General features: G+C 34.9%; 4 protein-coding genes, 2 long non-coding RNA genes, 2 other non-coding genes and 2 pseudogenes across 9 annotated transcripts; 7 read left to right on the forward strand and 3 right to left on the reverse strand.

The window, feature by feature from the left end:
* Window positions 1–22389: 22389 nt before the first annotated feature.
* Window positions 22390–24203, reverse strand: LOC130215126 (uncharacterized). Its single transcript, XM_056447027.1, has 2 exons — window positions 23901–24203; window positions 22390–23378 (listed from the first exon to the last, which is right to left on the reverse strand). The coding sequence occupies exons 1-2, from the start codon at window positions 24186–24188 to the stop codon at window positions 22701–22703; spliced, it is 966 nt and encodes a 321-aa protein (XP_056303002.1). The 5' UTR covers window positions 24189–24203; the 3' UTR covers window positions 22390–22700.
* A 7827-nt stretch (window positions 24204–32030) lies between these two features.
* Window positions 32031–41108, forward strand: LOC130214749 (lysosomal membrane ascorbate-dependent ferrireductase CYB561A3). Its single transcript, XM_056446559.1, has 6 exons — window positions 32031–32151; window positions 32370–32547; window positions 36199–36401; window positions 36541–36695; window positions 38733–38898; window positions 40908–41108. Exons 1-6 carry the CDS (start codon window positions 32122–32124, stop codon window positions 40929–40931), a joined length of 756 nt encoding a protein of 251 aa, XP_056302534.1. The 5' UTR covers window positions 32031–32121; the 3' UTR covers window positions 40932–41108.
* A 104-nt stretch (window positions 41109–41212) lies between these two features.
* On the reverse strand, window positions 41213–41284 carry trnaa-ugc (transfer RNA alanine (anticodon UGC)). The gene has a single exon. It is a non-coding gene; the product is annotated as a tRNA-Ala (tRNA).
* A 319-nt stretch (window positions 41285–41603) lies between these two features.
* LOC130214596 (uncharacterized) lies at window positions 41604–52431 on the forward strand. Its single transcript, XM_056446370.1, has 8 exons — window positions 41604–41760; window positions 44674–44872; window positions 44955–45145; window positions 47155–47325; window positions 47409–47567; window positions 49403–49537; window positions 49668–49760; window positions 51562–52431. The coding sequence occupies exons 1-8, from the start codon at window positions 41746–41748 to the stop codon at window positions 52000–52002; spliced, it is 1404 nt and encodes a 467-aa protein (XP_056302345.1). The 5' UTR covers window positions 41604–41745; the 3' UTR covers window positions 52003–52431.
* Window positions 52432–53210: 779 nt separating this feature from the next.
* LOC130214690 (mitotic-spindle organizing protein 2-like) lies at window positions 53211–64024 on the forward strand (annotated as a pseudogene).
* Window positions 64025–74028: 10004 nt separating this feature from the next.
* On the forward strand, window positions 74029–76449 carry LOC130215224 (uncharacterized). The gene is made up of 3 exons (XR_008835678.1): window positions 74029–74052; window positions 74192–74346; window positions 76370–76449. It is a non-coding gene; the product is annotated as an uncharacterized LOC130215224 (long non-coding RNA).
* A 9-nt stretch (window positions 76450–76458) lies between these two features.
* LOC130215225 (uncharacterized) lies at window positions 76459–78743 on the forward strand. The gene is made up of 2 exons (XR_008835679.1): window positions 76459–76535; window positions 78543–78743. It is a non-coding gene; the product is annotated as an uncharacterized LOC130215225 (long non-coding RNA).
* Window positions 78744–78847: 104 nt separating this feature from the next.
* Window positions 78848–78919, reverse strand: trnaa-ugc (transfer RNA alanine (anticodon UGC)). The gene has a single exon. It is a non-coding gene; the product is annotated as a tRNA-Ala (tRNA).
* Window positions 78853–90059, forward strand: LOC130215050 (uncharacterized; annotated as a pseudogene).
* Window positions 90060–90838: 779 nt separating this feature from the next.
* LOC130215255 (mitotic-spindle organizing protein 2) lies at window positions 90839–102414 on the forward strand. 2 transcript variants are annotated; one of them, XM_056447172.1, is made up of 5 exons: window positions 90839–90892; window positions 91560–91761; window positions 93563–93714; window positions 98736–98864; window positions 101442–102414. In XM_056447172.1, exons 2-5 carry the CDS (start codon window positions 91577–91579, stop codon window positions 101591–101593), a joined length of 618 nt encoding a protein of 205 aa, XP_056303147.1. In that variant the 5' UTR covers window positions 90839–90892; window positions 91560–91576; the 3' UTR covers window positions 101594–102414. The 2 variants fall into 2 exon arrangements, with proteins under 2 accessions (XP_056303147.1, XP_056303148.1); XM_056447173.1 differs by lacking the exon at window positions 98736–98864.
* Window positions 102415–144179: the final 41765 nt, after the last annotated feature.

A 144179-nucleotide genomic window follows, 5' to 3' on the forward strand; every position in this document is an offset into this window, starting at 1 on the left:
GTTGTCATTATTCTGTCCTCTTCAGTTAAAGCATCTGCAACTTTTCCTGGTGGTGTTGGTGTAAATAGTTTATTGCTATCTTGAGTTGAAAGAATTTGCGAATGTGAATTTTTAATTTTTATCATCTTTTCCTGACATCTTTTCAGCCCAGAGTCAGTGCGATGAATCAGTCCAAAGCAACCGTCTTCATAGGAAAGCTCAGGCCCCTCTTTTTCTTTAGTTGTTAGTGATTTAGTTGGTCTCTTTATTGATGTTGTTTCTTCAGGTGTTTGTAACTCAATTTCTGTTGTACATTCAGTTTCAGCAGGTTCTGACTGTCTTTCCTCATATAATGTCGATTTTAACATTGATGTTGTTTCTTCAGGTGTTTGTTCAATTTCTGTTGTACACTCTGTTTCAGGAGTCTCTGTTGTCATTACTATCTCTTGTCTCATCACTGTTAAATTGTCTGTATGTTTTGTAGATATGGTTGCTGTCACTGGTTCATTTGAGACAGTTGACCCTGTATTTAATGAAACTTCAGTATTTTCTGACTGTTTTTGTTCAGACATAGTTGTTTTTCTTTGTATTGATGTTCTATCCTCTTGTATCAGTATCTCAATTTCTGTTGTACATTCAGATTCAGGAGTTTCTGTTGTCATTTGGGTCTCTTGGTTTGTCATTGTGAAATCTTCTGTATATTTTGTAGATGTGGTTGGTGTTACTGGTTCATGTGTAATGGCTGACTCAGTATGTACTGAAATAATTTCAGCTGGTTCTGACTGTCTTTCTTCATATGACATTGTAGATTTTATCAGTGTTGTTTCTTCAGGTGTTTGTTGGTTAATTTTTATTGTAGATTGAATTTCTGTTGCTAGTTCATGTGTGATGGTTGACTCAGTATTTACTGAAATAATTTCAGCAGGTTCTGACTGTCTTTTCTCATGAAACATTGTAGATTTTGTTAGTGATGTTACTTCGGGTGTTTCTTGTTCAATTTCTGTTGTACATTCAGTTTCAGGTGTTTCTGTTGCCATTGCTGTCAATTGTCTCGTCACTGTAAAATCTTCTTTATGTTTTGTTGATTCAGTTCGTGTTACTGGTTCATTTGTGATGGTTGACTTAGTATTTACTGAAATAATTTCAGCAGGTTCTGACGGTCTTTCTTCATATGAGACTGTAGATTTTATCAGTGTTGTTTCTTCATGTGTTTGTTGGTTAATTTTTGTTGGAGATTGAATTTCTGTTGCTAGTTCATGTGGGATGGTTGACTCAGTATTTACTGAAATAATTTCAGCAGGTTCTGACTGTCTTTTCTCATAAAACATTGTAGATTTTGTTAGTGCTGTTACTTCGGGTGTTTCTTGTTCAATTTCTGTTGTACATTGAGTTTTAGGAGTCTCTGTTGCCATTGCTGTTAATTGTCTCGTCACCGTAATTTTTTCTGTATTTTTTGTGGATGGGATTGTTGTAACTGGTTTATTTGTGATGGTTGACTCAGTATTTACTAAAATAATTTCAGCAGGTTCTGACGGTCTTTCTTCATATGACATTGTAGATTTTATCAGTGTTGTTTCTTCAGGTGTTTGTTGGTTAATTTTTGTTGTAGATTGAATTTTTGTTGCTAGTTCATGTCTGATGGTTGACTCAGTATTTACTGAAATAATTTCAGCAGGTTCTGACTGTCTTTCCTCATGAAACATTGTAGATTTTGTTAGTGATGTTACTTCGGTTGTTTCTTGTTTAATTTCTGTTGTACATTCAGTTTCAGGTGTTTCTGTTGCCATTGCTGTCAATTGTCTCGTCACTGTAAAATCTTCTTTATGTTTTGTTGATTCAGTTCGTGTTACTGGTTCATTTGTGATGGTTGACTCAGTATTTACTGAAATAATTTCAGCAGGTTCTGACGGTCTTTCTTCAAATGACATTGTAGATTTTATCAGCGTTGTTTCTTCAGGTGTTTGTTGGTTAATTTTGTTGTAGATTGAATTTCTGTTGCTAGTTCGTGTCTGATGGTTGACTCAGTATTTACTGAAATAATTTCAGCAGGTTCTGACTGTCTTTCTTCATATGAGACTGTAGATATTATCAGTGTTGTTTTTTCAGGTGTTTGTTGGTTAACTTCTGTTGTAGATTGAGTTTCTGTTACTGGTTTGTGTGTAATGATTGACTCAGTATTTACTGAAATCATTTCAGCAGGTTCTGACTGTCTTTCTTGATAAAACATGGTAGATTTTGTAAGTGTTGTTGTTTCTTCGGGTGTTTCTAGTTCAGTTTCTGTTGTACATTGAGTTTCAGGAGTCTCTGTTGGCATTGCTGTCAAATGTCTCGTCACTGTAAATTCTTCTGTATATTTTGTGGATGGGATTGGTGTTACTGGTTCATTTGTGATGGTTGACTCAGTATTTACTGAAATAATTTCAGCAGGTTCTGACGGTCTTTCTTCAAATGACATTGTAAATTTTATCAGTGTTGTTTCTTCAGGTGTATGTTGCTTAATTTTTGTTGTAGATTGAATTTCTGTTGCTAGTTCGTGTGTAATGGTTGACTCAGTATTTACTGAAATAATTTCAGCAGGTTCTGACTGTCTTTCTTCATATGACATTGTAGATTTTATCAGTGTTGTTTCTTCAGGTGTTTGTTGGTTAATTTTTGTTGTAGATTGAATTTCTGTTGCTAGTTCATGTCTGATGGTTGACTCAGTATTTACTGAAATAATTTCAGCAGGTTCTGACTGTCTTTCCTCATGAAACATTGTAGATTTTGTTAGTGATGTTACTTCGGGTGTTTCTTGTTTAATTTCTGTTGTACATTCAGTTTCAGGTGTTTCTGTTGCCATTGCTGTCAATTGTCTTGTCACTGTAAAATCTTCTTTATGTTTAGTTGATTCAGTTCGTGTTACTGGTTCATGTGTAATGGCTGACTCAGTATTTACTGAAATAATTTCAGCAGGTTCTGACTGTCTTTCTTCATATGAGACTGTAGATATTATCAGTGTTGTTTTTTCAGGTGTTTGTTGGTTAACTTCTGTTGTAGATTGAGTTTCTGTTACTGGTTTGTGTGTAATGATTGACTCAGTATTTACTGAAATCATTTCAGCAGGTTCTGACTGTCTTTCTTGATAAAACATGGTAGATTTTGTAAGTGTTGTTGTTTCTTCGGGTGTTTCTAGTTCAGTTTCTGTTGTACATTGAGTTTCAGGAGTCTCTGTTGGCATTGCTGTCAAATGTCTCGTCACTGTAAATTCTTCTGTATATTTTGTGGATGGGATTGGTGTTACTGGTTCATTTGTGATGGTTGACTCAGTATTTACTGAAATAATTTCAGCAGGTTCTGACGGTCTTTCTTCAAATGACATTGTAAATTTTATCAGTGTTGTTTCTTCAGGTGTTTGTTGCTTAATTTTTGTTGTAGATTGAATTTCTGTTGCTAGTTCATGTGTAATGGTTGACTCAGTATTTACTGAAATAATTTCAGCAGGTTCTGACTGTCTTTCTTCATATGACATTGTAGATTTTATCAGTGTTGTTTCTTCAGGTGTTTGTTGGTTAATTTTTGTTGTAGATTGAATTTCTGTTGCTAGTTCATGTCTGATGGTTGACTCAGTATTTACTGAAATAATTTCAGCAGGTTCTGACTGTCTTTCCTCATGAAACATTGTAGATTTTGTTAGTGCTGTTACTTCGGGTGTTTCTTGTTTAATTTCTGTTGTACATTCAGTTTCAGGTGTTTCTGTTGCCATTGCTGTCAATTGTCTTGTCACTGTAAAATCTTCTTTATGTTTTGTTGATTCAGTTCGTGTTACTGGTTCATGTGTAATGGCTGACTCAGTATTTACTGAAATAATTTCTGCAGGTTCTGACTGTCTTTCTTCATATGAGATTGTAGATATTATCAGTGTTGTTTCTTCGGGTGTTTGTTGGTTAACATCTGTTGTAGATTGAGTTTCTGTTACTGGTTCGTGTGTAATGGTTGACTCAGTATTTACTGAAATCATTTCAGCAGGTTCTGACTGTCTTTCTTGATAAAACATTGTAGATTTTGTAAGTGATGTTGTTTCTTTGGGTGCTTCTAGTTTAGTTTCTGTTGTACATTGAGTTTCAGGAGTCTCTGTTGGCATTGCTGTCAAATGTCTCGTCACTGTAAATTCTTCTGTATATTTTGTGGATGGGATTGGTGTTACTGGTTCATGTGTAATGGTTGACTCAGTATTTACTGAAATAATTTCTGCAGGTTCTGACTGTCTTTCTTCATTTGAGATTGTAGATTTTATCAGTGTTGTTACTTCGGGTGTTTGTTGGTTAACTTCTGTTGTAGATTGAGTTTCTGTTGCTGGTTTGTGAGTAATGGTTGACTCCGTATTTACTGAAATCATTTCTGCAGGTTCTGACTGTCCATCTTGATAAAACATGGTAGAATTTGTAAGCAATGTTGTTTCTTCTGGTGTTTCTTGTTCAATTTCTGTTGTACATTGAGTTTCAGGAGTCTCTGTTGCCATTGCTGTTAATTGTCTCGTCACCGTAAATTTTTCTGTATTTTTTGTGGATGGGATTGTTGTTACTGGTTCATTTGTGATGGTTGACTCAGTATTTACTGAAATAATTTCAGCAGGTTCTGACGGTCTTTCTTCAAATGACATTGTAGATTTTATCAGTGTTGTTTCTTCAGGTGTTTGTTGGTTAATTTTTGTTGTAGATTGAATTTCTGTTGCTAGTTCGTGTGTAATGGTTGACTCAGTATTTACTGAAATAATTTCAGCAGGTTCTGACTGTCTTTCCTCATGAAACATTGTAGATTTTGTTAGTGATGTTACTTCAGGTGTTTCTTGTTTAATTTCTGTTGTACATTCAGTTTCAGGTGTTTCTGTTGCCATTGCTGTCAATTGTCTTGTCACTGTAAAATCTTCTTTATGTTTTGTTGATTCAGTTCGTGTTACTGGTTCATGTGTAATGGCTGACTCAGTATTTACTGAAATAATTTCTGCAGGTTCTGACTGTCTTTCTTCATATGAGATTGTAGATATTATCAGTGTTGTTTCTGCGGGTGTTTGTTGGTTAATTTTTGTTGTAGATTGAATTTCTGTTGCTAGTTCATGTGTGATGGTTGACTTAGTATTTACTGAAATAATTTCAGCAGGTTCTGACTGTCTTTCCTCATGAAACATTGTAGATTTTGTTAGTGATGTTACTTTAGGTGTTTCTTGTTTAATTTCTGTTGTACATTCAGTTTCAGGTGTTTCTGTTGCCATTGCTGTCAATTGTCTCGTCACTGTAAAATCTTCTTTATGTTTTGTTGATTCAGTTCGTGTTACTGGTTCATTTGTGATGGTTGACTTAGTATTTACTGAAATAATTTTTGCAGGTTTTGACTGTCTTTCTTCACATGAGACTGTAGATATTATCAGTGTTGTTTCTTCAGGTGTTTGTTGGTTAACATCTGTTGTAGATTGAGTTTCTGTTACTGGTTCGTGTGTAATGGTTGACTCAGTATTTACTGAAATCATTTCAGCAGGTTCTGACTGTCTTTCTTCATTTGAGATTGTAGATTTTATCAGTGTTGTTTCTTCGGGTGTTTGTTGGTTAACTTCTGTTGTAGATTGAGTTTCTGTTACTGGTTTGTGAGTAATGGTTGACTCCGTATTTACTGAAATAATTTCTGCAGGTTCTGACTGTCCATCTTGATAAAACATGGTAGAATTTGTAAGCACTGTTGTTTCTTCTGGTGTTTCTTGTTCAATTTCTGTTGTACATTGAGTTTCAGGAGTCTCTGTTGCCATTGCTGTTAATTGTCTCGTCACCGTAAATTTTTCTGTATTTTTTGTGGATGGGATTGTTGTTACTGGTTCATTTGTGATGGCTGACTCAGTATTTACTGAAATAATTTCAGCAGGTTCGGACGGTCTTTCTTCAAATGACATTGTAGATTTTATCAGTGTTGTTTCTTCAGGTGTTTGTTGGTTAATTTTTGTTGTAGATTGAATTTCTGTTGCTAGTTCGTGTGTAATGGTTGACTCAGTATTTACTGAAATAATTTCTGCAGGTTCTGACTGTCTTTCCTCATGAAACATTGTAGATTTTGTTAGTGATGTTACTTCAGGTGTTTCTTGTTTAATTTCTGTTGTACATTCAGTTTCAGGTGTTTCTGTTGCCATTGCTGTCAATTGTCTTGTCACTGTAAAATCTTCTTTATGTTTTGTTGATTCAGTTCGTGTTACTGGTTCATGTGTAATGGCTGACTCAGTATTTACTGAAATAATTTCTGCAGGTTCTGACTGTCTTTCTTCATATGAGATTGTAGATATTATCAGTGTTGTTTCTTCGGGTGTTTGTTGGTTAATTTTTGTTGTAGATTGAATTTCTGTTGCTAGTTCATGTGTGATGGTTGACTCAGTATTTACTGAAATCATTTCAGCAGGTTCTGACTGTCTTCCTTGATAAAACATGGTAGATTTTGTAAGTGTTGTTGTTTCTTCGGGTGTTTCTAGTTCAGTTTCTGTTGTACATTGAGTTTCAGGAGTCTCTGTTGGCATTGCTGTCAAATGTCTCGTCACTGTAAATTCTTCTGTATATTTTGTGGATGGGATTGGTGTTACTGTTTCATTTGTGATGGTTGACTCAGTATTTACTGAAATAATTTCAGCAGGTTCTGACGGTCTTTCTTCAAATGACATTGTAGATTTTATCAGTGTTGTTTCTTCAGGTGTTTGTTGGTTAATTTTTGTTGTAGATTGAATTTCTGTTGCTAGTTCGTGTGTAATGGTTGACTCAGTATTTACTGAAATAATTTCTGCAGGTTCTGACTGTCTTTCTTCATTTGAGATTGTAGATTTTATCAGTGTTGTTTCTTCGGGTGTTTGTTGGTTAACTTCTGTTGTAGATTGAGTTTCTGTTACTGGTTTGTGAGTAATGGTTGACTCCGTATTTACTGAAATCATTTCTGCAGGTTCTGACTGTCCATCTTGATAAAACATGGTAGATTTTGTAAACAATGTTGTTTCTTCTGGTGTTTCTTGTTCAATTTCTGTTGTACATTGAGTTTCAGGAGTCTCTGTTGCCATTGCTGTTAATTGTCTCGTCACCGTAAATTTTTCTGTATTTTTTGCGGATGGGATTGTTGTAACTGGTTTATTTGTGATGGTTGACTCAGTATTTACTGAAATAATTTCAGCAGGTTCTGACGGTCTTTCTTCAAATGACATTGTAGATTTTATCAGTGTTGTTTCTTCAGGTGTTTGTTGGTAAATTTTTGTTGTAGATTGAATTTCTGTTGCTAGTTCGTGTGTAATGGTTGACTCAGTATTTACTGAAATCATTTCAGCAGGTTCTGACTGTCTTCCTTGATAAAACATGGTAGATTTTGTAAGTGTTGTTGTTTCTTCGGGTGTTTCTAGTTCAGTTTCTGTTGTACATTGAGTTTCAGGAGTCTCTGTTGGCATTTCTGTCAAATGTCTCGTCACTGTAAATTCTTCTGTATATTTTGTGGATGGGATTGGTGTTACTGTTTCATTTGTGATGGTTGACTCAGTATTTACTGAAATAATTTCAGCAGGTTCTGACGGTCTTTCTTCAAATGACATTGTAGATTTTATCAGTGTTGTTTCTTCAGGTGTTTGTTGGTTAATTTTTGTTGTAGATTGAATTTCTGTTGCTAGTTCGTGTGTAATGGTTGACTCAGTATTTACTGAAATAATTTCTGCAGGTTCTGACTGTCTTTCTTCATTTGAGATTGTAGATTTTATCAGTGTTGTTTCTTCGGGTGTTTGTTGGTTAACTTCTGTTGTAGATTGAGTTTCTGTTACTGGTTTGTGAGTAATGGTTGACTCAGTATTTACTGAAATAATTTCAGCAGGTTCTGACGGTCTTTCTTCAAATGACATTGTAGATTTTATCAGTGTTGTTTCTTCAGGTGTTTGTTGGTTAATTTTTGTTGTAGATTGAATTTCTGTTGCTAGTTCGTGTGTAATGGTTGACTCAGTATTTACTGAAATAATTTCTGCAGGTTCTGACTGTCTTTCTTCATTTGAGATTGTAGATTTTATCAGTGTTGTTTCTTCAGGTGTTTGTTGGTTAATTTTTGTTGTAGATTGAATTTCTGTTGCTAGTTCGTGTGTAATGGTTGACTCAGTATTTACTGAAATAATTTCTGCAGGTTCTGACTGTCTTTCTTCATATGAGATTGTAGATATTATCAGTGTTGTTTCTTCGGGTGTTTGTTGGTTAATTTTTGTTGTAGATTGAATTTCTGTTGCTAGTTCGTGTGTAATGGTTGACTCAGTATTTACTGAAATCATTTCAGCAGGTTCTGACTGTCTTTCTTGATAAAACATGGTAGATTTTGTAAGTGTTGTTGTTTCTTCGGGTGTTTCTAGTTCAGTTTCTGTTGTACATTGAGTTTCAGGAGTCTCTGTTGGCATTGCTGTCAAATGTCTCGTCACTGTAAATTCTTCTGTATATTTTGTGGATGGGATTGGTGTCACTGGTTCATTTGTGATGGTTGACTCAGTATTTACTGAAATAATTTCAGCAGGTTCTGACGGTCTTTCTTCGAATGACATTGTAGATTTTATCAGTGTTGTTTCTTTAGGTGTTTGTTGGTTAATTTTTGTTGTAGATTGAATTTCTGTTGCTAGTTCGTGTGTAATGGTTGACTCAGTATTTACTGAAATAATTTCAGCAGGTTCTGATGGTCTTTTCTCATAAAACATTGTAGATTTTGTTAGTGCTGTTACTTCGGGTGTTTCTTGTTTAATTTCTGTTGTACATTCAGTTTCAGGTGTTTCTGTTGCCATTGCTGTCAATTGTCTTGTCACTGTAAAATCTTCTTTATGTTTTGTTGATTCAGTTCGTGTTACTGGTTCATTTGTGATGGTTGACTCAGTATTTACTGAAATAATTTTTGCAGGTTTTGACTGTCTTTCTTCATATGAGACTGTAGATATTATCAGTGTTGTTTCTACAGGTGTTTGTTGGTTAACATCTGTTGTAGATTGAGTTTCTGTTACTGGTTTGTGTGTAATGGTTGACTCAGTATTTACTGAAATCATTTCAGCAGGTTCTGACTGTCTTTCTTGATAAAACATTGTAGATTTTGTAAGTGATGTTGTTTCTTTGGGTGCTTCTAGTTCAGTTTCTGTTGTACATTGAGTTTCAGGAGTCTCTGTTGGCATTGCTGTCAAATGTCTCGTCACTGTAAATTCTTCTGTATATTTTGTGGATGGGATTGGTGTTACTGGTTCATGTGTAATGGTTGACTCAGTATTTCCTGAAATAATTTCAGCAGGTTCTGATGGTCTTTCTTCATATGACATTGTAGATTTTATCAGTGTTGTTTCTTCATGTGTTTGTTGGTTAAATTTTGTTGTAGATTGAATTTCTGTTGCTAGTTCATGTGGGATGGTTGACTCAGTATTTACTGAAATCATTTCAGCAGGTTCTGACTGTCTTTTCTCATAAAACATTGTAGATTTTGTTAGTGCTGTTACTTCTGGTGTTTCTTGTTCAATTTCTGTTGTACATTCAGTTTCAGGAGTCTCTGTTGCCATTGCTGTTAATTGTCTCGTCACCATAATTTTTTCTGTATTTTTTGTGGATGGGATTATTGTTACTGGTTCATTTGTGATGGTTGACTCAGTATTTACTGAAATAATTTCTGCAGGTTCTGACTGTCTTTCTTCATTTGAGATTGTAGATTTTATCAGTGTTGTTTCTTCGGGTGTTTGTTGGTTAACTTCTGTTGTAGATTGAGTTTCTGTTACTGGTTTGTGAGTAATGGTTGACTCCGTATTTACTGAAATCATTTCTGCAGGTTCTGACTGTCCATCTTGATAAAACATGGTAGAATTTGTAAGCAATGTTGTTTCTTCTGGTGTTTCTTGTTCAATTTCTGTTGTACATTGAGTTTCAGGAGTCTCTTTTGCCATTGCTGTTAATTGTCTCGTCACCGTAAATTTTTCTGTATTTTTTGTGGATGGGATTGTTGTTACTGGTTCATTTGTGATGGTTGACTCAGTATTTACTGAAATAATTTCAGCAGGTTCTGACTGTCTTTCCTCATGAAACATTGTAGATTTTGTTAGTGATGTTACTTCAGGTGTTTGTTGGTTAATTTTTGTTGTAGATTGAATTTCTGTTGCTAGTTCATGTGTGATGGTTGACTCTGTATTCACTGAAATAATTTCAGCAGGTTCTGACTGTCTTTCCTCATGAAACATTGTAGATTTTGTTAGTGATGTTACTTCGGGTGTTTCTTGTTCAATTTCTGTTGTACATTCAGTTTCAGGTGTTTCTGTTGCCATTGCTGTCAATTGTCTCGTCACTGTAAAATCTTCTTTATGTTTTGTTGATGGGATTGGTGTTACTGTTTCATTTGTGATGGTTGACTCAGTATTTACTGAAATAATTTCAGCAGGTTCTGACGGTCTTTCTTCAAATGACATTGTAGATTTTATCAGTGTTGTTTCTTCAGGTGTTTGTTGGTTAATTTTTGTTGTAGATTGAATTTCTGTTGCTAGTTCGTGTGTAATGGTTGACTCAGTATTTACTGAAATAATTTCTGCAGGTTCTGACTGTCTTTCTTCATTTGAGATTGTAGATTTTATCAGTGTTGTTTCTTCGGGTGTTTGTTGGTTAACTTCTGTTGTAGATTGAGTTTCTGTTACTGGTTTGTGAGTAATGGTTGACTCCGTATTTACTGAAATCATTTCTGCAGGTTCTGACTGTCCATCTTGATAAAACATGGTAGATTTTGTAAACAATGTTGTTTCTTCTGGTGTTTCTTGTTCAATTTCTGTTGTACATTGAGTTTCAGGAGTCTCTGTTGCCATTGCTGTTAATTGTCTCGTCACCGTAAATTTTTCTGTATTTTTTGCGGATGGGATTGTTGTAACTGGTTTATTTGTGATGGTTGACTCAGTATTTACTGAAATAATTTCAGCAGGTTCTGACGGTCTTTCTTCAAATGACATTGTAGATTTTATCAGTGTTGTTTCTTCAGGTGTTTGTTGGTTAATTTTTGTTGTAGATTGAATTTCTGTTGCTAGTTCGTGTGTAATGGTTGACTCAGTATTTACTGAAATCATTTCAGCAGGTTCTGACTGTCTTCCTTGATAAAACATGGTAGATTTTGTAAGTGTTGTTGTTTCTTCGGGTGTTTCTAGTTCAGTTTCTGTTGTACATTGAGTTTCAGGAGTCTCTGTTGGCATTGCTGTCAAATGTCTCATCACTGTAAATTCTTCTGTATATTTTGTGGATGGGATTGGTGTTACTGTTTCATTTGTGATGGTTGACTCAGTATTTACTGAAATAATTTCAGCAGGTCCTGACGGTCTTTCTTCAAATGACATTGTAGATTTTATCAGTGTTGTTTCTTCAGGTGTTTGTTGGTTAATTTTTGTTGTAGATTGAATTTCTGTTGCTAGTTCGTGTGTAATGGTTGACTCAGAATTTACTGATATAATTTCTGCAGGTTCTGACTGTCTTTCTTCATATGAGATTGTAGATATTATCAGTGTTGTTTCTTCGGGTGTTTGTTGGTTAACTTCTGTTGTAGATTGAGTTTCTGTTACTGGTTCGTGTGTAATGGTTGACTCGGTATTTACTGAAATAATTTCAGCAGGTTCTGACGGTCTTTTCTCATAAAACATTGTAGATTTTGTTAGTGCTGTTACTTCAGGTGTTTCTTGTTTAAATTCTGTTGTACATTCAGTTTCAAGTGTTTCTGTTGCCATTGCTGTCAATTGTCTCGTCACTGTAAAATCTTCTTTATATTTTGTCGATTCAGTTCGTGTTACTGGTTCATTTCTGATGGTTGACTCAGTATTTACTGAAATAATTTCTGCAGGTTCTGACTGTCTTTCTTCATATGACATTGTAGATATTATCAGTGTTGTTTCTTCGGGTGTTTGTTGGTTAACTTCTGTTGTAGATTGAGTTTCTGTTACTGGTTCATGTGTGATGGTTGACTCAGCAGGTTTTGACTGTCTTTCCTTATGAAACATTGTAGATTTTGTTAGTGATGTTGTTTCTTCAGGTGTTTCTTGTTCAATATCTGTTGTGCATTCAGTTTGAGGAGTTTCTGTTGCCATTGCTGTCAATTGTCCCATCACTGTAAATTCTTCTGTATATTTTGTGGATGGGGTTAGTGTAACTGGTTCATGTGTGATGGTTGACTCAATAATTTCTGCAGGTTCTGACGGTCTTTCTTCATATGACATTGTAGATTTTACCAGTGTTGTTTCTTCAGGTGTTTGTTTGTTAATATCTGTTGTAGATTGAATTTCTGTTGCTAGTTCATGTGTGATGGTTGACTCAGTATTTACTGAAAAAATTTCAGCAGGTTCTGACTGTCTTTTCTCATGAAACATTGTAGATTTTGTTAGTGATGTTACTTCGGGTGTTTCTTGTTCGATTTCTGTTGTACATTCAGTTTCAGGTGTTTCTGTTGCCATTGTTGTTTCTTCAGGTGTTTGTTGGTTAATTTCTGTTGTAGATTGAGTTTCTGTTACTGGTTCGTGTGTAATGGTTGACTCTGTATTTACTGAAATCATTTCAGCAGGTTCTGACTGTCTTTCTTGATATAATATGGTAGATTTTGTAAGTGATGTTGTTTCTTCGGGTGTTTCTAGTTCAGTTTCTGTTGTACATTGAGTTTCAGGAGTCTCTCTTGGCATTGCTGTCAAATGTCTCGTCACTGTAAATTCTTCTGTATATTTTGTGGATGGGATTGGTGTTACTGGTTCGTTTGTAATGGTTGACTCAGTATTTACTGACATAATTTTAGCAGTTTCTGACTGTCTTTCTTCAAATAACATTGTAGATTTTATCAGTGTTGTTTCTTTAGTTTTTTGTTGGTTATTTTCTGTTGTATATTGAGTTTCTGTTACTGCTTTATGTATGATGGTTGACTCAGTATTTACTGAAATAATTTCAGCAGGTTCTGACTGTCTTTCTTCATATGACATTGTAAATTTTGTTAGTGATGTTACTTTGGGTGTTTCTTGTTCAATTTCTGTTGTACATTCAGTTTCAGGAGTTTCTGTTGCCATTGCTGTCAATTGTCCCATCTCTGTAAATTCTTCTGTATTTTTTGTGGATGGGGTTGGTGTTACTGGTTCGTGTGTGATGGTTGACTCGGTATTTACTGACATAATTTTAGCAGTTTCTGACTGTCTTTCTTCATATGACATTGTAGATTTTATCAGTGTTGTTTCTTCAGGTGTTTGTCGGTTAATTTCTTTTGCAGATTGAGTTTCTGTTAGTGGTTTGTGTGTGATGGTTGATTCAGTATTTTCTGAAATAATTTCAGCAGGTTCTGACTGTCTTTTCTTATGAAACATTGTAGATTTTGTTAGTGATGTTACTTCGGGTGTTTCTTGTTCAATTTTTGTTGTACATTCAGTTTCAGGAGTCTCTTTTGCCATTGCTGTCAATTGTCTCATCACTGTAAAATCTTTGTTGTATCTTATGGATGTGGTTGTTGTCACCAGTTGGTGGGTATTGGTTGCCTCAGTGTTTACTGAAATTATTTCAGCAGGTTCTGACTGTTTCTTAACATATGCAGTATCTGTGCTGTTCAGATGTGGTTTCTCTTCTGCCACTTGTATCTCAGTTACATATGTATACTCTGTTTCGTGATGTACTGTTCTCATTTCTTTTTCATGTTCATTTACTTTAGCAGGATGTTCAATTCCTCTGAGATGTGTTGGTGCCACTTCTTTATTTGTACCTTTTGTGCCAAGATGTGAATTTGAATCATAATGTTCTGACTGTTTTTCATCAGACCTTGTGGTTATTCCCTCCAATGATGTTGTTTCTTCTTGTACCGGAATCTCAATTTCTGTTGTACATTCTGTTTCAGGAATTTCTATTGTCATTTCAGGATCCTTTTGTGTTTCCATGGCATTATGTTTATTTTCTCTGGAGGTAGTTTGTGTAACTTCTTTATTTGTGCTGGATATTTCTGTCGTTAAAATATCAGGTTGACTTGTAACCAACACTGTCCAATCCCCAGCAGATTCCTTCTTCTGTTGTTTACTAGATGCTGTGTTTCCTTTATCTGGTGCTGTTCTATTTCCAGGGAAGCCCGTTTGTTTGTTTTCACCATCAATTGTGGTTTCATGAACTTCTCCCGCTGTTGGCCTAATTCTGTTGCTCCCTAAAGATGATTTCTTCTCACTTCCATCGTTTTCTGCTGATGGTCTCTCCAGTTCTGTTGAACAGTCTGTTTCAGTCAGCACTGTTGTAATTCCCATCTGTTGTTTTGTAAGTGTGATGGTGTTTACATGTTGTCTGGAGGCGGATGGATTTTCTGATTCACTTGTTTCCTTTTTGATAATTTCTGTATTGCTTTGTGTAACAAAACTCTCTGTGATGCTTGATTCTTGTGTTTCATCATTAGCATTATGTTGTTTTGTAGCAGTTTGACTGAATGGCAAGGTTGTCTGGTCTTTACTTTCCTTAGATGCAGCATCTGTTCTGATCATTGTTGAACTTTGTTTCCATGTGCTTCTTTTTTGCCTAAAGAATTTTGAGGGAACTTGTTTTCTGTGTGTTGAGTCAGTTGCAGTGATGTTGTTTTGAACTGAGGTGTTGGTTAGGATCTCATCTGTTGCTAGTATTTTGCCATCTGAGTTATTCTCTAACGAAGACATATTGTCCTTTGCTTTCATTCGGAAAATGTCTTCATTTCCGACAAATGCCATTCCTAACAACCTCAATATTTTTTCCATATGGATGACAGCGTCATTACTGGAATTGTATGCAACTTTCATTGCACTTTCCTCTAACTCGCTCATTTTGATTTCTGCTGCTTGGTGCGGTTGTGGATATCTTGTAGGCTGGCGGATGGGACAGATGGTTGAACCCTTTTGATTAAAAAATATTCTCAACCGTGTGGCAGATGGGAAAGCATTCCTTAGCATCTTAGCTAAATCTGACACCTGTTCCCATAAACTTCTTTTTTCAAAAGTGTCCCCTGGAAATCCATCTGTGGTTTGGCCTGAATGATAGTTAGTGGTCCAGTTGGTGGGTTTTTCCTTCAGATGCTTGTTCAGTTTTGTGATGGTTTTTCTTTTAATATGGAAGGCCCCAATTATAAGGCATGTTTTTGAAGTGATGCTTTGTTTAGATGAATGTATCTTCTCTTTTAGCAAGCTCCTAATAATCTGTGAGGGAATTGAAAATATAGTGAGCGCTGGGGTCTTTTATTGCATTGGCAATATAACAGTTATAAATAATGCGCTTGCACAGACCAATTCTTCAGCTTCAGAGCCCTCAAGATTTGTCAGGAGCTACTGATATGAATTATCATATCTGTACAACAACTGTATTTTGGTGTTGTTCTTTATTATTATCTCAAACTGCTGGTAACTGATGCTTTTTTATTAATCACCCAGCAGAGTTTCACCTAAATATACAGTTGAAGTCAGAATTATTAGCCACCCTGAATTATTCGCCCCCTGTTTATTTTTTTCCACAATTTCTGTTTAACGGAGAGAAGATTTTTTTCAACACATTTATAAACATAATAGTTTTAATAACTTATTTCTAATAACTGATTTATTTTATCTAGTCCATGATGACAGTAAATAATAATTTACTAGATCATTTTTAAGACACTTCTATACAGCTTAAAGTGACATTTAAAGGCTTAACTAGGTTAATTAGATTAACTAGGCAGGTTAGGGTAATCAGGCAAGTTATTGTATAATGATGGTTTGTTCTGTAGATTATCGAGAAAAAAAAATAACTTAAAGGGACTAAACATTTTTACCTTAAAATGGCTTTTCACTGCTTTTATTCTAGCTGAAATAAAACAAATAAGACTTTCTCCAGAAGAAAAAATATTAGCAGACATACTGTGAAAATGCAGAATGAACTCACAGCGGAATGAACCATCAAGTTATCCAGCATAAGTTTTACACAGCGGATGCCCTACCAGCCGCAACCCAACAGTGGGAAACACCCATATACTCTTGCATTCACACGCATGCACTACGGCCAATTAGCTTATTCAATTCACCTATAGAGCATGTCTTTGGACTGTGGGGGAAACTGTAGCACCTGAGGGAAACCCACGCTAACACGGGGGGAACATGCAAACTCCACACAGAATTGACAACTGGCCCAGCCAGGACTCGAACCAGTTACCTTCTTGCTGTGAGGCGATCGTGCTACCCACTGCACCACCTTGACACCCAATTTAATTTCCAGTACATTTATAATATTATGCTACAGAAATATACACACACTAAGATAAACAGAGGCTGTATGAAGCTGTATTGTCTTGTTTTTCATTAGATGTACTCATTTGTATGGCAATAATAATGTTAATACTAATGTTATTAGCATTATTATTATTAGCTAATATAATATGAATAACTTAATTTTAAAGTACATTTCTTGCTATTAACCAGTGATGCCCAAACTAGGGCCCACGGGCCAAAGTTGGCCCTTTGTATCCTTCGGTTTGGTCCACCGGGCGACGCAGTGGCGCAGTAGGTAGTGCTGTTGCCTAACAGCAAGAAGGTCACTGGTTCGAGTCAGTTGGCGTTTCTGTGTGGAGTTTGCATGTTCTCCCTGCATTCGTGTGGATTTCCTCTAGGTGCTCCAGTTTCCTTCACAATCTAAAGACTTGTGGTACATTGGGTAGGCTAAATTGTCCATAGTGTATGAGTGTGAATGAGTCTGTGTGGAAGTTTCCCAGAGATGGGTTACAGCTGGAAGGGCATCCACTGCGTAAAAACGTGCCGGATAAGTTGACAGTTCATTCCGCTGTGGCGACCCCGGATTAATAAAGGGACTAAGCCGAAAAGAAAATGAATGAATGAATGTAATCTTTTGTTTGTTTGTTTGTTTTATTGTTGAGTGACAAGATAGCGAACTGAAATTAAATGTTTTAATTATGGTGGCTTGAGACATACTGTATACTACATAAATGTCTTCTTCTTTATCATCTTCCTCTGAGACTAATTTCTATATGCATCTCCTCCTAGACCGTTCATACTACAACAACCACACCAACTCCAAACTGACTCTGGTTGCTATATCTTTTTCAACTAATCCAACTTTCGGTTTTCCAAAAACTGACCCGGAAAATTTGGAAAAGTCCCATAGACTTAACATTGGACCAAACTTTGTGACCTTATAACTTTGCGCCAGACTGTCATGAAGACTTAAGTTTGGGTTAGTCCTATAGATTTCCATTGTAAAAAACTGACATTGACTTTACATTGGACAGACTAACAACAAAACAATTCATACTAACAACATAATGCTAAATATGTAACATGCTAAATCATACTAAATTCATGCTAACAACATGCTATTTTATACTAGAAACATGCTAATTCATACTAGAATCATGCTAACAACATGCTAATTTATGTTAGCAACTGTCTAGCAACCACTCAGAAGACCTCAGCAACCACCTAGCAATACTTTAGCAACGCCTTAGCAACCGCATAGCAACCCCTCAGAACACCCTAGCAACTGCCTAGCAACACCCTAGCAACACCTTAGCAACCACCTAGCAATGCCTTAGCCACCACCTAGCAACACCTTAGCAACAGCCTAGCAACATCGAGGCAACCACCTAGCAACACCTTAGCAACCACCAAGCAACCACCTAGCAACACCTTAGCAAACACCTAGCAATGCCTTAGCAACCACCTAGCAACGCCTTAACAACCGCCGTGTAATGCCTTAGCAACCACCTAGCAATACCTTAGCAACCACCTTGCAACACCTTAGCAACCCCCTAACAACACCTCAGCAACCACCTAGCAATGCCTTAGCAACCACCTAGCAACACCTTAGCAACCATCTAGCAACCACTAAGAACACCCTAGCAATGCCTTAGCAACCACTCAGAACACCCTAGCAACCACCTAGCAACACCTTAGCAACCACTTAGTAACTACTCTGAACACTTTAGCAACAACCTAGCAGCACCTTAGTATCTACCTAGACCACCCTAGCAACACCTTAGCAACCACCTAGCAACCCTAGAAACCGCCTAGCGATGCCTTAATAACCCCTCAGAACACCCTAGCAAGAAACATGCTAATCCATACTAGAAACATGCTAACATATATGTAATTTTCTATTTCTTTCATCAAACGTTTCAAACTTTTTAAAAACTACTTCAATGATTCAAACATTTAAAGATACTTCAAACTTTCAGACTTTCTCAAGCCACCATAAAATTTGTCTACAAACTTTACATTTCTTGTTAAATGTTGTTAATAAATCATTTTTTTAAATGTACATACTGTCACTTAACGAATATGAGACAAAGTAGAAGACATCAGCATGCAAATCAAGGCAAAGGCTGGCTCAGCATGACTAGTGTATTCTGCATTGTTACAGTGTTTTATAAATGGAAGTTTTTGTATGGTTTTAGGTTCGTTAAAATAATACACATTTTGGAAAATGAAGAATGCATTAGTAAATATAATTAGAGTCATTATTTCTATTTATTTTCAAATTTTATTAAATAAATTACCTTCACTCTCGGCCCACAGCTCTAAATCAAGCTTGGATTTTGGCCTTTCATAAAAAAAGTTTGGCCACCCCTGCTATTAACAAACCATCAACTATTAACATTTGCTTCAATAAACCATCAAATGTGCTGCTTATTAATAGTCATTAAAGTATTAGTTAGGTTTAGGTGTAAGGTAGAATTAGGACTGAATTAGGACAGAATATGTGCTTTACAGGTGCACACAAATGGCCATTTTTAAGAATATGCAACAATAATAAGCCACTAGTGAGAATTGGTCTCTAAACTAAAGTTTTACTAATCTTTTACCTCATAGTTTGGTTGCACCAAAGAGGAAAAGCTATTAATAGACCTTTAATATTAAATGTTGAAATCCTAAAAGCTTACCTTTGGGGAAAAAACTGCAGTCTTTATATTTTCTTTATGATGCCTTCTGTTAATCCAAATGCATGGCATATTACTGATCCTGCGCACTTCTGCGATGTAGACGCACTTTACTATAAAGCATCTACACATGTGGCCATAGTTTTTAAGTGTAGACTGAAGTCGAGCCCAGTCCTGGCAGAGTGTGTTTTGAAATGGAGTCCTATTAGAGTCAGGAGGCATAGAAACTACAGTAAAGAGAGACAAAATAAACCAGCATAACTTCATCACTCCATTAGCTCCAGCAGCATTTCCTTTACTACTTTTAACGAAACGGTTACACCATGTCCTTATCTTTGATTCATTTGTGTTTCTGAGTTTTACTATATACATAAGATAAGACATATCTACGTTAGGCTGGACTATCATCTTACAGCTCCAGTTTATTTTAATGTGCCGTTTTATTGTAAGAGCAAAACCAATTAACAATACAAACACACACACACAAAACGATCCTAATTCACTTTATTAATGATAATGTTATTGAGAGAACTCAATATTAACTGTGGTATGTAATGCTGTGAAAGTTATTAGTAGGTGATTGTTTTTTGATTATTTATTAGCATTTAAGATATGTTTACACAGCAATGTTTCCATCCAAAGCTGCTAATTTCCTTTACGTGCAAGATTAAAATATTGGATAAAACATTTGTGACTAATGGGCAAGAAAATGTGCAAGAAAATAAAGTAGTTACTTCCTGGTAAACTAGTAAAATATAACTTTTATGCCAGCGGGGAAATCACATTCTTGCGTTTGGAGGCAGTTGCCTTATAACAATCATAAAAATAATTTTGTGAATGGCTTTTTATTAAGGAATTTATAGAATTAATATAACAACCATTTGAAATGTTTAAGGCACAATTACAGTACTTTTATAATGTACTTTTTATATGCAATATCATAAAATGTGCAAAAAATAAAGGCACATGGAAGTGATTGAAAGCAAATATTATTAAAAAATAATTGTGTGTGTTTTTTTTAAATATTTGATGCACTAAAAACATTGTCAACATTATTTGTTTACATGGATCTGTGAAAATGATCAAAAAAAGCTGTGTTATGCATGCCAGGCCTGTAGTTGGCGATGTCGCTTTTATCACCTACCGCTTCAGAAGGTTTTTAGGCTCCCAAACAGGGGTTCCCAAACTTTCAGCCTGCAACCTCCAAAATAACAATGTCAGGGATTTGCAACCCCCAATATCCTCTGAGGTGATTATAAATCTGTAAACCTTACACCCAACGGCACACACACAAGTCTATTCATCATTTAATTTCAGAGAACACCACTCAGAGAACATCCTCCATGTTCAGTTGTGACCTGTACTTATTTTTAATGTATGTGAATGCCGTAAAGGTGTCAGAAAGTTTAACCTGGTGCTATAAAATGTGTTGCATCTGGGTCTTTATTATAACATAATCACCCCAGGGGTCGCATAAAAATTGAAAGGCTGATGGTTATTCATTTGTATGTTCTTTTTTTAATGTAACTATTAACTACTAAATTTTCTTCTGTATGTTAGGGATAAGATATTGTATTTCTAATAGGTTAAAAAAATTAATTAGATTTTTTTGGCAATCTCCAAGTGTCGCGACCCTCCCTCATTGTCCCGCGACCCCCACTTTGGGAAACACTGCTGTAAATGACCAGCCAAAACAGAAAATATTTCTGTTCTGTGTCATGTACACGTCCCCTTAATACTGAATTGAACAGTAAAGCACGTCATGATTTTGCCAAGTACGATGCGATCCTGGATTAACATCTTTGTTGATCCTGGAACATCATTTTTGCTGGAAAAAGCAATCCACACCTATTCCCTATCTCTTAACCCAACCATAACTGTAAATTATTCCCAAAATAAGAGGTGAATAACAGTCGGAGAACAATCGTGTAGAAGTACATAAACCCAACCCATAAGATAAACCCAACCCATAAGATAGTAAATGTATCCCTAAATTCTGATTGGCTGATTTGATTGTTGTTTCAGGATCAATATATACTCACCAGCCACTTTATTAGCTACACCTGTCCAACTGCTTGTTAATGCAAATTTTTAATCAGCCAATTACCTCAAGCACCTCAATGCATTTAGGCATGAAGACATGGTCAGGATGATCTGCTGCGGTTCAAACTGAGCATCAGAATGGGGAAGAAAGATGATTTAAGTGACTTCGAATGTGGCATGTTTGTTGGTGCCAGACAGGCTGGTCTGAGTATTTCAAAAAACTGCTGATTTACTGGGATTTTCACACACAACCATCTCTAGGGGTTACAGAGAATGGTTCAAAAAAGAAAATATCCAGTGAGCGGCAGTTCAGTGGGCACAAATGCCTTGTTGATGCCAGAGGTCAAAGGAGAATGGCCAGACTGGTTCAAGCTGATAGAAAGGCAACAGTAACTCAAATATCCACTCGGTACAACCGAGGTATGCAGTCGAACATTGAGGTGGATGGGCTACAGCAGCAAAAGACCACATTGGGTGCTACTCCTGTCAGTTAAGAACTGGAAACTGAGACTACAATTCACACAGGCTCACCAAAATTGGACAATAGAAGATTGAAAAAACGTTGCCTGGTCTGACGAGTCTCAATTTCTGCTCCAAATGGTAGGGTCAGAATTTAGCGTCAACAACATGAAAGCTTGGATCCATACTGCCTTGTATCAATGGTTCAGGCTGGTGGTGGTGGTGATGTAATGGTCTGGGGGATATTTTCTTGGCAAACTTTGGTCCCATAATTACCAATTGAGCATCATGTCAATGCCGCAGCCTACCTGAGTATTGTTGCTGACCATGTCCATCTCTTTATGACCACAGTATACCCATCTTCTGATGGCTACTTCCAGCAGGATAAAGCACGAATCCTGTCAGACTGGTTTCTTGAACATGACCATGAGTTCACTGTACTCAAATGGCCTCCACAGTCACCAGACCTCAATCCAATAGAGCACCTTTGGGATGTGGTGGACCTGGAGTTTCACATCAAGGATGTGCAGCCGACAAATCTGCAGCAACTGCGTGATGCTATCATGTCAATATGGACCAAAGTCTCAGAGGAACATTTCCAGTACCTTGTTAAATCTATGCCACGAATTATTAAGGCAGTTCTGAAGGCAAAACGGGTTCCAACGCAGTACTATAAGGTGTACCTAATTGTGAGTGTAGATGTTAATCCTGGAAATTGTCCTATTTTGTGAAATTAGCTTATGGGATCAATTAATTACATTTCCTCACATTTTAAATGTGTTCCCTATTGCATTTCCAATCTTCATTTGTATTTCCCCATTTAATTATAATTATGAAACTTACAAAGGTTTGATTTGAAAGTGATTTATTTGTCATTTCTAGTCAGAGACACAAAAAATCATCTACATTCAGTAGTTTTCTTATTGTGTTTAAATTGACTTAATGATAATGTGATAAACATTGATTTATAACAATTACAATATGTAAATAAACAAGGAAAATATGAATCAAGAACATGATGTTTGATATTCCCAAATGGATTGGGGTAAAATGGTATAAACAATTGAACCCTAACTCAGAGAAATAATGAACTTCATATAAGACAGAATGAACAGCGCACGTTTCCTCTTGGTAAAATTGCCCTTGAAATGTTGGTATGATGTGTTTTTTTTATCCATGATTGTTCTGTGCTGTTTCATACATGTTATTTATCTCATCCTGCTGGTTCTATAGTAAGTGGTTCAAATCAATAGCCGAAATGAATGTTTTCTTCTTCAATGAATTTATCTGTGCTGTGTCTTTTGTGTGGCGTATTTGCTGTGATTAATGACTTTGTTTTATTGAAGAGGGCTTTGGGTCCAATTCTCTGACCTGGCATTATGTGGTTTTCCACTGACTGAGGAATACAAGAGCGATGAAGAGGTGGTGTATTCCTCTTTTTCTAATATCACCCTCTCAAGGCATCTCTTTAGACCGGAGCTGGTGCGGTGAATGAGCACAGAGCAAGTGCCTGCGATCCTGTCTGATGTTGAGGGGGGTTTGCTGGTAGTTGTCACTTGTGAAGTGTCACGTTCTGCTTCTTTGACTTGCATTTTTTTAACACACGGTATCACAGAATCTAAATACTCCCATATCTCGAAGCCATCAAGAATTTCATCTAAGCCTTTAAAGTCGAAATGCCCTACGTTTCTATGATCGAAGAGGTTTTGTATGGGTTTGGCCATGAAGACTCCAGAAAGGATTGCGATCAGTTGCTGTAACTTCATCCATTTCCACCTACATCTGTCCTGACTGTTTTGGACAAGCGCTCCTTCAAAAGTAAAGCCCCTTTCGTCTGTGTGGTGGTATGTGATCCAGCGAATGTTGCCTGCGCTCTGCCAGTTGCCCAATTCATCCATGTGTTTCTCATTGGGATGATACACACCACTTAATACATGTGTGGTTGATGAGGAGGGTTTTGATGTGACTCGAAGCGGGAGTGCGTGCATCTTTCCTCTCAGCAGATCTTCAATTACCTGCCAGAGGCCAAAAAATATTGACAGATAAAATAAGTGAGAAGAAAAAGTGAAGAAATCTTATTTTAAGCTCTGCGTTTTACAAGATCATGATTAATTCTAGACTGTAATAGTTATGAAATTAATAATTCATTCATTATTAAATATTCAGTGAGCAAGCACATCATTTCTTTTTGGTCACTTGAAATGGCTTTGAATTTCACTTTAAATATGCAAATTGGATTTTTTTCATCTTGACTTTATGCTTTTATCTGTCAAATGATATCTGACAGAAATGTAAATCTAAAAAGTGCTTAAAAGAATAGTTGAGCAAAATGTTCGCTACATGGAATATAAAAGGTGTTATTAAAAGTGTTCATTAATATATATATATATATATATATATATATATATATATATATATATATATATATATATATATATATATATATATATATATATATAACGGCAGATTGTAGTTAAAAATAACTTTATTTTATTGTATTGGAGATATGCTTACAGCATAAATAAGCAAGACCTTACCGTTGGTGATATAAACCAAGTCGCGATATTCTTCAAAAGATCCTGTTCTGATAAATCGAAGACCCCCATATGGCCAATTTGATATGCCCAGAAAACTGGCACGAACTTTAAGGTTGGAAAACTAGCAATGGAAACGCATTTTTCTTCATGGCACCTGCAGGAAAAGTCCACAGAAGCTTTTTTAAGAAGCAGCAGAACGTGGGCCCATCCTTTGTAAAAGTGCCCTTCACAATGGCTCCACTTTTCATTACGGTGGTCTGGCCGAAAAATTGCACCCCACACGTACATGCATGTTGAGGCGAAGCTGAGGAGCCGGTGTAGCCTCATCGTGGCTCTTTCCCAACAGCTGTGTGGAAGCAGCTGAGCGTATGTGATCAGCTCTTATCTTTGCTTTCTGGCACTCATACTGTATATGACTACACCTGACTGACTGCGTTCTGCCACTGAATATAGACTCCTTTAAACACATTAACAGTGGTGCAAATGAAGAGTTCAGAAGCAAAAACCTCTAAGTGCCATCTGAAATATTCTTCTAAACTGAGCATTTTTCTCAGCTTCCTATCTTTATGGTCAGTTATTTCACATTAAAGGCAATACATATATAACCTATGTCATAAAATAAAATTACTGAACCTACATATAGGAGAAAAATACTCATTTTAGAAGAAAATTTCAGATAGCACTTAGAGGTTTTTGCACTGAACTGTCTTTACTTTTGCACAATACTGTATTTATACATTCAGTTAATCTTAAGTCTCTTTATAAAGATAAAAAACGTGCTATAGAAATATGTGCACATGGTCAAATTTAGAACAAAATAGTTTCGCAAAGTAAAAGTCAGTATTTAGTGTAACCTCTATAGATTATTTAGATTTTTTCATTCTTTGTCCAGGTTATCTCATGATCCCTGATAATATTCAGGTTTCGACTCTGTGGAGTGCAGTTCATAGCTCTTGGTGTTTTATGAGCTGTTTTTGTCTTTGGCTTAGGATCATTTTTGTACTGAAAAATAAAAATATTCCCAAGCATGTGCTTTCCAAAAGGGATGGCTTAAGGATTTAAAACTTGTCTGTATTTTTCAGCATTCCCAGTTTCACCATCTATTGCTATATATTAATGTGCACATGTCTAACACTTCTGGCAGAAATGCAAAATAAATCTGTTTCTCTACTTTCATAGTTTCAACACTTTATCGTTTATAATGAAAGAATTTGTGAGCAAACTCAGCACTTTAACCAATGACAGCGGTACAATTTGGGGCATGGGTCCTCTTTTTTTTTTATTTATCCCAGTTAATTCCTGATATTGATTAATATTCAAGAGTGCACTGAATGTATTAAGTAATTGTAAATTGTAACAACACAAAGGGCAATGCGGTGGTGCAGTGGGTAGCACTGTCGCCTCACAGCAAGAAGGTCGCTGGTTCAAGCCTCGGCTGGGTCAGTTGGCATTTCTGTGTGGAGTTTGCATGTTCTCCCAGTGTTCGCATGGGGGAAACCGGAGCACCCGGTCCAAAGACATGTGGTATAGGTCAAATGAGTAGGTTAAATTGTCTGTAGTGTGAATGAGTGTGTGTGTGGATGTTTCCCAGTGATGGTTTGGAACTTGTGGAGCTGCGCATCAATAGATTTACTCTTTAGTGTTTGAACTTTCAGAAATTTAATTTTAAACCACACTGAACTGAACTTAACTGAACTTCAACTCTGAAACTGGACTGACAGTTTCAATTAGGGTTGTAACGGTATGAATTTTTTACGGTATGATAATCGTCTAAAACAATACCACGGTTTGACGGTTTCGCGGTATACGGTATTAAATAGTAATTCTCCTAGCAAAGACCCTGAAAAGAATAAGAACACGTTTTCTGACTGAACAGAGGTTTTATTTCAACAAACTTTTGAAAGAACCATTTTAATAGAACTATAGAAGTCTTTATAAAAATAAACAGAAAAATCTCCCATTTTAATAACTTAAATTAGAAGGAATAAACAAGAAAGGTCTTTTAAGATTAGAAAAAAATAAACTTAAACTGTCCTTCCTTATAAGCAGGATAAATGGGAGACCAAAAGTGCAATACCAAGTTTATGGCTGTAAACATGTATTTAAAGCATTGTTTTTTTTTAAGTCTAGGTTGTGATGAAGAAATGTAAGCATGTTGAGATTTTCAGGACTTAATCTTGACCGCTGAGGTGAGAGAATGTGTCCACTTGTACTGAACATCCTCTCTGAAGGCACACTTGTGGCAGGGATACAAAGACACTTTCTGGCCACATTTGCCAGAAGAGGCATTTCTTCACCATGCCTTTTCCACCAGGGTCAGCATCAGTGGAGATGGTGGGAAGAGCTTTGTACATTTTAATTTCATCCTGGACCTTATCCCTAAGACAAACATTACTATTTTCAGAGATTGCTTTGTTCTGCCTAGATGAAGTAATTTGCTGTAGCAACCCAGACAGATTTTTGTATGTCAGATAAAACAGGCCACACAGATGCGTGCAGAAAGCGCGTTGATAGTCGCTTTTCGCACGTTGATATTAACATATCTATTTTATCCAGTCATTTGCGCGTTTTACATGACATCCACGTTATACTGTACACGCACTGCGTCATGGAAAATATACACTTGACTTACCTTTATCTGCACGGAGGGATGGTGTTCGCGAATGTGAGCGAACATGTTTGATGTATTGCCTCCTTTTGCGGCTACTCTGCGCCCACATTTTTTACAAATCGGATAGCCGTCCTCTAAAACAATCCCTCGTTCATTTTTTTGTATCCGAAGTACTCCCATACTACAGATTTTAACTTTTTTTTCGGCGGGGGATGGAGGTCAGACGAAAAAGCCTCCGGCTCTGCCATTGTCTCTGCTGCATGTGCACGGGAGTGTAGGTGCGGAAGTTCAGAGCGTGACCCGCCAAGCGGAAAAAAAGTTGCGCAAGTGATTTTTTAAATCTTATGTTAAAACCGTTGATATGCAATTGTTCATGGTATGATAATCGTGCACGTTCAAATCGTGGTAGACCGTCATACCGGTATATTGTTACAACCCTAGTTTCAATTTACTAGGGCTGTGTCCGAAATCACCTACTACTCAGTAGGTACTGTATTTGAATTTAGATGTACTAAGAAAAGTACGTTCTATACAGTATAAAGGTCAGTAGTATGAACTGAACTCGGACACACTACATCCGCCATTTTGTCATGATCATGTGATCTACCCACATTAATTGCGTCGCTTCACTCCCATTCAGAAATTCTCTCATGGGTATAATGGGATAGCATAGCATGCATTGGATGCGCACTTCAGAATCTCACTGGAAGTAGTTGCTCATCTAGGTACTTTTGCATACTGTTTGTCCAGTTCTATGAATTTGGACATACAAATTGGCTTACAAACTGTTTTTTGTGTACTATATAATGTAGAAGTATGCGATTTCGGATGCAGCCTAGGACTTCTATGTTAAGCTGCTTTGACACAATCTGCATTGTAAAAGTACTATAGAAATAAAGGTGAATTAAGTTGAATTTAATTGAAAATAAAAGTTTCTTTAATTTTTTTCTGCTTTCCAATAATGATGTCTCGATGAAATAATTATTAATTATTTATTTTATTATTTAGCTATTAATAACGAGAAGGTCATGTTAGATTCCCATAGATGCATTGATTGATAAAATATTTGCAATTAATGAGCTGTAGGTCTTGTAGTATAAAGGTCCCAATGTCCTGTAATACACTCACAATGGAAGCCCAGAGTCTGACAGTGCTGTTATCTTTCTTTCTTCCAGCAATGAAAGGTCTTTGTGCACATGTGACAGAATGAAGTGTTGCTTGACATTTGCATGTTATTATAAATGTGTGCAGACGATCTGTATTCAAAGTACTCAAAACGTCTCCCAGGGATCTGACACAGTTGCTATCTGACCTGAACTGAGAACTGAAAACGCACCCGAAACTCTGCACTCGTGGAGGTAGGAATGATGTTATTATGCTAAATTTGAACAAACAATTGCAAGACCAAATAATGTTCTAGCCTTTTAGGTTTCTTCTCTATTTTGCTGATATAGTATCTAGAACAATATTTCCCAAGCCTGTTCCTGAAGGCACACCGACAGTACACATTTTCAAACTCTTCCTAATCAAACACTCCTGAATCAGCTCATCAGAACATTAAAAGAGACTCCAAATTCTTAAATGAATGGGTCAGATAAGGGAGACATCCAAAATATGTAATGTTGATGTGCCTCCAGGAACAGGGTTGGGAAACACTGCACTAGCACCATTTGAATTGTTTGTGACCTTGAACAGAATGAAAAAAAAGGTTCAAATGTGATTGAGAGCCATTGTTTTTTAAGAATGCCCATACAAGCACTTGATCAGAGAAATACTGTTGCCTTTCAGTTGTGTGACTGGAGGAGCACAAAAGAAATAACGACCTTTCATTTTCGAGGTACCCTTTGCTTCACGAACAAAGTCAAATATCACTTATTCAAGGAGGACAGAGAGGAAAGTGGGTAGTGTGAGGACAAGTAACAAAGAGAAACCAATGGAAATAATCAAAGCGTACACTTCAATTATAGCCAACAAGATGTCAAAGAATAGAAGCCAATCTGTCTCCCAGATGGAGGTCAGCGATGGTCACAGATGGGGTCCACTGACATATTTGTTTACAATCACAATTGTGTAATATCAAATATAAAGCCACTGTGGAGTCAGTGCTGATTTTAGGTCTTATATATAGTAGTTGCTATTATATAATTTCTGCAAATGTTTATGTATCTCAAATAATATTTTCCTTTCATTCTTTCATTTATATTTGAAATACAACGTTGAATTAACAATGTTTACAGATATCTATCTATCTATCTATCTATCTATCTATCTATCTATCTATCTATCTATCTATCTATCTATCTATCTATCTATCTATCTATCTATCTATCTATCTACTCATCTGTCTATTATGCCATTTAAAGCTACACTATGCTAGTCAAATATTGATAATTTGCACTTTCTTACATTAAAGGGGACCCTTTTTTAAAAAGATTTAAAATAAGTCACTGATGTGTACATGTGAAATTTCAGCTCAAAATACTCCACAAATAATGTTTTTATAACTCTTTAAAACGACCCCTTTAAGCCTTTGATCCTAATTGTACTATTTTGATTACTGTTGCTTTAAATTCAAATGAGATTTATCTACCAGACATTTTTTTTCAAAAGAGGGCGGAGTACAAATGCCTGTGTGTCAGCATAGTGGCAGATTCAAAAACAAGACTAATGTTATATGCTAATGAGGAAGAGATCATCACTAATGGGCAGATGATATGTACAAAGGGGAAATGGCAATCAAAGTGTTTCTGCGGGCTGTTTTTATGAAGTGTGATTATAAAAAAATATATAACTTTTTAACACTAGAAGCTAGTATATTCACAGATTGTTTCCAAATATACTGAAGTAGTTCACAGTGCTTACATGGGGATACTTTTCTGTCACAGCGGCTGCCATGTGGGTCTTGAGGGGAAAATGTGGAGGGTTTTTCGTACAGATGCCTGAATAATGTGCTATTTTTTTTCTATTTCTCAGATACTATGCAATTTTTTCATTGAGGTAATAACCAGTTTTACCAATAAAGAACCTTAATTTTAAGTGTACTTCTTTGTAATCTTGTTTAAAAATTATTTTGTTGTATGCTACAGACAAAAACTATAATAAATAAATTAAATTAACTTAAAGTTAAAATGAACTTAAAGAGTTAACACAAAAATATAAATAAATTCACAACTCATTTGATTTATGTTCTGCTTAATATTATCAGTTTACCATAAAGTTACCATAACTCTTTTTCATTAACTTTTTAAGGAATTATGAGTTTAACTTATTTCATTTAGTGATTTTCACTGTTTTACAATGCACACAACGGTGTTTAAACCCCTTATTAAAGTCATTTTTGCATTATATGTCCTTTTTAAAATGCGAATAGCAGTTCTGTATACATTTAGTCACCTGATTTTGAATCCAGGAAATTAGTTATGTTTTATAAGACATCCTAAGTTCAGCTTTTAAGCACCTGTTTTACTTGCACATTCATACTAATGCTGTTACTTTGCATTAAACATTTGTGTACTGTCACCAGGCATACTGAAAACAATGGGCAACAAAAATGCTACAACCAGCGTGCAGAACAGGAGCAGCAGGAATGTGCGAGCATTTATTAGCAAAGAGAAGTTGGATATTGAAGCCTTTATTACCAGACACGCTGGCCAAGATGTGACAGACACTATACTACCAGATTCTGTAATCAAGAAGTTCTGCTTTCGACCCGATGTTCCAAACTATCGTATCCTAATTTCTGAAAACGCTGAGCTTCCATGGCAGGAGACCCAATATATATCACTGTTCATTGAGGATGAGGATGATAAAGAAATCTGCATTAAACATGTTTTTCTCTGCATGCCCATACCTTTTGGATCATCTATTGTAATCTATGATATATAATCACACTATGTCTTGTTTGTTTGTAAATGCCTCCAATACACATAACCATCCTCAATTTTTGTAGTCCACTATTCAGTTTTACTTGTCTTTGGCTAATGCATTCATATCAGTTCCTTTTAAGAGTCTATAAATATCTAAACAAAGAAGACCTTTGTACATTTTGGGATTTAAAAACAGCCAAAACATCACACATGACTTCTGTGGTCTGAAAAGATATGGAAATTCCTCTAATTTTATAAGCGTTGACATCCAGTGGTATTTGATGTGATGCAATTGCCAGTAAGTGACTGTCGGATTAAGGACACGTATAAGATATTGTACTTTTAATATGGCCTATATATTACATTCATCTCCATCTAAATTCTCCTGGTCAGTTCTTAAATAATGTCAGTCTCCAGCAGGGAGAGAACATGTCATTTCGATAAAGTTCAAGTTATTCAGCTCTTGCTGGCATTTAAAAAGACGTATCATGTTGTATTTGCATTCTATCTGCTCTCGTGATAGCTTGTTATGGGAAAGAACATAGCATGACATTATAAATTTCACAAAACACGCTTCATCAGAGTGACACTAATGCTTTTGTGGTGCTTGCTCATTCATGACACAGCACTAAGAGAAATAACATTGTGTTCTGTGTATAGAACTTGAGTGATGTATTGATTCCTGCCATTTACATGGTCAAGTTTTTGGAGCGATACAGGTGCTTGAATGGCTTGAAGTTTAATTATTTAATTTATTATATAAGAAGACGACAACATATAACCTTTTACATTTTTAAGATCATTATTGTTTCATAAGTAAACTCTAAATGCCCTTAAACCAGTAGGCTGCTTAGGTTACTACACACACACAAATATTTTTGCTCCTTGTTTAAACTACTTATTTATAATAAGCTGAATTAACACAATTCTTGAGTTATTTTGGGATAACATAGTTGTTTTATGCTCAATCAACTTAAATTAGTACAAACCATTAGTTGATTTGTGTTGGGACAACTTGAAGGAAGTGGAACTCTGCATTTTTACAGTGTAGGTCACAGTATATATTAAATTTTGGAGCACTGTAAAACCCAAAAAGTTAAGGTAACTCAAACTATTTGAGGAAACCGATTGCAACAAACCAAGTTTGAAAACTAATCCTAATGAGTTCTGTGAACTTAATCCATTTGAGTAAATAAAGCTATTTGAGCACAGTAAAACCTGATAAATGAAGAGAACTCAAACCAACTGAGTACTGTAAAACTCAATAAGTTAAGGCAACTCAAACTGTTTTAGGAAACCGATTGCTACAAACCATTTGAGTTTAAAAAACGATTTAATATAAGTACTGTGAACTTACTCCATGTAAGCTGAGGTAATGAGGTATTTAAATAACTCATACCTTCAACACTGAGTTCAAAACTCTTTTTAAATGAGTAGAATTTACTTTCAGTTAATTTTGAGTTAACTACACTCATTTCATTTGATAAAATTGACTGTTGGTTTTTACAGTGACAGGAAAAATGACTGGTATGTTAACCTTAGTAAAAATCCAAATGATTATGGGTTTAATAGAAATCAGAAGACTTCAAAACACACAAATACCATTTCTTATTCAACCACTGAGGCGCCACTAATTTTTACACAGCCATTGAATAAGTTAACAGCATGACCATGACTTGCAGAACATCTCTCTTGGGTTGGACACATAAAAGAAAGCCAAAGACACAAACAGAGAAGAGAAAATATGTCCACTGAATGTCAGGAAAATAGGAAGGTAAGACTTTAATGAGACTAAAAGATAATACAGTTTATCTTTTTTAATTAAAGAATTAAAGCATGCACTTTTATCTTATGAAACTGTTTTAGTGTTCAGGGTTACTGAAAAATGACAAAGCTATTGAAGATGATCTAAATATAAAAGACATAAAACTACTGATGCTCTGTTTGTTCTGAAATCTTTACTTTATACCGTCGTCTGCTTTACACACACAGATGGTTTCACTTGTGTCCTTCTATTTGCTGAGTGTGTGGCTCGGTTTTTTGTGTGTGATTTTTGTGTGGCTGTGGAGTGGAACATGGAGGGGAGGATTTGCTTGGGACGGTTCTTTTCTGCAGTTTAACTGGCACCCGGTACTGATGGTGACGAGTCTCGTGGTGCTGTATGGAAATGGTAAAAAGAAATAATTCTCTTTAATCTTTTCTGTCACACTTTTTTTATATTCAATGGAATAATTCAGTAGTGACTTGTAACTATTACATTACTGCAATAACACGTTTTGTACCATATTACTACTTTATTAAACAAAATTATTAATATTAATTAAAATTACTATAATATTAATTTCATAAATAGTGTGCTGTTATTAGAAGTAGCCTACAGGTAACAAATAATTACAAAACAATATATATATATTGCTTTTCTTCATTGTAAATGAATATTAACTGCTTCAGTCCAACATCTACATTATCAGATGATGAAGATGAAACCAGAGGGGACATTTCAGCAAGACAATGATCCAAAACACAGCCAGCAAATCTCTAAAATGCTTTTAGAGAAAGACAATCAAGCTGTAGACTGGCCCACCCAATCACCTGACTTTAATCCAATATAAAAAAAAATTAAAGATGGACAGGACGAGACGAGGCCCACAGAATTACCAAGACTTTTACACTCTGTTGAAGTCTGTGGAAAAAGCAATTCATGTGACTTCATTCTCCATATGAGAGGCGTCTTTAAGCTGCCGTCACCAAAAAAGGCCTTTTATATAAAGTATTAAATACATTTCAGTAGTTCAGTACTTTTCCTTATATTTCATTGTTATTACACAAAACACATTTTTCTTTTTTTTTTTTTTTCTTTTTTTTTTTGCTTGTTTGTTTGTTTTTATGTTTGTATTGTTTGGGTTTTTACCAAAATCTGGTTCAATTCCATGTCAACAGCTCCTTTACAAATATTATTCCCAGGAAAAATGTTCAATACTTAATTTTCCCTGCTATATATATATATGTATATTCATTCATTTTCTTTTCGGCTTAGTCCCTTTATTAATCCAGGGTCACCACAGCGGAATGAACCGTCATCTTATCCAGCATATGTTTTATGCAGCAGATTCCCTTCCAGCCGCAACCCATCTCTAGGAAACATCCATACACACTCATTCACACTCATACTCTACGGACAATTTAGCCTCCCCAATTCGCCTGTACCGCATGTCTCTGGACTGTGGGGGAAACCATAGCACCCAGAGGAAACCCAAGCGAACACAGGGAGAACATGCAAACTCCACACAATAACGGCAACTGACCCAGCTGTGGCTCGAACGAGCGACCTTCTTGCTGAGAGGCGACAGCACTACCTACTGTGCTAATGCGTTGCCCATATACGTCAAAGATTATTCTTTATTGTATTTTTTTTATTTTAGAATATATATAGAGAGAGAGAGACAGCTTTATCCTTAATATGGAATTGTGTTGCGATGGAAGCTTTAAAGGTAAAATCCTGCAAATGTACTTCGATTTGATTGATTTGATTGGACGTCTCAGTATAAGTTTGATATTATAGGGCCATTGCAACCCAAACCATTGACGTTTTCAAGCTTTTGTAACCCAAACAACAAGAGAAGCAGTTGTTTCAAATATAGAATTACGACCCGAATGTACAAGTGGAACACGAAATATTATCTGTCACGCACGTCTGTCAACAGCAAGTGCCCTACAGCAAGCATATTTTCCACCAAATTGAATATAAACTGTTGGTTAAATTCAGATTGATGTAACACAGATTTAATTAAACACAAACAGCTGTGCTCTAATGGAGAGTCTTACCTTGTGTATGCAAGAGTTAATTTGCAGAGTAGTGAGTCATAAAGGCTATTTGTGGAGTAGGCATACATGTGGAGATGAGGTAGAAAAGCATATTCAGGAACGATTTCATTCATAGTTTTTGGAGCACACTCATAAACTCGAACTCATGAGAACTCATTTATAAATCGATGTTCACTCTTCATTTTTAGAATAATGGAAATATATGTGTTCATATAGTATTGTTGGCTATTCCAACATTGATACACTTGGGACCTTTTTTCTGGTCCTGGGTCACATGATATAACCCTCCATGGCATATAATATGTGTGTGTATTCTAAAAATAAACAGTGAACATCCGTTTACAAAACGTGAACTCATTATTTAAAGAAATGTCAACAGATTATCTGCAAATCGAAACAGTTTGTCACATAAGCAATGTGTTATGTTTGTTTAATATGATTTTATATTAAAGGTTGTTAAGTATAACAATTTTAAATTGTATTATGTTATAAAATGTTTCTTTTTTCTGTGATGTCAAAGTTTCAGAAGACATTACTCTAGTCCCCATGTCATGTTCCATGTACTGATTTAGTGCTTAAGAAACATTTATTATTGCAACCAATGTTGAAATTAATATATTTTAGAATGTATTAATTAAAGAATTAATTATTTGGGTATACCTGTAAATGTATGTACTAATTAGGTAACTTTATAATAACTACACACTATAACTTATTTATTAAGCATTAGCAAATAGTTCAATCATTATTTGTTAAGCATTAACTCTATATTAAAAGATGTTAATAAGCAGTTTATAAATGCAGTTTATAAATGCAGCTACAAATGCTGGATTCTTGACTTATAAGCACATTTATAATGTGCTTAATTATTGCGTTTTCATACTTTATTACTTAATAATTGTTCATTTCTAAATTAAGTATTGCATTATTTACAAACTAGTTAACTATTTTAAGATCATTCAGAATGCATAAGTAAATAATTAATAAACTATTTAAATTACCATTCATATATCTTATTAATCAGGCATTTACTAATAGTTAATTTGTATATTATCATGCTTTATTAACTCAATTTCATCCAGTTTGTGACCTAATCTAAGGTGAGGACTATTCATGCTTTATAAATCCCTTATAAATGACAATTAATAGCTCAGTTATATTCTAAATTCATTTGAAGACACACAAATGAAACTGTATCAAGTGAAAAATAATTATTTGCAATCTTGTGTAATATAAAATTACTGTATAGCTTAAACTTTGCTAAATTACTTCTTAAAATCTTAATATATTGTTAAATTAATATATTGTTGTTGTTTTATCCAATTTGATTAAATTGTATTTTGACACTCCTGTTTAAAGTTTACAGTTTTATTTTTTTAAATAAGATTGCAAACATTTATTGTTTAATTGATAGTGAGCCTTTAATTGTGATTTATTGGGGATTTATAAAGCATTAGCAGTCCTCACTTTAGATTAGGTCACAAAACTACATGAAGTTGAGTTAATAAAGCATTTATAACCATCCATAGTAAACATTACTACAGTATATGCCTGAATAATAAAATATATAGATGTTGATTTAAATAGTTTATTAATCATTTACTAACTCATTCTGAATGATAATTAAAGCCACCAACTAATGGTTTGTACACTGAATTTAGTTATGAACAATTATTAAGTAATAAAGTATGAAAGCGCAATCATTAAAATATTATAAATGTGCTTATAAGTTAAGAATACAGCATTTGTAGCTGCATTTATAAACTGCTTACTACCATCTATTAATGTACTCTACAGCTCTAAAGTTTAACAAATAATGAATTAAATATTTGCAAATGCTTAATAAATGATTCATAGTGTGTAGTTATTATTAAGTGTTTTGCAGTACACAGTATCAGATTTATGCCATGTCCGAAACACTTGCTGTAAATGTGTATTTTACCAGTTTTCTCCATTTGCCTTCCTCCATCTCTCTGTGTCTGTTTTTCATCTTCAGCCATCGTCCTGTACCGTGTTCCTCTAACCTGGAGCAGATGGAGGTGTAAGTTGTCCCACGCAGGGCTGTTGTCTGTGGCAGTGGTGTTATCTGTGCTGGGCGTGTGTGCAGCATTTGATTTTCACCGCGGCAACAACATCCCTCATTTGTATTCACTACACAGCTGGATTGGGATCTCCACAGTGGCCTTATTCACTCTGCAGGTATAGCACTAGCCTCATGACTGACATGTCAAATTATTTTCATGTTTGACAAAGCTCAGTGAGTATGTGGAACTCCAACAGTTTTCAAAGGAATGATGCTTGACATCGTCTCCTGTGCTTTTCTCCTCTGACCAAATAGTGGTTTGGGGGTCTTTGTGCCTTCTTGTTACCCTGGAGCCCTTTGGCTTTTAGAGTCTGTCTAAAACCTCTCCATGCCTGGATAGGAACTGCCATCTTCATCATGAGTCTTATCGCCAGCCTGTCCGGGATCAATGAGAAACTACTGCTGACACTGTGAGTCATTATCCAATTGACCTATCTATCGGTAAGGCCCGCCCTGCTTAGTTACTAATTCGGACAAACAATCGGTAACTGTCCTCAATGACAGCTGTCTGGGACAATACTTTGTCCCATATGTTTTTAAAACATTTTGGACACAGTAGGGCCATCTTTTTTGTAAGAACATTCAAGTGGGACTTAAATTTGCCATTAAGGGTTACAGTGGGGGAAATAAGTATTGAACACGTCACCATTTTTCTCAGAAAAAAATATTTCTGAAGGTGTTATTGACTTGAAAATGTTAGTACCAACCAAAGAAATCCATAGTCGTGCAATAAAATAAAATAAAATAAAAAACCTAGACAGCAGCTGAAATCTCTCAGTAGTTATTCAGCAACCCTCTGCCCTTCTTCATTATAAATAAATATCAGCTGCAGTCCAACATCTACATTATCAAGATGAAGATGAAACCAGGACATTTCAGCAAGACAATGTTCTAAACCACAACCAAGGAAACTCTCAAATGCTTTTTAGAGAAAGAAAATCAAGCTTAGAATGGCCAAACCAATCACCTGATTTCAATCCAATTGAAAATACAAAATAATGATTAGATTTGATAGATGAGATCCAAGGAACCATCAAGATTTTTACACTCTGTTGAAATCACACCGGAGCAATGCATGTAATTTCTCTGTGTGAGACACATTCTGACAAAAAATGTTGTGTATCATTGTTGGAATAGCCAACAATATACTGTATGAGTCAGAATGACAAATTTTATACTAAAAAAAGTTAATGTTAAATAAAGATCATATTCCATGAAGACGTTTTGTAAATGTACTACAGTAAATATACAAAATTTTTGATTAGTAAAATACATTGCTAAGAACTTATTTTGGACAAATTTAAAGGCAATTTCTTAATATTTAAATTTTTCTGAACTCTCGGATTCCAGATTTTCAAATTGTTGTATCTAAGCCAATTATTGTCCAATCCTAACCATCCAACAATAAAAGTAATGGCATTACATGTTTAAAAACAATATTTAGGTAACTGTTTTTGTTAGAATTACATTTTAAATGGTAATGGTAATCAAATTACAGTTACATCCGAAACGCGTTTTGAATTACCAAGGGTATAACTCTGTATTTCGTTGTAATAAATCTGAAAAAGGGAATTACACGTTGCATTCAGGAGAATAAAAATTTGTAAGGTCAAAGGACTTTGTGTGCCTACAGATGAACTGGAATTCTTTATTCATTAGAAATAGTAACATGATCCAATTTGTTGTGAACAGATGATTCTTTTGAGTCAATCCTAAATTAATCATTTCTTTTGTTTAATGAAACCAGTAAGAATGATTCACAAACTGGATAGATCTGGAGTGTGTTTCCCTAGAGGTTCATTACTGAACTGTGCTTGTTAAATTACATTGAACTGTAATGACATTTCCTCCAATCGTTGTTGCTTTGGCTGTCAATTTTGACTCAGTGATTCTTTTGTGCTGCTCCATAGAGGATTATCAATGAAGTAATCACTTAAAGTTTGGTCCATTCATTAAACAAATGGGTCATTCTACAGAAATGTCCACCTTTCTGTCCCTAGACTCAATGGAAATAATCTAATTTAAAGACTCCTTCGTTTTAAAATGTCCTTATATTTTAAAATGAAGCAATATGTTATTTGAATAATTAAACCTTTCTGAATCATCAGTATGACACTGGCAATAACTGTTGTTTATTACATGAATTATATTAATTAGTATATTATACTAATTACTGAGTTTTTGTCACTGTGCAGCCGATGCTTAACTGCCATTGGCTTATCTGCTTTTAAGGAAAGGGGCTTACTGATAGGTCAATTATCACATCCATGAAATCACTGCAGTTTATTTCATTCAGATTAATAACAGCTTTTCTCAACGAATTAGCTGTGTGGGAAGCTCATACTATGACGAAACTACCCTGTAATTGTTTATTTTTCTGTTTATTTTAACAATGTCTGAGTTGTTTGTATCTGTTTCACTGTTTCTGTCCAATTGTGTCTCAGCAGAAATGGGAGAAATGGAAGCTATACAGAACCATATACGGCGCTGCCTGGTGAAGCTCTGTTTGCAAACTCATTAGGCATTTTAGTTGTTATTTTTGGACTGGTTGTGCTGAGAATTCTGTCCAATCATAAATGGAAGAACCCAGAGTTTGAAAATGAAACTAACAGGGTGAGTATGACGTGAGAAATGCTTTAGTAATATACACTCACCGGCCACTTTATTAGGTGCACCTTAATAGTACTAGGTTGGACCCTCTTTTGCCTTCATAACTGCCTTAATCCTTCGTGGCATAAGTTCAGCAAGGTACTGATGATTCGCGCTTTATGAAATGGCACATTATCCTGCTGGAAGTGTATATAGGCTGTGGGGTTTACACAATGATCAGTTACTAATAGACCTAAAGTGTGCCAAGAAAATATCCCCCACACCATTACACGACCACCACCAGCCTGAACCATTCATACAAGGCAGGATAGATGCATGCTTTCATGTTGTTAATGCCAAATTCTGACCATTCGAATGTCGCAGCAGAAATCGAGACTCATCAGAGCAGGCAGTGTTTTTCCAATCTTCTATTGTCCAATTTTGGTGAGCATGTGCAAACTCTAGCCTCAGTTTCCTGTTCTCAGCTGACAAGAGTGGCACTGGTGTGGTCTTCTGCTGCTGTATAGCCCATCCGCCTCAAGGTTGGATGTGTTGAGCGTTTAGAAATGCTCCTCTGCATACCTCGATGGTAATGACAACAACGCATTTGTGCCCACAGAACTGCCACTCACTGGATATTTTCTCTTTTTCTGACCATTCTCTGTAAACCCTAGAGATGGTTGTGCATGAACACCAAATAGATCAGCAGTTCTGAAATACTCAGACCAGCCTGTCTGGCACCAACAACCATGCCATGTTCAAAGTCACTTAAATCACCTTTCCCCCCATTCTGATGCTCGGTTTGAACTGTACATTTGCTGCCATGTGATAGGCCGATAGATACGAAATTTGCATTAAAAACCAGTTGGACAGGTTTACCTAATAAAGTGACTGGTGAGCATATATTTTCAGTCATTTATATATCCTTGTCATAATAATAATAATAATAATAATAATAATAATAATAATAATAATAATAATAATAATAATAATAATAATAATAATAATAATAATAATATACAAAAAATAACAATAAAATAATAATAATTAAGAGACCACTTAAAAATGCTCAGTTTATCTGGATTTATGAATATAATTTTTTATTTTATTCTATAAACTGCTGATTAAATTTAATAGAGAGAGAATGTTTTTGGGGAAAGATATTCTCAAATGTTTATATTCATTTTTACAGTACACAAGAGTTTTAGAATTAGTTCAGAAATCAATATCACACTTTTCAAAAACATTTTAAATTCTGGGAAACATAACCCTGCAGTTTCTCAAATGAGGTTTAAGGCTAGTCCTAGATTTAATTTCATGTTTGAGCTGTCCTAACTGAAATAACCTGCAGTGAGACATCTTAAAATGTGTCACTACCATTGTTTTGTTTCGAGATGAATGCCAGTATTGTGTTTTTTATAATAAAATTTAATCATTTATTCAACATTCAGTTGTATCAAAACTGTTTAAGTGTCTTTTTTTCGCTGTTGAACACAAAATAGGTTTTTTGAAAATGCAGGAAACCTGTAACTATTGACTTATGTAGTTTTCCCTAGTCTTAAAATCAATTGCTAAAGGTTTTCATCTTTCTTTAAATCATCTTCTTTTTTGTTTTCAACATAAAGGTATGGAACCACTTGAGGTCATAGTGTACAGTATAAACAGTGATATTACAAAGATAATAGATTTAAAAGATAATACAATTAAATTCAAACTACAAAATTTTAACTAATTATTTTTATATATTTATTTATTTATTTTGCTTCTCTTGATTTTTCTCTTTTTAAATTTATATTTAATATTTTTCTATAACAAATAATTTTGGGTGTACTAGTTTGTATATGCACATATATAATATTGTATAGCTTCATGTTACAAATATAAATTTAAAAGATAGATTTGTGAGGGGTGTACTTATATATGCTGTGCACTCTATGTTGTCTACATTTTGTATCTTTTATTTTTAAATGTTTGGAATCTGTAACGTGCAGACAGTGGCTACATTTCTTGTTTTGTTTTTGTTTTATTTGTAGCCTTTGCTGCCAGATGCCAGATGAAGAGATCAAGAAGATACTGTGCATCGGAATTCAGCTCACTGGTTTTATGTTTAGACCTTTTACACCAACCCACCTGAGTGACAGACTTGTACCTTGTCAGTTAGAGACAGACCTCTTGTGGTTAGCCAGAAAATTGCAAGAAAATGTACCTTAATAAATTGTTGAGTCTACAAGGAATCTGTTTACCTTATGATCACATATATGATGTTCATTATTCATTGTTTCCTTTTTATTTCAATGTCGTGTTGTAGAGCTACCGAAATCAACAGATTTTCGAAAAGTGGAGATGCCGGGGATTGAACCCGGGGCCTCATACATGCAAAGCATGCGCTCTACCACTGAGCTACATCCCCCTGTAGAAAATTTATGTACTTATGGCCATCAAAACTTTAAATACCACATGTATGACATCAATATACTGACTTATTAGCAAAAATTCTCGTGACAAAATACTAAAAATGTATCCTTAGATATTTAAGGATCCCGAATATCAAGGATTTTAAAATCTTTTCTCTGTGTACGCGCAGCATTCATCGTGACAGCGTCGACACCCCCTTACTCATCGAATCGGGTCCTGATTGGTTTAAAATTACACAAAATATGATGGTGGCCAATGAAATTCATTTACGGTGAACTCTGATAATGACATTTCGTCACCGCATTCATCGGTGATATCTGGACGAAACCCGCAGGTGAATGTGTGTACACAAAGATGACGAACCACACACAAGCGCTCTGAAATGGTATGTTTCATAGGCTGAAGACTACAACAACCGGCGGATTTTGAAGCGGATTTCTGTGTAATATCAACAGCATGTCCGCTTTTGTGGTGAGTGGAAGTTTAGGCGTGAAATGTTACGAGTTTTTTGTTAGCCTGCTAAAGTTGTTAGCTAAACTGTTCAAACGCAGCGTGCAGATTTTAACTTTCTGGACCAAAGAAATTTAGTGCAGTGGTCAAGATTTTCATTATAATGTTACGTCATTTTATAAAGACTTTTAACTGAACTATTTGCAGGCCTTGTACAATATATGTAACGTTTCCATTGTTAGACATGCATTGGGCCCATTTAAGTACATGAAATTAATCTACAACACCTACATGTATATTGTCATTTTGCAAACAAGAGTTCTTTTAGACTGCTTGAGATAAAGGTGGTAATTATTTTGCATATATTGTCAGGGCCAAGTTTCATTGGTTGTTATTTAGCAGTTCTTATGTTTTCCACAAGGGGCTTTTAAAGAATTAATACTATAACAACGTTTCAAGCGGTTTCAAGGCTATATGAAAAGTTAAACAGCTGCTACTCCAGTTGAAGTAACATCATGTAAGTTGATTTAAAGTAAATCATCCATGCTGTTTATGAAGGTATTTTGTGTCTGAAATAAATGGAAAGGTGTCAGAGAAGAACTTCTAAAGTAGCATGAAAGTTTCTAGACAGCTGCCTGCAAAATATTGAGGTAAAGTAGTTTTTATATTCACAAATTCAGATATTCACCTAATAATATAATTTCAGAGAAGTATTCTTTGCATATTCTAAATAGTAAAATCATATTAGCAGCCAGTGACTATCACAGTACAACATTGTTCACAGTTAATTAAATTAGTGCTGCTGATGTTTTCAAATCATACTTGCATGTGATTTCAGACTGTATATTCAAAAGTACCATGGCAAACAATATAGGGAGCGTGTCACAAGTTGTCATTAAATGAATGTGCGAATATAAGACCAACTTTACCTCAATTCCGGAAATTACATAAATGTATTTTCACTTAAATTACCACTGTATGCTTTGATACAAGAGGATGGAGTCATTTAGAGTCAGCATAATTTAGTCTGGCTATTATGAGCTTTATGAGCAGGCATAGAGCAGCTTTAACTCTACCTTGTAAAAATAGCTTATAATACAGTGTGGTCAGGATTGGTGTTTATGTGCAGCTGTTCACATCAGACCCAACTGCTTTGCAGGGTATAAAATAATGTTTATATTAACAGGCCTAACTAACATTAAAACAATTATTTGTGAAATAGACTGATAAAAATTCTGGTAATTTTCAGCTTATATGTTCTTAAAAATGTCATTCAATTATATATTTCAAAAATCGAAAAAAAAAGTCTATGTGTGGTTCGTACAATGTTGAGATTTTAAACAAATTGACATTTTTGGTTATTAACAAATTAATAATACAGTGGTAATAGTATGGTAAAAACGTGATAACTTTCAAAACTGAAATGATTCACTAATTAGTGAGAAGTTCCTAATAAGATACCATATGGTTTTAGCTAAAAAATACATATTTAAAAAAAGCTCAAATAGACCCTGAATGCAAAAATAGTATTCAGATATTGAATAAATAATGAGAGGTAAACAAACGGACCAGTCACTATACACAGCTGTTTTTCCACAGGACTTCAACAGATGTGTTCTTGCGTGAACATTTAATGACCAGCAACTTCTAGTTACAGATTTTTCCCACTTAGAGAAAAAATTTTAATCCCATCTGTATGTCTTCAACTTTTTGTTTTTTTAAATATCCCAGCCAAGAGCATCTGTCAGAAAGTGATTCATGGTAAAAATTGGCTACTTATTTAGGTCACTTTTTTATGTGGGGACCAACTCACACTATTGACTAACTATTAACTAATAACTATTTACTAATAAACATCTAAATTTGCTGTTTATTAATAGGAAAGGGGTAGGATTAAAGGATTTGAAATAAGGCTGCACCGTCTGCAATAAACAGTTGAAGTCAGAATTATTAGCCCCCTTTTAATTTTCTTTTTCTATTTTTAAAAAATTCCCAATTGATGTTAACAGAGCAAGGAAATTTTCACAGTATGTCTAATATTTTTTTTCCTCTGGAGAAAGTCTTATTTGTTTTATTTTGGCTGGAATAAATGCAGTTTTTAATTTTTTAAAAACCTTTTTAAGGTCAAAAGTATTAGCCCCTTTAAGCAATTTTTTTTCCGATAGTCTACAGAACAAACCATTGTTATACAATAACTTGCCTAATTACCCTATCCTGCCTAGTTAACCTAATTAACCTAGTTAAGCCTTTAAATGTCACTAAGCTGTATGGAAGTGTCTTGAAAAAATATCTAGTAAAATATTATTTACTGTCATCATGGCAAAGATAAAATAAATAAGTTATTAGAAATGAGTTATTAAAACTATTATGTTTAGAAATGTGTTGAAAAAAAATCTCTCCATTAAACAGAAATTGGGGAAAAAATAAACAGGGGGGCGAATAATTCTGACTTCATCTGTATATTGCGATATGAATTCAATTTCACCAGATGACTTGAATAAATCTGTTGGAAAGAATTCATTAATTTAGATTGATTGAGAATGTATTGATTGAGAACAGTGTTGAGGTAGAGAAATTAAAAAATCTAATGTAAAATAACATGGTCTTCATTGTATAAATCATTCAGAAAATTACATTAATGTTACAAACAGCACTGTTGTTTTGTGTCGAAATGCTTATAACTACTGAAATTGAAATTGTGAAAAAATACAGATGAAAAACTTTTGCTCTGTGATGGTTAAACTCTGCAGTGACTTCACAAACCTCATGTATTCTGAATTGTGTGTGTGATCAACTATCTAATTGTGCATTGCAATATCGATGCTGAAACGATATATATTGTGCAGCTCTAATTTGAAATATGGTCATTATGATCCCCAAACTAAAGCGTGACTCATCATTTATAAACTATCATTTATAAATTTGTCTTTCTAGGCCCATCCGTCTGTTCGTGTCAGAGGAACTGAACACACATACACTCCTGTGCTGTGCCAGGATGAAAAGTGTTTGGGGCAGGAAAAAGGTGTGCACATGCACTGTCCGCTGTGTGCTGTGACCGAGGCTTATCAAGACCCGGTCATCCTGCGAGCTCACTTCCGCATCAAACACGTGGACAAAGGCATTGAGTTTGCTGGTAAGGCACAGTGTTGCTACAGAATTTAGCATGTATGATGATTTATGCAGTTTCTCTCATACACTTCTCTTTTTGTGGACAGGCTTGAAAGTGCTGCGCTGCTGTATCCATTGTGAAATTGTGGGCACTATAAAAGGAGAAAAGAGGTTTAAAGGTGCGCATTGGCACTGTTACCGTTGCAGAAATGGTTTCAACAGGAGGGACGAGGCCATCAAACACTATAAAACACACTTCCGAAATCCTCACACCACATTCCAGATCCAAGTCACGCAGGTAATTGCTGCATAACACAGGGTTAAAGGCCCGTTCACATCAAGAATGAAATGTATTTTTAAAAGCAAGTGCTATATTATGTCATATGCTACTTTAAATTATTTTATTGACTTCAATTTATAATAGAATCGACTTTGTTTCATTCATTCATCCATTTTCTTTTCGACTTGGTCCCTTTATTAATCTGGGGTCGCCACAGCAGAACGAACCGCCAACTTATCCAGCATATGTTTTATGCAGCGGATGCCCTTCCAGCTGCAACCCATCACATGGGAAACACTCATTCACACACATACACTACAGACAATTTAGCTTACCCAGTTCACCTGTACTACATGTCTTTGGACTGTGGGGGAAACCGGAGCACCCGCAGAAGACCCACGCGATCTCGGGGAGAACATGCGAACTCCACACAGAAATGCCAACTGACCCAGCCGAGGCTCGAGCCAGCAACCTTCTTGCGCCCCCGTGATCCCCCAACTTTGTTTCATATTTCATGAAATTTGTATAGTCAGTACCATTACCAAAAAAAGATTTACATGATTGTTAAAAAGGTTTTGATATCAATTCAAATAATCCCATCTTCTTAATGACCACAATTTGCATATGCTCAATTATTTTTTTAAAGGATCTGTATTTTTTGACCCAAAAAGAGCAGTCGTTATGTATGGATTAAAATCACTTTAGACCAAAGACTATAGAATACACAAGACGTGTTACTCGTATAGTTTTGAATAGGAAAAGAGCAATGGTCAATATGGTGAATGAAGCCCCGCCTTTTTGTACAGGAGCCAATCAGTGATTGCTATAGACTGACCATCCTCTAGGGGAGGGGGAGGAGCAGACTTGAGTTTCTGCAGATTTTGTGTGATTTGGACGTTTAGAAATGAAACTAAAGGAACAGTTGTTGTTTAATTTTATTGTTGATTCCTAATGTGAAATTTAATCGTAAGCTTGGCAAGCAGTTTTTGGAGAATTTGATGTTTCCCTATTCAAACAGAATGCCTGAGCATACTTGCCGAGAGGTGTTTCAAAGATGAACGCAGAGTGGAATGACTTGCCTTAAAGGGACTTTTAGACTTTATTACAAATATTCAAATGGTCACAGAAGTAACGGCATAACGACTTTATATTTTGAATAAAAAACATTGATGTTTACAATAGCAAATAAAATCAACTTTTGAAAGTTGTAGTATTTGTAAGTTTGTATTTACATAATATATACATGAGTATAATTGATGAAAGAAATATATTCACATGTGTGTATATATATATATAAATATATAAATATATAAATATGCTATACAATAAATTAATGCACAGTATGCACAAATAAAATACATTTTGTTAATATGAACTTTTCTTTTGGATGCGATTAATCTGTTAATTTGTTAGCACTAATATTATATATTCATTCATTTGTTCATTTTCCTTCGGCTTAGTCCCTTTATTCATCAGGGGTTGCCACAGTGGAACGAACCGCCAAATTATCCAACACATGTTTTACACAGCGGATGCCCTTCTAGCTTCAAGCCAATACTGGGAAAAATCCATACACATTCATTCACACAAATACACTATGACCAATTTCATTTATCTAATTTACCTATAGTGCATGTGTTTGGACTGAACCCAGAGAAAACCCACATGAACACGGGGAAAACATGTAAACTCCACAGAAATTCCAACTGACACAGCCGGGACTTGAACCAGTGACGTTCTTGCTGTGAGGCCACCACTGAGTCACCGTGTCACCCATTAATATTATATATTTGCAATTTAAATAAAACATGAAGCTGCTTATAAAATATTCTGTTTGACATAGAGCACTATATGCTGTAAATGAAGTCGAACTGACTTTAGCATGTGGCTGATTCTAAATGGCTGACAGTACACATCTTTTAAAACATTATGATTACAAATTTTCTATGATTATAGATGTAGCTGTGTTCTGTTTATCTGCTCTGAATATGATTTTTAGTTGGAATAATGTTCATATATTTCCTCAGAATGTAAACTGCCGACAGTATTACGGTGAAAGCTCAGAAGCTCACGTGAAAGCATATGAAGGCCTTGCAGTGGGTCTTGGACCAGGTGAAGATGGCACAAGCATTGGGTCCATCTTAACACAGCCCATTCTGACCACTGGCACTGAAACACTGCTGACTGTGGAGCCAAAGGTAGACAAACTCACACTGGAATATCATAGCTTTAGGTCATATTATTTACTAGTGATGATCCATAAGCCTCATTTGCCTTTTAGGAAGACGTTGAGAGAAATGGCATCCCATTGGGTGCTGAGGAGGAGGTGCAGTCTTCCCAAAGTTCATCTGATGGGACACAGACTCTTGTTCTTATGGATCCTGATGGACAAGGAAGCAGTGTGATCTATGATACAACTACTGGTATCCTTACTGAACAGGTTATTATTAATCACTGTTCAATATGCTTTTATTAATAGTATTTCAGAATTAAATTACAGAAAAAATTAACAATAAAAATTAATAAAATTAAGAATGCAATTCTTCTATTAATATTAATTACAAGATTGGAGGTGCTGTATGTACGTTTTTGACTCTTCTAAAGCATAAAAATACTATAATATGTTTGAAGATGTTTAAGAAACATGCCAAGTGAACATTTTTGTTTATCTGAAAAACTATGCTAAAGTCAGTTATTCTGCTTTAAAAATGTCTGTTACGTGCCGGGATGCTGTCTTTGTTTTGGTTCTTTTAACCCACCCCAATGCCAGTTTAGCCAATTATATTTCAGCACTCCGGTTTGCCTTGTTGGAGAACCGCGTATTTCATTCTGAAAGGCTCTCAAAGCATGCTCCCGTGACTGAAATGAGACCTCTGGTGGACAGTAGCAGACTCCGAAATGAGACGCAGATTCAGCGTTCCACATGAGGTTATTAATTAGCAAATAATATAAATATTACGAGCATAAACATTAGGTGAGCAGGTTACATTGTAACCCTGTGTCCTAACAACATGCTACGTGACAAGATTTTCAGTGATAAGCAATTTGGCTTTTTGCACCAGATGAAACAACAGAAGTTTAAATACAGCCATTCAGAAGCACAGAATATACACTCACTCATGAAATGGTAAGGTTTATAATCTAATTAGTACATATTAAACCTCTTTAACAATTTTAACAATTTCAATTTCAAACGGTTTATTTTATTTTCAAGATTTGAGGTGAACTATCTGCTGCTGCTGCTTTCAGTAGTATGGCAATAAATGCCATGTAAAATGGCATTCAAACTCACATTGTTAGCATTTACACTAAATAAAGCACATTGAGGTGTACCTGAGGTGATCATTGTCAGCTGCCAGAATTAGAAGCCGTATTTGAAATATAAATTTCATGTGTTGGTTAGAACAAAAACTCCTTTTAGTATGAAAAATATTCCTTCTATTGCATGCCATTTCTTTTATTTAGAACACGGTTTATCGTCAGACTCCCTACTTTTGGACCTCAATCTGGCAACCTGCTCCTGTGTTTGTTTTGATCCAGGAATACAATACCTAGTACAACTACTGGGTGTCAAACTTACATACTGCACCTTCATTGAATAAAAAATGAAAAAGATTATTCGCATCCAAATTAAAGTTTATTTTGACATAAGATATATGTGTGTGTGTGTGTGTGTGTGTGTGTGTTATATATAATTATTATATAAAGATAGCACACATACATACATGCATAAAAACAAAACTACACAAACCTTTTTTTTGCATAAATATTTAAATGTATAAACAATTTGCATCATATACATATTTATATTTAGATATAAAATATATAAACATTTGCTCAAACATATGCATGTATATGTGTATTTATCTATACATATTAAATGTAAACAACACACACACATATATTATGTCAAAACAAACTTTTATTTTGGATGTGATTAATCATCTTTGTCCAGCCAAGAAAAAGATTATATTTAGTGTAATTTTCTTCAGCAGCTAATTCAAGTAAAGTTATTATAGTCCATTATCAAGCCAGACACCACTGCTTTGAGCATTAATAACATCAACAAAAAAATAATAAATGTTTTCTTCAGCACCAAATCCGCTTGTTAAAGTGATTTCTGAAGGATCATGTGATGGTGAAGGCTGGAGTAATAATGCTGAAAAGTGAAAATTAACCTTTGCATCCCCAAAATAATCTAAAATACACTAAAATATGAAATATACGTAGTGGCAGTCTTAACTTAATCTAAACATATTGTTTCTGTAATTTTAGGAAGCAGAAAGTTTGGAGCAGACACTGCTGCAGAAACGTCTCCTGGAGCTTCACCAGCAGATCGACACACTTCATCAGGAGAAGGAGAGCATGGAGAAGACACTACGAGCTGAGATTAAACAGCTCAAAGAACAGGTATACTTGGCTGGTTTACATGTAGCCTTATTGTATTTATTTATTTAATTAAAAAGAGTATCAGTTACACAATTTCTCTTCTATACTTGTATTTAAATAATTCTTTTTATCCATTTCATTTCATTGTTAGGTCGCAAGCCTAGTGCAATCTAATGTGAGGATGTTTGAGGAACTGCAAGCCTATCAATGTCCTGATCACAGCCAACAAAAGGTGGCCAAACTTGTAAGTGCTCTAAATGAAAAGCAGACTGTATTGGTAAATGATTATAATTATACATCGAGATGATAGTAAATTGGTGACACGGTAGCTCTGTGGTTAGCACTGTCGCCTCACAGCAAGAAGGTCGCTGGTTTGAGCCCTGGCTGAGCCAGTTGGCATTTCTGTGTGGAGTTTGCATGTTCTCCCCCTGTTCGTGTTCAGTGCTCCCTACACTTAAGTGCTCTATGCTTTTCCCTACAGTCCAAAGACATGCGCAATAAGTGAATTGACACACCTTAATTGGCTGTAGTGTATGTGTTTTGAATGAGTGTGTATGGATGTTTCCCAGTACTGGGTTGCAGCTGGAAGGGCATCCGTTGTGTAAAACATATGCTGGTTAAGTTGGCGGTTCATTCCGCTGTGGTGACCCCTGATGAATAAAGGGAAAAAGCTGAAAGAAAATGAATAAATGAATGAAAGTAAATGCAATATCCATATCGCAGAAAGAAGTAGGATAAATTATATTTTAGGTGCCAAACATATGTGTGATGTGATCAGATGTCTCAGTAGGTACTGTTATGCTAATGGATAAACTTTCCAAAAGGTGAATCTAAAGTGCCTCATAGCAAAGAGCTAAAAATAAATAATAATGGCAGATTTTGAGATGAGAAATAGCCATAAGTTGATGACGTGACAATACATAAATAAACGAACAAACAGTAGAGACAAGAGGAAAATGACAACAACAAATAAGAATCAGATTATCTGCCGAGGCTTTCAGTCATTCATAGTGCTTCATCTAAATGAAAGTAAATGTAAATGTTTGCACAATGACCTTTTTTTTGCCAGAAATGAATTTAATTAATTACAATTTAATTCAATTAATTTAATTGATTTAAAATATCAGAAAAATATCTACTTTGCCTGTTTATATTAGTATGATCATTGTATAAAATTTTTAAAAAAAATAGATGACGATAATAATAAGAAGAAAAATAGTTTGCGTAAAACTCAACATCACACATTTCATATTTTCACAGTATCGTGCCAAGTATTCACAAAGACAGAAAGGGCAACACGCTCTGTGACTGAATAGTCACGTCTTCCAAATAAAACAGCCAATCGCTATTTGATAAAATCATCATGTCATTGGTGCTGTCGTTAAAAGCTTGCCTAGAGCTACATTGGCAGATCTAGCATGTCAAATATGTTTTTGATACTGTTTTAGTTATTTTGTAAGCTTAAAGAATTGGATGTTTCCCCATTCAAATGGGTAGGAGCTGTACATGCATGGCGTTTTTTAAAATGTGTATTAAAGGGGACCTATTGAGCAAAAATATGGAGTTTAAGTGGTTTTAAACACATTTGCATGGCAACTGTCTGCGAATATAACCAGCATCTAAAGGTAAAAATGTATTAATTAAACTATTTATAATCATACTTCATAAAAACAGTCTACAGAAACACTTTGATTGACATGCTCCCTTTCTACATGTCACACCTACTGGTGACGATCTCTTCCTCATTATTATAGGACATTAGTCTTGTTTTCGAATCTGCCACTATGCTGACACATATGCATTTGTAGCTCCGCCCTCTTTGAAAAGAGCACAATCTGATTTGAATTTAAAGTGACAGTCACCAAAATGGCACAATTAGGGTCAAAGCCTAAAAGGGGCAGTTTTAAAGAGTTATAAAAACATTATTTGTGGGGTATTTTGAGCTTCATATACACACTCACTGACTTGTTTTACATCTTGTAAATGGGTCCCCTTTAAAGTTTTGTTAAAACTTGCATACCTTGTTCTGTCTTTGCTACTGTTAGATGGAAAGCCTTGAAGCTCAGCACAAGGAGCTCCTGCAGGCTCAGTTGGCTTCGCTCAGAAGGGAGATCCTGTGCGGGACTGGTCACGTCATGGCAATCAATGGCCACAAGGAGGCACTGGAGCTCAATGAGGATTCAGAAGAGACACAAACCACAGCCATCAGTGGACCTTTAACAGGATTGGAGAACATGGATGTACAGCTACACACTGAGCAGCATGAGAAACTAAAATCCACAGAGCTGGAGCTAGTGTCATCCGATACAGTGGCCTGTTTGGAGAGCCACAGCCTGGAGTTAGAATTGACAAACACTGGCTTAACTACATCGAAGATTTTAGAGGATAAACCGGAAGTTTCTTTGTTCATCGAGGCTCCAAAGAAGCGCAATTCAACTGACGACTTAGAGGAGATAGTTGAAAACAAAGTACAAAAAATAAGCTGAGAATCACACTCATCTTCATTCCTTTTTTAAAGCTTTTAAAAATTGCTGTTAGGTATGCCATACATTTCCAGATCAATAATCTGTCTGTATTCTGTCATTTGGCAAAATATAGATATACATGATTCCATTATACATTATTTTTTGACCATAAAGCTTTTTTACATTTTTATTTATGTTTGTCAATGCTATCTAATGCAATGTACTTGTGCTTTTAATGACTGCATTGGGTTTCATTTATCATTGAGCGTAAACAGACTTGCTACTGATCATGTTTTCATAAATGAAACATTGTGCGGGGAACAGTTATGAGCTGTGGAAACACTTTATGTAAGGATGCCAAATCTTGAAGTTCTACAGACATAGTGATATTTATAAATAACCAGTGTTTATTTATTTTTTAATTAAATGCCAGAATAATTATTGACTTTGTTCAATTTTGTCCAGCTGGTTTATTCTTACAACTGATATATGTTTGCTTTTCTAAGTGCAATCTTAATTTTACTTCAATAATGAGCAATTTCACTTAAATGCAATGAAAACAAACAAACAAATTCATTACAGTAAAAGTGAAATTACTAAACCTACACACAGGGGTCTACGGTGGAAAAAAAAAGCTAATTTTAGGAAAAAAACTGATAAACTCAGATCAATTCAGATAACTCTTTATATATTCAGTATTTAAATATATATATTGTTTATATACACATGTATAAGAGTACTACTCATATACTCATACATAATATGTCTATTTGAGTAGAATCAATATAGAATCAATATGTCAATGTGGTGATGCCATTGGCCCATGGACATTTCTGCTTGTGGTCAAATTGTTTTAATAACCAAGCAGCAATTCAATCATATCTCAACGTTAAAACAGTTGTCAAAATGTTATTTATCAATATTTGGACTTTTTAGGATTCTTGGAAGCTATGGAATTTAAAAATATAAAACAAGAAATACGTTAGGACCATTGTTGTTGTTTACACCCCTCAAATGGTCTATAACTTATATCGCTATAACTTTTTGTTTAAAACCACTACATATATATTTATTATTTTAATTTTATATAAAATATATATTAAGTATGTATAAAAGTGTTCTGGAACTGACTGATGTGCTCTATTTTCTGTGCCACCAAGAAGACAACAGCTTATATTTTCTCCAGACCGCATGGTGGCAGCACATGAAATGCTCTGGTTGTATCTCTCTACCGAGACAACAAACCTAGAGGAAGGAAGCGGGGAATTCGCCAGTGCACTGTTGTGAGTATTTTATTAAACATAACGTTAAGCCTTTCGTTTAAAGCTTAATTAACACTTCTGTTTTAAATTCCAACGTATAGGGAAAAGAGCAGGGAAATGTGATTGTGAAATTTATTGTACAATATTAATAGCACAGTCACATGTATGTGTAACGTTATCAACATTACCTTGGTTGTTATTGCTCAGCGTTTCTAATAATATACGTTATTGTTACTCAGTAACAGGACATCCAGCCTAACACTATTGGCTTTGAATAACGTTACATTTCAGCAGAGACATTTCCCGAAAAGAAAAATGGTTTCATTTGTGGAACCAGCAGCATTGCAAGGTGTCAGATAAATGCACGTTAGTTTTGTTATTGCTCTCTCATGTGTTTGGCTTTATATTCACACATTCGGACTTCTCCTTAATTTAATATAATTTCAGAAAAAAAAATATTATTTACAGATTCTACTAGGGAAATCATATTATTAGCCAATGACTATCACAGTAGGCTACATTGTTCACACTTAGTCAGTTAAATAACGCTAATGTTGTTTTGAAGTCATAAGTTAAGTACAATTCCAGACCGATTATTCAAGTAGCGTGGTAAACAATGTAGAAACCGTAAAAATGAACGAATGTGCGAATATTAATCCAACTTTACCTCAATTGTTTGTTGTCAGTGTTTGAGGTGAGGCGTATGTCCCAGTCAGCTCAGCCCGCCGCGATGCCCTCCGCCCCGGACTCTCCCTCTCTGAGCGTGACCGTCAGCGGGAATGTGCAGAATACAGCATCAAGAAGAAAAAGGTGTTTAAACGCCGAGGAGACTGAGCTTTTCGAGCTCACACAGGCTGCTGGGGTGGTCATTGATCAAGAGGTTTTCAAGTGAGTCACTGAAAATGTACATAATGTAAAACTGAAGAAATTTCTACATAAAGAACAAAAAGGTATACTTAATTATACATAAGGGTCAACTACATTTCAGCTTTTGTGGACTTTTTAGTATAATGTAACCTTTCTAAAATTAAATTGCATAATATGAATGAAATGATATTCAGTCATTCAGTGTAACACATCAGAATCAGAATCAGAAAGAGCTTTATTGCCAGGTATGTTCACACATACGAGGAATTTGTTTTCGTGACAGAGCTTCTACAGTGCAACAGGATAACAGAGACAGGACAAAAAACAGTTAATAAGTATATATTTTTTAAAATAGAAAAAAGAAGAAAAAAATAGATAAGTCAACATGCTGATTCTGTACTTCTAAAATTCATAAAGATTTAGATAAGTCAAAGTCTTGTATTTTCAACTGATAAAACAAAAACAGTAAAACTAATAACTTGTTCAGATTTTGAGAAGTACAATTATTCTTAATTTAAAAAATACAGTGATAAATTTTAAGTGATACTTTTGGATAAGGGCGACACAGCAAAATGTTTCTGTGCCCCACTTTCCACACACTCCAAAGACTATAATTGAATTGAACCAAATTAATTTCGCCGTAGTGTATTGTGAGGTGGATGAGTGTGTATGGATGTTTCCCAGTACTGGGTTGCAGCTGGAAGGGCATCTGCTGTCTAAAACATATGCTGGATAAGTTGACGGTTCATTCCACTTTGGCGACTCCTGATGAATAAAGGGACTAAGCCGAAGAAAAAATGAATGTTAATATATTATGAACACTGTTAATAATATATATTTTTTCATGAGCAGCAAATCATTATATTATTATGATTTCTGAAGGAATCGTGTGACACTGCAGACTGGAGTAATGATGTTGAAAATTCAACTTTAACAGTTATTTGAAATTATAATAATAAGTTTTCACTGTATTTTCTATCAGATGCAGAATGCAGTTTGGTGGGCAGAATAGGCTTTAAAAAAACAAACTAGTATGTAATGTATTTATTGAACAATATTGTCTCTTAACTAGGGATGCACAACATATTGATTCAGCATCAATATTGCAATATGTGCATCCACAATAGTCACATCGCATAGATATGCAATATTGAGTTGACTTTGCAGTGTATTTTATACATTGAAATATACAAAACCATAAACATGCACTGCTTATTTTACATTCATCTTTTCTTTATTGCATTAATCAGTGCTTGTAGTTCATTACATGTCATGACTCACTCCCCTGCAGAATTATCCCAATCAATCAAAATGAATACATTTGATAACACTTTAGGGAACCAATTCTCATTATTAACTAGTTGCTTATTAGTATGTATGTTTCTGAGATACTGGCTATTGAGATATTAGTACTTATAAACTACATTTTCTGCATGATCTTTTTCAACATCCCTAACCCAATACCTAAAACACCTTGATATCTATTAATAAGCAGAAAATTGGGAGTTTATTGAAGTAAATATTTATCTTTATTCATATTTAATGTTTTGCTAATAGCAAGAATTGAACTTTTAAATAAAATGTGACTATAAATTTTTTCCAAATAGTATTATTTAATCATTTGGTGAAAATTTATACATACAGTATATCACATTTTATTTTTCTGCAATATATTATCACAATGTCAGATTTTTTCAATATCGTGTAGCCCTTCTCTTAACCCATACATGTTGCAGATTTCATATTTAAAAAAAAAAAAATCACCATAAGGACTCGTTTTATGTGTCTCATGATTTTAAAACACTGTCTTGCTCTACTACAGAATCATAGTGGACCTCCTGAAGATGAACGTTGCGCCTCTAGCAGTCTTTCAGACACTAAAGACCATGTGTGCAGGACAGAAGGTCTCTGAAACATCCACTGGTGACACATCTTCAACATCCCACACCACTGCTGCTTCCTACAGAGTCTAGAGGTGAGTGAACAACATGCTAAAACTATGGAGGAAACGAACCAAACCATAATGTGCCACAGTTTTACTTTATTTGAGCTGGAAAGTAGATGAAGTCCAACTCAAACAACATCTGTCCTATTCTGCAGGTGATTAGATCTCTAACTTTGAAGTGGGATCCGTTTCTACATAGGGATGTGGGATATTTATTGACTACAAGCTGACATTGTCAAATATTTCCCTCACTTTTGAAAAAACAAATAAAGCTGGATATTGATAGAATAGAAACAATCTCTGTGTCATGAAGCCCTTTAGATTACATTTAGAATGAGTATATAGTAATATAACACAATCAACACTGCCATTTTTCTGTGATTTGCAAACATGATATTGATTTTATAAGACAGTTCATTAAACTAGAAGATAATATTGAGCGAGTTAAATTTGAGACATCATTCCAGGTTTGTCAAAATACTGCAATGTCTCTTACCTCTTACAATACAATTAAAATCATTGATATTGAATTACTTTTTGTTCTGGTATGGTCTCAGCCCAGCCAAACAGTTTGATGATAATAATAACAACATTTTTACTGGACCCAATATAATGATGCACAAATCTCTTCTTTTCTCAACTGTTTACTTAAACACAGTGGATTATGTTTCAAGTGAACATTTAAGAGGATTTTGACATGAGTTGACAATAGGGCTGGGCCGATAAACGTTATTATATCGAATCCCGATAACATGTATGTCAATAACAATGATAAGCTCTGGACTTTTTTACTTTATAATGACAGGGTTCCCGCAGGGTCTTAAACATCTTAAAATGTCTTAAATTTCAAAAACTAAATTTTAGGCCTTAAAAAGTCTTAAATTCGCTGAATTAATGTCTTGTAAGTCTTAAATCATTTTAAACAGGTCTAATTTTCCTCTACAAGTAAAGCCACCCAATCAGGCTGACATCCATCCAATCACCAACAATTCATCTCAATGAAACTTTTTTTTATTATATATTTAATTTTTTTTCAATGCAAAGAGATAAAACTTACAATAGCTGCAGAAATTTCTGTAAATCCCCATATCAGGGAAAGAAATCTAAAAACAATTTCTCAACTCCTCATGATAATAGCAGAGCAACATATCACTTTACATGATACTTTGTACTCAATCAATTTGGACCAAAAGCCAATAAATGTAGACTTTTGATTGTTTATTGTCATTGTCTCAGAATAGATACATTTTAAACAATGATAAACTTGCCATTTAAAAAAAAAAAAAAAAAAATATATATATATATATATATATAATATATATATATATATATATACATATATATATATATATATATATATATATATATATCTATATATATATATATATATACATTTAAAATATGTCACAAAGAAATAATTACATTAGATTTTTTTTTTTGTGACAACTGACTGGGCCATTAGAAATAATCATTAGTGTTTAGCCCTGTATAAGTCTAAAATTTAATTTACAATGGTCTTAAATTTGACTTGATTAAACCTGCAGAAACCCTGAATGATCTAAGAGCCAATCACGGAGCGGAAATGTGCAACAATAGAAATCTAAAAGTGTGTTGATATTAGAGATGTACTGAATTTCTGTCCACTGAGAATTTATCGGCCAAAAAATATGTTATGCTATTTAATGAACCCTCTAATTTATGTGGCTTCGGTCATTGTTGAGGTTACTCTTTTTAAATCTTGTAAGCATTAACGCTTATATTGAAATATATATCATTATCGTTCAATATGGAGGATAATTATCGAGCATTGCATTTTAGCCATATCGCCCAGCCCTAGTTGACAAACTTATTTTTTATCTGTTCAAGTACAAAAAAGCATGTAAAAGAACTTGCAGCATTTGTACACTTTTTAAGAGATGCAACCAAGGAGCACGGACTGACTTTAAACACTGTGGCAAACTGCAACACCATAGTAAAATGCTTCAACTGGACTAAATAAGATAGCAAAGGTGGCAAAGACAGGTGAAGAAAGGTGGCAAAGACATACAGGACTTTGGTGTGCAGGAACTGAATTGGAGAGAAATTGCAGCTGGGATCTGTGCATTGATAATGTAAAAAGCAAGAAATATTAGAGCTGTGGTGATGAAACATCGTTCAAGAAATCAATTTTTGTGTGATCTGAAATTTCAAAAGCATTACTATTCTCTGTTGAATATATCTTGAGCTTAGTTTTTAACTGCAGATGGCGCTCTACACTTAAGGAAGAGCGCTCACAAGGAAGAGTGCCTTCATGAGTTATGCAAATAGGCTTTTATGTAATGAGCTTAATGTAAACACAAATCATTATGAATACTTATGTAATTCACTTAAACCTATCCTAACTTTATTGATTATTTTTGGTTCAAGTGGTATTTGTAGTTGGCACTGTCGCCTCACATAAGGAAGGTCGCTGGTTCGAGTCCTGCTGGACCAGTTTGCATGTCTTTGTGGAGTTTGCATGTTCTTCCCACGTGTTGGCGTGGGTTTTTCCCGGTTGCTCCCATTTCCCCCACAGCTCAAAGACATTACGGTATAGGTGAATTTAATAAACTAAATTGGAAATTGGTGTATGGGTGTTTCCCAGTACTGGGTTGTGGCTGGAAGGGCATCCGCTCTCTAAAAACAAATGCTGGAATAGTTGCTGGTTCATTCCACTGTGGTGACCCCTGATAAATAAGTGACTAAGTCAAAGGAAAATGAATGATGAATGGTATTTGTAATTCATTTAATGCAACTATAGTATGGCTGTTTGTAAAACATACAGCGCCAACTGCTGTTAAAAACTGAGCTCAGAATCAATTCAAGAAAGAATTGCAGTGCATATAGGAAATATCAGAATCTACGCAAAATAGATTTCTCAAATGGTATTTCAGTTTTACATTGTATTATTTCAAATATTTCAGTAATGATTTGTAAAGAAACATCAGTATAATGGAAATTGTTAAAGTACTGTCAAGTTTCAGTTATGAAAATGGTTTCTAAACAATGCTGGAGTGATTGTGCATTGTAAGCCAATCATTTCCCTGCTGAAAAATCCAGTTTTAACTGGTTGACCAGCCTGGTTTTAGAGGGGTTTTGGCCATTTCCAGGCTGGTTTAAGCTGGACGTAGCTGGTTTTGGCTGGGCTCCCAGCCTGGCTAGGCTGGTCAAGCTGGTTTTAGCTGGTCATCTCCCAGCCTGACCAGCTAAGACCAGGCTGGAAATGGCTGGAAACCAGCCTGGAAATGGCCAAAACCCCTCTAAAGCCAGGCTGGTCGACCAGCTAAAACCAGCCAACCAGCCTAGGCTGGTTTAAGCTGTTTTTTTCAGTAGGGTTGCTGATCTGTTCATAAAGACTATCTTGTTTAATTTCAAAATAAATCAACTGTTTTGAATGAACAAAGTCAGTTATTCTCCTTAGAAAAAGTGTATCGGAATATCCGTTTTGTTTTAGTTTAGTTTGTTTAGTTGTTTTAGTCCACCCACTGGCAGTTACCCAATATTTTCAGCACCACGGTTTGCCTTGGATGAAATCATAGCTTATTTCATTTCAGTCAAGAAGGCTACCTCAATATACAGTTGAAGTCAGAATTATTAGCCCCCTGTTTATTTTTTCCCCCAATTTCTGTTTAACGGTGAGAACAATTTTTCAACACATTTCTAAACATATATAGTTTTAATCACTCATTTCTAATAACTGATGACAGTACATAATATTGACTAGATATTTTCAAGTCACTTCTATACAGCTTAAAGTGACATTTAAAGGCATAATTAGGTTAATTAGGTTAACTAGGCAGGTTACAGTAATTAGGCAATTTATTGTATAAGGATGGTTTATTCTGTAGACAATCGAAAAAATATATAGCTTAAGGGGCTAATAGTTTTGACCTCAAAATGGTTTTAAAAAAATTTTAAACTGCTTTTATTCTAGCCGAAATAAAACAAATAAGACTTTCTGCAGAAGAAAAAATATCATCGGGAATTATCATTTGGGAAATATTTAAAGAAGAAAAAAAATTCAAAGGGGGGCTAATAATCCTGACTTCAACTGTATGTAGGAACGGTTTTCTGGAGGACAGTAGCACCCAACAAAATGAGACAGATTCAGAGATAGAAAAATCCACATGAGGTGGTTTTATTTTGCAAGTAATACAAATATTACAAATGTAAACATTAGCTAAGCAGCTTACAGTGTGAAACTGGATCTTCTGTTTGTGTCATCATCTGGCAACCTACGTCTGGTCATTGGGGAGAGTCCGGGTGGGGATAAAAAACAATATTTTGAATTTGGACTGCAATACCACTGCAATATAGTTCAACCACTATATTCTGCACCTATTAAATGGGACCTATTATGCAAAAGTCAATTTTATGAGAGTTTAAACCCAATTGTTTGGCAAGAGTGTGTGAATATAGCCAGCCTATAGTGGTAAAAATGATTATTTTTTATTTAGTCACACTTCATTAAAACCGTCTGTAGAAACACTGATAGACATTTTGCCTTTGTAAATTTTATCAAAAGGGGAGAGCCCCACCCATAGTAACCATCTCCCTTATTAGCATTAGACAGCCCTGAGTGAGAAGCAGCCATCCACCAAAAGAGTTTTTGCATCGTACCTGCAAAAGATAATGTCAGCGACTAAGAGGCATTATAAATGTCGACTTTTAGGATGCACAAATTAACATCTAGGTTCTATAGATTACTTTTTTTCTTAGCCACTTATTTGACTTTCAGTTTTTCGTAGAGAAACATTGTTTTTGTTTGATTCTCGGAAATTAGAGCCTTATTTAGCATCTGGTAAAAGGGGCATATTAGGCCCCTTTAAGATAGATAATTGCTGGTAACCTGGAGGCGGTTTTCATGTCAGTTTTATTTAAATGACAAGCAAAAACACATTCAGCCAAATATTGTTTACTTTATTATCACAAAAAAACTCCCTCAGCCCCCAACATTGATTTGTGCTAGTGTTGTTCAATCCCTTTGATAATATGTGTGTGATTCCTATAGAAGAGGAGAGTGCGGCTTCAGGAAAGAGCTCTAAAACCACAGCCCCTCCCTCTTCATCTGTGTCCCGCCCACCAAGGGAGGGGCTAAGATAGTTGTCTACAGCGACTCAAGCGCTCCTGTCTCTCAAGGTTTTTCTTCTCTCTCTCTTTCTTTAACTTTCTCCTCATACCTTTTCTTTTTCAAAATCTCAGTGCTTGTGAGTTCAAGGTATTCTCTTCACTCCCATGAACTATTTCCGCACATTCTCATGCTGACAAACTAATTTTTGCCTCAGCTTCATGTTGCCGTGTGTGTGTCTGTCTCTCATTCTCATGCCTTGCCGGTTGTGTCTGTGATTTGCGGACTCAATGCTCTGAATACGGGGTGAAATGCCCCAGATCTGCTTCCTTCATGTGTCTCGTGGACTGTGACTCTCATCCAGCTATAGAGTCCTGTGCTTCTCATGGTAAATGAATGTCTGTTAATGGCGTGTGACACCGTATGCACTAGTAAACCAGCATCCTGCAAAATTGTCCCACCAACATTGAAAAGCATGCATGTGACTGTCAACTTCATAAACGGATGGTTTCATCATTTCATCACTGATTTTAACACTTAATGCAACTTGTTTTTATCTTTTATGTTGCCCTTCATATGTGATTTTTCTGTCATTTTGAGCTAGTTTCAATCAAAACACAATTTGGAGATTTAATGTGGAAAATTATGTGAAAATAAAAGTCTAAAATGCTATTAAATGCAGAACCCAATTTTTTGAGTCAAAAATATAATTTTTATGAAATTGAGACTTAAACATACACTCACCGGCCACTTATTAGGTACACCTGTCCAACTGCTCGTTAACGCAAATTCGCAACGCAACTCAATGCATTTAGGCATGTAGACATGTCGAGACGATCTCTGCTGCAGTTCAAACCTAGCATCAGAATGAGGAAGAAAGGTGATTTAAGTCACTTTGACGGGCTGGTCTGAGTTTTTAAAACTCTTGATCTACTGGGATTTTCACGCACAACCACTTTAGGGTTTTATATATGATGCTAGAGGTCAGAGGAGAACAGTAACTCAAATATAACCAACTCGTTACAACCGAGGTATGCAAAAGAGCATTTCTGAACTCCCAACACATCCAACCTTGAGGCGGATGGGCTACAGTAGCAGAAGACCACACCGAGTGCCACTCCTGGAAACTTCATATTGATGTCATATTTCAAATGACATCAATATCAGGGTGAAATAAAAATGATTTTACATTTCACAGGGTACCTGCGGGGCCTAAAAGTCTTAAATTCACTGAAATATTGTGTTGTCCTATTTTAAACGGGTCTTAATTTTCCTACCCAAACCTACCCAATCGGGCCGATATCACCATCCATCCCAACAATCCAATCTTGGTAAAACCGGAGAGAAGAAAAAACAAAACAATTAATCAGTCCTCATGATCATAACAGCAATTTATCCCTTTTATGTTTATCTGCATTCATACAAAAAATTATTTACAGAAGTATGGGGAAGTAGACATAATATTTATAAATAGACATAAAAACTTAAGGTTTTTATACAGAAATGCATTAGGTTGAATAGAAGTTTCACTCAATCAATTTAGACCAAAAGCCAACAAATGTATATTTTGATTATTATGTAGTGCCTCCACAATAAATTTACTTTTAACAATGTTAAACTTGTTAAAAAAAATATTATGTTGAAAAATGTACACAACTAGAGTTTCTTCTAGAGTCGCTAAGAAATAATTACTTTTTTAGCAAGCAAAAAAAAAAAAAAAAATCCATTGGCCTATTATAAATAATCATTAGTGTTTAGCCCTGTATAAGTCTAAAATTTCATTCATAATGGTCCTAAAAGAGTCTTAAAAGTCTTAAATTAAACTTGAAACCTATAGAAACCCTGGTTTCAGGAATAAGATCTTTCTTATTGTTTTCTTGTGTAACTTTTTCTTCTGTAATATGAGGTTAATAAATTTTTTTCTATGCTGTAAAAAATGTAAGCTGTATGACAGTTTGGTTTGATTCATAACAAGCACTCCATGGCTTGTGTGTGTTGTGCGTTAATTGTAAAAATCAAAAGATCAAGATTTCTGTTTATTGTTGTTATTATTATTATTATATTATTGTTATTTGTCATTTCCAAAGCGTCAATGCATTGTAGTTTCAATAATAAGTGCCCAAAAATTGTCTCCAACTCAGGAACAACATTGTGTAATATTATTGTTCCTGCTGCAGCCATGGTACAGCAGCAAAGTTTCTTGATGCTGGAATGAAAGTAATAGTTCTTACCCATATCAAGTTAGAAAATATCAACTTTTCATTTTCCGTCTTTGTGCTCAATGTAACTACGGAAGTGTCAAGTTTTAAATAGGAAAATTGTCGAAAAGATTTATGCATCTTGAAAGATGCTATTGATCTAATCTGATTCAGTGATTTATGCTAAGCTAAGCTAAAAGAGCTCCCGCTAGACCCATTGAATGGATTTAATAATGGGCAACTCAACTGTAACTCTAGGTGAAATGTATAGTGTTCCTTTAAGTCATAGCTTTTTAATTAACACAATATGCAAAGGTCAAAACTGCTTGTTCCACCACAAACAATTTCTCAAGAGTCCAAAATGATAGCCTGTCACATATGGATGCATTTTAATTGTTATATTTACTTGCATTTGGTTTGTTTTTTGTGATCCAGTACGCAGTAAAACGAGTTCAGGGCAAGGGGAGAAATCGACAAGAGAACCTTCCAGCCAGCGAGTGCCACGACAGGTCAGCGCCACCAGAGGGCAGAAGAGCACCAAGAGCTCCGGCAGCAGCAGCTCTTCTTCACAGCTCACCTCCAACTGAACCAAACAACACAAACACAACTTCTCTCTTCCTCTAGAATTGGCTGAAGCTTTTCACACCAAGCTGAAGGTATCAAGTTATTTTAGGGTTGGCTTCTTGGGTATCTCTCAGTGTTATTTGATAAAGACTTGCACTGCGTCAAATGTGGGTCTCTGTTCTAGAGACTATGGAATTTTACCATATTTTTAGTTTACACTTTCACACCAAGACCTATTGAGAGAAGCACAGGAAACCTTTGTCTTTATTCTTTAAATCTTGCACTGCTGGTGTTCAGTAGCTTGAGGGCTCATGTGAAGCAGATTTGGTTTAAGATTTTGCAAGACATGGTAAGTTTGCGTCTAGCTGGATATTTTTCCACTTGTAAAATTGACTTTTTTAATACATTATTTCTGTTTATTTATCTCTTTTTTTTTGTGCATCTGTATTCTTGAGTAAAAATATTCCCTATCTTTTAAAGCTAATTATTGTTTATGCTCTATAATAATTAGCTAGGCTAGTACTTTAGACTGGCATGTGGAATAAAAATTGTATTTATTTGTTTGTTTGTACAAAATGTCTCCTGCTCATTAACATTGAATTTATTTTAAAATGTAATGATTGTTGTGAACATTTATATGATTTAAAAGAACTGATTTATAATTTTAAATAATCTATTCATGTTGCTGAATCTTCAGCAGCCGTTAAGTCAGATTTCAGTGTAATTTGATCATTTAGAGGTCATACTAATATACATTTATTTGTATTCATTATAATTACATTTTTATATATTTACTGTCATAATTGATCTATCATTGATAGATTGATCTATCCTAAGGCATTCAATAAAATTGTCTACTAAACGTTTATTTCAATTTTGGAATAATAGTGTTTCGTGGATTTCAACATTGTTTTCAACATTGTTAAGTGAAGTTTATTTATAAACTATTTCGAGAGGATCACATGCTTATGATTGCTTGTGGCTGGTCCCACATTATCCAAATTTATGATTCACCAATCAGACGATTCCTAAGCCACTATAAATACCCTAAGCTCCATATTGACCATATTCTTTAATGCGGAAGTGCGCACGTTTTTGCGATTGTTTTAAAACTTCCGATTCAGTTGCCTATGGGAGAAATGACTAGGAATAATAAACGGCAGAAAACGGTCAAACTACTTACTCAACAAACAAGTGTTTGCATTACAATACAGACAAAGTAGAATAATATAATAAGAAAATATCAGTTTGCAACACCAAGCAGCAAAACGAGCTGTTTTTAACATTTAAAAATGAATGGAAGTGAATGAGACCGGAAGTTTCGAGCCAAAATGACTCAAATGGCTGCGCCCACTCGTACGCGGTAAATAACAGCCATCTTTGTTTGGAAGAATCCCCCCTTCCACCCCTAGTGCTCCTCCTTTCCTATATGGGTGGCACGGTGGTCCAGTGGTTAGCACTGTTGCCTCATAGCAAGAACGTCACTGGTTCTAGTTCTTACCAAGCCAGCTGACGTTTCTGTGCGGAGTTTACACGTTCTCCCCGTGCTCATGCGAGTTCTCCCGGTTTCCTCCCACCATCCAAAAACATGCAACTTAAGTTAATTGACTAATCCAAATCGGCACCATAGACATGCTCCTAGTAAGTAGTTATCTCATAAGAGCAATCACTGTCTGTTCATTAGCTACTACAGCAGGGAGTTCTCGAGATCTACCTGAGCTCAAACTCCCCTCTCGCCCTGCAAACGGGAGTGAGTCTTGGGCTCGAAGATCTTATGAGCTAACGGCTCTTTCCCGGGACAGCATGACAAACAAGCCTTATGATCAATCATCAGCTAAGTGTGGACTCCTGAAATATAGGAAATGTTTCTTGAACATCAAATAAGCATATTTTAATGACTTCGGTACCGTGACACCAAAAAGAGTAGAGAGTAAAAGATTAAGAATATTAAAAAAGAGTGAAGATGCTGAAAATTCAGCTTTGTATAAATGACACATTTGTAATGACATTTGATGAAATGTTTCTTAGGGCCAACAACACAAAAACACTTGTTAAAATGCAGTTAGTTTGACTGCTCTTTTCCTTTGTTATAACCAAAATCTCAAGTATCATTAATCACAGGGTATCCACGGGGTCTTAAAAAGTCTTAAATGTTTTAAATTTTAAAAGCTACATTTTATTCCTTAAAGTCTTAAATCTACTGAAATATTGTGTGGTAGGTCTTAAATCTTTTTAACAGGTCCTAATGTTCCTTTGTTTATGTATAGCTACCCAATATGGTCTTTTTATTTAAAAATAGCATTTAATTACTTTCCTAAAAGTAACGTTTGCTTAAAAGTTTTCCATTTATTTACTGCTGAGGATAGTGGCCTGACCTAAATTTGTTATTATTAAATTTATTATATTATTATTATTATTATTATTATTATTGTGGACTTAAGTAATTGACAGCTATGTTTGTTTTCTTGATAAGGGTTATGGGGTTTGTAAATGGATATACAAACATAAAAAAATACACACAAAATTATTCATATTGTATTATTCAATGTATTAGATTTTAATAATTTTTAATATGGCAAGTGAAAATCTTTTCTAACTGGAATATTCGGGAAAAAAAAGTCCTTAGCATTTAGCCCTGTATAAGTCAGAAATTTCATTCATAATGGTCTTAAAAAGGTCTTACTTGGTGTAACTTGCAGAAACCCTGAATCAGAACATTTACATTTAATCATTTATTCAATTCATTTATATTTCTATAGCGCATTTACAATGTAGATTGTGTCAAAACAGCTTTACATAGACGTTCTAGTAAATTGAAACTGTCAGTCCAGTTTTCAGAGTTGAAGTTCAGTTTAGTTCAATTCAGTGTGGTTTAAATCTCACTGCTGAAAGTCCAAACTGTAAAGAGAAAATTCATCCATGCGCAGCTCCACAAGTCCCAAATCAAGCAAGCCAGTGGTGACAGTGACGAGGAACAAAACTTCACCAATTGACAAAAGTGAAGGAAAACCTTGGTAGAAACCAGGACCATTTAGCAGATGCCTTTATCTACATCAACTTACAGATAATATTACATGTTCATATGTTGAATGAGATTGACTGTCTATTTGATGCAGTGACTTCTCTAGGGGCTGTACTTAGTAAATAGAGAAACTTGCATGTTTGTACTCTGCCTTTTATTAAATGTATGGTCATACCTGGAGCAATGCTGGCCACCGAAAGACCTCTTTAGGCTTGTATGTAAAATGTAAATATTGGCAGCTTCAAAGTGACTTGTGGATGGAATGTTTTAAAGGCTGGTAAGTATACAAGAGTTCACATGCTGTGGCAGTCCATATTGGTTGAAGTTTTGAATCCAATGCTAAAGGATCATATATTGACATTCAAATAAGAATCCCTGCAGGACAATCTGAAATGTGCAAAAAAATCTATGTGGACTTTCAAGTAGATTTTAGGATGTATATTTTAGGCTTTTTATTAATATAATATATATATAGAATATAATAGAATATAGAATATAATAGAATATAATATAAAATTGGAGTTCATGGCATCCCAGTAGAGCTCCAGAAACCAGTACCAACTGCAGCACTAACGGCGCTGTCAACGCATCTGGAGAACATGTCTGTGGTCATCCCAGTACTGAAAAAAGGCAACATGAAGGACTGCTCTAACTATCACACAATCGCCTTGATGCCACACGCTAACAAGATCCTCCTGAAGATCATTCAACATCACTTCGATACAACCATCGGTAGAGAAATGCCAGATGTACAGGCTGGTTTTCAGAAAGGAAGAGGCACTAGGGACAACATCAGGTGAGATCACCTCAGGTGGCTCATGGAGAAGACACGAGAATATCAGAAAGCCATCAAAAGCGGAGGGAAAATTGACTGCAGGAACATCAACAATCTTAGATATGTCGACGACACCATCCTACTGGCCGAAAGCAGAGAAGATCTGGAGCCTGAAAGTGCAAGAAGAGAGTCAGAAGGTGAGGTTGCGCCTGAACATCAAGAAAATGAAGGTGATGTTGACCTCAGAGAATGGAAGATGCAGCATAAAGATCCACAGTGAATAAATCGAGACGGTACAGGACTTGTGCATGGCGTGGACAGTGAGAATCACTAACAAAGAAGTCCTAGGGTGCATCAAGCCAAAGACCTCGCTGAAAGCCTAGATTACCAAACAAAAATTATCTTATTTTGAACATGTCATGCGTAGCAATTCACTCCAGAAGGCAGTCATACTGCAAATGGTCAGTGGAGGTAGAAGGAAAGACTGCCCAAGAACTCGTTGGCTCGAGTACTGTAAAAGATATGGACGGAGTATCCATGACATCACCCATAGGTTTCTGAAGAATGCAAAAGAAGCTTCAAGTAGGTGTGGCCAACCATCGCCATTTTGTTCACACATCATCGCACCGACCTGGGAACACCAACAAGGGCAAAGAGGCAGAGTGTGAGTGGAGCTACAGATGCCTGCTAGCATTTTGTTTAGACAGGCTTTTCTTTGGCAGAAATGCTTAAAACTTCATTACCTGCGACTCGTTTGTGTTCTGACCACATGTGCTTGGTTGTACACTATATCAGTAAAATATTTAGTCTTTTAAAAACATTGTTGTAATGCTTTCAGCCACTAAACATTGTTCTTAAGACGTTTTTTCTACCGGAGGGAAAAACAAATTACTTCCAAATACTTCAGATATATTCTGTGTTAGTAATTGCAAGGCTATTAATGAAATCCAGGCATAAAACTATATGACAAAGTTTCAGATGACTGTTCTATAGCCTACAGCTAATCAATCTTTCAGATTCAGGAGAGCATTCAAGTTCTAAAGAAAAATACAAACAATAAATTATCTTAAGTAAAACAAATAAAGATATGGTATAAGTATATAATTTCACTCACCTGGGAAATGAAGGGCAAGTGAATTGTTTGTGAGCACAATTATGTGCACACAGCATGCCATAACATCTGATAATAGTAAGAAATAATTCCAAAAAGCAGCTGACTGTGTAAAGCCACATAAAACAAAACAAAAATACTATATATATATGGCGAGTTCAGCAACTAATCAGCCGGAATCAGCTGAGGTGAAGTGACTGCAACCAGTGAGATCTAGCTGTCACTCATGTGGCCACACCCTTAATTATGCAGACTTAATATAACTTAATAAGCTATATGAACCAAAATCGTTCTTTGTACCAGGCTGTAAACACCTTTTTTTTTCTGCTGTAAAGGTTGCCATTTTAACACTGAGCTCAATAGAAATCTGCTCTATTGTGGAACCAGGACTAGCAGATTTCCGTTTTTGCTTCACGAGGGAGAGCGGGAGGTTGCCGCTTGCTCTACTGTCAAATCTGAGACCAACAGGAGCATGTGCGAACTCAAAGAGGTGGTGATTAATAGAGCTGTGTGGAGGGGAATGATCCATAGAATGACCGAAAATCAACCTCGATTGAACGGATAATTGATTGATAATATAATATAATATAATATAATATATAGATGCAAATAACTGATTAAAATGGTGAAATACTATGTTTATAATGTTAAAAAACATTGATATTTAAAACATACTGCTCTTTAGAACCTTCTATCGATAAGTGCTTGTGGGCAAAAATGTGTCTATATAAATATGCTGAAAATTTTGCTATTACCATCAGATGAATAGATAACATTTTAAAATGTGTATCAAAAAAATATTTAAATAATACCAATAATATTTCACTCGATTACAGTTTTTTTATTAAATAAATGCGTCTTTGTAACTTTTTGACTTTTTTAATAAATATAACACATCTGACCTCAAACTTTACAACAGAATAAAACCTATAGGAAATTAAATGCGTCGACTGCTGTATTTTTCTAATAGAGTTCTATACTCTTTTTTTTTTTTTTTATATATATATATTTATATATCTTAAAGATGTTTGCAAAACTGTCTGACCCAACCGCAGCATAAAGCAGCATAAAAGATCAAAGTAAAGAGCATACATGTACTGTATGGGAGTTCAGTCTCTTCCAGCGATGCTCTACTTTCATTGCTGAATGCCAGAGCCTTTTCTCTTTCAAGGTCTGTGGAACAAAGTGAATTCCTTCAGATGCCACTAATATGGCCATGAGGACACGACTCTCACCGCACATGCGTATGAAAGCCTTTCAACAGTTTCTTTCTTCTTCGGGAGACTTGTCGCTTGTGAAAGTTTGTTAGTTGGGTTTTTATTTGACATTTTAAAGGTGCCATATGCTGCATTGATTCAGTTAAATTTAAAAGTTAAATTGTTCTCTGATAGTAGGTATGTGGCTTAAGTAAGTTCAAAAATTCTCCAGAAACTGTTTTATACTCTCATTTTTTCTCCATAAAATCCCCTTAGAATCAGAAGGTCCTTATTGACCATATTTGGAATGGTCATAAATGATAATGAGCTCTGCTTTTATACACAGCTCTCAGTGCTTGCTCTCTCACACATGCGCACACACAGACACACAGCATGATGTACTCTGAAATAAGGTGCAAAATTATCATGCTTTGTTTGTTAAAATATTTTATGACAAATGGAGTAGATGGATGCCTTGTTAAATATTTTTAACTTAAGGGGTGTACAGGTTTATTTTAGCTTGGAGTAAATTAGCTATCTAATGCAAACCACCAGACAGAGGAAACTATTTTCCTCCCGAGCTTATAAAATTTAGGCTAAGTTATTGAATTTGACAAAAGAGCCAACAGAGATATGTTGTATTTTGAAGGTATACTGTAAATGTAAGCACAGCCAGGAATTATTATTGGCATCTGCATAAACAGATGATGTATTATAAAGTACTGCTATTATTTCACTTCAGAAAAATCACAGTACAGCCTGAGTGATAAGGCAAGATGCTTAAACATTTATTAAACACAAAACTCTGCAGTCTAAATGTGTTTGTTACCTCATTTTACAAACATATCCAGCAAATTTTACAATAACTTAACAAAAGGTACATTTAAACGTACCTTATTTCGCTTCGGGTGGCGATGAATACATATTTAATCTGTATATCCTGCATTTTGCGCTTTGTTAAACTGGTGGAGTCGTGGCTTAGTAATGCATAGAAAACAAACTGGTGCGACTGGCTTTGACTATGCTTCATTTCCTGTTAAAAAAAGTCACACATATATGGTAAGTTTAATATAAACTTTGATGATGATCCTTTGAGCAACACATCAGCCTGTGTTTTGGCTGCTGATCTCCTGATGACGCAGCTGCTCATGCAAGTCCCGATGAGGTCGAATGTGGCCTAAAGTACATGCAAATATTGAGTGTGTGCTAAGGAATAGCTCTATGAGCAATGTAACATTCTGTATTGGTGCTCTTTTAGGCCTGTTTTTCACCAGGGTTTTACACTCAGAAATTCCAGTGATATTTAAGACTTTATTTAAATTAACCAGCTGGTTGGATTCATTGTTGGCTACATTTTTGGCCATTGTTTGTGCTTTTGTTTTTGGACTTCTCAAATACCAGTATGGCACTGGTCAATTTAATGTTTTGTATTGATCTGTGTATTGATCTGTGTATTGATCTGTGTGTGTGTGTGTGTGTGTGTGTGTGTGTGTGTGTGCGCTTGTGATTGTATTTGTGTGCAGTGAGTAAACCATGACAGCATGGTTTGAGATGCATATGCTATGACCAGACAAAGGGTTTATATGGCATAATAGCACTATATGATTTTCATGACGTGGAATGCATACATCTAGTAGTTTTGGATGAATAAATGAAAAATGAGGCTGCGCTTTAAATTAAATTCATATATGGACTAATGTCTTTGTATATTAAGCCACAACAGATTATTTTAATAATAAGTACACACAAACATACTCAAAACGGTTTTGACACATGACAGCTGTTTTAAGCTAAAACTGGTTGGTACTTGCTAGTCGAGAGCTGGTTTAAACTGTTTTTTTCCATGTCATTTTCTGGTCCTGATCAGCAAAGAACCAGATTAAACCTGTAGCCATGTTTCAAAACCATCATACCAGCATGTGATGGTTGTTTCAAAAGGCGTTGTTGCTTTCTGTCATGAACATTCTCTTAAACACTCCTCTGCCAGCCACTTCACTAATATATTATTTGAGAAAAGCAATAGACATATTATGCATCACAAAGAAACTCCTCTTTATGACATCCCATCAAAATAGAAGTTTAACTTAAAACTGCTAAATATTCACTTAAAATTGTACAGTACAATCTGCTTTCGAGTCTAATAATAAATAAATACATTTTTACACTTTCAGGCCACTATCCAATAAAATGGAATTGACAAATTTAAAATGTTTATATGATGTAGTACCTAATGTTAGGTTATTCAACTTGCATCTGAATTACATACTGATAAAATGAGGGAAAGACTTGCACTGTCTTCCAGACCATCAGTGCATCTGAAATCTTGTGCTGTCTGAATAGATACTAGATTTTATTCGGAAGTTACATCAGTAATGTTAGTATTTTTTGTAGTATGAATGGAAATTTGTAAGTACTGTATCCACTATTATTGTGGATGTGCCACAGTTGTAATTATCACATGGGCAACCAGTGTCAGTTGTGTCGTGTCACTTCCATTCATAAATCCTCTATGGTGCCCTCGCGGGACAGGATAGTAGAGTGTCCACTGAATGCGCACTTCAGAATCTCAGCAGATGTAGTACCATCTGGGTGTCTACTCTTTCATGAGTACTGTGACTGAGTTTGGGCATACTTGAATCTCCTTATGTTTTACATACCATATAGGGAAATATGTGGATTTTCATTAAATTATTAAATATTATTATATTGAATGCACTGTAAATGAGAGTGGATAATGTCAAAACTGAGATATCCCACTTTCAACCTCCGGTCATGCGTATCAGAATATAATGCAATGTCTATATTTTATGTGTGTGTGTCATTTTGTTATAGTGTAATTTCACATTACAACTTAATGTCCGTTGACTTTATAGATTAAACAGACAGCAAACCAAAATTAATGTTTAAGATTAGCCCTTATCTTGTTGATTCCTATAATAAACTGTAGGGAAGAGACAAGGGTTATATTTGATTAGAATTGCCTCTTTAACTGCCTGCTCTACCTAATGGTTGACCATATTTTGACATGCTTTCTACTTTTTTTCCTGGTGGGGTAGTTAAAGGGTTAATAGAAAATCAAATGTGTGACGTTATGTTGCACAAGTATAAGGAGATAAGATGTTTCATAGATATTTAGCAAATTTCTTATTGTAAATATATAAAAACATATAAATATATATATTTTTTGCATTGCTAAGTAATTCATTTGGACAACTTAGAAGGCGTTTTTTTCTCAATATGTACCTTTTTTTTTTTAAACCAGCAGATTTCAGATGTTCAAATGGTTGTATCACAACCCCAGTTGGTCCAATTTTAACAAACGATACATCAATGGGAAGCAAATATATTCAGATGATGTATAAATTAAATAAAGTCTCAAATAATTGACATTTATGATTGGCTTTGTGGTCCAGGTTCTTAAACGGCACTACCTTTTTTTTTAACAGTGGATAAAACATTAGTAAAGTTATGCATACTTAATATGAAAATGTAGCATTAGTGTTTTTACAATCTATAAACTTGAGAAACGAGCAAACAACGTCACGGAAACACTCGCTAAATGTAAAACTGAGAAGAGAAATAGATTTATAATCCTTGCGTCTCGAAATGCATGTAGAATTATTCGTGTTTTATATATTTAATTTTTTTGTATATATATATATTATATATATATATATATATATATATATATATATATATATTATATATATATATATATATATATATATGTATATATAATGTATGTTATATATAATGTATATATAATATATGTGTGTATAATGTATATGTATATGTGTGTGTATATGTGTATATTACTGCTTTTATTTAAAAAAAGTAGCATACTTGCAAAAAAATGATGTTACAATTACAACACCATTTAAACAAATAACAAAAACAAACAAACAAGTCAGAATTATTAATTAAATTTAATTCAATTCACCTTTATTTGTATAGCGCTTATACAATGTAGATTGTGTCAAAGCAGCTTCACATAAAAGGTCATAGTAAATAGGAACAGTGTACAGTGGCCTTATTCACTCTGCAGGTATAGCACTAGCCTCATGACTGACATGTCAAATTATTTTCATGTTTGACAAAGCTCAGTGAGTATGTGGAACTCCAACAGTTTTCAAAGGAATGATGCTTGACATCGTCTCCTGTGCTTTTCTCCTCTGACCAAATAGTGGTTTGGGGGTCTTTGTGCCTTCTTGTTACCCTGGAGCCCTTTGGCTTTTAGAGTCTGTCTAAAACCTCTCCATGCCTGGATAGGAACTGCCATCTTCATCATGAGTCTTATCGCCAGCCTGTCCGGGATCAATGAGAAACTACTGCTGACACTGTGAGTCATTATCCAATTGACCTATCTATCGGTAAGGCCCGCTTAGTTACTAATTCGGACAAACAATCGGTAACTGTCCTCAATGACAGCTGTCTGGGACAATACTTTGTCCCTATGTTTTTAAAACATTTTGGACACAGTAGGGCCATCTTTTTTGTAAGAACATTCAAGTGGGACTTAAATTTGCCATTAAGGGTTACAGTGGGGGAAATAAGTATTGAACACGTCACCATTTTTCTCAGAAAAAAATTTGAAGGTGTTATTGACTTGAAAATGTTAGTACCAACCAAAGAAATCCATAGTCGTGCAATAAAATAAAATAAAATAAAAACCTAGACAGCAGCTGAAATCTCTCAGTAGTTATTCAGCAACCCTCTGCCCTTCTTCATTATAAATAAATATCAGCTGCTGTCCAACATCTACATTATCAAGATGAAGATGAAACCAGAACATTTCAGCAAGACAATGTTCTAAACCACAACCAAGGAAACTCTCAAATGCTTTTTGAGAAAGAAAATCAAGCTTAGAATGGCCAAACCAATCACCTGATTTCAATCCAATTGAAAATACAAAATAATGATTAGATTTGATAGATGAGATCCAAGGAACCATCAAGATTTTTACACTCTGTTGAAATCACACCGGAGCAATGCATGTAATTTCTCTGTGTGAGACACATTCTGACAAAAAATGTTGTGTATCATTGTTGGAATAGCCAACAATATACTGTATGAGTCAGAATGACAAATTTTATACTAAAAAAAGTTAATGTTAAATAAAGATCATATTCCATGAAGACGTTTTGTAAATGTACTACAGTAAATATACAAAATTTTTGATTAGTAAATACATTGCTAAGAACTTATTTTGGACAAATTTAAAGGCAATTTCTTAATATTTAAATTTTTCTGAACTCTCGGATTCCAGATTTTCAAATTGTTGTATCTAAGCCAATTATTGTCCAATCCTAACCATCCAACAATAAAAGTAATGGCATTACATGTTTAAAAACAATATTTAGGTAACTGTTTTTGTTAGAATTACATTTTAAATGGTAATGGTAATCAAATTACAGTTACATCCGAAACGCGTTTTGAATTACCAAGGGTATAACTCTGTATTTCGTTGTAATAAATCTGAAAAAGGGAATTACACGTTGCATTCAGGAGAATAAAAATTTGTAAGGTCAAAGGACTTTGTGTGCCTACAGATGAACTGGAATTCTTTATTCATTAGAAATAGTAACATGATCCAATTTGTTGTGAACAGATGATTCTTTTGAGTCAATCCTAAATTAATCATTTCTTTTGTTTAATGAAACCAGTAAGAATGATTCACAAACTGGATAGATCTGGAGTGTGTTTCCCTAGAGGTTCATTACTGAACTGTGCTTGTTAAATTACATTGAACTGTAATGACATTTCCTCCAATCGTTGTTGCTTTGGCTGTCAATTTTGACTCAGTGATTCTTTTGTGCTGCTCCATAGAGGATTATCAATGAAGTAATCACTTAAAGTTTGGTCCATTCATTAAACAAATGGGTCATTCTACAGAAATGTCCACCTTTCTGTCCCTAGACTCAATGGAAATAATCTAATTTAAAGACTCCTTCGTTTTAAAATGTCCTTATATTTTAAAATGAAGCAATATGTTATTTGAATAATTAAACCTTTCTGAATCATCAGTATGACACTGGCAATAACTGTTGTTTATTACATGAATTATATTAATTAGTATATTATACTAATTACTGAGTTTTTGTCACTGTGCAGCCGATGCTTAACTGCCATTGGCTTATCTGCTTTTAATGAAAGGGGCTTACTGATAGGTCAATACTACATCCATGAAATCACTGCAGTTTATTCATTCAGATTAATAACAGCTTTTTCTCAACGAATTAGCTGTGTGGGAAGCTCATACTATGACGAAACTACCCTGTAATTGTTTATTTTTCTGTTTATTTTAACAATGTCTGAGTTGTTTGTATCTGTTTCACTGTTTCTGTCCAATTGTGTCTCAGCAGAAATGGGAGAAATGGAAGCTATACAGAACCATATACGGCGCTGCCTGGTGAAGCTCTGTTTGCAAACTCATTAGGCATTTAGTTGTTATTTTTTGGACTGGTTGTGCTGAGAATTCTGTCCAATCATAAATGGAAGAACCCAGAGTTTGAAAATGAAACTAACAGGGTGAGTATGACGTGAGAAATGCTTTAGTAATATACACTCACCGGCCACTTTATTAGGTGCACCTTAATAGTACTAGGTTGGACCCTCTTTTGCCTTCATAACTGCCTTAATCCTTCGTGGCATAAGTTCAGCAAGGTACTGATGATTCGCGCTTTATGAAATGGCACATTATCCTGCTGGAAGTGTATATAGGCTGTGGGGTTACACAATGATCAGTTACTAATAGACCTAAAGTGTGCCAAGAAAATATCCCCCACACCATTACACGACCACCACCAGCCTGAACCATTCATACAAGGCAGGATAGATGCATGCTTTCATGTTGTTAATGCCAAATCTGACCATCGAATGTCGCAGCAGAAATCGAGGACTCATCAGAGCCAGGCAGTGTTTTTTCCAATCTCTATTGTCCAATTTGGTGAGCATGTGGCAAACTCTAGCCTCAGTTTCCGTGTCTCAGCTGACAAAGAGTGGCACTGGTGTAGGTCTTCTGCATGCTGTATAGCCCATCCGCCTCAAGGTTGGATGTGTTGAGCGTTAGAAATGCTCCTCTGCATACCTCGATGGTAATGACAACACAGCATTTGTGCCCACAGAACTGCCACTCACTGGATATTTTCTTTTTCTGACCATTCTCTGTAAACCCTAGAGATGGTTGTGCATGAACACCAAATAGATCAGCAGTTCTGAAATACTCAGACCAGCCTGTCTGGCACCAACAACCATGCCATGTTCAAAGTCACTTAAATCACCCTTTCCCCCCATTCTGATGCTCGGTTTGAACTGTACATTTGCTGCATGTGATAGGCCGATAGATACGAAATTTGCATTAAAACCAGTTGGACAGGTTTACCTAATAAAGTGACTGGTGAGCATATATTTTCAGTCATTTATATATCCTTGTCATAATAATAATAATAATATAATATAATAATAATAATAATAATAATAATAATAATAATAATAATAATAATAATAATAATAATAATAATATACAAAAAATAACAATAAAATAATAATAATTAAGAGACCACTTAAAAATGCTCAGTTTATCTGGATTTATGAATATAATTTTTTATTTTATTCTATAAACTGCTGATTAAATTTAATAGAGAGAGAATGTTTTGGGGGGAAAGATATTCTCAAATGTTTATATTCATTTTTACAGTACACAAGAGTTTTAGAATTAGTTCAGAAATCAATATCACACTTTTCAAAAACATTTTAAATTCTGGGAAACATAACCCTGCAGTTTCTCAAATGAGGTTTAAGGCTAGTCCTAGATTTAATTTCATGTTTGAGCTGTCCTAACTGAAATAACCTGCAGTGAGACATCTTAAATGGGTCACTACCATTGTTTTGTTTCGAGATGAATGCCAGTATTGTGTTTTTTATAATAAAATTTAATCATTTATTCAACATTCAGTTGTATCAAAACTGTTTAGTGTCTTTTTTTCGCTGTTGAACACAAAATAGGTTTTTTGAAAATGCAGGAAACCTGTAACTATTGACTTATGTAGTTTTCCCTAGTCTTAAAATCAATTGCTAAAGGTTTTCATCTTTCTTTAAATCATCTTCTTTTTTGTTTTCAACATAAAGGTATGGAACCACTTGAGGTCATAGTGTACAGTATAAACAGTGATATTACAAAGATAATAGATTTAAAAGATAATACAATTAAATTCAAACTACAAAATTTTAACTAATTATTTTTATATATTTATTTATTTATTTTGCTTCTCTTGATTTTTCTCTTTTTAAATTTATATTTAATATTTTTCTATAACAAATAATTTTGGGTGTACTAGTTTGTATATGCACATATATATATTGTATAGCTTCATGTTACAAATATAAATTTAAAAGATAGATTTGTGAGGGTGTGTACTTATATATGCTGTGCACTCTATGTTGTCTACATTTTGTATCTTTTATTTTTAAATGTTTGGAATCTGTAACGTGCAGACAGTGGCTACATTTCTTGTTTTGTTTTGTTTTTATTTGTAGCCTTTGCTGCCAGATGCCAGATGAAGAGATCAAGAAGATACTGTGCATCGGAATTCAGCTCACTGGTTTTATGTTTAGACCTTTTACACCAACCCACCTGAGTGACAGACTTGTACCTTGTCAGTTAGAGACAGACCTCTTGTGGTTAGCCAGAAAATTGCAAGAAAATGTACCTTAATAAATTGTTGAGTCTACAAGGAATCTGTTTACCTTATGATCACATATATGATGTTCATTATTCATTGTTTCCTTTTTATTTCAATGTCGTGTTGTAGAGCTACCGAAATCAACAGATTTTCGAAAAGTGGAGATGCCGGGGATTGAACCCGGGGCCTCATACATGCAAAGCATGCGCTCTACCACTGAGCTACATCCCCCTGTAGAAAATTTATGTACTTATGGCCATCAAAACTTTAAATACCACATGTATGACATCAATATACTGACTTATTAGCAAAAATTCTCGTGACAAAATACTAAAAATGTATCCTTAGATATTTAAGGATCCCGAATATCAAGGATTTTAAAATCTTTTCTCTGTGTACGCGCAGCATTCATCGTGACAGCGTCGACACCCCCCTTACTCATCGAATCGGGTCCTGATTGGTTTAAAATTACACAAAATATGATGGTGGCCAATGAAATTCATTTACGGTGAACTCTGATAATGACATTTCGTCACCGCATTCATCGGTGATATCTGGACGAAACCCGCAGGTGAATGTGTGTACACAAAGATGACGAACCACACACAAGCGCTCTGAAATGGTATGTTTCATAGGCTGAAGACTACAACAACCGGCGGATTTTGAAGCGGATTCTGTGTAATATCAACAGCATGTCCGCTTTTGTGGTGAGTGGAAGTTTAGGCGTGAAATGTTACGAGTTTTTTGTTAGCCTGCTAAAGTTGTTAGCTAAACTGTTCAAACGCAGCGTGCAGATTTTAACTTTCTGGACCAAAGAAATTTAGTGCAGTGGTCAAGATTTTCATTATAATGTTACGTCATTTTATAAGACTTTTAACTGAACTATTTGCAGGCCTTGTACAATATATGTAACGTTTCCATTGTTAGACATGCATTGGGCCCATTTAAGTACATGAAATTAATCTACAACACCTACATGTATATTGTCATTTTGCAAACAAGAGTTCTTTTAGACTGCTTGAGATAAAGGTGGTAATTATTTTGCATATATTGTCAGGGCCAAGTTTCATTGGTTGTTATTTAGCAGTTCTTATGTTTTCCACAAGGGGCTTTTAAAGAATTAATACTATAACAACGTTTCAAGCGGTTTCAAGGCTATATGAAAAGTTAAACAGCTGCTACTTCCAGTTGAAGTAACATCATGTAAGTTGATTTAAAGTAAATCATCCATGCTGTTTATGAAGGTATTTTGTGTCTGAAATAAATGGAAAGGTGTCAGAGAAGAACTTCTAAAGTAGCATGAAAGTTTCTAGACAGCTGCCTGCAAAAATATTGAGGTAAAGTAGTTTTTATATTCACAAATTCAGATATTCACCTAATAATATAATTTCAGAGAAGTATTCTTTGCATATTCTAAATAGTATAAATCATATTAGCAGCCAGTGACTATCACAGTACTACAACATTGTTCACAGTTAATTAAATTAGTGCTGCCTGATGTTTTCAAATCATACTTGCATGTGATTTCAGACTGTATATTCAAAAGTACCATGGCAAACAATATAGGGAGCGTGTCACAAGTTGTCATTAAATGAATGTGCGAATATAAGACCAACTTTACCTCAATTCCGGAAATTACATAAATGTATTTTCACTTAAATTACCACTGTATGCTTTGATACAAGAGGATGGAGTCATTTAGAGTCAGCATAATTTAGTCTGGCTATTATGAGCTTTATGAGCAGGCATAGAGCAGCTTTAACTCTACCTTGTAAAAATAGCTTATAATACAGTGTGGTCAGGATTGGTGTTTATGTGCAGCTGTTCACATCAGACCCAACTGCTTTGCAGGGTATAAAATAATGTTTATATTAACAGCCTAACTAACATTAAAACAATTATTTGTGAAATAGACTGATAAAATTCTGGTAATTTTCAGCTTATATGTTCTTAAAAATGTCATTCAATTATATATTTCAAAAATCGAAAAAAAAGTCTATGTGTGGTTCGTACAATGTTGAGATTTTAAACAAATTGACATTTTTTGGTTATTAACAAATTAATAATACAGTGGTAATAGTATGGTAAAAACGTGATAACTTTCAAAAACTGAAATGATTCACTAATTAGTGAGAAGTTCCTAATAAGATACCATATGGTTTTAGCTAAAAATACATATTTAAAAAAAGCTCAAATAGACCCTGAATGCAAAAATAGTATTCAGATATTGAATAAATAATGAGAGGTAAACAAACGGACCAGTCACTATACACAGCTGTTTTTCCACAGGACTTCAACAGATGTGTTCTTGCGTGAACATTTAATGACCAGCAACTTCTAGTTACAGATTTTTCCCACTTAGAGAAAAAATTTTAATCCCATCTGTATGTCTTCAACTTTTTGTTTTTTTAAATATCCCAGCCAAGAGCATCTGTCAGAAAGTGATTCATGGTAAAAATTGGCTACTTATTTAGGTCACTTTTTTATGTGGGGACCAACTCACACTATTGACTAACTATTAACTAATAACTATTTACTAATAAACATCTAAATTTGCTGTTTATTAATAGGAAAGGGGTAGGATTAAAGGATTTGAAATAAGGCTGCACCGTCTGCAATAACAGTTGAAGTCAGAATTATTAGCCCCCTTTTAATTTTCTTTTTCTATTTTTAAAAAATTCCCAATTGATGTTAACAGAGCAAGGAAATTTTCACAGTATGTCTAATATTTTTTTTCCTCTGGAGAAAGTCTTATTTGTTTTATTTTGGCTGGAATAATGCAGTTTTTAATTTTTTAAAAACCTTTTTAAGGTCAAAAGTATTAGCCCCTTTAAGCAATTTTTTTTCCGATAGTCTACAGAACAAACCATTGTTATACAATAACTTGCCTAATTACCCTATCCTGCCTAGTTAACCTAATTAACCTAGTTAAGCCTTTAAATGTCACTAAGCTGTATGGAAGTGTCTTGAAAAATATCTAGTAAAATATTATTTACTGTCATCATGGCAAAGATAAAATAAATAAGTTATTAGAAATGAGTTATTAAAACTATTATGTTTAGAAATGTGTTGAAAAAAAATCTCTCCATTAAACAGAAATTGGGGGAAAAAATAAACAGGGGGGCGAATAATTCTGACTTCATCTGTATATTGCGATATGAATTCAATTTCACCAGATGACTTGAATAAATCTGTTGGAAAGAATTCATTAATTTAGATTGATTGAGAATGTATTGATTGAGAACAGTGTTGAGGTAGAGAAATTAAAAATCTAATGTAAAATAACATGGTCTTCATTGTATAAATCATTCAGAAAATTACATTAATGTTACAAACAGCACTGTTGTTTTGTGTCGAAATGCTTATAACTACTGAAATTGAAATTGTGAAAAAATACAGATGAAAACTTTGCTCTGTGATGGTTAAACTCTGCAGTGACTTCACAAACCTCATGTATTCTGAATTGTGTGTGTGATCAACTATCTAATTGTGCATTGCAATATCGATGCTGAAAACGATATATATTGTGCAGCTCTAATTTGAAATATGGTCATTATGATCCCCAAACTAAAGCGTGACTCATCATTTATAAACTATCATTTATAAATTTGTCTTTCTAGGCCCATCCGTCTGTTCGTGTCAGAGGAACTGAACACACATACACTCCTGTGCGTGTGCCAGGATGAAAAGTGTTTGGGGCAGGAAAAAGGTGTGCACATGCACTGTCCGCTGTGTGCTGTGACCGAGGCTTATCAAGACCCGGTCATCCTGCGAGCTCACTTCCGCATCAAACACGTGGACAAAGGCATTGAGTTTGCTGGTAAGGCACAGTGTTGCTACAGAATTTAGCATGTATGATGATTTATGCAGTTTCTCTCATACACTTCTCTTTTTGTGGACAGGCTTGAAAGTGCTGCGCTGCTGTATCCATTGTGAAATTGTGGGCACTATAAAAGGAGAAAAGAGGTTTAAAGGTGCGCATTGGCACTGTTACCGTTGCAGAAATGGTTTTCAACAGGAGGGACGAGGCCATCAAACACTATAAAACACACTTCCGAAATCCTCACACCACATTCCAGATCCAAGTCACGCAGGTAATTGCTGCATAACACAGGGTTAAAGGCCCGTTCACATCAAGAATGAAATGTATTTTTAAAAGCAAGTGCTATATTATGTCATATGCTACTTTAAATTATTTTATTGACTTCAATTTATAATAGAATCGACTTTGTTTCATTCATTCATCCATTTTCTTTTCGACTTGGTCCCTTTATTAATCTGGGGTCGCCACAGCAGAACGAACCGCCAACTTATCCAGCATATGTTTTATGCAGCGGATGCCCTTCCAGCTGCAACCCATCACATGGGAAACACTCATTCACACACATACACTACAGACAATTTAGCTTACCCAGTTCACCTGTACTACATGTCTTTGGACTGTGGGGGAAACCGGAGCACCCGCAGAAGACCCACGCGATCTCGGGGAGAACATGCGAACTCCACACAGAAATGCCAACTGACCCAGCCGAGGCTCGAGCCAGCAACCTTCTTGCGCCCCCGTGATCCCCCAACTTTGTTTCATATTTCATGAAATTTGTATAGTCAGTACCATTACCAAAAAAAGATTTACATGATTGTTAAAAAGGTTTTGATATCAATTCAAATAATCCCATCTTCTTAATGACCACAATTTGCATATGCTCAATTATTTTTTTAAAGGATCTGTATTTTTTGACCCAAAAAGAGCAGTCGTTATGTATGGATTAAAATCACTTTAGACCAAAGACTATAGAATACACAAGACGTGTTACTCGTATAGTTTTGAATAGGAAAAAGAGCAATGGTCAATATGGTGAATGAAGCCCCGCCTTTTTGTACAGGAGCCAATCAGTGATTGCTATAGACTGACCATCCTCTAGGGGAGGGGGAGGAGCAGACTTGAGTTTCTGCAGATTTTGTGTGATTTGGACGTTTAGAAATGAAACTAAAGGAACAGTTGTTGTTTAATTTTATTGTTGATTCCTAATGTGAAATTTAATCGTAAGCTTGGCAAGCAGTTTTTGGAGAATTTGATGTTTCCCTATTCAAACAGAATGCCTGAGCATACTTGCCGAGAGGTGTTTCAAAGATGAACGCAGAGTGGAATGACTTGCCTTAAAGGGACTTTTAGACTTTATTACAAATATTCAAATGGTCACAGAAGTAACGGCATAACGACTTTATATTTTGAATAAAAAACATTGATGTTTACAATAGCAAATAAAATCAACTTTTGAAAGTTGTAGTATTTGTAAGTTTGTATTTACATAATATATACATGAGTATAATTGATGAAAGAAATATATTCACATGTGTGTATATATATATATAAATATATAAATATATAAATATGCTATACAATAATTAATGCACAGTATGCACAAATAAAATACATTTTGTTAATATGAACTTTTCTTTTGGATGCGATTAATCTGTTAATTTGTTAGCACTAATATTATATATTCATTCATTTGTTCATTTTCCTTCGGCTTAGTCCCTTTATTCATCAGGGGTTGCCACAGTGGAACGAACCGCCAAATTATCCAACACATGTTTTACACAGCGGATGCCCTTCTAGCTTCAAGCCAATACTGGGAAAAATCCATACACATTCATTCACACAAATACACTATGACCAATTTCATTTATCTAATTTACCTATAGTGCATGTGTTTGGACTGAACCCAGAGAAAACCCACATGAACACGGGGAAAACATGTAAACTCCACAGAAATTCCAACTGACACAGCCGGGACTTGAACCAGTGACGTTCTTGCTGTGAGGCCACCACTGAGTCACCGTGTCACCCATTAATATTATATATTTGCAATTTAAATAAAACATGAAGCTGCTTATAAAATATTCTGTTTGACATAGAGCACTATATGCTGTAAATGAAGTCGAACTGACTTTAGCATGTGGCTGATTCTAAATGGCTGACAGTACACATCTTTTAAAACATTATGATTACAAATTTTCTATGATTATAGATGTAGCTGTGTTCTGTTTATCTGCTCTGAATATGATTTTTAGTTGGAATAATGTTCATATATTTCCTCAGAATGTAAACTGCCGACAGTATTACGGTGAAAGCTCAGAAGCTCACGTGAAAGCATATGAAGGCCTTGCAGTGGGTCTTGGACCAGGTGAAGATGGCACAAGCATTGGGTCCATCTTAACACAGCCCATTCTGACCACTGGCACTGAAACACTGCTGACTGTGGAGCCAAAGGTAGACAAACTCACACTGGAATATCATAGCTTTAGGTCATATTATTTACTAGTGATGATCCATAAGCCTCATTTGCCTTTTAGGAAGACGTTGAGAGAAATGGCATCCCATTGGGTGCTGAGGAGGAGGTGCAGTCTTCCCAAAGTTCATCTGATGGGACACAGACTCTTGTTCTTATGGATCCTGATGGACAAGGAAGCAGTGTGATCTATGATACAACTACTGGTATCCTTACTGAACAGGTTATTATTAATCACTGTTCAATATGCTTTTATTAATAGTATTTCAGAATTAAATTACAGAAAAAAATTAACAATAAAAATTAATAAAATTAAGAATGCAATTCTTCTATTAATATTAATTACAAGATTGGAGGTGCTGTATGTACGTTTTTGACTCTTCTAAAGCATAAAAATACTATAATATGTTTGAAGATGTTTAAGAAACATGCCAAGTGAACATTTTTGTTTATCTGAAAAACTATGCTAAAGTCAGTTATTCTGCTTTAAAAATGTCTGTTACGTGCCGGGATGCTGTCTTTGTTTTGGTTCTTTTAACCCACCCCAATGCCAGTTTAGCCAATTATATTTCAGCACTCCGGTTTGCCTTGTTGGAGAACCGCGTATTTCATTCTGAAAGGCTCTCAAAGCATGCTCCCGTGACTGAAATGAGACCTCTGGTGGACAGTAGCAGACTCCGAAATGAGACGCAGATTCAGCGTTCCACATGAGGTTATTAATTAGCAAATAATATAAATATTACGAGCATAAACATTAGGTGAGCAGGTTACATTGTAACCCTGTGTCCTAACAACATGCTACGTGACAAGATTTTCAGTGATAAGCAATTTGGCTTTTTGCACCAGATGAAACAACAGAAGTTTAAATACAGCCATTCAGAAGCACAGAATATACACTCACTCATGAAATGGTAAGGTTTATAATCTAATTAGTACATATTAAACCTCTTTAACAATTTTAACAATTTCAATTTCAAACGGTTTATTTTATTTCAAGATTTGAGGTGAACTATCTGCTGCTGCTGCTTTCAGTAGTATGGCAATAAATGCCATGTAAAATGGCATTCAAACTCACATTGTTAGCATTTACACTAAATAAAGCACATTGAGGTGTACCTGAGGTGATCATTGTCAGCTGCCAGAATTAGAAGCCGTATTTGAAATATAAATTTCATGTGTTGGTTAGAACAAAAACTCCTTTAGTATGAAAATATTCCTTCTATTGCATGCCATTTCTTTTATTTAGAACACGGTTTATCGTCAGACTCCCTACTTTTGGACCTCAATCTGGCAACCTGCTCCTGTGTTTGTTTTGATCCAGGAATACAATACCTAGTACAACTACTGGGTGTCAAACTTACATACTGCACCTTCATTGAATAAAAAATGAAAAAGATTATTCGCATCCAAATTAAAGTTTATTTTGACATAAGATATATGTGTGTGTGTGTGTGTGTGTGTGTGTGTTATATATAATTATTATATAAAGATAGCACACATACATACATGCATAAAAACAAAACTACACAAACCTTTTTTTGCATAAATATTTAAATGTATAAACAATTTGCATCATATACATATTTATATTTAGATATAAAATATATAAACATTTGCTCAAACATATGCATGTATATGTGTATTTATCTATACATATTAAATGTAAACAACACACACACATATATTATGTCAAAACAAACTTTTATTTTGGATGTGATTAATCATCTTTGTCCAGCCAAGAAAAAGATTATATTTAGTGTAATTTTCTTCAGCAGCTAATTCAAGTAAAGTTATTATAGTCCATTATCAAGCCAGACACCACTGCTTTGAGCATTAATAACATCAACAAAAAAATAATAAATGTTTTCTTCAGCACCAAATCCGCTTGTTAAAGTGATTTCTGAAGGATCATGTGATGGTGAAGGCTGGAGTAATAATGCTGAAAAGTGAAAATTAACCTTTGCATCCCCAAAATAATCTAAAATACACTAAAATATGAAATATACGTAGTGGCAGTCTTAACTTAATCTAAACATATTGTTTCTGTAATTTTAGGAAGCAGAAAGTTTGGAGCAGACACTGCTGCAGAAACGTCTCCTGGAGCTTCACCAGCAGATCGACACACTTCATCAGGAGAAGGAGAGCATGGAGAAGACACTACGAGCTGAGATTAAACAGCTCAAAGAACAGGTATACTTGGCTGGTTTACATGTAGCCTTATTGTATTTATTTATTTAATTAAAAAGAGTATCAGTTACACAATTTCTCTTCTATACTTGTATTTAAATAATTCTTTTTATCCATTTCATTTCATTGTTAGGTCGCAAGCCTAGTGCAATCTAATGTGAGGATGTTTGAGGAACTGCAAGCCTATCAATGTCCTGATCACAGCCAACAAAAGGTGGCCAAACTTGTAAGTGCTCTAAATGAAAAGCAGACTGTATTGGTAAATGATTATAATTATACATCGAGATGATAGTAAATTGGTGACACGGTAGCTCTGTGGTTAGCACTGTCGCCTCACAGCAAGAAGGTCGCTGGTTTGAGCCCTGGCTGAGCCAGTTGGCATTTCTGTGTGGAGTTTGCATGTTCTCCCCCTGTTCGTGTTCAGTGCTCCCTACACTTAAGTGCTCTATGCTTTTCCCTACAGTCCAAAGACATGCGCAATAAGTGAATTGAAAAAACTTAATTGGCTGTAGTGTATGTGTTTGAATGAGTGTGTATGGATGTTTCCCAGTACTGGGTTGCAGCTGGAAGGGCATCCGTTGTGTAAAACATATGCTGGTTAAGTTGGCGGTTCATTCCGCTGTGGTGACCCCTGATGAATAAAGGGAAAAAGCTGAAAGAAAATGAATAAATGAATGAAAGTAAATGCAATATCCATATCGCAGAAAGAAGTAGGATAAATTATATTTTAGGTGCCAAACATATGTGTGATGTGATCAGATGTCTCAGTAGGTACTGTTATGCTAATGGATAAACTTTCCAAAGGTGAATCTAAAGTGCCTCATAGCAAAGAGCTAAAAATAAATAATAATGGCAGATTTTGAGATGAGAAATAGCCATAAGTTGATGACGTGACAATACATAAATAAACGAACAAACAGTAGAGACAAGAGGAAAATGACAACAACAAATAAGAATCAGATTATCTGCCGAGGCTTTCAGTCATTCATAGTGCTTCATCTAAATGAAAGTAAATGTAAATGTTTGCACAATGACCTTTTTTTTGCCAGAAATGAATTTAATTAATTACAATTTAATTCAATTAATTTAATTGATTTAAAATATCAGAAAAATATCTACTTTGCCTGTTTATATTAGTATGATCATTGTATAAAATTTTTAAAAAAAATAGATGACGATAATAATAAGAAGAAAAATAGTTTGCGTAAAACTCAACATCACACATTTCATATTTTCACAGTATCGTGCCAAGTATTCACAAAGACAGAAAGGGCAACACGCTCTGTGACTGAATAGTCACGTCTTCCAAATAAAACAGCCAATCGCTATTTGATAAAATCATCATGTCATTGGTGCTGTCGTTAAAAGCTTGCCTAGAGCTACATTGGCAGATCTAGCATGTCAAATATGTTTTTGATACTGTTTAGTTATTTTGTAAGCTTAAAGAATTGGATGTTTCCCCATTCAAATGGGTAGGAGCTGTACATGCATGGCGTTTTTAAAATGTGTATTAAAGGGGACCTATTGAGCAAAAATATGGAGTTTAAGTGGTTTAAACACATTTGCATGGCAACTGTCTGCGAATATAACCAGCATCTAAAGGTAAAAATGTATTAATTAAACTATTTATAATCATACTTCATAAAAACAGTCTACAGAAACACTTTGATTGACATGCTCCCTTTCTACATGTCACACCTACTGGTGACGATCTCTTCCTCATTATTATAGGACATTAGTCTTGTTTTCGAATCTGCCACTATGCTGACACATATGCATTTGTAGCTCCGCCCTCTTTGAAAAGAGCACAATCTGATTTGAATTTAAAGTGACAGTCACCAAAATGGCACAATTAGGGTCAAAGCCTAAAAGGGGCAGTTTTAAAGAGTTATAAAAACATTATTTGTGGGGTATTTTGAGCTTCATATACACACTCACTGACTTGTTTTACATCTTGTAAATGGGTCCCCTTTAAAGTTTTGTTAAACTTGCATACCTTGTTCTGTCTTTGCTACTGTTAGATGGAAAGCCTTGAAGCTCAGCACAAGGAGCTCCTGCAGGCTCAGTTGGCTTCGCTCAGAAGGGAGATCCTGTGCGGGACTGGTCACGTCATGGCAATCAATGGCCACAAGGAGGCACTGGAGCTCAATGAGGATTCAGAAGAGACACAAACCACAGCCATCAGTGGACCTTTAACAGGATTGGAGAACATGGATGTACAGCTACACACTGAGCAGCATGAGAAACTAAAATCCACAGAGCTGGAGCTAGTGTCATCCGATACAGTGGCCTGTTTGGAGAGCCACAGCCTGGAGTTAGAATTGACAAACACTGGCTTAACTACATCGAAGATTTTAGAGGATAAACCGGAAGTTTCTTTGTTCATCGAGGCTCCAAAGAAGCGCAATTCAACTGACGACTTAGAGGAGATAGTTGAAAACAAAGTACAAAAAATAAGCTGAGAATCACACTCATCTTCATTCCTTTTTTAAAGCTTTTAAAAATTGCTGTTAGGTATGCCATACATTTCCAGATCAATAATCTGTCTGTATTCTGTCATTTGGCAAAATATAGATATACATGATTCCATTATACATTATTTTTTGACCATAAAGCTTTTTTACATTTTTATTTATGTTTGTCAATGCTATCTAATGCAATGTACTTGTGCTTTTAATGACTGCATTGGGTTTCATTTATCATTGAGCGTAAACAGACTTGCTACTGATCATGTTTTCATAAATGAAACATTGTGCGGGGAACAGTTATGAGCTGTGGAAACACTTTATGTAAGGATGCCAAATCTTGAAGTTCTACAGACATAGTGATATTTATAAATAACCAGTGTTTATTTATTTTTTAATTAAATGCCAGAATAATTATTGACTTTGTTCAATTTTGTCCAGCTGGTTTATTTCTTACAACTGATATATGTTGCTTTTCTAAGTGCAATCTTAATTTTACTTCAATAATGAGCAATTTCACTTAAATGCAATGAAAACAAACAAACAAATTCATTACAGTAAAAGTGAAATTACTAAACCTACACACAGGGGTCTACGGTGGAAAAAAAAAGCTAATTTTAGGAAAAAAACTGATAAACTCAGATCAATTCAGATAACTCTTTATATATTCAGTATTTAAATATATATATTGTTTATATACACATGTATAAGAGTACTACTCATATACTCATACATAATATGTCTATTTGAGTAGAATCAATATAGAATCAATATGTCAATGTGGTGATGCCATTGGCCCATGGACATTTCTGCTTGTGGTCAAATTGTTTTAATAACCAAGCAGCAATTCAATCATATCTCAACGTTAAAACAGTTGTCAAAATGTTATTTATCAATATTTGGACTTTTTAGGATTCTTGGAAGCTATGGAATTTAAAAATATAAAACAAGAAATACGTTAGGACCATTGTTGTTGTTTACACCCCTCAAATGGTCTATAACTTATATCGCTATAACTTTTTGTTTAAAACCACTACATATATATTTATTATTTTAATTTTATATAAAATATATATTAAGTATGTATAAAAGTGTTCTGGAACTGACTGATGTGCTCTATTTTCTGTGCCACCAAGAAGACAACAGCTTATATTTTCTCCAGACCGCATGGTGGCAGCACATGAAATGCTCTGGTTGTATCTCTCTACCGAGACAACAAACCTAGAGGAAGGAAGCGGGGAATTCGCCAGTGCACTGTTGTGAGTATTTTATTAAACATAACGTTAAGCCTTTCGTTTAAAGCTTAATTAACACTTCTGTTTTAAATTCCAACGTATAGGGAAAAGAGCAGGGAAATGTGATTGTGAAATTTATTGTACAATATTAATAGCACAGTCACATGTATGTGTAACGTTATCAACATTACCTTGGTTGTTATTGCTCAGCGTTTCTAATAATATACGTTATTGTTACTCAGTAACAGGACATCCAGCCTAACACTATTGGCTTTGAATAACGTTACATTTCAGCAGAGACATTTCCCGAAAAGAAAAATGGTTTCATTTGTGGAACCAGCAGCATTGCAAGGTGTCAGATAAATGCACGTTAGTTTTGTTATTGCTCTCTCATGTGTTTGGCTTTATATTCACACATTCGGACTTTCTCCTTAATTTAATATAATTTCAGAAAAAAAAATATTATTTACAGATTCTACTTAGGGAAATCATATTATTAGCCAATGACTATCACAGTAGGCTACATTGTTCACACTTAGTCAGTTAAATAACGCTAATGTTGTTTTGAAGTCATAAGTTAAGTACAATTCCAGACCGATTATTCAAGTAGCGTGGTAAACAATGTAGAAACCGTAAAAATGAACGAATGTGCGAATATTAATCCAACTTTACCTCAATTGTTTGTTGTCAGTGTTTGAGGTGAGGCGTATGTCCCAGTCAGCTCAGCCCGCCGCGATGCCCTCCGCCCCGGACTCTCCCTCTCTGAGCGTGACCGTCAGCGGGAATGTGCAGAAATACAGCATCAAGAAGAAAAAGGTGTTAAACGCCGAGGAGACTGAGCTTTTCGAGCTCACACAGGCTGCTGGGGTGGTCATTGATCAAGAGGTTTTCAAGTGAGTCACTGAAAATGTACATAATGTAAAACTGAAGAAATTTCTACATAAAGAACAAAAGGTATACTTAATTATACATAAGGGTCAACTACATTTCAGCTTTTGTGGACTTTTTAGTATAATGTAACCTTTCTAAAATTAAATTGCATAATATGAATGAAATGATATTCAGTCATTCAGTGTAACACATCAGAATCAGAATCAGAAAGAGCTTTATTGCCAGGTATGTTCACACATACGAGGAATTTGTTTTCGTGACAGAGCTTCTACAGTGCAACAGGATAACAGAGACAGGACAAAAAACAGTTAATAAGTATATATTTTTTAAAAATAGAAAAAAAGAAGAAAAAAATAGATAAGTCAACATGCTGATTCTGTACTTCTAAAATTCATAAAGATTTAGATAAGTCAAAGTCTTGTATTTTCAACTGATAAAACAAAAACAGTAAAACTAATAACTTGTTAAGATTTTGAGAAGTACAATTATTCTTAAATTTAAAAAATACAGTGATAAATTTTAAGTGATACTTTTGGATAAGGGCGACACAGCAAAATGTTTCTGTGCCCCACTTTCCACACACTCCAAAGACTATAATTGAATTGAACCAAATTAATTTCGCCGTAGTGTATGTGAGTGGATGAGTGTGTATGGATGTTTCCCAGTACTGGGTTGCAGCTGGAAGGGCATCTGCTGTCTAAAACATATGCTGGATAAGTTGACGGTTCATTCCACTTTGGCGACTCCTGATGAATAAAGGGACTAAGCCGAAGAAAAAATGAATGTTAATATATTATGAACACTGTTAATAATATATATTTTTTCATGAGCAGCAAATCATTATATTATTATGATTTCTGAAGGAATCGTGTGACACTGCAGACTGGAGTAATGATGTTGAAAATTCAACTTTAACAGTTATTTGAAATTATAATAATAAGTTTTCACTGTATTTTCTATCAGATGCAGAATGCAGTTTGGTGGGCAGAATAGGCTTTAAAAAAAACAAACTAGTATGTAATGTATTTATTGAACAATATTGTCTCTTAACTAGGGATGCACAACATATTGATTCAGCATCAATATTGCAATATGTGCATCCACAATAGTCACATCGCATAGATATGCAATATTGAGTTGACTTTGCAGTGTATTTTATACATTGAAATATACAAAACCATAAAACATGCACTGCTTATTTTACATTCATCTTTTCTTTATTGCATTAATCAGTGCTTGTAGTTCATTACATGTCATGACTCACTCCCCTGCAGAATTATCCCAATCAATCAAAATGAATACATTTGATAACACTTTAGGGAACCAATTCTCATTATTAACTAGTTGCTTATTAGTATGTATGTTTCTGAGATACTGGCTATTGAGATATTAGTACTTATAAACTACATTTTCTGCATGATCTTTTTCAACATCCCTAACCCAATACCTAAAACACCTTGATATCTATTAATAAGCAGAAAATTGGGAGTTTATTGAAGTAAAATATTTATCTTTATTCATATTTAATGTTTTGCTAATAGCAAGAATTGAACTTTTAAATAAAATGTGACTATAAATTTTTTCCAAATAGTATTATTTAATCATTTGGTGAAATTTATACATACAGTATATCACATTTTATTTTTCTGCAATATATTATCACAATGTCAGATTTTTTCAATATCGTGTAGCCCTTCTCTTAACCCATACATGTTGCAGATTTCATATTTAAAAAAAAAAAATCACCATAAGGACTCGTTTTATGTGTCTCATGATTTTAAACACTGTCTTGCTCTACTACAGAATCATAGTGGACCTCCTGAAGATGAACGTTGCGCCTCTAGCAGTCTTTCAGACACTAAAGACCATGTGTGCAGGACAGAAGGTCTCTGAAACATCCACTGGTGACACATCTTCAACATCCCACACCACTGCTGCTCCTACAGAGTCTAGAGGTGAGTGAACAACATGCTAAAACTATGGAGGAAACGAACCAAACCATAATGTGCCACAGTTTTACTTTATTTGAGCTGGAAAGTAGATGAAGTCCAACTCAAAACAACATCTGTCCTATTCTGCAGGTGATTAGATCTCTAACTTTGAAGTGGGATCCGTTTCTACATAGGGATGTGGGATATTTATTGACTACAAGCTGACATTGTCAAATATTTCCCTCACTTTTGAAAAAACAAATAAAGCTGGATATTGATAGAATAGAAACAATCTCTGTGTCATGAAGCCCTTTAGATTACATTTAGAATGAAGTATATAGTAATATAACACAATCAACACTGCCATTTTTCTGTGATTTGCAAACATGATATTGATTTTATAAGACAGTTCATTAAACTAGAAGATAATATTGAGCGAGTTAAATTTGAGACATCATTCCAGGTTTGTCAAAATACTGCAATGTCTCTTACCTCTTACAATACAATTAAAATCATTGATATTGAATTACTTTTTGTTCTGGTATGGTCTCAGCCCAGCCAAACAGTTTGATGATAATAATAACAACATTTTTACTGGACCCAATATAATGATGCACAAATCTCTTCTTTTTCTCAACTGTTTACTTAAACACAGTGGATTATGTTTCAAGTGAACATTTAAGAGGATTTTGACATGAGTTGACAATAGGGCTGGGCCGATAAACGTTATTATATCGAATCCCGATAACATGTATGTCAATAACAATGATAAGCTCTGGACTTTTTTACTTTATAATGACAGGGTTCCCGCAGGGTCTTAAACATCTTAAAATGTCTTAAATTTCAAAAACTAAATTTTAGGCCTTAAAAAGTCTTAAATTCGCTGAATTAATGTCTTGTAAGTCTTAAATCATTTTAAACAGGTCTTAATTTTCCTCTACAAGTAAAGCCACCCAATCAGGCTGACATCCATCCAATCACCAACAATTCATCTCAATGAAACTTTTTTTTTATTATATATTTAATTTTTTTTCAATGCAAAGAGATAAAACTTACAATAGCTGCAGAAATTTCTGTAAATCCCCATATCAGGGAAAGAAATCTAAAAACAATTTCTCAACTCCTCATGATAATAGCAGAGCAACATATCACTTTACATGATACTTTGTACTCAATCAATTTGGACCAAAAGCCAATAAATGTAGACTTTTGATTGTTTATGTCATTGTCTCCATAATAGATACATTTTAAACAATGATAAACTTGCCATTTAAAAAAAAAAAAAAAAAAAATATATATATATATATATATATATATATATATATATATATATATACATATATATATATATATATATATATATATATATATATATATATATATATATATATATATACATTAAAATATGTCACAAAGAAATAATTACATTAGATTTTTTTTTTTGTGACAACTGACTGGGCCATTAGAAATAATCATTAGTGTTTAGCCCTGTATAAGTCTAAAATTTAATTTACAATGGTCTTAAATTTGACTTGATTAAACCTGCAGAAACCCTGAATGATCTAAGAGCCAATCACGGAGCGGAAATGTGCAACAATAGAAATCTAAAAGTGTGTTGATATTAGAGATGTACTGAATTTCTGTCCACTGAGAATTTATCGGCCAAAAATATGTTATGCTATTTAATGAACCCTCTAATTTATGTGGCTTCGGTCATTGTTGAGGTACTCTTTTTAAATCTTGTAAGCATTAACAGCTTATATTGAAATATATATCATTATCGTTCAATATGGAGGATAATTATCGAGATTGCATTTTAGCCATATCGCCCAGCCCTAGTTGACAAACTTATTTTTTATCTGTTCAAGTACAAAAAAGCATGTAAAAGAACTTGCAGCATTTGTACACTTTTTAAGAGATGCAACCAAGGAGCACGGACTGACTTTAAACACTGTGGCAAACTGCAACACCATAGTAAAATGCTTCAACTGGACTAAATAAGATAGCAAAGGTGGCAAAGACAGGTGAAGAAAGGTGGCAAAGACATACAGGACTTTGGTGTGCAGGAACTGAATTGGAGAGAAATTGCAGCTGGGATCTGTGCATTGATAATGTAAAAAAGCAAGATAATATTAGAGCTGTGGTGAAACATCGTTCAAGAAATCAATTTTTTGTTGATTCTGAAATTTTCAAAAGCATTACTATTCTCTGTTGAATATATTCTTGAGCTTAGTTTTTAACTGCAGATGGCGCTCTACACTTAAGGAAGAGCGCTCACAAGGAAGAGTGCTTCATGAGTTATGCAAATAGGCTTTTATGTAATGAGATTAATGTAAACACAAATCATTATGAATACTTATGTAATTCACTTAAACCTATCCTAACTTTATTGATTATTTTTGGTTCAAGTGGTATTTGTAGTTGGCACTGTCGCCTCACATCAGGAAGGTCGCTGGTTCGAGTCCTGGCTGGACCAGTTTGCATGTCTTTGTGGAGTTTGCATGTTCTTCCCACGTGTTGGCGTGGGTTTTTCCCGGTTGCTCCCATTTCCCCCACAGCTCAAAGACATACGGTATAGGTGAATTTAATAAACTAAATTGGAAATTGGTGTATGGGTGTTTCCCAGTACTGGGTTGTGGCTGGAAGGGCATCCGCTCTCTAAAAACAAATGCTGGAATAGTTGCTGGTTCATTCCACTGTGGTGACCCCTGATAAATAAGTGACTAAGTCAAAGGAAAATGAATGAATGGTATTTGTAATTCATTTAATGCAACTATAGTATGGCTGTTTGTAAAACATACAGCGCCAACTGCTGTTAAAAACTGAGCTCAGAATCAATTCAAGAAAGAATTGCAGTGCATATAGGAAATATCAGAATCTACGCAAAATAGATTTCTCAAATGGTATTTCAGTTTTACATTGTATTATTTCAAATATTTCAGTAATGATTTGTAAAGAAACATCAGTATAATGGAAATTGTTAAAGTACTGTCAAGTTTCAGTTATGAAAATGGTTTCTAAACAATGCTGGAGTGATTGTGCATTGTAAGCCAATCATTTCCCTGCTGAAAAATCCAGTTTTAACTGGTTGACCAGCCTGGTTTTAGAGGGGTTTTGGCCATTTCCAGGCTGGTTTAAGCTGGACGTAGCTGGTTTTGGCTGGGCTCCCAGCCTGGCTAGGCTGGTCAAGCTGGTTTTAGCTGGTCATCTCCCAGCCTGACCAGCTAAGACCAGGCTGGAAATGGCTGGAAACCAGCCTGGAAATGGCCAAAACCCCTCTAAAGCCAGGCTGGTCGACCAGCTAAAACCAGCCAACCAGCCTAGGCTGGTTTAAGCTGTTTTTTTTCAGTAGGGTTGCTGATCTGTTCATAAAGACTATCTTGTTTAATTTCAAAATAAATCAACTGTTTTGAATGAACAAAGTCAGTTATTCTCCTTAGAAAAAGTGTATCGGAATATCCGTCTTTGTTTTAGTTTAGTTTGTTTAGTTGTTTTAGTCCACCCACTGGCAGTTTACCCAAATATATTTCAGCACCACGGTTTGCCTTGGATGAAATCATAGCTTATTTCATTTCAGTCAAGAAGGCTACCTCAATATACAGTTGAAGTCAGAATTATTAGCCCCCTGTTTATTTTTTCCCCCAATTTCTGTTTAACGGTGAGAACAATTTTTCAACACATTTCTAAACATAATAGTTTTAATCACTCATTTCTAATAACTGATGACAGTACATAATATTTGACTAGATATTTTTCAAGTCACTTCTATACAGCTTAAAGTGACATTTAAAGGCATAATTAGGTTAATTAGGTTAACTAGGCAGGTTACAGTAATTAGGCAATTTATTGTATAAGGATGGTTTATTCTGTAGACAATCGAAAAAATATATAGCTTAAGGGGCTAATAGTTTTGACCTCAAAATGGTTTTAAAAAAATTTTAAACTGCTTTTATTCTAGCCGAAATAAAACAAATAAGACTTTCTGCAGAAGAAAAAATATCATCGGGAATTATCATTTGGGAAATATTTAAAGAAGAAAAAAAATTCAAAGGGGGGCTAATAATCCTGACTTCAACTGTATGTAGGAACGGTTTTCTGGAGGACAGTAGCACCCAACAAAATGAGACAGATTCAGAGATAGAAAAATCCACATGAGGTGGTTTTTATTTTGCAAGTAATACAAATATTACAAATGTAAACATTAGCTAAGCAGCTTACAGTGTGAAACTGGATCTTCTGTTTGTGTCATCATCTGGCAACCTACGTCTGGTCATTGGGGAGAGTCCGGGTGGGGATAAAAAACAATATTTTGAATTTGGACTGCAATACCACTGCAATATAGTTCAACCACTATATTCTGCACCTATTAAATGGGACCTATTATGCAAAAGTCAATTTTATGAAGAGTTTAAACCCAATTGTTTGGCAAGAGTGTGTGAATATAGCCAGCCTATAGTGGTAAAAATGATTATTTTTTATTTAGTCACACTTCATTAAAACCGTCTGTAGAAACACTGATAGACATTTTGCCTTTGTAAATTTTATCAAAAGGGGAGAGCCCCGCCCATTAGTAACCATCTCTCCCTTATTAGCATTAGACAGCCCTGAGTGAGAAGCAGCCATCCACCAAAAGAGTTTTTGCATCGTACCTGCAAAAGATAATGTCAGCGACTAAGAGGCATTATAAATGTCGACTTTTAGGATGCACAAATTAACACTCTAGGTTCTATAGATTACTTTTTTTCTTAGCCACTTATTTTGACTTTCAGTTTTTCGTAGAGATAACATTGTTTTTGTTTTGATTCTCGGAAATTAGAGCCTTATTTAGCATCTGGTAAAAGGGGCATATTAGGCCCCCTTTAAGATAGATAATTGCTGTAACCTGGAGGCGGTTTTCATGTCAGTTTTATTTAAATGACAAGCAAAAACACATTCAGCCAAATATTGTTTACTTTATTATCACACAAAAAACTCCCTCAGCCCCCAACATTGATTTGTGCTAGTGTTGTTCAATCCCTTTGATAATATGTGTGTGATTCCTATAGAAGAGGAGAGTGCGGCTTCAGGAAAGAGCTCTAAAACCACAGCCCCTCCCTCTTCATCTGTGTCCCGCCCACCAAGGGGAGGGGCTAAGATAGTTGTCTACAGCGACTCAAGCGCTCCTGTCTCTCAAGGTTTTTCTTCTCTCTCTCTTTCTTTTAACTTCTTTCCCTCATACCTTTTTCTTTTTCAAAATCTCAGTGCTTGTGAGTTCAAGGTATTCTCTTCACTCCCATGAACTATTTCCGCACATTTCTCATGCTGACAAAACTAATTTTTGCCTCAGCTTCATGTTGCCGTGTGTCTGTCTCTCATTCTCATGCCTTGCCGGTTGTGTCTGTGATTTGCGGACTCAATGCTCTGAATACGGGGGTGAAATGCCCCAGATCTGCTTCCTTCATGTGTCTCGTGGACTGTGACTCTCATCCAGCTATAGAGTCCTGTGCTTCTCATGGTAAATGAATGTCTGTTAATGGCGTGTGACACCGTAATGCACTAGTAAACCAGCATCCTGCAAAATTGTCTGCCACCAACATTGAAAAGCATGCATGTGACTGTCAACTTCATAAACGGATGGTTTCATCATTTCATCACTGATTTTAACACTTAATGCAACTTTGTTTTTATCTTTTATGTTGCCCTTCATATGTGATTTTTCTGTCATTTTGAGCTAGTTTCAATCAACAAACACAATTTGGAGATTTAATGTGGAAAATTATGTGAAAATAAAAGTCTAAAATGCTATTAAATGCAGAACCCAATTTTTTGAGTCAAAAATATAATTTTATGAAATTAGACTTAAACATACACTCACCGGCCACTTTATTAGGTACACCTGTCCAACTGCTCGTTAACGCAAATTCGCAACGCAACTCAATGCATTTAGGCATGTAGACATGGTCGAGACGATCTGCTGCAGTTCAAACCTAGCATCAGAATGAGGAAGAAAGGTGATTTAAGTCACTTTGACGGGCTGGTCTGAGTTTTTTAGAAACTCTTGATCTACTGGGATTTTCACGCACAACCACCTTTAGGGTTTTATATATGATGCTAGAGGTCAGAGGAGAACAGTAACTCAAATAACCACTCGTTACAACCGAGGTATGCAAAAGAGCATTTCTGAACTCCCAACACATCCAACCTTGAGGCGGATGGGCTACAGTAGCAGAAGACCACACCGAGTGCCACTCCTGGAACTTCATATTGATGTCATATTTCAAATGACATCAATATCAGGGTGAAATAAAATGATTTTACATTTCACAGGGTACCTGCGGGGCCTTAAAGTCTTAAATTCACTGAAATATTGTGTTGTGTCCTATTTTTAAACGGGTCTTAATTTTCCTACCCAAACCTACCCAATCGGGCCGATATCCATCCAATCACCAACAATCCATCTTGGTAAAACCGGAGAAAGAAAACAAAAAACAATTAATCAGTTCCTCATGATCATAACAGCAATTTATCCCTTTTATGTTATCTGCATTCATACAAAAATTATTTACAGAAGTATGGGGAAGTAGACATAATATTTATAAATAGACATAAAAACTTAAGGTTTTATAACAGAAATGCATTAGGTTGAATAGAAGTTTCACTCAATCAATTTAGACCAAAAGCCAACAAATGTATATTTTTGATTATTTATGTAGTTGCCTCCACAATAAATTTACTTTTAACAATGTTAAACTTGTTAAAAAGAAATATTATGTTGAAAATAATGTACACAACTAGAGTTTCTTCTAGAGTCGCTAAGAAATAATTACTTTTTTAGCAAGCAAAAAAAAAAAAAAAAAATCCATTGGCCTATTATAAATAATCATTAGTGTTTAGCCCTGTATAAGTCTAAAATTTCATTCATAATGGTCCTAAAAGAGTCTTAAAAGTCTTAAATTAAACTTGAAACCTATAGAAACCCTGGTTTCAGGAATAAGATCTTTTCTTATTGTTTTCTTGTGTAACTTTTTCTTCTGTAATATGAGGTTAATAAATTTTTTTCTATGCTGTAAAAAATGTAAGCTGTATGACAGTTTGGTTTGATTCATAACAAGCACTCCATGGCTTGTGTGTGTTGTGCGTTAATTGTAAAAATCAAAAGATCAAGATTTCTGTTTATTGTTGTTATTATTATTATTATTATTATTGTTATTTGTCATTTCCAAAGCGTCAATGCATTGTAGTTTCAATAATAAGTGCCCAAAAATTGTCTCCAACTCAGGAACAACATTGTGTAATATTATTGTTCCTGCTGCAGCCATGGTACAGCAGCAAAGTTTCTTGATGCTGGAATGAAAGTAATAGTTCTTACCCATATCAAGTTAGAAAATATCAACTTTTCATTTTCCGTCTTTGTGCTCAATGTAACTACGGAAGTGTCAAGTTTTAAATAGGAAAATTGTCGAAAAGATTTATGCATCTTGAAAGATGCTATTGATCTAATCTGATTCAGTGATTTATGCTAAGCTAAGCTAAAAGAGCTCCCGCTAGACCCATTGAATGGATTTAATAATGGGCAACTCAACTGTAACTCTAGGTGAAATGTATAGTGTTCCTTTAAGTCATAGCTTTTTAATTAACACAATATGCAAAGGTCAAAACTGCTTGTTCCACCACAAACAATTTCTCAAGAGTCTCAAAATGATAGCCTGTCACATATGGATGCATTTTAATTGTTATATTTACTTGCATTTGGTTTGTTTTTTGTGATCCAGTACGCAGTAAAACGAGTTCAGGGCAAGGGGAGAAATCGACAAGAGAACCTTCCAGCCAGCGAGTGCCACGACAGGTCAGCGCCACCAGAGGGCAGAAGAGCACCAAGAGCTCCGGCAGCAGCAGCTCTTCTTCACAGCTCACCTCCAACTGAACCAAACAACACAAACACAACTTCTCTCTTCCTCTAGAATTGGCTGAAGCTTTTCACACCAAGCTGAAGGTATCAAGTTATTTTAGGGTTGGCTTCTTGGGTATATCTTCAGTGTTATTTGATAAAGACTTGCACTGCGTCAAATGTGGGTCTCTGTTCTAGAGACTATGGAATTTTACCATATTTTTAGTTTACACTTTCACACCAAGACCTATTGAGAGAAGCACAGGAAACCTTTGTCTTTATTCTTTAAATCTTGCACTGCTGGTGTTCAGTAGCTTGAGGGCTCATGTGAAGCAGATTTGGTTTAAGATTTTGCAAGACATGGTAAGTTTGCGTCTAGCTGGATATTTTTCCACTTGTAAAATTGACTTTTTTAATACATTATTTCTGTTTATTTATCTCTTTTTTTTTGTGCATCTGTATTCTTGAGTAAAAATATTCCCTATCTTTTAAAGCTAATTATTGTTTATGCTCTATAATAATTAGCTAGGCTAGTACTTTAGACTGGCATGTGGAATAAAAATTGTATTTATTTGTTTGTTTGTACAAAATGTCTCCTGCTCATTAACATTGAATTTATTTTAAAATGTAATGATTGTTGTGAACATTTATATGATTTAAAAGAACTGATTTATAATTTTAAATAATCTATTCATGTTGCTGAATCTTCAGCAGCCGTTAAGTCAGATTTCAGTGTAATTTGATCATTTAGAGGTCATACTAATATACATTTATTTGTATTCATTATAATTACATTTTTATATATATTTACTGTCATAATTGATCTATCATTGATAGATTGATCTATCCTAAGGCATTCAATAAAATTGTCTACTAAACGTTTATTTCAATTTTGGAATAATAGTGTTTCGTGGATTTCAACATTGTTTTCAACATTGTTAAGTGAAGTTTATTTATAAACTATTTCGAGAGGATCACATGCTTATGATTGCTTGTGGCTGGTCCCACATTATCCAAATTTATGATTCACCAATCAGACGATTCCTAAGCCACTATAAATACCCTAAGCTCCATATTGACCATATTCTTTAATGCGGAAGTGCGCACGTTTTTGCGATTGTTTTAAAACTTCCGATTCAGTTGCCTATGGGAGAAATGACTAGGAATAATAAACGGCAGAAAACGGTCAAACTACTTACTCAACAAACAAGTGTTTGCATTACAATACAGACAAAGTAGAATAATATAATAAGAAAATATCAGTTTGCAACACCAAGCAGCAAAACGAGCTGTTTTTAACATTTAAAAATGAATGGAAGTGAATGAGACCGGAAGTTTCGAGCCAAAATGACTCAAATGGCTGCGCCCACTCGTACGCGGTAAATAACAGCCATCTTTGTTTGGAAGAATCCCCCCTTCCACCCCTAGTGCTCCTCCTTTCCTATATGGGTGGCACGGTGGTCCAGTGGTTAGCACTGTTGCCTCATAGCAAGAACGTCACTGGTTCTAGTTCTTACCAAGCCAGCTGACGTTTCTGTGCGGAGTTTACACGTTCTCCCCGTGCTCATGCGAGTTCTCCCCGGTTTCCTCCCACCATCCAAAAACATGCAACTTAAGTTAATTGACTAATCCAAATCGGCACCATAGACATGCTCCTAGTAAGTAGTTATCTCATAAGAGCAATCACTGTCTGTTCATTAGCTACTACAGCAGGGGAGTTCTCGAGATCTACCTGAGCTCAAACTCCCCTCTCGCCCTGCAAACGGGAGTGAGTCTTGGGCTCGAAGATCTTATGAGCTAACGGCTCTTTCCCGGGACAGCATGACAAACAAGCCTTATGATCAATCATCAGCTAAGTGTGGACTCCTGAAATATAGGAAATGTTTCTTGAACATCAAATAAGCATATTTTAATGACTTCGGTACCGTGACACCAAAAAGAGTAGAGAGTAAAAGATTAAGAATATTAAAAAAGAGTGAAGATGCTGAAAATTCAGCTTTGTATAAATGACACATTTGTAATGACATTTGATGAAATGTTTCTTAGGGCCAACAACACAAAAACACTTGTTAAAATGCAGTTAGTTTGACTGCTCTTTTCCTTTGTTATAACCAAAATCTCAAGTATCATTAATCACAGGGTATCCACGGGGTCTTAAAAAGTCTTAAATGTTTTAAATTTTAAAAGCTACATTTTATTCCTTAAAGTCTTAAATCTACTGAAATATTGTGTGGTAGGTCTTAAATCTTTTTAACAGGTCCTAATGTTCCTTTGTTTATGTATAGCTACCCAATATGGTCTTTTTATTTAAAAATAGCATTTAATTACTTTCCTAAAAGTAACGTTTGCTTAAAAGTTTTCCATTTATTTACTGCTGAGGATAGTGGCCTGACCTAAATTTGTTATTATTAAATTTATTATTATTATTATTATTATTATTATTATTATTGTGGACTTAAGTAATTGACAGCTATGTTTTGTTTTCTTGATAAGGGTTATGGGGTTTGTAAATGGATATACAAACATAAAAAAATAATCACACAAAATTATTCATATTGTATTATTCAATGTATTAGATTTTAATAATTTTTAATATGGCAAGTGAAAATCTTTTCTAACTGGAATATTCGGGAAAAAAAAGTCCTTAGCATTTAGCCCTGTATAAGTCAGAAATTTCATTCATAATGGTCTTAAAAAGGTCTTACTTGGTGTAACTTGCAGAAACCCTGAATCAGAACATTTACATTTAATCATTTATTCAATTCATTTATATTTCTATAGCGCATTTACAATGTAGATTGTGTCAAAACAGCTTTACATAGACGTTCTAGTAAATTGAAACTGTCAGTCCAGTTTTCAGAGTTGAAGTTCAGTTTAGTTCAATTCAGTGTGGTTTAAATCTCACTGCTGAAAGTCCAAACTGTAAAGAGAAAATTCATCCATGCGCAGCTCCACAAGTCCCAAATCAAGCAAGCCAGTGGTGACAGTGACGAGGAACAAAACTTCACCAATTGACAAAAGTGAAGGAAAACCTTGGTAGAAACCAGGACCATTTAGCAGATGCCTTTATCTACATCAACTTACAGATAATATTACATGTTCATATGTTGAATGAGATTGACTGTCTATTTGATGCAGTGACTTCTCTAGGGGCTGTACTTAGTAAATAGAGAAACTTGCATGTTTGTACTCTGCCTTTTATTAAATGTATGGTCATACCTGGAGCAATGCTGGCCACCGAAAGACCTCTTTAGGCTTGTATGTAAAATGTAAATATTGGCAGCTTCAAAGTGACTTGTGGATGGAATGTTTTAAAGGCTGGTAAGTATACAAGAGTTCACATGCTGTGGCAGTCCATATTGGTTGAAGTTTTGAATCCAATGCTAAAGGATCATATATTGACATTCAAATAAGAATCCCTGCAGGACAATCTGAAATGTGCAAAAAAATCTATGTGGACTTTCAAGTAGATTTTAGGATGTATATTTTAGGCTTTTTATTAATATAATAGAATATAATAGAATATAATAGAATATAATAGAATATAATAGAATATAATATAAAATTGGAGTTCATGGCATCCCAGTAGAGCTCCAGAAACCAGTACCAACTGCAGCACTAACGGCGCTGTCAACGCATCTGGAGAACATGTCTGTGGTCATCCCAGTACTGAAAAAAGGCAACATGAAGGACTGCTCTAACTATCACACAATCGCCTTGATGCCACACGCTAACAAGATCCTCCTGAAGATCATTCAACATCACTTCGATACAACCATCGGTAGAGAAATGCCAGATGTACAGGCTGGTTTTCAGAAAGGAAGAGGCACTAGGGACAACATCAGGTGAGATCACCTCAGGTGGCTCATGGAGAAGACACGAGAATATCAGAAAGCCATCAAAAGCGGAGGGAAAATTGACTGCAGGAACATCAACAATCTTAGATATGTCGACGACACCATCCTACTGGCCGAAAGCAGAGAAGATCTGGAGCCTGAAAGTGCAAGAAGAGAGTCAGAAGGTGAGGTTGCGCCTGAACATCAAGAAAATGAAGGTGATGTTGACCTCAGAGAATGGAAGATGCAGCATAAAGATCCACAGTGAATAAATCGAGACGGTACAGGACTTGTGCATGGCGTGGACAGTGAGAATCACTAACAAAGAAGTCCTAGGGTGCATCAAGCCAAAGACCTCGCTGAAAGCCTAGATTACCAAACAAAAATTATCTTATTTTGAACATGTCATGCGTAGCAATTCACTCCAGAAGGCAGTCATACTGCAAATGGTCAGTGGAGGTAGAAGGAAAGACTGCCCAAGAACTCGTTGGCTCGAGTACTGTAAAAGATATGGACGGAGTATCCATGACATCACCCATAGGTTTCTGAAGAATGCAAAAGAAGCTTCAAGTAGGTGTGGCCAACCATCGCCATTTTGTTCACACATCATCGCACCGACCTGGGAACACCAACAAGGGCAAAGAGGCAGAGTGTGAGTGGAGCTACAGATGCCTGCTAGCATTTTGTTTAGACAGGCTTTTCTTTGGCAGAAATGCTTAAAACTTCATTACCTGCGACTCGTTTGTGTTCTGACCACATGTGCTTGGTTGTACACTATATCAGTAAAATATTTAGTCTTTTAAAAACATTGTTGTAATGCTTTCAGCCACTAAACATTGTTCTTAAGACGTTTTTTCTACCGGAGGGAAAAACAAATTACTTCCAAATACTTCAGATATATTCTGTGTTAGTAATTGCAAGGCTATTAATGAAATCCAGGCATAAAACTATATGACAAAGTTTCAGATGACTGTTCTATAGCCTACAGCTAATCAATCTTTCAGATTCAGGAGAGCATTCAAGTTCTAAAGAAAAATACAAACAATAAATTATCTTAAGTAAAACAAATAAAGATATGGTATAAGTATATAATTTCACTCACCTGGGAAATGAAGGGCAAGTGAATTGTTTGTGAGCACAATTATGTGCACACAGCATGCCATAACATCTGATAATAGTAAGAAATAATTCCAAAAAGCAGCTGACTGTGTAAAGCCACATAAAACAAAACAAAAATACTATATATATATGGCGAGTTCAGCAACTAATCAGCCGGAATCAGCTGAGGTGAAGTGACTGCAACCAGTGAGATCTAGCTGTCACTCATGTGGCCACACCCTTAATTATGCAGACTTAATATAACTTAATAAGCTATATGAACCAAAATCGTTCTTTGTACCAGGCTGTAAACACCTTTTTTTTTCTGCTGTAAAGGTTGCCATTTTAACACTGAGCTCAATAGAAATCTGCTCTATTGTGGAACCAGGACTAGCAGATTTCCGTTTTTGCTTCACGAGGGAGAGCGGGAGGTTGCCGCTTGCTCTACTGTCAAATCTGAGACCAACAGGAGCATGTGCGAACTCAAAGAGGTGGTGATTAATAGAGCTGTGTGGAGGGGAATGATCCATAGAATGACCGAAAATCAACCTCGATTGAACGGATAATTGATTGATAATATAATATAATATAATATAATATAATATATAGATGCAAATAACTGATTAAAATGGTGAAATACTATGTTTATAATGTTAAAAAACATTGATATTTAAAACATACTGCTCTTTAGAACCTTCTATCGATAAGTGCTTGTGGGCAAAAATGTGTCTATATAAATATGCTGAAAATTTTGCTATTACCATCAGATGAATAGATAACATTTTAAAATGTGTATCAAAAAAATATTTAAATAATACCAATAATATTTCACTCGATTACAGTTTTTTTATTAAATAAATGCGTCTTTGTAACTTTTTGACTTTTTTAATAAATATAACACATCTGACCTCAAACTTTACAACAGAATAAAACCTATAGGAAATTAAATGCGTCGACTGCTGTATTTTTCTAATAGAGTTCTATACTCTTTTTTTTTTTTTTTTATATATATATATATTTATATATCTTAAAGATGTTTGCAAAACTGTCTGACCCAACCGCAGCATAAAGCAGCATAAAAGATCAAAGTAAAGAGCATACATGTACTGTATGGGAGTTCAGTCTCTTCCAGCGATGCTCTACTTTCATTGCTGAATGCCAGAGCCTTTTCTCTTTCAAGGTCTGTGGAACAAAGTGAATTCCTTCAGATGCCACTAATATGGCCATGAGGACACGACTCTCACCGCACATGCGTATGAAAGCCTTTCAACAGTTTCTTTCTTCTTCGGGAGACTTGTCGCTTGTGAAAGTTTGTTAGTTGGGTTTTTATTTGACATTTTAAAGGTGCCATATGCTGCATTGATTCAGTTAAATTTAAAAGTTAAATTGTTCTCTGATAGTAGGTATGTGGCTTAAGTAAGTTCAAAAATTCTCCAGAAACTGTTTTATACTCTCATTTTTTCTCCATAAAATCCCCTTAGAATCAGAAGGTCCTTATTGACCATATTTGGAATGGTCATAAATGATAATGAGCTCTGCTTTTATACACAGCTCTCAGTGCTTGCTCTCTCACACATGCGCACACACAGACACACAGCATGATGTACTCTGAAATAAGGTGCAAAATTATCATGCTTTGTTTGTTAAAATATTTTATGACAAATGGAGTAGATGGATGCCTTGTTAAATATTTTTAACTTAAGGGGTGTACAGGTTTATTTTAGCTTGGAGTAAATTAGCTATCTAATGCAAACCACCAGACAGAGGAAACTATTTTCCTCCCGAGCTTATAAAATTTAGGCTAAGTTATTGAATTTGACAAAAGAGCCAACAGAGATATGTTGTATTTTGAAGGTATACTGTAAATGTAAGCACAGCCAGGAATTATTATTGGCATCTGCATAAACAGATGATGTATTATAAAGTACTGCTATTATTTCACTTCAGAAAAATCACAGTACAGCCTGAGTGATAAGGCAAGATGCTTAAACATTTATTAAACACAAAACTCTGCAGTCTAAATGTGTTTGTTACCTCATTTTACAAACATATCCAGCAAATTTTACAATAACTTAACAAAAGGTACATTTAAACGTACCTTATTTCGCTTCGGGTGGCGATGAATACATATTTAATCTGTATATCCTGCATTTTGCGCTTTGTTAAACTGGTGGAGTCGTGGCTTAGTAATGCATAGAAAACAAACTGGTGCGACTGGCTTTGACTATGCTTCATTTCCTGTTAAAAAAAGTCACACATATATGGTAAGTTTAATATAAACTTTGATGATGATCCTTTGAGCAACACATCAGCCTGTGTTTTGGCTGCTGATCTCCTGATGACGCAGCTGCTCATGCAAGTCCCGATGAGGTCGAATGTGGCCTAAAGTACATGCAAATATTGAGTGTGTGCTAAGGAATAGCTCTATGAGCAATGTAACATTCTGTATTGGTGCTCTTTTAGGCCTGTTTTTCACCAGGGTTTTACACTCAGAAATTCCAGTGATATTTAAGACTTTATTTAAATTAACCAGCTGGTTGGATTCATTGTTGGCTACATTTTTGGCCATTGTTTGTGCTTTTGTTTTTGGACTTCTCAAATACCAGTATGGCACTGGTCAATTTAATGTTTTGTATTGATCTGTGTATTGATCTGTGTATTGATCTGTGTGTGTGTGTGTGTGTGTGTGTGTGTGTGTGTGTGTGTGCGCTTGTGATTGTATTTGTGTGCAGTGAGTAAACCATGACAGCATGGTTTGAGATGCATATGCTATGACCAGACAAAGGGTTTATATGGCATAATAGCACTATATGATTTTCATGACGTGGAATGCATACATCTAGTAGTTTTGGATGAATAAATGAAAAATGAGGCTGCGCTTTAAATTAAATTCATATATGGACTAATGTCTTTGTATATTAAGCCACAACAGATTATTTTAATAATAAGTACACACAAACATACTCAAAACGGTTTTGACACATGACAGCTGTTTTAAGCTAAAACTGGTTGGTACTTGCTAGTCGAGAGCTGGTTTAAACTGTTTTTTTCCATGTCATTTTCTGGTCCTGATCAGCAAAGAACCAGATTAAACCTGTAGCCATGTTTCAAAACCATCATACCAGCATGTGATGGTTGTTTCAAAAGGCGTTGTTGCTTTCTGTCATGAACATTCTCTTAAACACTCCTCTGCCAGCCACTTCACTAATATATTATTTGAGAAAAGCAATAGACATATTATGCATCACAAAGAAACTCCTCTTTATGACATCCCATCAAAATAGAAGTTTAACTTAAAACTGCTAAATATTCACTTAAAATTGTACAGTACAATCTGCTTTCGAGTCTAATAATAAATAAATACATTTTTACACTTTCAGGCCACTATCCAATAAAATGGAATTGACAAATTTAAAATGTTTATATGATGTAGTACCTAAGATGTTAGGTTATTCAACTTGCATCTGAATTACATACTGATAAAATGAGGGAAAGACTTGCACTGTCTTCCAGACCATCAGTGCATCTGAAATCTTGTGCTGTCTGAATAGATACTAGATTTTATTCGGAAGTTACATCAGTAATGTTAGTATTTTTTATGTAGTATGAATGGAAATTTGTAAGTACTGTATCCACTATTATTGTGGATGTGCCACAGTTGTAATTATCACATGGGCAACCAGTGTCAGTTGTGTCGTGTCACTTCCATTCATAAATCCTCTATGGTGCCCTCGCGGGACAGGATAGTAGAGTGTCCACTGAATGCGCACTTCAGAATCTCAGCAGATGTAGTACCATCTGGGTGTCTACTCTTTCATGAGTACTGTGACTGAGTTTGGGCATACTTGAATCTCCTTATGTTTTACATACCATATAGGGAAATATGTGGATTTTCATTAAATTATTAAATATTATTATATTGAATGCACTGTAAATGAGAGTGGATAATGTCAAAACTGAGATATCCCACTTTCAACCTCCGGTCATGCGTATCAGAATATAATGCAATGTCTATATTTTATGTGTGTGTGTCATTTTGTTATAGTGTAATTTCACATTACAACTTAATGTCCGTTGACTTTATAGATTAAACAGACAGCAAACCAAAATTAATGTTTAAGATTAGCCCTTATCTTGTTGATTCCTATAATAAACTGTAGGGAAGAGACAAGGGTTATATTTGATTAGAATTGCCTCTTTAACTGCCTGCTCTACCTAATGGTTGACCATATTTTGACATGCTTTCTACTTTTTTTCCTGGTGGGGTAGTTAAAGGGTTAATAGAAAATCAAATGTGTGACGTTATGTTGCACAAGTATAAGGAGATAAGATGTTTCATAGATATTTAGCAAATTTCTTATTGTAAATATATAAAAACATATAAATATATATATTTTTTGCATTGCTAAGTAATTCATTTGGACAACTTAGAAGGCGTTTTTTTCTCAATATGTACCTTTTTTTTTTTAAACCAGCAGATTTCAGATGTTCAAATGGTTGTATCACAACCCCAGTTGGTCCAATTTTAACAAACGATACATCAATGGGAAGCAAATATATTCAGATGATGTATAAATTAAATAAAGTCTCAAATAATTGACATTTATGATTGGCTTTGTGGTCCAGGTTCTTAAACGGCACTACCTTTTTTTTTAACAGTGGATAAAACATTAGTAAAGTTATGCATACTTAATATGAAAATGTAGCATTAGTGTTTTTACAATCTATAAACTTGAGAAACGAGCAAACAACGTCACGGAAACACTCGCTAAATGTAAAACTGAGAAGAGAAATAGATTTATAATCCTTGCGTCTCGAAATGCATGTAGAATTATTCGTGTTTTTATATATTTAATTTTTTTGTATATATATATATATATATATATATATATATATATATATATATATATATATATATATATATATATATATATATATATATATATATATGTATATATAATGTATATGTATATATATAATGTATATATATATATATATGTGTGTATAATGTATATGTATATGTGTGTGTATATGTGTATATTACTGCTTTTATTTAAAAAAAGTAGCATACTTGCAAAAAAATGATGTTACAATTACAACACCATTTAAACAAATAACAAAAACAAACAAACAAGTCAGAATTATTAATTAAATTTAATTCAATTCACCTTTATTTGTATAGCGCTTATACAATGTAGATTGTGTCAAAGCAGCTTCACATAAAAGGTCATAGTAAATAGGAACAGTGTAGTTCAGTTTTTAGTGTTTAAGTTCAGTTCAGTTTAGCTCAGTTCAGTGTGGTTTAATAATCACTACTGAGAGTCCAAACACTGAAGAGCAAATCAAACGATGCGCAGCTCTATAGATCCCGAACTATGCAAGCCAGTGGCGACAGCAATTATTAGAACCCCCTATGTACTATGTATAGTATTTACTATGTAAAATACTATGTACTTTTATCATGTCAAAGATAAAATAAATCAGTTATTAGAAATGAGTTATTAAAACTATTATGATTAGAAATGTGTTGAAAAAAATTTCTCTCCGTTAAACAGAAATTGAGGAAAAAATAAACGGGGCTAATAATACTGACTTTAACTGTACATTAGATTTCAGTAGGTCTGCAAAATTAAAAATATTCTTAAATAAATACTATTGTCAGGATAGAAGCAATATCAAAATCAACAAATGCCAGGTCAGGTTTCCAAATTTTATAAAACAAAAATCTCTACTTTTGTAATGTAAATGTTGTCAGTCTGCTACAACAAGAACAAGTTCTGAAGGAGTAGGGAAACTTTTTATTATAATTTTTTTTTAGGGAACATGTTGATGGGAGGGAAAGTAGGGTGTAAAATGTTTGCTGTTTCTACATGATTATTATTCTGTAACTGTGTAATCTGTTGTGATATGTAAACTGAAAAAAGAAATAAATATATTGTACCAAAAAAAATTACCGTACTGTAAATACCTTGGTAAGCTATACAAATCCAATTGTAAAATTATACATAAATTATTATTTCAACTTTTTATTTTATTTATTTATTTTTCGAAATTCCATTAAATCAAACCTCGGATTTATTATTTCACTGAGAATTTGGAGAGAAAAAATACAAACTGAATTTGGTGGACAAATAAAACGAATGTCATAGAGCCCTAATATACCAATCCAACGATGGTTTTGCTGTATTTTTTGAAGGATATGGTCCATAAGTAAAGAACACAACAGTGCTCATGAGGGGAATAGAAAAAAAAGCTTTTGTTTGCCAGACTGAGAAGGATGAAGACAAAGACATACACTTGTGGAGAAAACAAGAAAGAAAAGAGCTTGAGGGGCTTGAGCTCAAGAAAATAGGTGTGTGTGTGAGTGGGCAATGCAGAGAGAGAGAGAGTGAAAGAGGTGAGGTGGAGGTTTTAATGTGGCCGTTTGTCGTGTTTATGTGGCTGTGGCGCTGCTCTCTCCTGCTCTCTGTATTGATGGCAGTGCAGCCAGGCTGTAATTGATGGCGGCATATTGCTGTACTCCGGCAAGTGTAATGGGCCGAGACACAGAAGCAGAGAGCACAGCAGGAACCCTCTTTAACCCTTTACATGCTCATACATTCATGTATGTGTGTGTGTGTTTATGTCTCACATTTCTACTACAGGTAGAATTAAGCCTTCTCTACTTATTTTGCAACCACACAATTGTTCATTATGAATTCAATGCATCTTGTGTTCCTTGTTTTGAGGTTGCATACAAAAGATGGTTATTCTCTTCTGTTCCTGTTACTTAGCAGATGTATTGTGTTTGGTGTTTTATTGTTTGCCTGCTTTCTTCAGATTTGTTTCCTAGTACCAGGAAGCTATGTGTTAATCAAAACTAGTGTCTAGTTAAAAACAGATCTCACCATAATGGTATGAAGGGGCAAACCAGCTTTTATTTGGCTAATAACTTCTCAGAATTCTTAACATGAAGTGAGTGCATATCATTTTGTACATTAAACATGTGAGGAGAAGAGTTTTTTTTTAAACCCGATCTCACTAGGAAAGTAACTATTTTATGTGTGGTCTGAAGTGGCTAATTCATACGAAATCTTACGATTTAATTAGTACAGAAATGTACAATTTTTTCCTCCCACCCTAATCCTACCCCTCATTGGGAGATGAGCAAATCATACTAAAATGTATGAATGAGAACATACATATTCATATGAAAAAGCCACTATTTCAAGAAGTTACCAGTGGTGGAAGGAGTACTGAAAAAATCATACTCAAGTAAAAGAACCATTACTTGCCCAAAAATGTAGTTCAAGTCAAGCTGAAGTATCAGTTGTACTGTAAATATAACTCAAAGTATGACTAAAAGTAGCCCTTTTAAAAGTACTTAAGAGTAGTGAGTATTATGCTGGGAAAGGGTTGATGCATTTACATGTAATTTGTGCTTGTGTGTGTGTGTGTAAACGTAACATTCTGTAGTGCATTTAGTTATTGTTTAGGGTTATTTCGGGTCATCATTAGACCCACACGGAATCTGCATGCACAGAAATCCATGGCCCATCATTGAGTCTAATAATTTCCTTGTGTAAATTTATATTTATTCAGTTTTTAAATTAATTTCAGTAATATTATTGACTAATGTGAAAATGTTCATTTGATTTATTTACAATACAGTTGTAAAGTAATATTTTCTATCTTTCAGTAGATGTATTTTATGAGAGACTTGCTTTGTTTATCAAATAGGTGGAACTAGATGGATTTGCATTGTAAACATTAAATAAAACCTAAAAAGCAATTTTTTATTTATTTCATTATTACGTTTTTTGTTAGGATACTCCCAAAATCATTCAAAATTTATATCCGCAGATTTTTTACAAAATTCTCTGCAGAAATAGCAAAAAATGTCTACAGATTCTGTCTGGCCCTATATTATACAGTAAACATCTGTCATCTTCTCATCAGTGACATTCAGTCTAAACAGTTTCTGGGTCATTGCGTGTGAAGTATCTTCTTGGACACCTTTATTGCTTCCAAACAGTTTGCTGCATGTCTTAAGGTAGTTCAATATGATTCGATTTACTTTCTATGTGTGATTTGATTGGACAGGAATCGCATAATTGATTTTTCTATAACCTCCATATGGAAATAATAAAGTAGTGACTGCAGTTTGAAGGAAAGTAGTGGAGTAAAAGTACAGATACAGCTCTGAAAATATACTCAAGGGACAGTAAAAGTACACATTTTTAATTAAAACTACTTAGTAAATTACCATTTCTGAGAAAAACTACTCGCAGTAATTTGAGTATTTGTAATTTGTTACTTTACACCACTGGAAGTAATGAATTGCATTGAAAAGACTGACATCTCGAGTGAATGCATCTCACAGTTAAGTTCTGGGTTAAGTATGACTTAAATGTTTATTAGGGCTGGGTGATATGGCAAAAGTGCAATCTCAATAATTATTTCCATATTGAATGATACTCATATATATTTCAAAGTAATTGTTGATGCTTCCAGATTTAAAGGAGTATCCCAACAATGACTGAAGCCACAAAAATTAGAGGGTCCATTAAATGGCATAAAATTTTCAGCCGATAAATCTTCAATGACCAAACATTCGGTACATCTTTAATATCAACACACTTCTAGATTCCCATTGTTGTACACATCTGCTGTGTGATTGGCTCTTAGATCAATATAGAGTAAAAAAGTCCAGAGCTCATCTTTGTTATTGACATAAATTTCATCGCGATTCGATATAATATCGTTTATCGGCCCGGCCCAAATGTTTATCCAGTCTAACTACATAGTTAAAATAAGACCATTTCACTTTAAGACCATTAGTTGTAAACTGGGGACGTGTGAATTAAGTTGAACCTGGTTTCATATGGATTTTGTAGCATCTATTTGAGAAAAATGGAGAAAAATCCTGGAACTGCTCTGTCTGAAAAACAATACATCTCTATTGACCTGGGGGTATGGAAACAATCAAGACATTCTCGTTTACGTGTACAATGTTTTTAACCGTTCTCATGGTAAATGTCCTGAGGGAAGAACATTCTTATCCCTGTCTGTTCTGGTGAAGAGAACAAGCATAGTAGATGCGGATTAACAAATCTGAAATGGAGCTGACGAATTGTATTTTAACTAAGAGACTTGGCGCGAGTTAAATCCAATTCGATTCCTCCACTGCACGAAAACAAAGGTGAATCTCATTTGGGTGTTTACCTGCGTCCCCGACTCTCCAACAGGGGGCAGTGTGTCTCTACTGCCGCTTGTGTGCTTTGGATGCTGTGTTTGTTGGTACCTCGTTGTTTCCCCTCCTCTACATATGCCCTGCCTGTGGCATCATGCGTCTATGTGCGAACATCTTTGGCAGCGTGGAGAGAGAAGGGCCTGTCAGCCAGCGAGATCCCACTGCTGTGAACATATTTGTTTGCTTGACTGTTTGTTTCTATTTCTGAGAGTTTGACTTAACCTTAGTCATTAGCAGGGCAGATTTATGGTAATTTTTATTGTTTATTCACATGTTTATTCATGGCAGTGTATGCTTTCATAGTGGAGACGGTGCTAATTTATTCAGAGACTGTCTATATTATAGTTAGTCGAGATCTCTTGAAATGTATCATATCATATGTCAGAGCTTATACAACCTTAAAACTTAACATTGATAATACTGGTAGCATGTAGCAGCTTTCTGGCACATAACTATAAATGTAAACCTTTTTTTGTGCTTTCTTCTGTCTTAAAATTAGTGAGAGGAAAATATTCGCATAACACTTGACTATATCCAAGTGAGAACTAGCAACAAACAAATATGTGTATATAGCCTTTCACAGGATAAGGAAAATGAAACTAGCCTCCCTTGTCAATATCCTGCTGACATCCTCATCGAACAGACATATTCACAAGACTCTTCTTTCAGACTGAATGCTACAAAACAATATTGCACTCGCTGTATCTTTGAGCACACAAACTAATCAAAAGTTCTCAGTGTGTTCTCCAGATAATGCTGCAGTCAATAGACTTGCTTAAGTGACGCACTGTTATTTAAATGGTGCCTTAAAACATGCTCCTTCCCTCCTTCCAGCTTTATAGTTAGACTATAGATAGATTGTAGTTGTGTTTGAGAATAGTTTAACATTTTGAAAGTCTTAGGTTATTGCTTTCCTGATGAATTCACTTCTTGTGCACTACTCTGTAAAAAAATGCTGGGTTCCACACAATTGATTTGTGTATGGAACACAGGAAGGAATGTAATTCAATTATTAGTTTTTACAAATTTAAGTGGATTGAACATAAAACTATTAAGTTGCCACAAGAAAAGTCTCAAGAATTGTATAGTTTTAGCTCATTTTAAATAAGTAGTTTGAGCAAAAAGCAAACATCATTTTTTGACGGCATGACAATAAATGTTTTTATGTTATTTTAACTTTTTTAATGAGTTAATCAGGTTTCAACTATCTGTAACATAATTTTTCAGCCAGTTTAACTAATATAGTTAAGATAACTCAAATTTCATTTGATTCAACTAAACAAATGAAGGCAGGAGGATTTTTTTTTGTGTGTACTGGCTCATTATTTTTAAATTGTACATTTTTGTAACATTTGCTCATCCTCCACACTGTAAAAAGAGATTTATTCTCTGAGTAAAATTGCCATTTTCATAAAAATTAAGTTAAATCTACTTGATAGTTCCAAGTTACAATGGGTTCACTTACATTTTTTTTAAGTCAAATACGTTAAGTAACTCATCACTTTTTACAGTGTATCATCATCTTTGCACACTGTGATCAAAGTTCATTGTACAAATTTTCTAAGGTTAATATAAAATACCCCTTATGTTGTGTCAATCAAATTTCCACACTACCTCCAAAACTTTCATTTATCATAAAAAATTGCACTGAGTTCAACTTTGTGTTTTCATACACACTCAAAAAATATCTTTTTATGCTTGTTTAATTTACTTCTTTAAAAAGAGCTGAAACAACACAATTTTTGAGGTTTTTTGGGGGACAGCTTAATTGTTTTATATTCAATTTACTTAACCCTTGTGCATTGTTCAAATTTTCTACCCTTTTCTTATATATGGGATGAAAACATCCAGTGAATTAAACTGCTGTAAAAATACATCAGATAAATATTTTCCCTTTTTTTTTTTGTTGTTGTTGTTGCAGAAATCTGTTAATCTGTTAGTCAGTCCTGATCAAAACTTCTAAATTGTTTAGAAAATTACACGATTTTAACTCTTTAATTTAAAAGTTCACAAATGATGTTTACCTTGATAAAAGGTAAAAAAATCCAGTCCACAACTACTTTTCTTATTGAAAATCCATCATTTTGTGTTTTTTCACCAAATCAGTGACATCATTTATGAATTTGGCAATTAAAGAGCTATGCTGTAATTGTCTAAACAATTTAGTAGTTTTGATCAAGACTAAGGTTGATAAACAGGTTTATGGAAAAAAAATGTGAAAAAAAAAATATTTATCTGATGCAGTTTTACTGCAGTTTAATGTAGTGGATGTTTTCATCCCTAACATAACAAAAGGGTATTAAATTTGTTGAGATTTTTTTTTAATTTAAAGCATTTTCTCAAAATATTTGTCAAAATAAGATTTGTCACCAACAATGATTCTGCTAGCTGAAAACACAGTAATAGTTATGGCTAATATCATCCCAGAGTGGATGAAAATAACGCTAACAGTATATGAGGGTTAATAGTTAACTTAACTGATTTGTGTTGGGATGACATGTATGAATTGTGTGAAACCCTACATTTTTACACTGTATGTAGCAAGCGTTTTGAGAGGTGATTTGATGATTCAGCGCCAACGCAAAAAAATTGAGAAAAGAGAGAACAACAAAGTCATTCACTCAAAAAAAAAATGTTGCTTGTTCAAACTTCTTATGTAAAATGAGCTGAAACAATACAATTATTGAGATTTTTGGGGGACAACTTAATTGTTTTTTGTGCAATCCACTTAAATTTGTAGTTAACCTAATCGAACCTAATCGAATTGTGTTGGGACAACATAAAAAATTGTGTGGAACCAAGCATTTTATTGGTGTGGCCACTAGAACCTGAACATATTACTTCATAATGCATCAGACTCTGTGTGAAAGGCGTCTGTGTTTTAGGAAGATGGAGGTTACTATTTTTAGGATGACAAATTCTAAAACTCTCTGTGCAAGGAGTGTTAGGTATTTTTATGCCCCTAAACATACTATTAAATATCAGCAGGACTGCCTTTTTTACCAAACTTGTTGAATAAATGATTCACCTATTGCCATAGGGGTTTAACTTGCAGAAAAAAAAAATTGCAGTCATAACAAAAACATCAAGCGCAAACAATTAGACATCGACCTCTGATCTAAAGTGTTTACACTGCTCTGTTTTGGCTCTTGATGCATACTCCTGCTCTGTCCTTCTAACTCTCATCTTCTTAACACAAGATTTGTTTAGGTCTTGAATATGTCATATTGAGCAAATAATTGAGTTATATTACATTTGTGTGATATCTTAGATTGTGTTTTTAAAAGATGCTGCAGTGTGTGTCGTTGTTGAGTCTAGTGTGACCATGGCATGACAGTCACTCTGGTAAAAAAAAAACAGCTTCTTTTTTTGCAGCCATAAAGAAAACAAAAGGTGCAAACAATTAGAAAACAGCCTTTGATTTGAAATCTTTTAAATGGCGCTGTTTTGTCTCTCGATGCATTTTCCTGCTCCGTCCGTCTCACCCTCATCCACCTTCTGGCATTTCCCCAGGTGTTGAGGCCAAGAGAGGAAGTGCTATTTTTACTAGTCTGATCTCACACCTTCCTCTCGCTCCCTTCCCTCACCCTCCCCCTCGGTGTGAGGAATATGAGGCACGGATGGCTCTGACGAAAGGCCTGAATTTTACACACACACACACACACACACACACACACACACACTTGCATTCAAGCCTCCGTCAGCTTTTGATTCAAATTAAAGACGGTTTTCAGGTGTCTAGTAGAAGCTTATCAACTCACTGTTCTTACTTTTTGTTCAGTCATCATTTATGTCTGTTTTCTTTTTTGTTGTGCTATACTAGATGGTGCAGACTGTAGGCACGTTTTCATTGCCCTTCAAATTGTGCAAATTAAAACTACGAAATGAGAAAGTAGCAAATTGCTACTTGAAACTTGAAACATTGCCTTACATTGCAAAGCTTTCTATGTTTGCATGAGGTAGTTTTGAAAAAGGAATGTTTCACAAAATGAAAACTTTCTTTCGCATTTATAGGTCAAATGGTGTATGGAAAGTTATATGAGATGAGATCGAGTTCTTAAACTGACTAAAGACAAATATGCAAATGACTGCAAATGATAGGGCGTACTCACACTAGGTACAGTTGCCTGATTGTCCCCCTCCCCTCTCACTTGATGGCCTGCCTTTACACTGCATTTTGCCTTCTGAACCTGTGCATGCTTAAATCATCGATGATGCGACTGTTCAGTTTAACAGGAAGAAAAGCGCTCTCGCTCAGTACAGTGGAGATTGCTTTAGTTATATTGTTTCAGTCATTTGGGATGCAGTGACACGCAGTCAAATATTGTAGGTGTGTCCCAAATTGCATACTTATGCACTATTCTACTCCATTTTGTAGTATAAACAGTGCATGTAGTGCGTTCACACTGAGAACTCTAAAAACGCCCACCGCTGTGCTCACCTAGTGGAAGGGGCGGAGCTTTCGGGCACTTATGTTGGATTACTTTATTTATTTTGTGTTGTGAAAGCAAAATTCACCTACGAGTGATTATACCACTTCCCAATGGTGAATGGGGTTGTACTCATGGCAGGTATTATTTGGTAGTTTGGTGATTTATTTCAATAGTTTGGCAATCGTGAAACATCATCAGGGAAGTGGTTTGAATTTCCGCTTTGTAAAAACCCTTTAGTGTCCCATTTGGGATGACACTACATATCTATATATATATATATATACTATGCTGTTGAGTAAGTATAGTGTGCCATTTGGGATGCAGCTTTTACCGAACAGATCCTCAACTTTTGACGCACATAAATTATAATAAATGTCCTCGTGCTGCAGATGTAAGGAGGTGCAGCTGACGTGCGGAGAGGGTTTTGTGTCCTTAATAATCTACAACAGTTTGTGTTCATTGAAAAGTAAGATTGATTAATAAATACATATGTAACAGTCCCTTAAAAGTGGTCTCGCATCTTCAGTTTCGGGCTCAGGCTCGCTTTGCACTCACAAGTGTGCCATGCCAAAGCCCAACCGAGCCACGCTCTGGCACACCTCTTCCGACTTGGCCAGGGCCGGTCAACTGAACCACACTTGGGCCCGATTTGGAGCACTCGCACTTGTCAGATGAACCAGGAAACACGCCTGAGCACGGTTTAGCTAGCATAATGTGAGTGCGCCCTAAGATACGCTTCCAAGCAACTGAAAAATGCCACTATTTACCAAGACTTGGTAATAAAGTTAACGTTTTGTTCAGCGCCAATAGCCTAGTGGTTATGTGCTGACATATAGTGCTTCTGCGCTGCAGGTGTCCCGAGTTCGAGTCCTGGCTCGTTGACCTTTCCCGATCCTGTCCCCCTCTCTCTCCCACTTCCTTTCCTGTTAACATATCTACTGTCTTTTCATAATAAAGGCACTATATATATATATATATATATATATATATATATATATATATATATATATATATATATATATATATATATATATAAACATTTGTTTGCATGACAGAAATCAAACATCTTTGTTTCATTACTAAAAGTCAGCTTGCTGAGTGTTAATCTATTACAGGGTTTGGCCAAGAAGTTGAAAATCTAATCTGTGTGAGGGATTTATCAATCAACCAGCAACACACAAACAAGTCTCTCAAATCTGTTATAATTCTGTTATAATTCTGTCTGTGAACACATCAAACCAGCAATCAAAAACTAGTTTAGTTTACGATTACAGGAATCTTTAAGAATTTTCAAAATTTGTGCCCAATGTGTGCTTAAGTTGCATAACACTCTTATTTCACAAAGGCTAATTATTGACATTTACAAAATGCGTCAAAAGTTTTGTGCTGTTTAGTAATGGAAACGTGCTTGTAGCATAGTAGCTCTGCCTGTCTCTCCTGTATGTGCCCTCCACTCCCCCTCTCCATTACGGAGCGCCTGTAGATGCAGTTTCTGCACTCGCTCTCTGGCGTGCTTATCGGCATGCGAGTGCTGATTGTTGGCCTGTCTCTCAGTTTGACTGACAGCGCCGGCTTTGCGGCGGAACGCCTGATTTTGTCAATGTTTGTCTGCGAGGCCTTATCTCCAAAACCTTATATTAACTGCCTCGACAGTTAGTGTAGCCAGTCTCCCTCCATCTCGCTTTCCCTCCTCTTATTTTGTCCTCCCTTTTCCTCCATCAGCATCCTCTCCACTTCTGTATTCATAGCTTTTGACAGCGTTTCATCAGTTGTTTATTTAAGCATCCAGTCTGTTAATGGTGCATTTCTGATTGGGTTGTTTACCATCATTTGTATCATGGGTGTAGATTTATCCAGTCACATTTTGATGATTTGATTGAATTACATTGAGGAGAAGGCAGGGTATGGAGATGAGAAGTGAAGTGGAGTTTCTGTCATGATCCAGAGGATTGCAGATCAGTTGACTCGTGTTTAAAAAAAAAAAAACGATTTTTATCAACGACCCAGATTTCGTTGGTTGAAATGTGCATGAATGTGTAAGACAGTGTGGATATCTTAGGTTCTGTAAATTGTGATTCTTTACACCTTCATTAATTCATTTTCCTTCAGCTTAGTCCCTTATTTTATCAGGGGTCGCCACAGCGGAATGATCCGCCAACTTATCCAGCATATGTTTTACGCAGCAGATGCCCTTACAGCTGCAACCCAGTACTGGGAAACACCCTGTCACACTGTCACATTCTCATACATACACTGTGGGTGAAACCGGACTACCCGGAGAAGAACATGCAAACTCCACACAGAAGCGCCCAGCCGGGAGTCGAACCAGCTACCTTCTTGCTGTGTGGCAACAGTGCTAACCACTGAGCCACCATGCTGCCCCTCTCTACACCTTGATAATAGTTTCTGTGCTTGTGCAATCCAAACTATATTAGTATTAGTGTATTAATAAAACAGAAAGATCAAGTCATTTATGCTCAGGAACGCTAAAAATTAGTTGATGTTATATATTAACATTGAATCAAATTCGCCATTCAAGTCTTGCATTACATTTAAATGGACTTATATAATATTCAACAGAAAAAAAAAGAAATATGGTTGATTTTAGCACTGTAAAAATAAATCAGTACAATTTAGGGTAAAAACAGTGTTAACGTTTTTTGGTGAACTACCATATTTCGTTATGTATCATGTTAATAGACCAATATTTATTCCGGGTGTAATATGTTTATGTAATATGTTTCCGGGTCCAAGCCGTTATACTCAGTTGATATTGAGAAAATGTTCGTTTATGACCCCTTTTTGTGATATAACACATTAAAGTGATCTTTTTTTATAAAATCATTGTGTGCACATCAGTCTCTGGACTTTGACATCATCTGCATCACAGACATCAATATTTTAACAATTAATAAAAATATATCACTTTTTGTCCATCTGATATTAGGCATGGTTATATAAATTGTGATCATTATTTTCGAAAGTATTACAGCGCTTTGTAAATGTTTATAATTACCATTTGCTGAGCCTCTCTGTACAGATTGATAGAGTGCTTGAATCCGGAATCTGCTTCGTGTGACGTCAGACTTAACAAGCGAACTAGGTACGTTTCCATCCACCTATTTTCGTGCACATTTTGGAGATGTGCATAAAAATCGGTTAATGGAAATACCAAGTTGTGCATCAATTTTGAAAATGTGCATAAAACACATGCACATAACTCAGTAGGATAAACTTTTTATTCAATAAGAAAATTTGAACACAAACTAGAATGGAAACACTTTTACCAAACAAATTCCAGTATGTGCAATAAAAAAGGTCATGTGATTTTGTTAAAAGAGATCATGTGATGGTCAAAATGTGTGTAAATGGACAAACCAGCAGGTTAAGCACATCGTAAAACATCTGAAATGTTGTTTTGGTCATTCTAAAGCGCCTTAACTATTTCGGTATTAGTGTTATTTTATAAATAATGACCTCCAGGATTACGTGTGATGCCTTCAAACACCACCACGCTTTCATTGCGTGTCATTTATTAAATAAAGAAAAGATTCACGCAGCTTCTCCTATTAGATGTGATGTGTAGATGTTATTAGAAGATGTCTATTAGAATTGGATATGTAATTTAATTCTTTAGATGGAAACATAGCTATGGACAAACACACAACCAAAAAGCATGTTGAGTTTTACAAAGTTGTATAACCAATTAATGCTCATCACAAACAACTTTTCACAAGCAACAAAGAGTCATTCACGCAATTACGAAACACCATCATGGTAACCCAATTTAGACAAAAGTAACACCATTAATATAATTTTTCAAAATAATCCATAACCAAAATGTACATAACTGATAAGAAAATGCAAAAAATACCCATAGAAATGTCAACAAAATGCATAAAATGTTAAATTTACAATTCTTCATTGTATATATTAAGGAAATTTACTGTTAAACGGGTTACAGATTTTTACTGTAGTACAGTTTTTACCATCAAAATTTTGTACAGTAAGCTATGTAAATTAAACATAGATTTCAGCCAATCCTCCATCAGCATCCTCTCGTTTTCATGCCATGACACATCAGTTATGTAGTTAAGAATGTATTAATGCCACATTTCTGATTCTGATGTTAATTTGTATCATGGATAAAGATTTATCCAGTCTCCTTTTCGATATGGAGTTGAAACGTTGACAAATTAGCTTCTAACTTTTTGTTTCTAGATTGTAAAGATTCACTAATTGCAAATCCAATATTTATTATACTCCAGCAATGAGAGGACAGCCACGATATTTTAGTAATCAAGATTAAACAATTACATTCAATCGACACAGCTCCCATGTAGAGGTTGTGGTATTATCATCAAGATTTAAGACACTGTTCATATTAGGTTTTGTAGCTGGTTACATGTCCTCTGAAATCCTAGATACTTCATCTATGTGCTAATGCAATCTAAAATGTTTATTTTTAGTGTATTAACAGAAAGATTCAATCTTTCACACTCAGCAACACTAAACAATTGGTTGGTGCCTTTAATGTTTCAGTTGAATCAAATTAACCTTAAGTCATTTCAATTTGCATTACATTAAACTGGCTTACTGTAAAACTGTTGAATCTCATTATACATGATAAAAAAAAATATGGTTGCAATGTGAATAAATTGTTGCAAGTTAAATTAAACATATGTTGTTATGACTTATTCGTCTTCTATATATATTTTATAGTAAAGGCTTTTATGTTTTTTCATTCATTCTATATTTATTAGACATAATAAATATTAGATAAATTATTATTAGATATAAAGAATTAGAAGTGTCACCACAAGCAAGAAAATTGTGTCATCAAGCCATTTCATGTGTTTTTATCAGGTTTTTCAACACTTTTAATCAGCTTTACTAGTTCATTTGAAATAGTCCTGCGGTGTGAGTGACAAATGGATTTTTTATGAATATGCAGTCTCTCAATTAGCAGAAGGTCATGAGCTGCATGCACAATAGTCATAAAAGATGTATCAAAACGCTGTTTAAAATAGAGTTAGATGCTGCATGCAAGCGGTCCATGTAAGCAACTCCCATTTATAGTGACAGAATCAAAATCAGCGCAGAAATAAACAGATATTAGGATCTTGGTACCTTTAAGAAACATTCTGTATCATAAAACACAGCAGTTTAATTAAGACCACAAAGCTATGATGGAGTAAATTGCATTTAGACTTCGTTTTAATGAACAGTCATTTCATAACTTCATTCTCAAGTTGTGATTTTTATATAGGCAGTTTAATAAGTACCCACAGTGTAAACGTGATCATGTTTGCTCATTTATTTTAGTCCAAAAAAACTACATTCTTAAAAGTTAAGTTCCCAAGAATAATCAAATAGGGGTTTTGATGATGATGCCATTAGACAAATGCTGATATTCAATAATTCAATATATAGTGATATCAAACATGCACAATATTGATATAATGGACAATTCAAAATATTGTGAATTAGAAATAATAATTTAAACTTTGGAAGAGTTAATATTTAGATTGTTGTATTAGTGGTTGTTCCCCTCAAAAAATGTTGGCTGTTTGTTCAAACTTATTTAAAGGGCACCTATGTTATTCCTTTTTCCAGATTGAATATAAGTCTTTTGTTATATAAGTCTTTTAATATAAGTCTCCAGAATGTGTCTGTAAAGTTTCATCTCAAAACACCCATCAGATTATTTATTATATTTTTTTAAATCTGGGAGATTCAAGCTGTTAGGACATTGTGGCTGTTTGTGTTGTCTGTGCCTTTAATGAAAATAAGCTGTCTCTCCCCGCCCACCATTCCCACGTGCGCACGTCAGAGCCATAGAAATTTGTCTGTATCACTCTGGTGTGTGTAGCCTTCACATAGATAAACAGCACAGTGACAGACAAAAATGAAGCAGATTTTCCTTACTACAGTAAGAACTTTCCCTGGAAGTTAGATAAAGTTAGATAAGCCTGATTTAAGTCCACAAACCGGGCATTAAGTGTCTTTTATAATTGCACTGACACTTCGGCTGTGGTGATGAATTACGTAGCGATTTTACTGTATTACAAACTGCACTGTTTTAAAAACATTTTAAACTTGTAAAACTCATTCTTGAGGTGCAGATGATCACAAAGAGCAGAACAATATCTTTTAATCCCAGTTGCTTTGCTCACATTGTGGCTTGTTGATATGATTATATGCATTACTACAGAGACATGTTAATGCACATCTGTCAATCAATTCGGTGGGCAGGGAAACCGCACTCCTCCGTCACGTTTGCTGTGGGTCTCAAAGTTGCAGGGACGTGGATCCTATTTAAAAGTCAGGAAATTTAAAAAAGAGACTTATTGGGTTTCTATCACTTCAATATGATTGTGGACACACTACCTGCACACAGGTCTGTCCAAACCTATACAAATTTTCATCATAGGCACCCTTTAAAATGAGCTGAAACAACACTGAATTCTTGAGTTTTTTGGGGGACAACTTGTTTTATCTTCAATCCACTTAAATTTGTAAAAAATTAATAATTGAACTTAATTCATTCATGTTGTCTCAACACAAATCGATTGTGTAGAACCTAGCATTCTTTAAAGTGCACAGCACCAAATGCTTGAAGACTTCATAGACATTTTCACATGTTAATGGCCTACCACATTGAAAGTTCTGTATAGGCCTTTTGTTTGTTAACTCTGTACAGTAAAGTTCAATTTATTAGCATCAGTTAATTTAACTAATGTCAGTGTAATTACAAATACAGAAACATTTATTAATATTAGCAGATGTTAATTTCTTAGTAATGCCCAAATCCAAAGTAATCACTTTAATAAATGAGGTTAATAACTAATCGCTTTTAATTTTAATTAGCTTTAACATATCGCATAGCTGTTTATCACTGTATTAATGTTTACTAATGAGGCTTGATTGTAAAGTGTTACCTATTACTGTATAATCTTTTCCGATTTAATTTGTTTAAAGCGTTTATGTACTCTAAACGTATTTAAAATAAAGTTTTTTCTTACTTAGGTTTTTTTGCGCTGTTTATAGTCCAAATATCTAAAATTCTTAAATCAAGGAGCATTTTCCAGACGAGCAAAAAATATTGTCTTGTTTTAAAAAATAATGTCAAAAGTAATTGTGGTAAGTGTGGTTAGCAAAATAATCTTATTTTTTCTTTTGAGTTAGGATTATTTTGCTTGTTTTAAGGAAAACTCATTTAAATTGGGCTTTGACTAGAAGACTTGGACTAGAAGAAAATCTTTTTTTTTTTTTTTTTGCATTGTGAGATTTTTTGGTTATTATGCCTGTTAAAAGTTTTTTTTTTTTTTTTTTTTTTTTTTGCAGTGTAGATCGATATCATTTATTCTTTCATTCATTTACCTTCAGCTTAGTCCTTTATTCATTAATATCATCTTAAGTGAAACTTTTCATAAAAGGTTCTTCAAATAACTCTTTTCATAGACTAAAAAAATCCTAAAGGGCACCTATGATGAAATTATCTTTTATAAGCTGTTTGGACAGACCTGTGTGTAGGTATAGTGTGTCCACAGTCATACTGGAGTGATATAAACTCAATAAGTCTCTTTTTTTTTTTAAATTTCTGATGTTAAAATAGGATCCAATTCCCTCCCATTTCAAGGCCCACCAAAACGTAACGTAGGAGTGCGGTTTCCCCGCCCACCAAATTGATTGACAGATGTGTTTTAACATGTCACCGCACTAAGGCGTATAATCATATCAACAAGACAGGACATGCGCAAAGCAACTGCAGGGATTACAAGATCTGTTAAGCTCTCTGTGGTCATCTGCTCCTCAAGAATGAGAAGTTTGAAACATTTTTAAAACAGTGAATTTTGTAATAAATCCAGTACAATCGCTACGTAATTAATCACCACAACTGCATAGTGTCAATACAGTTTATTTTGTACATTAACATAACGGATGTCCATACAGCAGTGTATATTCATGAGTATCCTGTCTTGCCATGGAAAAACAGAGCAAAGCTAAACGTGTGCGTGAACACACATGCTTTATAACGACATTGTGTGTGACTCATCATTGCAGAAAGGCTTGATTTAACTCCACAACAAACATATCAAATAACCATTGGGAAAATTCTTACTGTAGTAAGGGAGATCTGCTTCATTCTTGTCTGTCACTGTGCTGTTTATCTACGTGAAAGCTATATGCCAGAGCAACACAGACAGATCTCTGACACGCACATGGGAATGGTGGGCGGGTAGAACCAGTTCATTTGCATTAAAGGTACAAGCAACAAAAACACCTACAATGTCCAAAATTTAGATATATACGTCCAAATACGTTCCAATTTAGGCTATCGGTCAACACATTATTAGAAATATGCGTCCTGCTTTTTAAAATGATTTTTTTAGCTAAACATGACACTCTTACCATTATTTATGTTAATACACCCACTTAAATGGCATTCAGTGTAACAATAGTTTGAATAACAAAATATGCGTATATAAAACAAGTATTTTATAACACATTAAAAGTCTCTATTTAAGGTTCACAGTGCAGTCACAAAATACGAATTAACTGTGATATTAAATCTTTATTTATAAAATAAAATATAATCTTTATAAATAAATGAAGAGGTATGTTGTTTCATTCCTACTAAAGCATATGTTTTATTTATTTTTTGTTTTATTTTATTGTTTTATATATATGTTTTATAATATTTTATGTTCACAAATCTTATTTGTTTATAAGCATTAATACAGACCTCTGACACGAACATGGGAATGGTGGGCGGGTAGAACCAGTTCATTTGCATTAAAGATACAGGCAACAAAAACACCTACAATGTCCTAACAACTTGAATTTCCCAGATTTGATTAGGTATAATAAATAATCTGATGGGTAATTTGAGCTGAATCTTTATAGACATATTCTGGAGACACAAAAGACTTGTATTAAATCTTGAAAAAGGGGTAAAATAGGTGCCCTTCAAGACCCTTTTCCCACTATAAATTACCTTTTTACGGAGTGATAAAATTTCTGTGTTACAATTTTTCAGGAAATCATAAATGGCAATAAAGCACGTTTATTTTGATTATTATTAATATTATTTCTGATTCATCATTATTAATATTCTCTGGTCAAAAATGTCACTTGTGTAACTGGCTCTTGACAGACAACTGATTTTCATGCAAAGTTGTGATAGATTCTGTTTTTTTTTTTTATGTGCTAAAAGTATTTAAAGGAAACTATTCCACGTTCACTTATTTCTTGATTTGACAAACAACAGTCAGCAGTCAGCTAGTCATTGTTACAAAAAACAAAACTTCTTGAGGGTGAAACAAGACACATTTTTGTAGCAAAGTCCTAAACACCCAGTCAAGGTTCTTGTATGAGATTGACTATTTGTCTCTTCTGCGAATGAACAGCAACCTTTCCGACATTTTGTTCTCCGCAGCCTTCAAAGTTCTTCAGTTCTTCTTCTGTGAGCTTTAACAATTGTCTATAGAAAGTGGAGGTTTGGATTGACCTGTGTTTCTCCGCTCAATCAGAACAAAGAAAGCTAACAGTCTGCATTCAGGTCCAGTTTGTTGAATTCAGATGCTTTCAAATACCATCCGTCAAGGACAGAAAAGACTAAGCCACTTTGTGTTACGTTTCCCAGCGATTATCTATACTGAAAAGATTATCTTTTTTTTATAAATACATGCATGAATTTGTTTGATGTAGATGAGATGTCATTGTCTATTGATTTCACATAATCTGTGTTCACATTTCATATGTTCTGTAAAGAATGTTGATTTGCGTATAAGAGAACTTCGAAGGAATCAAATCCACGACCTTGGCATTTTCCAGACCTGTCTGTTTTATCTTTAAAATGAACACGTTTTGTTAGTCCGTATTCAATATACAATTAAAATGAGAGAAGAGAATAAATAAATAGTAGCGTCTGAGAGTTCACGAGCTGCTAAATATAGGTGGCTTATAAACAGGGTGGAAAAATTGGGAATTTAATCACTTAGTAATTGAAGAAATATATTAAAGACCCTGTGTTAAAAGACTTTCATTCATTACCCAGGTGAGAGTGAAAGTCTATATTTGCCTTGATTGTTTTTTTATAAAATATAATTTTAGGCTATGTTTCTGATTTTAAATTTGTATGCGCTTTAATTTATCCAATTAAGCTTGTGGACTCATTACCTCTGAGCATCCTGAACACTCTAAGCATGTAGTGTGGTCGGTGTAAATCGATGTGTTGTATGAAATAAATGAAAAGTAAATGGTTTTGAAACATATCTTTAATATCTGTTAAAGATATGTAGGATCCATTGTGCCATTTGTGCTTTAAGCTATATATTTTTTCGGTTGTCTACAGAACAAACCATCGTTATACAACAGCTTGCCTAATTACCCTATCCTGCCTAGTTAACCTAATTAACCTAGTTAAGTCACTTTAAGCTGTATAGAAGTGTCTTGAAAAATATCTAGTAAAATATTACTTGCTGTCATCATGGCAAAGATAAAAATAAATCTGTTATTAGAAATGAGTTATTAAAACTATTATGATTAGAAATGTGTTGAAAAAATCTTCTCTCTGTTAAACAGAAATTGGGGGAAAAATAAACAGGAGGCTAATAATTCAGGGGGGCTAATAATTCTGACTTCAACTGTATGTCCTTCAAAACATGTTTGCCATGCCTTTCAAAATGTTTTGAGGTACATCAATTGTTATTGAATGCAAAAACTTGCAAATATCTAATCACATTCTTTTATGACATATTCCTTGTAACAGTAAGCAACGAAACAGTGATAACCACCACTTGAGAAACCATTTAAATAATATGTTTTGATTGCTACTATTGTTTTACTCTTTTAAAAAACTGTCAGAATTTCTTTGAAACTATTATTCTAAAGAGACAAAATCACAACTTGATAGCGTTAAACTAGACTTCATGGACAAAAACAAATCCTGGGTTTTCTCTTAGAAAAAAAATTACTTCAGTGCAAATCCGATTTTTAAAAATATATTTCAGTTAGAAAAAAAACTTTATCATTTTTTTTTAGGTTACAACCCTTTAAAATGAGCAGATTTCCTATAGAAAAATTAAAAAATGACAATCATTTGAAGTAAAGGTGGCATTGCGCTAAATTATCAAATCAAAATGTAAAATTAGCATTCTGTCAAATACAGTTTTAGAATACCCCATATAATGGCACAATCCTCATTGTTGTTTTGTTTTGTGTTTGTCTGTTGTTCTGTATGTATTTGTGTAATCAGTCAGTCCCTGTGGAAAATATGAAGAAAAAGAGAAACCCTACAGTGTGCTTGTTTGTTTGTGTGCGCGTGTATGTGCATTTCTGTGCGCCTGTGTGTATGTGTGTGTCTGAGTCACTCTGTCAGTAGAGATATGCTAACATGCCTTGCTTCATTGTGCTGGTGTTGCTGTTCTTTGAGTCTGAATGAATAGAGCTCGTGTCTTTGCAGCGAGAAACATGCCAGTCAGCCCTGTCTCCCTGACCTAAACTAAACCTCTCGCACTTCTGCACATTCTCACCACAAAACCAGCGAATAATGAAGAAGCACTGATCCCCCGACCTCTCCCTCCAACCAGTCACCGCGTTTCTCTTTCTTTCAAACTGAATATGCAATGGCGCCTGACTTGATTCCAGTTCGATATTAACCGCGCAGAAGCTACCAGAGATAAAATAGTTGGTTTACTGTGCCTTGTTTTGCTTGTGGTGCCTCCATGCGCGACCCCGGTACTGACCTGAAATCAACACACAAACTAAATTGCGAAGGCCACTCCTGAATCACGCCATGCTCTCGCTGAGGCCTTGAGACTCCTGCGGATCACAGGCCGCTGGCTTCCTCTTGGCGGTTTGTGAAAGCATTTCTAAAGCCTTGCCCTCATTACCCTCACCCCAACTTTATTGTGTAGGTGACTCTGGCCACTGCTTTTCATGAAGTGTAGAGGACGACATGTTTTCTCATTTGCTTAGAGTTTAGAGAAGACTGCTTTAAAAATAGTCTCATCTCCCTTGCTGTTGCTGTAATTTATTTTTTGTTGAGTGTGTGTGTAGCAAATTTGTAATCTATATGCTTTTTTTAAAGGGATAGTTCACCCGAAACTGAAAATTCTCTTATCATTTGCTATTCCTTGACTTGTTTCAAACCTTTATATGTTTCTTTCTTCTGTTGAACACAAAATGAGAAGCACATTTGAAGAAAGCTGTAGCTATTGACTTCCATGAGATTTCTTTTTTCCTATTATGAAAGTCAGTAGCTGCATGTTTTTGTGTTTTCTACAAAATATTGCTGGCTTAGTGGTTAGCACTGTCCCCTCACAGCAAGAAGGTTGCTGGTTCGAGTCCTGGCTGGGCCCGTTTGCATTTCTTTGTGGAGTTTGCATGTTCTCCCTGTGTTCATGTGGGTTTTCTCCGGGTGCTCCGGTTTCCCCCACAGTCAAAGTCATGCGGTACAGGTGAATTAAATTTAACTAAATTAGCCGTGGCGTATGAGTGTGTGTAAATGTGAGAGTGGGTGTTTCCCAGTACTGGGTAGCAGCTGGAAGAGCATCCGCTGCGTAAAACATATGCCAGAGTAGTTGATGGTTCATTCCGCTGTAGCGACCTCTGAAAGACTAATAAACACTAAGCTGAAGGAAAATGAATGAATGTCCCTTTAAGGTTCCAAATTTTATTTTAGAGGTCTTCAACAATAGGCTTATGTCTATTCAATGGCAAAAGCACTTTATTTTTGTTATTATGAACACTGCAGCATCAGCTCTTTTTTCCACAGTCTATCCTCAGATAGATCTCCAATGCATGGTAAAAAATATATATATCTGTAAATTATCGTTCCACAATCCATATTTTGTGTTTTATGTTTTTTATTCTTTCATTTTGCATTATGGGACCTTGATTTTTCCTCCAGCAACTTTTTATACTGAAAAAGGGACCTTTATTGACATTTTTATAGGTTGAAGTGATGCATTTTCTTGGTTGGTGTTGTAATTTATGGTACAAAAACCTGGTAATAAACTGGCAGTTCTTTTTTGTTATGTTACAGACTTTATATTTATATATTTATACAGTGCTCAGCATAACTGAGTACACCTCATTTTGAAAATGAATATTTTTATCCATTTCTCAGTGAACATAGAAAATGTTTTTGGTGCACTTAAGCAAAACAGATTTATTAAACAGATATATTTATTAAAATAATATATTAACCACCAAACAAATTTAGAAATTGAAAGATAATACAATAAAATTCAAGCAAAATATTGCAAAAAAAAAATTAAAAATACAACCTACAAAATTTCAACAAATTTTTTCTTTTTTAACTTATTGATATTTTGTTAGTAAGCTCTAGATTTAGCTTGAGTACTGACTAATCTAATGTATATGCACAAGCATAATATTTTATAGCTTACTATTAAAAATATGAATTTAAAAAGATAGATTTGTGAGTGTATTCATATATGCTGAGCACTATATATATATATATATATATATATATATATATATATATATATATATATATATATATATATATATATATATATATATATGATTTATTATCCAATATATTGTTTAAAACTACTAAAATGTCAATAAAATTCACTTTGTTAACTTACAGAGTTGAGTTTTGAACACAAAGTCGACAGAGCAGAGATCAAGGTCTTACAATGCAATTCACATCAGTAATAAACAAAAATAAGCAATGTTTTTTTCACTGCAGTGACATCTTGTTTTGCAAGTTTGAAAGACAAGTCTGAAGAAAAGTTACGTTTTTGTTAGCCGAAAGTTGCTAGGCAACAAAGGCACGAATATTCAAAGGCATGAGTAAAAGTAGCAGATGTTGAAAAGCATACAGTCCGTTTAAACATTATGGCCATTCAAGGTAGAAATATTCTTTTGAACTCTTGTTTTTTAATTTTGATAAAATATACACAGATTTGGGTTTTATTTTAACAATGTTAATAAACTTAAACAATAAAAAAGGTCAAAATCACTGTCCCTGCAATTTTAGTGTTATAAAGTTATCGTTATTAGCCAAAATGTACAGATGGATGCATTGTGTTGACTGTTAAGAAATTTCTCAATAAAACAACCAGCTGAAAAGCTTCATGTAAAACATAACTTGTGAGTGAGGTAGTATCTTACTTTTTTTTTGTATTGTTAATAGAATATTTATTTAAAACGTGTAATCTAACCCCCTCTTAAAGTTTTGGAAATATCAAAAGTCCAATTTAAATCCTTTCATTTGTTTGCAAGATCAAGATTGCACTGTGTGGTTTTGGCTGGGACAGCTCATGGGTATCTCACACTGGATGGTTAGTTCAAAACAGCTGGAGTTGTAGTTGGATGCTGCCAGTGTGTATACATCCATATGTTTGAATTTTAATGACATGGCATGGTATAATGCTTCTCATCCGGTGTGTGACCCCCTTTAGAGTTTGGATCAGGTGGTGTATATTACTGATGTTGACCCGAGGCAGATCTTGAAGGCAGTGAGTACAGAATGACATCTTGACGGCTGACAGTTTACTGGAATTGCCTGAGGTGTCTAATCGAAAACCAGAAAGGAACCATGCATAAAGCCGGTTCAGATTTCTTTCTTGGGTGAAAGAAGGGTTTGTTATTATTAAATCTTTTTATGTTTGTTTATGTGTATGATTATATTTATATGTGTATGCATGTACAGTTGAAGTCAAAATGATTAGTCCTCCTGTGAATTTGTTTTTCTTTTCCCAAATGATGTTTAACAGAGCAAGGACTCCATTTACAGTTTTTCCTAGAATATTTTTTTTATCTGGAGAAAGTCTTATTAATTAATTAATTTATTTATTTTTTATCGGCTAGAATAAAAACTTTTTTTTTCTAACCTTTTTAAGGTCAAAATTATTAGCCCTCTTAAAGGGGTGGTCCCTATTGTGAATGTATTTTTAAGGCTTGGTTGTGTTTATAAGATGCAAAGCAATGCGTGCTCATACTTCATTTATAGAAAATCATGTTATTTGTTTATATATCTTTACTTACTACTCAGCTAACATGAAAATGACTCATAATTCCTAGTTCCTCTGAAAGGCCCGCCCTCATGAGGCTCTGATTGGTCAGCTGACATAATGTACTGTGATTCGAGGATTGGCTCCAAGTCACCAGTTTAAGCCTGTATCAGACAGAAAATGAAGTAGACACAGCTGAACCTCATGCCAGCTTGCTAAAAGAAAACTTGACAAGCGTCTTTCACAAATTTCACATATTTGCATTATAAGCATGTGTAAATAATATGAAACGTATCTTTTGCAAGTTTGTTATTTGAGATGTATAACCCAGGGAAAGCGGCCTCATAGAGAGAGACTGCAGCGATGATAAAGATTGTGGGTGTTTACAGCGGTTTGACGGATAAGTATAAATTTTTTGCTAAATTGTTAGCAGTGCAAAACAGCATTTCCCATTGTTTACATCCTTGTTTATGTCCTCGCTACATTATAGCGTTGATGCTAGACACTATGCTTGTAATAGATTAATGTTCACAAATAAAAACACTTACAGGTTGTGGCTTACAATCCACAGTTTCTGCTATTGTAGTTGGAGCTGCTCCTTTGAGGAGTTTTTTGCTGAATCCAGCACTGAACTGGGAGAGATTCTGGAAGCTGTCCTTTGCAAATGCTAAAGATATATATTTTTTTACAATTCTCTGGAACTAAATTGAAATTATAAGCTCTTCTCTCTTTGTGTCGTGTCCTTTGGAAGCCCAAATACAGAAACAGAACAAGCTCTGTGAAAATAGCAGTGTTATGACAGTATTTTAGCTTTCTCTGCTTTAACATTACAGCGCATCTGGCCACGCCCCTTTGCTGAAGCTTTTGTGATCTCACTAACCCGGATGTATTTTTTTGTAGTCCTCAAACTTCGTTCGCTGTAGGCTTTGCTAAGCTAACTCTTTGAGTGTATTACATTCCGAGATGTTGTTTATGTTCACACAGCTACATTACACATCAATTAAAGTTTAAAATATGATATCGTAGTGGACCACCCCTTTAAGCAATATATATTTTTCCGATAGTCTACAGAACAAACAATCATTATACAATGACTTGCTTAATTACCCTAACTTGCCTAATTAACATAGTTAAGCCATTAAATATCACTTTAAGCTGAATACTAGTATCTATTTACTAAAAATATTTAGTAAAATATTATGCACTGTCATCATGGTAAAGATAAAAGAAATCAGTTATTAGAAATGAGTTATTAAAACTATTATGTTTAGAAATGTGTTTTTTTTATGTGTTCTTTTCTATTAAACAGAAATTGGGGAAAAATATATAGGGGGGCTATTAATTTAGGAGGGCTAATAATTCTGACTTTAACTGTATATGTATTTACAGTCAAGCCTGAAATTATTCATACACCTTGCAAATTCTGACTTAAATTTTTGGACCGGTAATGACATGGAAATTTTCCCAAAACATAAGAAAATGTATAAGAGGCATCAAAATATTTCTCAGCTGTTATTTACAATTGACCAAAAAATTTATGTCAGAATCTTTCAGAGGTATGAATCAATTTAGGCTTGACTGTATATCATAAATTATGCTCTATTGTCATTGACTGTGTTTACATGGACATCAGTAATAAAATTATTTGCCTTAATCTGAATAAGACAATAATATGATAAAGGTGTTTACATGAGTTGCTTTTTGAATGTCCCTTTATGATCCCGTTTTACATGTTATAGCACATAATTCGATTAATGTCATTGCGTCACCAGGCTATCCACATTTCCTCTGGAGTTTCATGTAATTTCGGGTGTTTCATTTTTAATTTGTCGGCTTTTCATTTCATGCATGCCTCCCCCCCGTGACAAACGAGATATTGGATGTGAGTTTTTGCAGGAAGAGTGTTGTTTTAATGGAATTTGATACCACATGCCGTATGGGAAAAAACTCCGCATTTCATGATGCAGGTGTCTGTGGCCCTTCACTGACTCAGTAGGTGCAGAGAATAGTGTCAAACAGCCGTGTGTGTATAGACTATCCTGTGGCAAAGTGCGGTGAAAAGTCCTACATGATGATAATAGTTTGATTGCGGTGTTCACATGTCTGTACTGCACTTCAATAATGCCACTAAAATCACACTCCACATGTCTTAATTCCATTTCTGTTTAGGTCAATTATGACCTTATTTGATTAAATTATTAAAAAATCCCTGTTTACATGGTAGACTCTTAATTAAAGTATTGTCTGTCTTAATTATATTAAAATCTGATTATCCGTGTCCATGTAAACATACTCATTGACTTATTTTAATCGCAATGTTAAGAGCAACAAGAGTATTTTTCTAAAATTCTCCATTTGTGTTATTCAAAAGAAGGGATGTTGCAGTTGAAGACTAAAGTTCCTGTTTTTTTGTGAATGATCTGTGCACATCTATATTTTCCTCTTCCGCTTCCTGTGTTTCTCCTCAGCTCTGTATTTCTCTCTCCTCTCACCCTTTTCCCTCCGCCGCATCTTTTTTCCCTCCCTTGACTTCCCTCCCTCTTTTTCACTCTCTCGTTCCATGGCTTGCTAGTGATTGACACTTACAAATTACCCCGCGGTGGAGGCATTGTGTGTGACCCTTCTCTCTCTCATCTCCAGCGAGCCTGCCGTTTTGTCATCTAATTACTGTGAATCCCCGGCCTGTTCCCCACTGCTGAATTTTTAATGGGCCTGCCTGCCTGCCAGCCGGGTTGTCCACTCCCCAAACTCAAACAGCCCTAACCTCCCCCTCCCTCTTCATCCTTCTCCCTCTCCTCACCTGACAGCCTGGTGCTCCTTCTCTCTCTCTGTCTGTCCCTCTCTCTCTCTCGCTCTCTCTCTATCTCTCTCATACTCTCTCTATGTCTGTCGTGTCCTCATTCAGTCTCCTCTATCAGTCTTTCTGTATGTTATCAAGGTGTGTCCTCTCAGTCCTGCTCACCCTCTCACACTGACTGATCTTTCTACCTGACAAATCTGACCACTTCCTGTTTCCTCTCACTTTTTTAAAGCTTTGTCCATCTATCTAGCTTTTGTTGTATGTCTGTCCAGGGGCATAGCAACCGGGGGGGATGGGAGGGATATGTCCCCCTCACCTTTAGAGACAGACCATTTAGAAACAGTTGATTAATAGTTATATGATCGTAAACTTTTGCATCTCATACAACTGCATACCCCCCCCCCCCCGTATCTGTCATTCCATCCATCCGTCCTTCCTTCCTTTCTTCCTTCCTTCCTTCCTGTCTGTCTGTCTGTTGTTCTATCATTCTTTCTTTCGTTCTGTCTGTCGCTCTATTTTGTCTATCATTCTATCATTCTGTCTATCTATCTGTCTATTGTTCTGTCTGTTGCTCTTTCTATTGTTCAGTAGTTTTGTCTGTCTGTCAATCTATATCATTCTATTTGTTTGTCTGTCTGTCGTTTTATCTATCTATCTATCTATCTATCTATCTATCTATCTATCTATCTATCTATCTATCTATCTATCTATCTATCTATCTATCTATCTATCTATCTATCTATCTATCTATCTATCTATCTTACAGTATGTCCTCTCGCCAGAAGCATACTATTGCATCAGATGCGAGAGGCTGCAGCATCAGACAGGTCTAATAAATTCAATCTGAAACAGTAAGCTGTATCTTACTGGAGCAGCAGGCAGCTCTTCTGTGATCTACAGCCCCAGAGTGCCTGTAGTTCTGTGGCAGAGATGTGAGATGAAGAAGATGAAACGTGGTTCTCTGATTCCACCCAGGACTTGCAGAGATCCCCCCCCCCCACCCCCCACCCCCCATCCAACCCTAGAGACACCCACACTCAGCATAGAAACCAGGAACCTGTGTGAGAAGCCAGCAGGAAGATAAAAAAACTGTGAAAAATCTGAGCTCCCACAATCCCCGGCTGTGTGTCACTGGGCGGCTGGGCTGTAGCCGGCAGGAAGTCCCCTGTCGCTGGCACTAGAGTAGCTAGAAATCATCAGACCTTATCGGCCTGATGCTGAAGAGAGAAAAAGGAAACCAAGGAGGGGAGAAAGGAATAGAGGGAAATGCACAGAACAAAAGATTAATATGAGGAGGTTGATTCGGTCAGAAAAAGGGACAGGGAAAAAAAAAAAAAGGAAATAATATTGTGATGCATATGGTCCCAGAATACAGTGAGTGAGTTGAGCATGATCTGAGAAACAGAATTTACAGACAAATTAACAAAAAACGTCATTTACTTTAATGTTTTATTGAAAAACTATGTTCTGACATTGCATTATATGGTATGTGGTTGCTTTGCTCCTCTTGCATGGTCACAAATGGTCAAACTGTGACCATCTGATGTGAAACTTCAGAATGTTGTTGCAGGTATATTCTGAATTACTTGTATGAATTCAAACATACTACTTTTCAAATTTTTGTTTTGCCCCTATAGTTTTTCAATCATGTGGTTCTGGTGATGCGTGAAATTCAGATGAAGGGCAAGAAGTTAAAAACTGAATGGGAGACATAAAGGAAAGTCTGTATTTTTGTGATTTATACCACATTTCAAAGTAGATATAAATAGAAAACCACATATGTTGGACATGATCCTTAAATCATGAAGAGGGCCGAGCTTTCTACTTAACTAAAATATATTTGCCTGTCATCAAGGCGGTATATACTGTTTAAGCTATTACGTTACATAACACTAACACTAGAAGCATACTATAGATAATTACTTGAATTAAACTGTAGCAATTATAATGTTGCTGTCATGCGGCACAAATATAGCAATACATTATTCTATAGGCTTCAGTTATTATACACTATTAGAAACGTTTCAGTGTTTATAACAGTTTACTATACTACAGTATTCTGTAGCATTCATTAACAAAGAGTTGTACACATGATGCACTTTACTATGTTGTTCAAAAACGTTTATTATAAATTACTATAGTTTTTCCCCATGTGGATATCTTCCATACATCACGAAATAACCGATGAAAGCATACAAAAGTGTGGACGTAGTTTACATTATAATTTATTTATTTTTGTAAGGGGGAAAAAGTGCTCCACAATAATAACGTTTAGTTTTGTCGCAAGGGTTGCATTTCTTTTTTTGTTCTGTTGTTGAACTTACCATTAACAAAAATTCACCGCTGCTGCACATATAGAGGCTAATGTACTTATTCCACCAAAACGCCAGTAAAGACTTGGATTATTGCAAAACAAATCAGAGATTTCATGGCAGCGATTGCAAGTGTGTTGGTGTTTGTATCAGAATTTTTCTATAACACATTAACTTATTTATACACATAGCTAGGCCTTTATATAATGTTTATTGGTGCTGTTAAACGAATTATCGCATTCAAAAAGTTTGTACACATGGATGTATTGAGAAAATGTTTCTTCAGTTTTCCAGCCAGTTTCTTGAACTGTTCGCATTTCTTATTTTGGCCGATTTAAACAATTATAAACAACACGAAACAGAAACATTTTGATGTTCTGATAGCGATTCCTATGTAGAAGAATCACTTCCTGCCGTCCATCTTGCGCGTTATCAATGACATTGTATGAAAACAACCAATACAGTGGTAATCTAATGTGTGTGTTACTGAGTTTTATGTTCAAGGATATCATTGTCAGACATTGATGGTAGCCTAATATTTAATATGTTTTTTTATAATTTCATATCCAAATGTTGGTGAGAGTATAGGAATAGCAATACTGTCATCTTTATACAGTTATCTTTATTGGCAAATGTGATTGACAGGTTATGCTCATATTTGTATGGCTATGAAGCCATCTTGAGAAAAGCTTGATAATTAACAAAAGCACATTCAAAAGACATGAAGTGGTTGCAATGCAGCTTGTGTTGAGGAAGATGAAAGTTTGTTGCACCCATTAGCTGCCAGAGCAGTCTCTGATATAACAGCTTTTCTTTTCTTGTGAGTACTGTAGAAAGTAGACTATAACAGGCTAACTTGTAACCGCGATGACTGCAACACCCATTACACTCATCAAATACGAATTTACAGACAGCGGCATTGAATGCCTTTTTTTTATTGTGTTTGATGTGCAGCAATTTGGACAACAAGAGCTCCAGGAAGACGGGATTTCATTCAGATGACAAGCAGCAGCTCTGAGAGTTACCAAAATAATACATGAAAGCCCTCGATACGCTGGAGTGTCGGTCAATTACATGCTAATTTTACTGTTTATAAAATATACAATATGCTTCATAAGAGTATGTAAGTATCCAATACGTAAATGGCTTGTGGGAAAATAAATTATATCTTCCCTCCGCCATTTTATGGCCCACTCAATAATATCTGGATGCAGACTTAGATTTGCAAGCTGAGATTGCATATCTTAGACTTGCAAAGTCAGACACAATGCACTTAACGGAGCTAGTGACATCACTGTGAGGGGTAGGGTTAAGGGTGGGAACTAACTTAGACTATCACAGTATTATAACTAAATTTGAGTTTCCTACTTGCAAAATGTACATGAATGGCCTCTGAAGTCATATTTACGATTCCAAACATGTGATTTCTGGATAAATAGACACTTATGACAAGCCATGAGTCAACAAATCTATAGGCCTTTTAGCATTCCCTGCTACTAGTAAGCTACTGTTTATTTTATGATACTAGTATCTTATGCATGAAGTACTAATACTTATTAATTTGAAGTTAGGTAGCCTACGAGTTGACTAATTAGTCAGTTATGGCTAGTGTAATGGTCAATTTAAGTCAGTCAGTCAGTCAGTCTTCATTCATTTCGAGAAGGCAATTTGGTTGCAGCATACAAGCATGTCACACATAATACACAAAAGCACATTATACAATACAAATTCTATCCTAAATTTAAAAACTTTACAGCTGAATGAATAAACAGGATGAATAAAAAATTTAAACCGATTGGTTTTACTAATAGGAGTTCTGTATTGAATATAGCAGAAGGGAGAAGATAAAATTTGTGGTGCATAGGATGGGAATCATCTGACAGAATACTCTGAGCTTTACTCAAAACTTGTCTATGGTATATCTGAGCCATGGTCATCTGTTTTTTCCCTGTTATTTTTCGTCCTAGGTTCACAATTTTCTCCAAACAACACTTATTTTTCACACCTAAATATTTGTAGTCACAACTAAATTGTGTTACTAGTAACAATACATACGTCACAAGTCACTATTGAAATACACTACCTGACTAAAGTCTTGTTGTCATGGTAAGAGCAACATATAATAACTTGACTTCTAGTTAATCATTTGGAAAAGTGGCAGAAGGTAGATTTTTGTCTGATGAATCATCTGTTGAACTGCATATCAATCATCACAAATACTGCAAAAGACCTATTGGACCCAGCATGGATTCTCATAAAAATCTGTCAATTTGGTAAAGTAAAAATCATGATTTGGGGTTACATTCAGTATGGGGGTGTGCGAGAGATCTGCAGAGTGGATGGCAACATCAACAGCCTGAGGTATCAAGACATTTGTGCTGCCCATTACATTACAAACCACAGGAGAGGACAAATTCTTTAGATGGATAGCTCTTCTCCTCATACTTCAGCCTCCACATCAAAGTTCCTTAAAGCAAAGAAGGTCAAGGTGCTCGAAGATTGGCCAGCCCAGTCACCAGACATGAACATTATTGAGCATGTCTGGGGTAAGATGGAGGGGGCATTGAAGATGAATTCAAAGAATCTTGATGAACACTGGGAGTCCTGCAAGATCGCTTTCTTTGCCATTCCAGATGACTTAAGTTATTTGAGTCACTCCAGAGATGTATGGATGCAGTCCTCCAAGCTCATAGGAGTCATACACAATATTAATTCTGTTTCCACTGCACCATGACTTTATATGAAAGACACACCTGAAACTTGTCTATAGCACTTGTTCACTGCTGCTCTTATAGTTGTGTAAATTGCTTCCTTGTCCTCATTTGTAAGTAGCTTTGGATAAAAGCGTCTGCTAAATGTAAATGTAAATATTTTGTACGTTACATTATGTTAAGTGACAAGACTTTTGTCTAAGCAAAGTCAGACCCTACTGTCCTTATTAAATAATTAAAAATCAAGAAATTATCATATTTTATTTTGGTAAAATAAGCATAATTTAGACACCTTTGCTTTTCATATAAACCACTTCTAATACCAAGTGATCAACTAGAGGTCAAGTTATTATTTGTTGTTCCTTAAACTTGAATAGACGACAAGACTTTTGTCAGTTTGTGTAAGTAGGCTACTAGTGTTTTTAAAGTGAACGAGTGTGTAATGAATAAGTCAGTTACAAATTATATCTGCAAGTACAGTATCTAATGACAAAGTACTAGTCGGTTCTAGTATCTATGGAACAGATTCCAGTATCTAATAATAGCTAGTTTCTAATGAATAAATGCCAGTATCTTTTTTAAGTCACTAGAATAAGTGCTAGTAACTAATTTATAATTACTTGGGCTTAATGTAAATAATAGTCACTATAAATGAAGTAGTACCAGAATTAAAATACTAGTACATTATATAGATTAAGTAATAAAATGGCTTGCCATACAAATTATTCAACTAGACAAGTAGTCCAGTGTGATTCTGTTCACAAAGCATCCATTAACAAAAAAAAAAATCCATGCCAATTGGTTGTCACTCCACCAAACTAAATCCAAACGTAATAAAGCTTGTATATGGAAAGATTCGTTAATGAATAGATATTAAAAAGGAAAGAATACTGAAGTGCTTTAAGCAGAAGCAGAAGGATAAAGTATTGCAGTGGCGATTCTTGTGGCCTGGGACACCCATATTGTGGCCAATATTTCTGATTAAAGCCTTGTATATAAAAAGCCCTTCCTACATAATGTTCAATGTGCATTTGCGAGATAGCCGAGGGGAATGTGACAGTGGCTTGGATTCTGTTTACCCTGTTTATCAGGTCTGTGGTGGGCAATAACATCATAATGCTTGGTTTGACCGCTCTATGGCCTCCTGAAAAATAAATAACTCGCCACTGCCAGGGGTGTTAGATTGAGTTCATGTTTAACGGGG

Source organism: Danio aesculapii, chromosome 21, assembly GCF_903798145.1.
Source record: "Danio aesculapii chromosome 21, fDanAes4.1, whole genome shotgun sequence".
NCBI classification, from domain to species: domain Eukaryota; kingdom Metazoa; phylum Chordata; class Actinopteri; order Cypriniformes; family Danionidae; genus Danio; species Danio aesculapii.

Bases quoted from the DNA above. Each gene is read 5' to 3' on its own strand.
- LOC130215126 (XM_056447027.1), bottom strand. From the start codon at position 24,188: ATGTACGTGTGGGGTGCAATTTTTCGGCCAGACCACCGTAATGAAAAG. The intron at 23,379-23,900 runs GTAAGGTCTTGC...GGCCTCTGGCAG, and splicing joins CTTGGTTTATATCACCAACG to GTAATTGAAGATCTGCTGAG.
- LOC130214749 (XM_056446559.1), top strand. From the start codon at position 32,122: ATGTCCACTGAATGTCAGGAAAATAGGAAG. The intron at 36,696-38,732 runs GTGAGTCATTAT...GTGTCTCAGCAG, and splicing joins GAGAAACTACTGCTGACACT to AAATGGGAGAAATGGAAGCT. The intron at 38,899-40,907 runs GTGAGTATGACG...TTTTATTTGTAG, and splicing joins TTGAAAATGAAACTAACAGG to CCTTTGCTGCCAGATGCCAG.
- LOC130214596 (XM_056446370.1), top strand. The intron at 44,873-44,954 runs GTAAGGCACAGT...TTTTGTGGACAG, and splicing joins CAAAGGCATTGAGTTTGCTG to GCTTGAAAGTGCTGCGCTGC. The intron at 47,568-49,402 runs GTTATTATTAAT...CTGTAATTTTAG, and splicing joins CTGGTATCCTTACTGAACAG to GAAGCAGAAAGTTTGGAGCA.
- LOC130215255 (XM_056447172.1), top strand. From the start codon at position 91,577: ATGTCCCAGTCAGCTCAGCCCGCCGCGATGCCCTCCGCCCCGGACTCT. The intron at 91,762-93,562 runs GTGAGTCACTGA...GCTCTACTACAG, and splicing joins ATTGATCAAGAGGTTTTCAA to AATCATAGTGGACCTCCTGA. The intron at 98,865-101,441 runs GTTTTTCTTCTC...TTTGTGATCCAG, and splicing joins AAGCGCTCCTGTCTCTCAAG to TACGCAGTAAAACGAGTTCA.